The 144,179-nt window shown below is 33.7% G+C and overlaps 1 long non-coding RNA gene across 3 annotated transcripts; it reads left to right on the forward strand.

The window, feature by feature from the left end:
- Positions 1-27,883: 27,883 nt before the first annotated feature.
- LOC306662029 lies at positions 27,884-96,240 on the forward strand. Of its 3 annotated transcripts, XR_013764037.1 has the most exons (5): positions 27,884-28,105; positions 29,856-29,951; positions 36,481-36,591; positions 85,313-85,423; positions 95,424-96,240. It is a non-coding gene; the product is annotated as an uncharacterized lncRNA (long non-coding RNA). The 3 variants fall into 3 exon arrangements; XR_013764038.1 differs by lacking the exon at positions 95,424-96,240 and having other exon boundaries at positions 85,313-86,935; XR_013764039.1 differs by lacking the exons at positions 85,313-85,423; positions 95,424-96,240 and adding an exon at positions 55,301-56,191.
- Positions 96,241-144,179: the final 47,939 nt, after the last annotated feature.

Here is a 144,179-nt window from a genome sequence, read left to right on the forward strand (position 1 = left end):
ATTTTAAGAGAAGTTCTTTGAAGAAAAGAAAAACAATTAAGGCGGAAAGTTGAACCTGTACAAGATATAACAGTGGAGAAGGGATAAATAATGGCAAAGAAAATCTTTTATCCTTCTATTCTTCATTGAGCTAGTAGATAATTGTTTGATCATAATAAAAGAGCAACAATTTATTTATTCAGTGATAATTGTTTCATAAGTGAAATTGGATTACTGCAATGTTGTAAGAAATTGGGGGAGTAGACAAATTGGTAATACTGTATAAACAAGAACCTAAATTACTTCAGACTGGACAACTTAGTGGGACTCTGTCTCAAAATTAAAAATAAACAGAATTTCTGAGGGTGTAGCTCTTTAATAAAAGTCCCTGGGTTCAATCCCCAGTATGGTACAATAAACAAACAAACAAAAACATCTAAAGTTCTAGTTGAGCACTATGGCATTATTGAATAAAATTGTATTAGTTCTAAATATGTATTTAAAATTTATCACAATTGCTACATTTCTCAAATAGATAAAAATTAGTAGAAGAGGAGAGGTGATAGAATTATATAAAATGCTCAAAACCAGAAACAAGAGCAAAATAGGGGAAAAAAATAAGGGAACAAATATAAAATAGCAACAAATATGTTAAGTATTCAGTTAACTATATCAACATTTATTTTAAATATTATGGTATAAATATGGCAATTAAATGATAAAGACTTACAGAATATATAGAAACAAGACCCAACCATATGCTCTTTATAAGAAACTACTTAAATATAAAGACAAGAATGTTTTAAATGTAAAAGAATAGAGAAGTAGATCATATTAATAATAATCAAAACAAAACTGGGAGCAGGCTTCAAAATAAAGACTTATTAGGGACAAATCTTTCCCTTATATAATAGTAGACATGGTCCTTCATATACATGTACAATTATGAGTCAAACACAAAGTAAAAAAATTTAAAGATCAGTTCTCCCATATGACAACAATCTTTAAAGCATATGTGTCCAATAAGAGAGCATCAAATAATTGACAAAACTTATTAAGAAATAGACAAATCACTACTGTAGTTAGAGACTAAAATATGCCTCTCTCAGGAGTGAACAAATTCAACAGAAGAAAAATCAGAAGACAGAGGTGAAGTGAGCATCACCCTAAATCATCTGGATCTAATTGACATTTGTGTAATAATTAATTTTAAAATAGCAGAATACACATTCTTGTCAAGATCATGTAGAATATTTACTGAGATAGAACTTGTTCTGGGACATAAAGCATATTTTTACAAATTTGAGACTGTAAATGAAGTATGCACTCAGATCATAATGGAATTTGAAAATTCAATAATAGCTAGAAAACTTTGAAACTTATGGATATAAAATAACATATTTCTAAATAACGTATGAGTCAAAGAAATCTCAAGGAAAATTTTAAAGTATATTGAGGTAGATAAAAAACTTAAAAGCAATTTATCAAAATTTGTGAGATGCAGCAAAAGAAGGGATGCATATATCAAAGAAAGAAGAAAAATCCATAATTAATAATCTAAGCTTCCATAACAGGACAATAGAGAAAAAAGAACAATATGCTACTAAAACAAGAAGATGGAAAAATTAATAATAGAATAAATTTCAATGAATACCAATAGAGAAAGTTAATACTGCCATATAATTTGAAATCAGAAATTATAATATCTCCAACTTTCCTTTTATTTCTCAAAACTCTTTTGGCTATTCTGGGTCTTTTGCAGCTCCAGACAAATTTTAGGATTGTTTGTTTTTTCTGTTTCTGTGGAAAATGTTATTAGAATTTTGACACAGTTTGTGTTCAGTCTATAGATCACTCTGGAATGCATGGATATTTCAATGACATTAACTAATTCTTCCAATCCATGAACATGAAAATTTTTTATTTATTGGTATCTTATTCAATTTTTCATGATCTTTTTAGTATTAAAATATATAGATTTTTCATATTTGGTTAAATTTATTCCTAAGTAATTGCTTTTATTTTAATGCTATTGTAAATAAGATTCTTTTCTTAATTTTCATCTTGGATAGTTTGCTGTTGGTAAAAAGAAATGATGCAGATTTTGTGTGCTAATTTTGAATCCTACAACTTTACGGAATTTTTTGTTAGTTATAACATTTTATTTTATTTAATACAGTCTTCAGGATTCTCTCTATAGTGGATCATGTATCCTTCAAGCAGAGATAATTATACTTGTTCTCTTGTAATTTAGACAAATTTTGTTTCTTTTCCTTTTCTAATTGCTCGGGTTAGAATCCTGAATGTGAGGTTAGAACCAAATGATGAAAGTCGGCATCTGTACCTTGTATTGAATCATATAAGAAAAGATGTCAGTTTTTCTCCATTAATTTTGATGTTGACTGTTACAGTTTCATAAATGGCCTATGCTGAGGTGAGTTCCTTATGAACCTTTGTGTTAAGAGTTTTAATCATGAGTAGTTTTCGAACTTTGTCATATGCTTTTTCTGCATTTATTCATAGGATATGAATTTTGATCATTTGTTCTTTTAATTTAGTTATCATAATGATTGGTCTATATATGTTGAACCAAACTTACAACCCACAAATAAATTAAACTTCTTTATTCTATACAATTTCTATGGATTTACAGCTGAGTTCAATTTTCTGGTATTTTGTTAAGTATTTCTGCATCTATGAACATTTTCCTTCTTTTGTGATTTGTGATATCTTTGTCTAGTTTAATATCAAAGTGATGCTGGTCTCAAAAAATGAGCTAGGAAATGTTCACTCTGTTGATTTTATTTTGATTCAGAAAGATTAATATTAATTTTCTTTTAATATTTTGTAATAGTTAGGCATAAATCCCTCTATTGTAGGCTTTTCTGTGTTAGGAGCTTTTCAAGTACTGACTCAACCTCCTTTTTTGCTATTTTTGTTTTTAAATTCCCTCTTTCATCTGGATTCAGTAATGATATATTTTATATTTCCAGGAAATTTTCCATTTCTTCTAGGGTACCAATTTATTAGTGTACTATTTTTAATAAAGTCCCTGTGACTTCAGTTGTTTTTCTCTTGTTTTGATCATTTTTTTCTTTATCTCACCTTTGAGAGCTTTATTATAATATGTTTTGGGGTAGAATTGATTGAGTTAAATCAGACATCTAGTGCCTGGATATCTGTATCCTTCTCTAGTATTTGGAAGTTTTCTGTTATTATATCTGAATAATCTTTCTAACCCTGTGTCATTTTCAGATCCTACTTGGACTCCAATAAATAGCCTGAATATTTGCTCTTCTAAATATGTTTGAAGTTACCATAAACTCTCTTCATTCTTCCTCCTTCTCTTCCTTCCCATGTATTTTCACATAGCTTGTCTTTGAACTCAATAATTCTCTATTCTGTTTGCTTTACCCTGCTATTCGTGCCTTTTATCACAATTTTAACTTCAGTTAGTGTATTGTTCAGCTCAGGGACTTTAGTTAGACTTTCTTCCATCTCTGTTTTATATTTTTCTATTAGAACATTGGATATTTTTCTGTATGTTTTCTTCGCACTCATTGAGTGTGGATAAAACATGCTTTAAACTATCCAGGAGTTTCCCCATACCGGTTACTATCTGTTCAATTTTTTTGTACCTCAAATTGACCATTAGGTGAAGTTATGGTTTTCTAAAAGCTCTTTTGCCAGGAACAGTGAATGAATTATAGGTCTTTGAATTGCCCAAAGACAAAGGTGACACCTTTCTTGGGAATTTCTCAGTGCTAGGTCCAATCAAAAACCCCCCAGTTGTATGGTGACACCCTGTTCAAAGGGAAATTCCTTGCTAACCAAGAACTTTTATTAGTTCATAACCTTGGGTTCAAATATTTGCTGCCCATAGTCATAAACTGAGCATAAACTGATAAGTTCTATTTGAGCTGCTTTTACCCTCAGCTTTTGTTTTGTTTAACATGAAGAAGCTTTCTCATAATAAATCCTTCTGCTGTTTAAACCTATAAAATAAACATGCTGAGCTTACCCAAAGTCAGTCTTCCTCCTCTAGAGAATGGCTGAACCACCATGACCCGACTTTTTATCTACTTTTGTGTCTTTTTCCTAATCCTCTCATCAACCTGTCTGGTTAGCCATGAAAAAACTTTCATGCAGGTTAGACTTTGTGCTTAGACTGTGACATAGTCTGGGCACTGAAGGATTAGTCATTTATTCTAGTTTTGGTAATCTAACTTTGTGTGTATGTTTATGTGTGTGCCTGACTTTCAAGAAATCCTAAACCTGCTGCATATTTTCAGTTTGTCACATCTATTTCAGCACTAGATGGCACCCTAAGTCTAGGTTTGCCACGGTGGGCTCTTGGTAGGTTTTCATTTTTTCAGCATTAGATGGCAATCCAGACCCAGGTTTATCCAAAACCCGCTGTTTTATCATTCACCTTAAATCAAGAGAGTGCCTGAAAAAATGTAGTCTTTCCTCACAGCTTCTTTCAGTGGTTGGTATGGGCTCAGATACCTCATTCATAGTTACTCTTCTGTGATTGGGCATTATATGATTCTTCCTTGCTCACCATAGTGGGACTAATTCAACACTCCTGTCATACCTGTTGTCACAAAAATTGCAGATCTTTGTCACACCCTGAGACCATAGCCCATCAGGACCATCACATCACTGAGTAAGACCAAGGGCCACGCTGTTGCCTACTGCTGAGATGGGTACTTGATCTAAGATTTCTCCCTTGAGACAAAGATATGGTTGACCAGAACAGAAGTCTAATAGATTGGGTTCACATCCCTTTGTCTGGCACCAGAACTGTTCCAGAGGTTCTAGCCATGTGCATTAGAGTGAATGTGGTCTGTTATGATCTTCCCATTGTTAGATTTTGCCAGCCTGGTATTAAGTTTCATTGCAAACTCCCATGCTAATGATTCTGTCCCACCATGAGTGAATGGAGAGTTGATCTAATCTCTGTTGCCTGAGGTTTTGGTAAAATTGATAAATATAACTCTGTGGCACTAGCCATCACTTGGGTAATGCTGAGCTGGGTTATGTCTAAGTCTCAAAAGTCTCGAGGATCTGTACAGTCTCCGGGGTACACTCAAGCCCACATTGAAGTTGGCAGTGCTTCAAGATGAAACAGTGAAATAAGATGAAACAAGTCTGTCCCACCAGAGTGCAGTAACATTATACTCTCCTGGTAACACTGTCCTGAGGATAGCTGTGCTGCCTGCGGTTCAGGGATGGGTGATCCACCTAGTTCCTTAGCTACCACAGCTAATGGTAAATAGGAGTGCACCTGAGTCTCAAAGCTACAGGATCTTGTGCAGTCTCGGGAGGAGGTAGGGGATCCCAGGCCAACTCCAAGATAGGTACTGGAGCAAACCAAATTCGAGTCTGTCATGCCGGTATGCAGGTTACTATCTGATGCAAAGGCAAGTCTAGAGGCCAAATCTGCAAGTTCTGGATTGGGTACAGAGGCCTTTGCTTTCTGTTTAGTGCTTGGGCTTGCCATAGTGTGCTTAGCAATGAGCTCTAAGTCCTGTACTAGCTTAGGTGACCTGCTCCCTCTTGGTGGAAACTTGATCCCCACTGTGCTATCTGTTGTTGGGGGTGGAGAGGTAGACCAGTCAATCATCTGATTAACAGTTCCACAGTGTTGGTCTGGTCACTGGGCTCCTGTAGGCTGCTTAGAGCTGTGGGATGAGTGATGCTACAACTCTTTCCTGTCTTCTTTGGTTTCTTTTTATTATAATAAACCAGGCACTCTGGTCTCTCATCTGCCTTCATTAGCTCTCCTGAAGGGGTTATTTGGGGTATGCATAACTGTTCATACTGGTAGTTCTATGGGGACATGGTATCTGGGGTCTCACTTATCCTTTTTCCTAAGTTAGGTTACTAATTTGAGATATATCTTTTTTTTTAATGTAGGAACGTATTTCTATAAATGTCTATCATAATAATGTTTTTGCTACAGCCCGTAAGTTTTGCTTTACTGTATTTTTGTTTTTGTTTTTCTAAAAATATTTATTCTTTTCCTATTTGACTTCTTTCACCCAGTGGTTATTCAGAAGAGTGCTGCTTAGTTTCTATATATTTGTGAATTTTCCTATATTCTTGCTTTTATCGATTTCTACTTTTGTTCTATTGTGGTGGGAAAAGATACTCGCAATTACAGCAATCTTTTCAAAGATGACTTAGTTCATGATCTATCTAGAGAATATTCTGTGTGCACTTGAGAAAATTTATTTTCTTTTGCTGGTAAGTAAAAAAACTTAAGATGTCTCTTAGATCCATATGGTCTATAGCGTGGTTAAAGTCCAGAGTTCTTTTTGATTCTGTGGGTAGTTATTCATTTGATTATTGAGATTGGAGAGTTAAAATCCCCTATCCTTATTGTATTTCTGGCAATATCTCCCTTAAATCTATCTTTATTATTTATATATTTATGATATATAAATATGTTGATTATATGTTTATATTATTCTGATGAATTGTTTTATAACCATAAAATGATGTTTTTCATTTATAGAAATAGGTTTTTTAAAGTCAATTCTAAATAGTGTCACTTCCATTTTATGTGCATTCCATTAGCATGGAATATGTTTTCCTCATCCCTTCACTTTTACCCTGTGTGTAGCCTTAAATCTAGAGTGACACTTTTAGATAACAAAGTCAAATATTTTGGGTTTTTAATTTGAGTTTTTTGAGTGTGTTTTGTTGTAATTTTTTGTTTGATTAATCCTTTAGGCACACTAAGCCATTTGATTTGGGAATAATCCATTTCTATAACTAGTTTATTAAAAAGGTCAATAAAGTTAATAAATCTCTAATATGGCTAAGCAAGAAAAAAGGGAAGAAACAAATTGTAAATATTATAAATGAAACAAGGGTTATCACTACTGACCTCATGGACATTAAATGGATAACAAAACAATATTATGAAAAACTCTATACCCACAAATTGAATAATTTAAATAAAATGGATTAATTCCTTTCTGTTGAAAGTCACACTGGGAAAAGTAGATCATCTGAATAAAATTGTTTCTAAAACAAATTTAATTGATAATCAATAAACTCATAAAAATTAAGCATCAAGCACAGATGGACCTACTGATTATTTCTATCTCCAAATATTTAATTATAAGACTATATCAATTTTTATAATCTCTTACAGAAAATAGAAACACAGGAAACACTTCATTACTCAATGTGTGAGGCCAGCATTATCCTAATACTAAAAATCAGTAATGTCTTAAATTTACATAAACATTTCCTCAATAAAATGTTAATAAATTCGTCCAACATGTATAAAGAGTAGTGTACAATATGACCAGATTAGATTCATTTCAGAAATGCAATGCTAGTTCAATATTCATAATCAATTAACATAATTCATCATATCAACAAAGATTAGAAGAAAATCAAATGATCATAAAAATAGATGCAGGAAAATCATTGATAAAAACCCAACATCTGTCCTCAGTCAAAACAGTCAGCATATTAGGAATGGAAAAGAACTTCCTCAAATTGAGAACAAACATCAACAAAATATCCTACAGCTAACAAACTTAATAGTGACAAACGGGATGAATTATCTAACATAGGGCATTAGACAAGGCAAGGCAAACCATAACCTTCCATTATGGCTTGGATATTCAATGTGTCTTCCAAAATCTTATGTGTTACACAATGCAGGTATGTTCAGAGGTGAAGTGATTAGATTATGAGAGCTCTAACCTCCTCGGAGGACTGTCTGTTTGATGGGTTAATAATTGGAATGGACTCCTGGGTGGTAACTGTTGGGCATGGCCACAGGAAGTAGGTCACAGGGGGCATTCCTTTAAACTATATCTTGTCCCTGGATTCTTTTTCTCTCTATGCTTCCTGGTTGAGCAGCGTTTGTCCACCATGCATTTCTGTCATGATGTTCTGCTCTCACCTACGGCCCAGAGTAATGGATTCAGTAGACCAGGGAGTAAGATCTCTGAAACCATGAGTCTGATATAAAATTTTCCTCATCTAAATTGTTCTCGTCAGGTATTTCGGTCACTGCAAGAAAAAGCTGACTAACATACCTTCTCATCCCTCCTGTTCAGCATCACACAGAAGTCCTAGGTAATACAATAAAACAACAAGTAAAAACTATGCATCTTAGGTAGAAAAAAAGTAAAACTACGTTTACTCACAGAGGATATTACCTAGGTAAAACATCACAAAGAATCAATAAAAGCAACTCTTGGAACTAATAAACTATTATATCAGGGTTGCACATCCAAGGTTAATATAAAACTCAGTTGCTTTCCTTTACATTAGCAATGCAAAAGTGGAATTTGAAATTAAAAAACAATACCTTCCCTTAGCACCAAACATATGAAATATTTCAGTTTAAATGTAACATGATATTTAAAATTGTATAAAGGAAACTATAACTTTGGTAAAAGAAATCATAGAAGATATAAATAAATGAAGTGATATTCCATGCACATATGTGGAAAGATTCTTTATTATCAAGATGGAATTTCTTCCCAAATCAATCTAAAATTTCAACACAATCATAATCAAAATGTCACCATGTTATTTTGTATATATCAAGAAGTTGATTTTAAGCTGGGCATGGTGGCGCATGCCTGTAATCCCAGCAACTCAGGAAGTCAAGGCAGGAGGGTCACGAGTTCAAAGCCAGACTCAGCAAAAGCAATGTGCTAAGCAACTGAGTGAGACCCTGTCTCTAGATAAAATATGAAATAGGGCTGGGGATGTGGCTCAGTGGTCAAGTTCCCCTAAGTCAATGCCCTATACCAAAAAAAAAAAAAAAAAAAAAAAAAAAAAGTTGATTTTAAAAACTGCCTAGAAAGAGAAAAGATCTAGAATAGATAACACAATTCTGAGAATGTAAAAGAAAAAATTGTAAAATTGACATTTCCTGATTTGAAGAATTAATGTAAAGGTGCAGTAATCAAGACAGTTCAGTATTGATAGAACAGAAAAATAGAGCCATAGAGTAGAATAAAAAGCCTAGAAACAGACTGAAACAAATATAAGCAGTGGATTTTTAGAAAGAAAAAAATAAATGAAAATTGACAAGAGAAATGATGTTGTCAAAAACTGATACTGGAATAACTGTATATCCTTGTGAAAAAAAAAAATACATCCCTAGATCTAGTATGTTTCAAAAAAAAAAAAAAAAAACTCAAATTGATCATTCTCTAAAACATAATATATATGGCTATAATGTTTCTGGAAGAAAATCTAGATAATATGAGGTTTGGCAATGACTCTTCACATATAACAACAGAAGCATGCCCATATAAGACCAAATGAGATTCATTAATTTTTTTTTAAAACAACATTTCTATTCTCAAAAACAATATTAACAAAACACATGTGATTAATGGCTTATATCTAAAATATATAAAGAATTCTTACACTCAATAATGGAAAAAAAAACTTAAAAATGTGCAAAAATACCTGAATAAAATACCTTCTAAAGGAGGTATTTTACTAAAGGCAAATATGCATATTAAAATGCTTAATGTCTGCCATTAAGGAATTGAAAATGAAATACAATAAGATAAAACCACATTAAAATGGTGAAAAACTGAAACACTGACTATAAGGAATAATGGTGAGAATGAGAAGCAATAGGAACATTCATTCATTGTTGGTGGGAATGCAAAATGCTAGACTCTTCTGAGAAAATTTGATGCATTCGGGAGTTTTTTATAAAGCCAAACATAATTTTATTAAAAAAAAAACCATGAACTCTTTCTTAGGTGTGCACTTAAATTAGTTGAAAACACACATCCACCCAAAAATATGCTCATGAACATTTTTAAAAAGGTTTATTCATAATTGCCAAAAAACTGTAAGCAACCAAAATGTCCCATAGCAGTTGAATGAGTAAACAAAGTGACATTCACACACTGGACTAATACCCAATAATAAAAGAAAATGAGTTATCCTGCAGAAAAATATGCAGGAACCTCAAATGCACAATGCTAAGTGACAGAAGTCAATCGAAAAAGACCAAATAATTTTAGGAAATGGGGGGTACTAAAGGGGAGAATAAGAAGCAGAGGGAAGTTTACAATGGTGAATCCATTTCATATGATACTATAATGGTGGATATAAGAGTTTATGCATTTGCTGAAACCCATTGAATTATACAACAGAGTGGACACTAAAGTCAATAATGAACTTCAGTTAAGAGTAAGTAGTTAGACACTGAGGTCAGACGCCATCGCGTAGCCCACCCTACCCACAAACCGAGGCCAGAAAACATCACTGAGCCTCCTTGCTTGCCCCCTAACTGCTCAGGGACACTGCTCTTGCCTCTGTGCTGACTCAGCGCACCCTTGCTGGGGCTCCCAAGCTTCTTTGGAGGCTGGTGCAGGCATTTTGAATTATTCCTGAGGGCATGGCCCATCATCATTGGAAAGGCAGCTCCCTTCCTGAGACACCTACAGGAGACTGAAGGCCCTTTGACAGGACCCAGGATTCAAAAAGAGGAGGTAATGAGAGACTTGGGACCAACTCAGAGCCGCTGGGTGAGTCCTCCCACTGGGCAAGGCTCCCTGGATGGGGAAGTAGTCCTGGAATGCAGGGAACTTTGTGGAGTAGAGTTGCCCAGCTAGACTCCCTCATCAGAGCCATGAACCCGGACAACCGGGAACATTGTAGAGGAGGACACCCAACAAAAGACTTCAGTCCAGGGAGAAGCTCACTGGCCCAGGAGGTAGGTCCGAACCCCTGGGAACATTGTAGAGAAGGGCTGCCAATTCCAGGTGTATCTCTGGACTGAAGGGAACTTCTCCTCAGAGGAGAGCTGCCTAGCAGACTTCCCTATCACTTGAGTCTTCCCCAACAGACAAGGTTTCCCCACCAGGGCAGTAGAACCAGAGACACAGGCCTAGACCAGCCATGTCCCAGCCCACAGTCTAGTCCCCCTTTGGCTGACCATCAGTCAACAAGTGGAGATGCCTATGCCCACTAGCAGGAAATATACCCCACCTGAAGGCCACCACCTGAGAGGGACAGCTTCCATGTGAAGCACTGCATTATCAAGTTCCTCCAAGACTTTAGGTTACTGAAGGCTAGGAGATGAGGTATTGGAAATCTACAGGGACACTATAAGTCAATAAAGAAAATCTGCAATATCTCAGAGTTTCACTATTAGAGGGGAAGATACCTGAGCAATATGAGAAAACAAGGAAAGAAAAATGTCCCCATCAAACCTAGATGCTACATCAATAAAATCCAATGACAGCATGGCAGAAGAAATGTCAAAAAGGGAGTTCAGAATGTATATAATTAAAATGATTAGAGAAGCAAATGATGAGATGAAAGAGCAAATGCAGGCTTTGAATGATCTCACCAATCAACAGTTAAAAAGAGCAAATGCAGGAAGCAAAAGATCATTTCAATAAAGATGCAGAGATAGTGAAAAAAAAAAAAAAAAAAAGAACTCTTCAGAAAGTATAGCAATAGGATAGAACACCTGGCAGACAGAACCTCAGACATTGAAGACAGAATATTTAAACTTGAAAACAAAGTTGACCAAACAGAGAAGATGGTAAGAAATCATGAACAGAATCTACAAGAATTACAAGAATTATGGGATAATATGAAAAGGCCAAATGTAAGAATCATTGGGATTGAGGAAGGCACAGAGTAACAAACCAAAGTAATGAACAATCTACTCAATGAAATAATATCAGAAAATTTCCCAAATCTGAAGAATTAAATGGAAATCAGTACGAGAGGCTTATAGGACTCCAAATATAAAAGGTTACAACAAACCCACACCAAAGCACATTATAATGAAAATACCTAACATACAAAATAAAGATGGAATTTTAAAGGCTGTGAGAGAAAAGAATCAAATTACATTCAGGGGGAACACAATAAGAATATCAGCAGATTTTTCAATCCAGACCCTAAAAGCTAGAAAGGCCTGGAACAACATTTTTCAAGCTCTGAAAGAAAATGGATGCTAACCAAGAATCTTGTACCCAGCAAAACTTACCTTCAGATTTGACAACGAAAAAAAATCCTTCCATGATAAACAAAAGCTAAAAGAATTTACAAAAAGAAAGCCAGCATTGCAGAACATTCTCAGCAAAATATTCCATGAGGAAGAGATGAAAAAGAATGATGTAAATCAGCAAACAGAGGAACTACCCTAAAGGAATAGCCAAATAAAGGAGAAACCAAGTCATGTCAAAAAACAAAAATGAGCCAAATGACTGGAAATACAAATCATATCTCAGTAATAACCCTGAATGTTAATGGCCTGAACTCATCAATCAAAAGACATAGACTGGCAGATTGGATTAAAAAGAAAGATCCAGCAATATGCTGCCTGCAAGAGACTCAGCTCATAAAAAGAGATACCCACAGACTAAAGGTGAAAGGATGGGAAAAAACATACCATGCTCATGGACTCAGCAAAAATGCCAGAGTATCCATCCTCATATCAGATAATGTAGACTTCAAACCAAAGTTAGTCAGAAGGGATAAAGAAGGACATTTCATACTGCTTAAGGGAACCATGAATTAGCAAGACATAAGAATCATAAACATCTATGCCCCAAACAGTGGCTCATCCATGTATGTCAAACAAATCCTTCTCAAATCCAGGAATCTAATAGACCACAACACAATAATACTAGGTGACTTAAACACACCTCTCTCACCACTGGACAGATCTTCCAAACAAAAATTGAACAAAGAAACCATAGATCTCAATAACACAATCAATAATTTAGACTTAACAGAAATTTATGGACTATACCATCCAATGAAGAGCAGATACACTTTCTTCTCAGCAGCAAATGGATCCTTCTCTAAAATAGGCCATATATTATGCCACAATGCTACTGTTAGCAAATACAAGAAGATAGAGATACTACCTTGTTATTCTATCAGATCATAATGGATTGAAATTAGAAATAAATGACAGAATCAAAAACAGAAACTACTCCAACACATGGAGATTAAATAATATGCTATTGAATGATGAATGGATAACAGAAGACATCAGGGGGAAAATAAAAAAAATTCTTAGAGGTAACTAGAACAAAGATACATCATATCAAAATCTCTGGGACACTGTGAAAGCAGTACTCAGAGGAAAATTTATTTCATGGAGTGCATTTAATAAAAGAAGAAAAAAATCAACAAATAAATGACCTAACACTACAGCTCAAAGTCCTAGAAAAAGAAGAACAGAGCAACACGAAAAGTAGTGGAAGACAGGAAATAGTTAAAATCAGAGCTGAAATCAACAAAATTGAAACAAAAGAAACAATCGTCCTATACAAGAACATGGAAGATCTTTCCATCTTCTAAGGTGTTCTTTAATTTCTTTCTTTAGTGTTGTATAGTTCTCATTGTAGAGGTCTTTCACCTCTTTTGTGAGATTGATTCCCAAGTACTTTATTTTTTTCAAGGCTATTGTGAATGGGGTAGTTTTCCTAATTTCTCTTTCTGAAGATTCATCACTTATGTATAAAAATGCATTGGATTTATGGGCATTGATCTTGTAACCTGCTACTTTACTGAAATCACTTATGAGTTCTAAGAGTTTTCTGGTGGAATTTCCTGGTTCCTCTAAATATATAATCATGTCATCAGCGAACAGGGATAGTTTGAGTACTTCTTTTCCATTTCGTATCCCTTTAATTTCTTTGGTTTGTCTAATTGCTCTGGCCAGAGTCTCAAGAACGATGTTGAATAGAAGTGGTGAAAGAGGGCATCCCTGCCTTGTTCCAGTTTTTAGGGGGAATGCTTTCAGTTTTTCACCATTTAGAATGATATTAGCCATGGGCTTAGCATAAATGGCCTTTACAATGTTAAGGAATGTTCCCACTATCCCTATTTTTTCTAGTGTTTTGAGCATGAAGAGGTGCTGTATTTTATCAAATGCTTTTTCTGCATCTATTGAAATAATCATGTGATTCTTGATTTTAAGTCTATTAATATGGTGAATTACGTTTATTGATTTCCTGATGTTGAACCAACCTTGCATCCCTGGGATGAAACCCACTTGATCATGGTGCACTATCTTTTTAATATGTTTTTGTATGCGATTTGCTAAAATTTTGTTGAGAATTTTTGCGTCGATGTTCATTAAGGATATTGGTCTGAAATTTTCTTTCCTTGATGAGTCTCTGTCTGGTTTAGGTATCAGTGTGAAAGATCTTCCATGTTCTTGGATAGGAAGAATTAATATTGTCAAAATGGCCATACTACCTAAAGTGCTATACAGATTCAATGCAATTCCAATTAAAATCCCAACTGTGTACCTTACAGAAATAGAGCAAGCAATCATGAAATTCATCTGGAAGAATAAGAAACCCAGAATAGCTAAAGCAATCCTTAGCAGGAAGAGTGAAACAGGGGGTATTGCAATACCAGATCTTCAACTCTACTACAAAGCAATAGTAACAAAAACGGCATGGTATTGGTACCAAAATAGAAAGGTAGATCAATGGTACAGAATAGAGGACACGGACACAAACCCAAATAAATACAATTTTCTCATACTAGACAAAGGGGCCAAAAATATGCAATGGAGAAAAGATAGCCTCTTCAACAAATGGTGCTGGGAGAATTGGAAATCCATATGCAACATAATGAAACTAAACCCATATCTCTCACCATGCACGAAACTAAACTCAAAATGGATTAAGGACCTCGGAATCAGACCAGAGACCCTGCAGATTATAGAAGAAAAAGTAGGTCCAAATCTTCACCTTGTTGGTCTAGGACCAGACTTCCTTAACAGGACTCCCATAGCACAAGAAATAAAAGCTAGAATCAACCACTGGGATAGATTCAAACTAAAAAGCTTTCTCTCAGCAAAGGAAACTATCAGCAATGCGAAGAAAGAGCCTACAGAGTGGGAGAATATCTTTGCCAATCATACTTCAGATAGAGCACTAATCTCCAGAATCTATAAAGAACTCAAAAAACTCTACTCCAAGAATTCAAATAGTCCAGTCAACAAATGGGCTAAGGAAATGAACAGACACTTCACAGAAGAAGATCTACAAGCAATCAACAAACATATGGAAAAATGTTCAACATCTCTAGTAATAAGAGAAATGCAAATCAAAACCACCCTAAGATTCCATCTCACCCCAATTAGAATGGCGATTATCAAGAATACTAGCAACAACAGGTGTTGGAGAGGATGTGGGGAGAAAGGTACACTCATACACTGCTGGTGGGGCTGCAAATTAGTGCAGCCACTATGGAAAGCAGTGTGGAGATTCCTTAGAAAACTTGGAATGGAACCACCATTTGACCCAGCTATCCCACTCCTTGGCCTATACCCAAAGGACTTAAAATCTGCATACTACAGAAATACAGCCACATCAATGTTCATAGCTGCTCAATTCACAATAGCCAGACTGTGGAACCAACCTAGATGCCCTTCAATTGATGAGTGGATAAAGAAACTGTGGTATATATATACAATGGAATATTACTCAGCCATAAAGAATGATAAAATTATGACATTTGCAGGCAAATGGATGAAATTGGAGAATATCATGCTAAGTGAGATAGGCCGATCTCAAAAAGCCAAAGGACGAATGATATCGCTGATAAGTGGAGGATGACACATAATGGGGGGGAGGGAAGGGTTAGAGTTAGGGTTAGGGAGGGGGGCAAGTATGGAGGAAGGAACTACTGTATAGAGGGTAAAGAGGGGTGGGAGGGGTGGGGGGAAGGGAAAAAATAACAGAATGAATCAAACAACATTGCTCTATGTAAATTTATGATTACACAAATGGTATGCCTTTACGCCATGTACAAACAGAGAAACAACATGTATCCCATTTGTTTACAATAAAAAAAAAAAAAAAAAAAAAAAAAAGAATCTTACCCTTGGGGGGAAAAAAAAAAAAAAAAAGAAACAATCGAAAAAATTGACAAAATAAATAGTTGGTTCTTTGAAAAAATGAACAAAATTGATAAACCCTCAGTCATACTAACAAAGAGAAGGAGAGAGAAAACTCAAATTACTAAAATTCAGAATGAACAAGGAAATATCAGGACAGACATGATTGAAATACAAAACATAATTAGAAGCTATTTTGAAAACCTAAACTCCAACAAAATAGAAACTCTCGAAGACATCAACAAGTTTCTAGAGAAATATGAATTACCTAAACTGAACCAGGAGGACATACACAATTTAAATGGATCAATTTCAAGTGATGAAATAGAAGTCATCAAAAGCCTACCAACAAAGAAAAGTCTGGGACCAGATGGGTTCTCAGCCGAGTTCTACAAAACCTTTAAAGAAGAGCTCATTCCAATAATCCTCAAAGTATTCCATGAAACAGAAGAGGAGGGAACCCTTCCAAACTCATTCTATAAAGCCAATATCACCTTGTTTCTTTATCAAGGAAAGAGAATTTCAGAACTTAAAGAACATCCACACAAAAATTCTCAACAAAATCATCACAAATCGCATACGAAAATATATTAAAAATATAGTGATGGATCCAAGATGGCCGACTAGAGGGAGGCTGCATTCCTTGTCACTCCATAACTCTGGTTTCAAGCAGAGGATATCTGTTTCTTGGTGAGGCAGTTTTTGCTGCTTATCGATTCCCTGGTGTTTACCCCATTTGTCTGCTGTGATGACCTGCAGTCTGCCAGTATATCGACACCTTTTTTGATTGCAGATTGCTCACTGTCAGGCACATATCATCCAACATTTGCCTGCCTCTGGCTGGTCCATCGCCTGCCTTACACATATCCATCACCCAACGCACGAGGTTCACCTCCTGATCGTCTGACAACAGTCAGCAAACTGATCGCCGACCGCCAGTGGAGCACCAGCTGCCTGCTATTGCCTGGAAGTTCTCTGTCAGGGTACCTGCAGGTTTGATTACATGTGGCTGCCACCATGTTGAGACAACAACCAGGCCCCATAGGACCCCTGGCAGGACTGACTGAGCCCCATCTCTAGGATCCCTCAGCCCGATCGATCACTCCCTGCCTCTGGGGCCCTCACATTGACTGATTGCTCCCTGCTGCCATAACCCCCAGACCAAATGACTGTGCTCTATCACCGGGACCCCAGACCAACTGATTGCACCCACACTCCAGGACCCCACAACCACACCAAACACACCGGACCTCCAGGACCCCTGCCTGACCAACTGCATCCTGTGTCCAGGACCTCCAGCTGACCATGTCCACACCCAGAGCTGCAGCTCCCCATTTGCCAACACATTTCGAAGCCAGAGCAGCCATCTTGGATAATCCTGGAAGCCATAGCTCCGATCATTAGGTGGGGCAAATTCCATCCTGAGATGCCTACTGGAGGCTTGAAGCTCATTGTCAGGTACCTCTCATGCATCAGGCTACTGAACACTGGGAGTTTTCATTACTATATGACTGTTATATTATAGATTTTCTTTTTTCTCCTTATAGAAAAATTTAAGTTTTTATTTCTTTACTTTTCTGGCTCGCTTTTCCTTTTTTTACCTGTTTCCTCAGAGACTCTTTCTCCCTTTTTTGCATGCTAACATCCAATTTCTATTGATTACACTCTCACCCTATTATCTAGAACTTCTGTGTATTATTTTCTTATCCCATTAACAGCCACATTTTACATCCCTCTGCATCCTCTTTGTCCTCCACTAGAAACTGCAGACCTTATTGCAAATCTGTTTGTTTTATTGAAGATAATATTTTAACTCATTCTGTTTATTATGACAGTTTTGTTATTGTTGTCATAGGGGCTATTTGGTCTAGGATTGCATTGTGTCTGAATTGGGCACTGCTAATATTGATCTTCCCTTAAAGAAAGGGTTTTGGAAACCTATAGGGCCACTATAAGCCTATAGGGGGAAATCTGCAATACCCCAGATCTGCACAGTTAGAGGGGAAGATACATGAACAACATGAAAAAAACAAGGAAAGAAAATGATCCAAACAAATCTAGATTCTATAGTAATAGAATCCAATGACAGTATGGTAGAAGAAATGTCAGAAAAGGACTTCAGATTATACATGATTAAGATGATTTGTGAAGCAAAGGATGAGACAAGAGAGCAAATGCAGGCAATGAATGATAATACCAATAAGCTGAAAGAGCACCTGCAGGAAGCAAAAGATCACTTCAACAAAGAGATAGAGATTCTCAAAAAAACCCAAATGGAAATCCTTGAAATGAAGAAAACAATAAACCAAATAAAAAACTCAATGGAAAGCATCACCAACAGACTAGACCACTTGGAAGACAGAACCTCAAACAAAGAAGATAAAATATTTAATCTTGAAAATAAAGTTGCCCAAACAGAGAAGATGATAAGAAATCATGAACAGAATCTCCAAGAACTATGGGACATCATGAAATGACCAAATTTAAGAATTATTGGGATTGAGGAAGGCACAGAGTAACAAACCAAAGAAATGAACAATCTAGTCAATGAAATAATATCAGACAATTTCCCAAATCTGAAGAATGAAATGGAAAATCAAATACAAGAGGCTTGCAGAACACCAAATGCACAGAATCACAACAGTTCCACACCAAGGCACATTATAATGAAAATGCCTAACATTCAAAATAAAGATAGAATTTTGAAGGCTGCAAGGTAAAAGCATCAGATTAAATATGGGGAAGACCAATATGGATAGCAGCCAACTTCTCAACTCAGACTTTAAAAGCTAGAAGGGCCTGGAACAACATATTTCAAGCTCTGAAAAACATGGTTGCCAACCAAGAATCCTATACCCAGCAAAACTAACCTTCAGATTTGAAGATAAAATAAAATCCTTTCATGATATGCAAAAGTTAAAAGAATTTACAAATAGAAAGCCTGCACTACAGAATGTTCTCAACAAAATATTCCATGAGGAGGAAATGAAAAACAACAATGGAGGTCAGCAAAGGGAGGAACTACCTTTGAGGAAAACCACTCAAAGGAGAAACCAAGCCAACTTAAAAACCAAAAATAAGCCAAATGACTGGGAATACAAATCATATCTCAATAATAACCCTGAACGTTAATGGCCTAAACTCCTCAATCAAAAGACATAGACTGGCAAAATGGATTAAAAAGAAAGACCCAAAAATATGCATGCTGCAAGACACTCATCTCATAGAACAAGACATCCACAGACTAAAGGGGAAGGATGGAAAAAATCCTACGACGTATATGGACTCAGTAAAAAAAGCGGGGATTTCCTTCCTTATATCAGATAAAGTGGACTTCAAGCCAAAGTTAGTCAGAAGGGATAAAGAAGGACATTTCATACTGCTTAAGGGAACCATAAATCAGGAAGACATAACGATAGTAAATATTTATGCCCGAAACATTGGTGCAACCCTGTACATCAAACAAATCCTTCTCAATTACAGGAATCCCATAGACCACGACACAATAATTCTGGGTGACTTTAACGTGCTGCTGTCACCACTAGATAGATCTTTCAAACAAAAACCAAAAAAAGAAACCATAGAACTCAATAACACAATCAATAACCTAGACTTAATAGACATATATAGAATATTCCATCCATCAATGAGCAAATTCACTTTCTTCTCAGCAGCACGTGGAACCTTCTCGAAAATAGACCATATGTTATGCCACAAAGCAGCCCTTAGGAAATGCAAAAAAATAGAGATACTGCCTTGTGTTCTATCAGATCATAATGGACTGAGAGTAGAAATCAATGACAAAATAAAAAACAAATTATTCCAACACCTGGGAGACTAAATAATATGCTATTGAATGAAACATGGATAACAGAAAACATCAAGGATGAGATAAAAAAATTCTTAGAGGTCAATGAGAATGACGATACAACATATCAAAATCTCTGGGATACTATGGAAGCGGTACTAAGAGGAAAATTCATTTCATGGAGTGCATTCCAGAAAAGAATGAAAAGTCAACAACTAAATGACCTAACATTACAGTTCAAAGCCCTAGAAAAAGAAGAACAGAATAACAACAAAAGTAGTAGAAGAGAGGAAATAATTAAAATCAGAGCTGAAATCAATGAAATTGAAACAAAAGAAACTATTCAAAAAATTGACAAAACAAAAAGTTGGTTCTTTGAGAAAGTAAACAAAATAGACAAACCCTTAGCCACACTAACAAAGAGAAGGAGAGAGAAACTCAAATTACTAAAATGCATGATGCAAAAGGAAATATCACAACAGACACCACTGAGATACATAACATAATGAGAAGCTACTTTGAAAATCTGTATTCCAATAAAATATAATCTACCAAAGACATTGATGACTTTCTAGGGACAAACAAATTTCTAGGAATTTCTAGGAAATTCCTCCCAAACTGAGCCAGGAGGACATACACAATTTAAACAGATCAATATCAAGTAATGAAATAGAAGAAGCCATTAAAAACCTACCATCCAAGAAAAGCCCAGGACCAGACGGATTCTCAGCCGAGTTCTACAAGACCTTCAAAGAAGATATCATTCCAATACTTCTCAAAGTATTCCATGAAATAGAAAAAGAGGGTACCCTATCAAACTCATTCTATGAAGCTAATATCACCCTCATACCCAAACCAGGAAAAGACACATCAAGGAAAGAAAATTTGAGACCAATATCCTTGATGAATATAGATACAAAGATCCTTAACAAAATATTGACAAACTGTATCCAAAAACATATTAAGAAAGTTGTGCACCACGATCAAGTGGGGTTCATCCCTGGAATGCAAGGATGGTTTAACATCCATAAATCAATAAACATAATCCATCATGTCAATAGATTTAAGGATAAGACTCATATGGTTATTTCAATTGACGCGGAAAAAGTGTTTAACAAAATACAACACCACTTCATGCTCAAAACACTAGTAAAAACAGGGATAGTAGGAACATACTGAACATTGTAAAGGCTATTTATGCTAAACCCATGGCCAACATCATTCTAAATGGAGAAAAACTGAAACCATTCCCTTTAAAAACAGGAAGAAGAAAGGGATGTCCTCTTTCACCACTTCTATTCAACATTGTCCTCGAAACTCTAGCCAGAGCAATTAGGCAGACTAAAGAAATTATAGGGATATGAATAGGAAAGGAGGAAATAAACTGTCACTATTTGCTGATGACATGATTCTATATTTAGAGGATCCAAAAAACTCCTCCAGAAAACTTCTAGAACACATCAATAAATTCAGCAAAATGGCAGGCTATAAAATCAACACGCATAAATCTAAAGCATTTTTATATGCAAGTGATGAAACAGTTGAAAGGGAAATGAGGAAAACAACTCCATTTGCAATAGCCTCAAAAAAAAAAATAAAATACTTGGGCATCAAATCTAACCAAAAAGATAAAAGATCTCTACAATGAAAACTACAAAACATTGAAGAAAGAAATTGAGGAAGACCTTAGAAATGGAAAGATCTCCCATGTTCTTGGATAGGCAGAATTAATATTGTCAAAATGGCCATACTACCAAAAGTGTTATACAGATTCAATGCAATTCCAATTAAAAATCCCAATGATGTACCTTACAGAAATAGAGAGAGCAATCATGAAATTCATCTGGAAGAATAAGAAACCCAGAATAGCTAAAACAATCCTTAGTAGGAAGAATGAAACAGGGAGTATCGCAATACCAGAACTCCAAATATACTACAAAGCAATAGTAACAAAAACAGCATGGTATTGGCACAAAATAGACAGGTAGATCAATGGTACAGAATAAAGGATACAGACACAAACCCAAATAAATACAGTTTTCTCATACTAGACAAAGTGCCGAAAACATGCAATGGAGAAAAGATAGCCTCTTCAACAAATGGTGCTGGGAAAACTGGAAATCCATATGCAACAGAATGAAACTAAACCCATATCTCTCACCCTGCACAAAAATCAACTCACAATGGATCAAGGACCTTGGAATCAGACCAGAGTCCCTGCATCTGATAGAAGTAAAAGTAGGTCCAAATCTTTAACATGTTGGCCTAGGATCAGAATTCCTTAACAGGACTCACATAGCACAAGAAATAAAAGCAAGAATCAACAACTGGGATAGATTCAAAGTAAAAAGCTTTCTCTCAGCAAAGGAAACTATGAGGAATGTGAAGAGAGAGCCTACAGAGTGGGAGAAAATCTTTGCCACTCATACTTCAGATAGAGCACTAATTTCCAGAATATATAAAGAATTCAAAAAACTCTACACCAAGAATACAAATAACTCAGTCAACAAATGGGCTAAGGAAATGAACAGACACTTCACAGAAGAAGATGTACAATCAATCAACAGATATATGAAAAAATGTTTAACATCTCTAGTAATAAGACAAATGCAAATCAAAACTACCCTAAGATTCCATCTACCCCAATTAGAATGGTGATTATCAAGAACACAAGCAACAATAGGTGTTGGCGAGGATGTGGGGAAAAAGGTACACTCATACATTGCTGGTGAGGCTGCAAATTGGTGGAGCCACTCTGGAAAGCGGTGTGGAGATTACTTAGAAAACTTGGAATGGAACCACCATTTGACCCAGCTATCCCACTCCTTGGCCTATACCCAAAGGACTTAAAATCAGTATACTACAGTGATGCAGCCACATCAATGTTCATAGCTGCTCAACGCACAATAGCCGGATTATGGAACCAACCTAGATTCCCCTCAATGGATGAATGGATAAAGAAACTGTGATATATATATATAGATAGATAGATAGATAGATAGATAGATAGATAGATAGATAGATAGATAGATACACATTGGAATATTACTCAGCCGTAAAGAATAATAAAATTATGGCATTTGCAGTCAAATGGATGAAATGGGAGGATATCATGCTAAGTGAGATAAGTCAGTCTCAAAAAACCAAAGGACGAATGATCTTGCTGATAAGCCAAAGATGACACATAATGGGGGATGGGAGGGATGCAAGAACGGAGGAAGGAGGGTCTGTATACAGGGAAAAGAGGGGTGGGAGGGATGGTGTGTGAAGGGAAAAAATAACAGAATCAATCAAACACCATTAACCTATGTAAATGTATGATTACACAAATGGTATGCCTCTACTTCATGTACAAACAGAAACAAGATATACCCCATTTGTTTACATCAAAAAAATTTTAAAAAAAGAGAGTGGCAAATGAAAAAAAAAAGAGTAAGTATTTAATAGTTAATGTATGAATGTTATTTATCCATTTGTGTGCCACATCAATACAAGATGTTAATGATTGGCAGAAACGATGACCAGGAACATCTTATATATATAAACTATTTAAACCATCTGATTAGTTTTTCTCTAAATCTTAAACTTCTCTGAAAATTAACATATTTAAAAAATGTATTGTGGTTAACTTCTCAAAAAAATTATGATTTGTTTGATGATATGACTCAGTTGCAGGGTTAGCAAATCTGTGGAGGAAAAGGAATTTTTACTTATTAACAATGAAGGAGATTCACTTTTAGCAAAAAAGTATCTTACCTTCCTTGATCAGATGGTTTTGTTATAATTACCCAATATAATTTAAATATATAAGTAACAAACTTGATCTTTGAAAATTTTCCCAACCAGATAACAAAAAAGAGAACCCATCAAGTAACCAGATAAATAAGAAGACTGTCTACCCCATTTTCTCCCTAAAGCCCTTCCAGCTACCCAACAGAGTGTGAATTGCTTAATTTTCTATGTAGCACTATAAAATAAAAGGAAATAAAAATCCATCTTTAAAAGTTGGTCAACTAAGTGAAAATTCTCATTTTAAATGAACTGGAAAATCTTAAAAACTAAAATACTTACCTTCCTGATTACCTAATAAAAATACTTTTATTTTAGTGAAACAAAATATTTGAACATGTCCATCTGTGCTGTGCCCTTAATAGTTCTCGTCATTGAAAGACATAATATATTATTATTATTACCTTGGTGTTTTGTTTTGATGAGTCAAAACCATCATGCAACTTTTGAAAATGCTTTCACAATTCCTTATATAGATTATCTTTGCAAACATTGCAGTAAAATTCCCTACCTGAAGATATTCATGAGAGATAGATATAAGGTATGGGCCATAATATTGCAACTTGTATTTATAAAATATGAGAATGAATTAAAGCAAGAAAACAATTATACATTCTAAATTTGTGCATTTACTTATTTTTTACTGAGAAATTCTACAGAAGATATAACTCAACTTAGAAAACATTGAGCTAATGAATACTGCAGATGAATTAAACTTCTGCTAGAAATTAATGAGCTTTGGATTTAATTTTAAGGAAAGAAATTCAGGTACAACAGTGAACAGCTTATTGAAAATGCCAAGCCAACAGTCAATAGTTTCTAAACAAGATATTTATTTGAATTATAAAAGTAGAAAGTATATGACATGAAATAAAATGGTATAAAGAGAGCAATCATAGTAATGCTTTAGCAATTGTGGGGTTGTTTTTGAGATATTTTATTTTTATCAGGGTTTCCTTAATTCTATATTCATTAAATATATATTGAGAAGTAACATAATTGGGGAAAAGATCAGGAATACACCACAAAAGATAATTTTTCAGCCTCATTTTAATAGTTTGTAGCAGATACCAAAAACATAATAGTTTTAAAAGAATTCAAGGGAGAAATATCATCAAACTCTTAGAGGTTTAAAACAGAATGTAATATCTGAAACGTGAAAGGAAGTAGCTCAAAAGAATTTTTTGTTTTAATAAAAAAAGTAGGAACACGAAGATCACAAATTTCTCAACTGTTTTGACAGAGGATTATAAATCACATAATTATATGAACAAAAATAATATTTTTGAGGATTAATTGTATGTAAGGTCTTGTACTAAAGAATCATATAGCCTCATGGAAACTTTATGAAATAGATACTAATAGTCTCTTTACAGAAATAAGAACTTCAAGAGAAGGAAATGGTTGTTTGCTAAATGTCCAAAATAGTTGATAAATACTAGTATGGCAGGAATTTAGTCTAGTATTTTTAATCCTTAAGAATTGCACAGTCTCTGACAACTGAAAATAAGTATTAACAAGGGAGCTTATCTTGTGCAGCCAGTGAGATCTTATATTTCATTTATGAACAGAATCCTGCTTTAAGGAAAATGCTTATGATTCAAAAGTATATTTTTTCCCAAGAAGCATCATTTGCTTCTTAACTATTTTATATTTATATTTCTTTTAACTTTTTCTTCATAGGTTTTTGATTAATGTGATACTTTTCTCTAATTTGGGGACATTTATGAGTGATAGTCATAATTCACGTTCTGATTTTTTTAATTTTAGCCTATATGTTCATCTTTGCATCCTGTTTTAGTGGTATCCTACGAGTCTACTTACCACTCAGTTTAAAAAACTTTCAATAATTTCTTTTATTTTTAAAATTAATAAATTATGTAGAAAAGTATCTCATAATTGCCTATAATATTTTGACTTTTTCAGGTTTTCTTAAAAAATGAGTTCTAGCTGCAATTTTCTATAATCAGAAAAGAGCCTATATCATGCAAATTATTCAAAATTTGTTGAGATTTTTTTCATGGATAAATATATGATGGTTTTTTTAATGATTTGTATTTTCTATAGTTATATGCTCTATAGTTTGGGCTTACAGTAGTCTATGACAATTATATTAGGTTTGTTTTTTTGCTGAAATCTTCCATGTACATACATACTGATTTTTTGTTTATGTTAGATCCATCAATTACTGATAACTTTGTGCTGAGCTTCATTACTATAACACTGAATTAGTTTACAGTTCAATTAAAATTAAACCAGCATGAAAGCTTACTAAAGTCTTCTAATGTATATTTTATTTTCTTTTGCTTTAACACAGTAAATGTTTTGGTGTTTGCATAATACATCTTCTTTTACTTCCAAACAAAAACTTTCATTGCTTATTACTTTGAAATATTATCTTTCAACTAATAAAAGTAACACATTCCCTTGCATTCTGATAAAAAATGTATTATCTTACTATTTTTTGATATTAATCCAGACTGTTTTGTCTTCCAGTGTCTCTTCTTTTCTGCCTCTTTCATAGTAATTATATTTAATATTCCAGAATGACATCTGTCTTTAGGTATGACATATCCCAAACCAAAGTCAGGCCTAGAGATTACACATGTAGATTATATATTTGAAGAAATTAGGTCCCTAGCAAAGCCAGTCAAACAAGTATGATTAAAAAAAGCAATAAGTAAAACTGACGCTGGGGAGAGTGGGCTCTACCTGGCAAATGATAGATTCACTGAATACTTCCCATTACAATATACAATCTGAATAATGCTACGAGTGATGTGAACACAGTTTAATGATTTTAGACTTATGGAATCAACATAGAAATAATTTTTGTTTAATTGTGCATTCAGAAGAGATATAAATATTATCAACCTGGAGAACATTAAAGAAAATCTTAGAGGTGACAGTTGAGAAGACAAAAGAGCAAATCAAAAGACAATATGTTAAAAGAAGAATGATATTTAGATCAGTCTTCTGAAACAACTTCATATCACAGCATCCCAAAAAAACCTGGGTTAATGGATGAGGCTGCCACTCACCGTGGACCCTGGGTAATCAGGTCTGACTGGACATCACCAAGAGCTGATGGATTTATATTGCAGAAAGTCTACCAATCACTCATGGCGCACTCACGGTAAGTTCTGCTTAAAAGAGTATGTCTAACAAAGAACGACATTTAAAATGCATACTTCTAAAGCTGAGAAACAGGAAATCATGATAGTGATTTGATGTTAACCCACAACTCTCATAAACAGTAAACAAGAATTTGGTATGAAAAACAGAATAAGCACACAATTTTAACTCTAAATACAGAGAAAAGAAAATTGAAAATAATATAAAAAAGACTGAAAAGAATAATAATGGGATATTTCTGAAAAGTAGTAATAAAAATGGACAAGGGTGGCAAAGGTCTATACTTTGCCATTTAGGATTTTTAAATTCTGTTCACATATAACTTTATGACTGAACAAGTGTCTGTGAAGTAAAAGACACTTGTTTTGGCCTGAGGTAACATAAGATAAAAAAACATGGTGACTCTAAAGTTATAAATACAATGTGGAAAACAGTAAGCAAAATAGGGTTTAAACATACACATTAAAGTAAAAATGTAAGATCTTAGGAACAAACCTTCCTTCAGGTTTTTCTGGGAATTAGGAGGGAATGCTGTAGAAAGTATGTAGAATGTAGAATGTGTAATCTGATAAATCATTGTAGTTTATTTGTTGAATCTGAAGAAAACTAAATAAAAATCCCTGACCTCCATATGTTGGGAGAGAAGAAAACAACAGGCTTCCCTCAATCCAGTTCCATAGCTAACTTCAGGAAACTTTTGGAGAAAGGAAGCACCCAGGTCCTGATCATTCACCTTTCACCTCTTGTGAGAAAAATAGTCTCTCAAAAAGCAGATGTCACAACCCTTGCCATGTTACAAATGCATTTACAATGGTATGAGAAAACTCTTTATCCGTATCTCTCCTACTAGAAGAGATCTAATTTCTAAAGAAAATAGAAAATATCTGTGAAATAAAAAACTAAATATTTAATAGGTCATAAAAATAGAGGTGTTTATAGAGTACAAATCATGGTATTTTTATCTAAATTCATCTTGTTTTTCCAATTTACTTATAGATGACTTGAATTATAGTTACAGCACTTACTATCTCTTACAGGAAATACTGATACATATCCATTCTATTCAACAATTTTCCCCAGAAGAATAAATACTGCTCTCTTCATTTTTCTTTTCCTTCTCATCTTATCCTCAGTTCACTAACAGTCTTTTATAAACATTAAGCCTTTAATATATTTGGTTTGACTGTAATGAGCTCCAAAGGTGTAATGGTTAATTTGAATTGTCAACTTGATTGGAGTAAGAGAGGGTGTGTGCATGAGGGCATGTCTAGGAATGACTGGAATATGGGATAGGAACTGAAAAGGAGACTCTCCCTAAGCCTGGGTGGCACCTCCAAATAGGATGGAATACAAACTGGAAGAACAAGGAAGCAGATGCAGATGCAAGCTCTACCCTTCTTGAAAGGGTTCCTGATCACTGCTTTGATCTTCTGAGGATATCAGACTCTTGCTTCTTCACTCTTCCAAAGTGGACTCTGCCAGTGATTCTTCAGGTAGTTTCCAGAAGCCTTGGTCTCTGACTAGGGTAGCACTCTTGATCCGTCTTGTTCTGGGGCTTCTGCTTCTTGGACTGCACAGATGCTGGTTCTTCCAGTTTTCCAGCCTCAGACACCACTGTGGACTATCCAGCTTCTGGTGGTGTAAGACAATCTAATAAATCTCCTTTTTATACTCATACTTCCTGCTGATTTTGTTCTTCTAGAGAACCCTGACTAATACAAGTAAAAAACAGTAAATATTCTAATACAAATGGTGATAGGAACTATAATAAATTTAATCTTTTCTTACTAATTAGAGAAAAGGGTCTCTGTTTTAGTCAGCTGTGTAGCTGTTGTGCCTGAAAGGATCTGACCAGCACAATTGTAGAGGAGAAAAGGTTTATTTGAGGGCTCACGGTTTCAGAGGTCTCAATCTGTAGAAAGCTGGCTCCATTCCTCCCGCTTGAGGTGAGGCGGAACATCATGGAACAGCATGGCAGAGGAAAGCAGCTTGCATCATCAGGAAGGAGAGGGAGAGGGAGGCGGGGAGAGAAAGGGGAGGGAGGGAGGGAAAGAGGGAGAAAAACTCCACTCTCCAAATACAAAGTATATACCCCATAGCCACACCCCAATTCCCACCTCCTCCATTCCCGCTCTACCACTTCAATTAATCCCATTTGGGATTAATTTACTGATTGGGTTAAGATTATTATAACCCAATCATTTCTCCTCTGAACCTTCCTTCATTGTCTCACATGTGAGTTTTTGGGTACACCTCATATCCAAACCATAACAGTCTCTGAATGATTTTTATTTTCAGTCAGATAATTGAATATAGATTAGGATGCAGAGTTCTAAACATAACTGTTATTAAATATAATTAATGCTATTTTTAAGCTTAAACCAGAATCATGCTATTTTAGACCAGGAGGTCTTTAGGCTTTAGAATAAATCTAACTTATGATTACAAATGGATTTATTATCTATTATTATTTCTGAATCATAAAATTGAGATGTATACATATCTACAAAAAATATTAATTTTACCAATACATCATTACCCATTTGTTATGATTTGGATATGAGATGTCGCCAGAAAAAGTTCATGTGTTCGTGCAGAAATGTTCAGAGATGAAGTGACTTTATTATGAGGGTTGCAACCTCATCGGTGGGTTAATCCATTTGATGGATTAATATTTGAATGGATTACAGGTGTTAACTCTATGCAGGTGGGGCATGTGTAGAGGAAGTTGGTCACTGGGGCATGCCTTTCGGCTCCTAATGAACCCTCTCTCTACTTTCTGGCTACCATGAGCTGAGTACCTTTCTTCTTCAGGACCCTTTTGCCATGATGTCCTGCCATAATCTTGGGCTCAGAACAATGGAGTTGGCCAACCTTGGAATGAATTCTAAAACCATGAGCCAAATCAACTTTTTCTCCTTTCCTTGTTCTTGTCAGGTATCTTGGCCAGTGAAAAAAAGCTGACATACCCTTTTTGTAAATGCTTGCTGCTTGCTATATTCCTTTTAATTTTTTACATATGCAGATATAGAGATGTAAGTACATATTATAAATGCATACATACATGTGCCTTACATGAGTTTTCAAATTTTAATGTTATTGAAAAAAATACACTTAAATTTGTGCATGATAATCCTATGATAATCTTTAATTAGAAATTTAACAACTAGTTGCAAAGAACAAATTTCTCAACTGTTGTAAACTTTGCCATTTTTGTTCTCTTATGTTGTATCATGTGTTTAGAGACTGTGACCCCTGTGAGCGTCAGTGTAGCTTCTCTGATACAAGCACTATTGAATGATGACTTAAGTGTCAACTGTGAGAAGAGTGGAAAAACCAGTTAAGTGTTTGGAAATATTCATTCACTTACACTTGTTATACTTTTACCTGTTTTCTTCACTTTCTGATGTTGATTTTTTTTTTGATTTAGGATTTTTGGGGATTTTAAAGATTTTTATAGGAACATAATAATCACACATAATAATGGAATTCATTGTGACATATTTGGACATGCACATAACATAATTTGGTCAATTTCATTCCTTAGTACTTCCCCTTACCCTGTCTTCCTCCCTCACCCCATCTGCTTCCTTGATCCTACTCATATCTCATATATTTTCCCGAGATCCCTTTGCTTCCTTTGTCTCTTAGATTCCACATGAGAGAAAATGTACAACCCTTAGCTTTCTGAGCCGGAGTCCCATTTGTTTCACTCAACATGATGTGTACTCTCCAGTTCCACTAATTTCCTGAAAATGATACAATTTTATTTTTTCTTTATGGCTGAATAAAACTCCATTGTGTATATATAGCACATTTTTAAAAATTCATTCATCTGTTGATGGGTGCTGAGCCTAGTTGTATAACTCAGGTATTGTGAAACGTGCTGCTGTAAACATGGGTATGCATATATCACTACAGTATGCTGACTTTAATTCTTTAAATACATACTGAGGAGTTTTTTTTATTAGAAGTTAAAGCAAGATAATGCACCACATGATAGATAACATATTCTTCTGAGTCTGTTTTATTTTCTAAAAATAATTTTTCTGGTTTTAAAAATAATGTACTATAGATGGATACATATCATAATAGTAAACCTTTACATTAGCAATTGCTATGTGCCAGATATTATAGTAAGAGCTCCAAATATATGATCTCACTTCACCTTCAAAAGTATCACTTGGGTGGAAATATTATCCCCTTTATATTGTTAGAGAAATATGAATCTTGTTTATATACCAAGTTCTGAATTCCATTAAGTCCAAAAAAAATGCCAGAAAAATGATGAGAAATCATCATGAGATAATTAACACTATGTATGAAAAAAAAACAAAAAGGCAATGTTAGATGGACTCTGGGGGAAGCTAGAAATTTCCCAACCAAATGGACAAAGATGATTGAAAATTTTTCCATTGCCTAAAATAGGGACTTTGCACATCCAACTAATTTGAAAATCTTCCTACAGTTCTCTTTCAAGGAAGCTTTCATGCATCTTAAAATACCAAGAAAATAAAATATAATAAACTAAGATATAATAATACTTTTCTGCCTTAGTAAGGGGTAGAAATGACATGATTTTATACTTCCTTAAATTGCAGTCAACAATGAAATTATTTAGTCTTTCTAAAATGTTTTTTAAAAGTTTCCATTCATATTGCAAAACTTGTCTCAACATGTTTGCGATTCAAATGATAAACATGTGTAAAAGAAGTTGGAGGTAACTATTCCACATAAAAATAATTGTATTAAGATCAATGCTTTTCCCCTAAACTGTAAGTTTGAAAGATAAAAAATTTTTAAAAATTTCTTGGTACTGGAGATTTGAACCCAGTGATGCTCTACCACTGAGCTTCACCCCTAACCATTTTTATTTTTTAAAATTTTGAGACAGTTTCTCCATAAACTTCCCAGACTGATCTCAAACTTGCATCCTCCTGCCTCAGTCACCAAAGTTGCTGGAATTACAAGCATGTGCTTCCACACCCAGCTGCCAGGTTGAAATTTAGAAGTTGTTTTTCTATCACTGTTACAAAGATCTACCAACCATTTCTTTGGCCTGTCATCCTAATCACAGAGTGAATGGTACTTGGATTAAGTACTCTTTTATTACCATCTCCTATATGAATCTTCAGTACAATAGCCAAGTGGCTGTTACCATTTCTAATGGAATGATTTACTCAAAGAAATCACTGTGTGGGAAAGATGCAGTGATTCATACTTCTAGGTTATTCTGATTGGTATTCCCTATGAAAATATATTTCCCTTCTTCTGCAGGTTGGTGAATTAGCAGAAGACAAAAAGACAAAAGTAGGTGCCCAGAGTACAATCAGCAAATGCAATGTATAGAAAAAAATAGGAAGATCAAATCTGAACATTGTAACTAAAGAATCTTAATAATGCATGTGCTCATATGTTTAGAAATCAGTATAAGAATATATCACAGGAAGGAAAATTACCAAATTTTGAGATCAATTTTGTGAATCTATGCATAGTAGTCTTTATGCTTAAGATACAGAAGTTAAATTTTAAATTGAGTTGATGGTTTAATCTGAAATCAATCTCTCTTTTTCTCTCTCTCTCTGTACTCCCCTCTTTCTCCCTCTCTCTCTTTCCCTCCCTCTCTCTCTTTCCCTCTCTCTCTCCCTTTCTCCACCTCTCTCCCTCTCTCCTTTTATTTCTATTATTCCCTTTCATAATTTTCTTGAATTCATTTTCTTATTGCTTTTTCTTTTCTCTTCCTAAGTTTTTCTCTTTTGCACTCTCCTTTTTGCTCTTCTATCATTCTTTTTCTCCTTTTTCCTGCCTTTCTCTTCTCCAAACTAAATCTCCAAACCTGGCAACAATGTACTACTTCTGAGGAATCAGGAAGATGTCAAATAGGTTCTTAAGAAACAAGGGACATGTAATAAAGCAAGTTACTTCTTATAGACATACATAACTACTGTGAATATATGTAAATATAATCAATTATTAGTGTGAGTAAGCAATTAAAATATTCAGAGTGTATCTGAGAGAGAAAACTCAATGCAAGGATGTAGTTTTTACTGAAAAAATAAACTATTACAAATTGTGTGATCATAAGCTCAGAGCACAGGTTGTATCTCACTCTGACCTTCAGGCATAAGGTAGAAGTACCCCTTTGAAGTCAGGTGTGAACAAATGACTTCCATTGGTCTGTAACATTTGATTAGAAGTCACATATATCACTTTTGAACAAAAGCCTGAGATGCTGTGTGTTTTACCCCATGCTCTCCTCCCGGCTGTGGAGATCCTAAACCAAATTTCAAAATGGAGCAGCTACAGTGAGCAAAGGTTCCTTGTTAGCCTGAAATGGACATGTAGTGAACACTGGGAGATAAGAATTTGTTTTGAGATGGTTTTCTGAGATTTCTTAGTAGTGTTCTAACCATTCTACAAATAAGTCTGAAGTTGAAAATGCATCTACAGTGAGAAATTCTGAATGAACTTTGAAAGGAATAATTCAAAATAAGATATTAGAAGTGATTAAAACCCCAAACCAAAAGATTCAGAAATCACAAACATTTACAGATTTCCCTTCTTATCCACAGTTTCTCTTCCCATGGTTTCAGTTCATTGTAGTCCACCCCAGTTCAATAATACTGAAAAAAAATTCCAGAAAAAATGAAACAATTTCTAAGTGGTACATTCCATACCATTTAAGTAGCATGAAGAAATGCCATTCTGACCTACTCCATCTAGCAGAGGACATGAATCATCCTTTGTCCAGTGTATCCACACTGTATACTACCCACCCCTTAGTCACTTAGCCACCTGAGTTATCAGATGCACTGTCACAGCATCATAGTGCTTGTGTTCAAGTAACCCAGCTGTGGTAGCCTGATGCTGTGTCACAGTGTCTAAGTCATTCACCTCACTTCATCTTATCACTTAGACATTGTATCATTTCGCATCATCACAAGAAGAAAAGTGAGTACAGTGCAAGATGTTTTAAGAGAGAGGAACCACATTGTAAAACTTTTGTTTCAATATACTGCTATAATTGTTGTATTTCAGTATTGGTGTTTATTGTTACCCTGCTTAATTTATACATTAAATTTCATCATAGATATGTATATATTTAAAAAACACAACATGTGTAAAGTTCAGCACTAACCAAAGTTTCATGCATCTACTGGGGTTTTGAAAATCATAATCTTGAGTTATTTATCACGTATATTTTCAAATATATAAAATTATATTATTATTATTTTTCATAGAAGAATAGAACTCTCAAAACACCATTTTTTTCTTAAAAGAATAAAACTCTCAAAATATACTGTTTATTCCAAAAGTTATCACAAATGGTGTATTTGTTGCTCCATTTAAATTGTTAAAGGTGTCACACCTCTGGGGTAATGGGATCATGGGTTAACCATATTGACTTTAGCCCTTTGTAATTCAACTGTCTTCAGTTTTTGCAGGCTATTATAAGGCGACACTTGTACATTCAGGTCTTGAAATAATTCACTTTTGACGGACAAGTCAACTTGATTTAAAATAGTTCACTCAAAACATACTAAGTTCATCTCTCTCCACATCAAGTTTTAAGTGAAGATATCACTATCACACAAATGTAATGGAAGATAGAACATTAAAATCAACAAAGTGGGAGGTTTTCATAAAATGTACAGAATATGTAACTACTTTGAGTTTACTAATTACTAAAGGTTATATTTTCATTGATAAATTATTTCAAATAGTCCAAAATTGATTTCAGGGATATATTTTTCTCATAAATGTTATACACTGTATAACAGAGCCCATGTGCATGCATATTTAAATTATATAAAATAGTGTATTTAGATTTTGCTCAAAAGAATAATCTTTACTACTAAAATAGGCTTTATGGTGTTATTTAAATTTTTAGTATCTTGCCTGAAAATGAGCATATGACATGACGGTTTTAAATAAAGGAAGATCAGTTTCTGGTGTTGCATTACTTCCAGTCAATCACTGTTGAAATAAAAGAGAATAGTCCACTCGGTACTGTACTCAGTTTTAAATAGATCATTCAAATTCTCCACATTCTAAGGGAAAATGATGGAGTTTGGCTCCTGAGTTTTTGCAATTTATTGCTATAATCACTATGCTATTTTAATACAAACTACTGTATTTATTTGAATATCAATGAAAATTACATGTACATACACCTACATTGTATCTTTGTGTGTGTGTGTGTTTGATTAGTAAATTGCATTGACCTTATGAAAAGTTAAAGTGTGGGTTTGTAATTCTTGATTTTATCACCTAGGACAGCACAGTTTCTTCCAGTATTTATTTATAAATCAACTTTCCACTGTATTAGTGTTGTATATTAACTTTTCCCATGATCGCCTCACTGTCAGGGATCTTACATTTCCTGCAATTTATATAATGTTTTAATTCATTGTTTAAAAGTTCAGTGTTCTTTTTTCTAATATTTTGTAACTCTTAATATTTAAATTATCTAATGAATATTTTCCAATTATGAGTTTTCTTCAAATACAGGATTAATTTCTCATCTGTTATAGAAAGGACCAGATCAGCTCAGACAGTGTAGAAATACACATTGAATCTTTATCCCACTGGGACTGCAATGAATACTCTTAAGTGAAATCCTAGGCAGATTTTGGCAAAGGGGTTTTTAAAACAAAACCTTGCTGACTTCATCGATGTTTACTTTGTAACTTTTGAAAATTCCCCAAGATATTCTGCTACACTTCCACTAATAGCAGTGCTAGAACAAATAGGGTACAGTAAGTTTTCATTGCTTAACCCATAGACAGAAAGTTGTTTATGTGCTCAAGGACAAGCGGGTCAAAAAGTAGACAGGCTATGGATTAAGCTATGTTTTAATTAAAGGACTGTGAGGACACAAAAGAGCATGCCTGTGTTGCAGTAGGTCAAATTATGAGGAGACGACCTCATGATAAATAATTCTTAAAGGATACTGTGAAAAACAGTTCACAGATAAAGTTTTAATAACTCAGTCTCCACCTACAGAAAACCTACACAGCTGTACAATTTACTTGGAATTATCTAGTATCCTTTCAAAAGTAACAAATTTTCTATATGCATTTGTTATAATTTGAGTTGGAACTCAAGAGTTTTTCATATAAATCAACAAAAAGATTCATATTCGTATATCAAAGAGCCAATGATCAAAAGAAACTAAGATATTTCTGAAAATAAGCATAATGGATAGATACTGCCCTTACAGAAATAAAAGTTTAATCAAGACAATGTAGGATGTTATAATAAATAAGCAAATCAGAGAACAGAAAAGTAAAAACAGCAACAAACATATTAAAATATAGGCATTGTGCTTATGAAAGAGTTTTCATTGCATTTCCCTGTGGGAAATTGAGGAACACCAGTATCCGGAGCTGGGAGAGTTATCACCATGATGAAAAAATGAAACATCACCCCCATTTTATACCAAACGCTAAAAGTAATCTATACAGGTTTAAAAAAATACACAAGGCTTAATATACAAAAAGGTAAAAACTTTATGACTTAAAGAAATATTTTTCTAACATTATAAACCCATAAAGGAAATTATCATTTAATATCATTGCTTTCAAGTTAAGCTTTCCATTACTTGAAATACATTCTAAAGAAAATGCAAGATTAGACTGAAATACTCATTAAATAACATATAAACTTATATACAAAAAATATAAGGAATTAATTCATATCAATAATGAAAGGTACACACCCAATAGGAAAATAAAAGAGTCAAAACACAGAAACACAAATAACTAATAACCATTGATCATCAAGAAAAGAGAAATCAAAATCTTAATGAAATAATGTTGAACAACAATTGGACTACAAAACTCTTATTTGAATGTTTTATTTTCAGTCCTTTGGTGAAATATGAAGCAACTAAATGTTGATAAACTGCTGGTGATGTGCAAATTTACAGAATCATGCTGGTAAAAAAGCAATTGGTTTTTTCCGTAACCATCTAAAAGTATGCATATGTTGTAACCTAGAAATTCTCCTAAAATCATGAAAAATACTTAAATTTGTGTGCTTAAAATGTCCATAGGAGCATTTAAAAAAAATAGGGAAAAAAGAAATTACAACCTAAATATTTATCAATAGGAGAATAGATAAATCAGTAAGGTGGGGTTTTTTTGGTTTTTTGTTTGTTTGTTTGTTTGGTTTTTGAAGTGCTGGGGATTTAACCCAGGGCCTTGTGCTTTTGAGGCACGCACACTACCAACTGAGCTATATTCCCAGCCCTGGATAAATTAATTATGGGTAGTCAGTCATATTATGAACTATGCATACCAATAAAATTCAATAAATTATAGTTATACATGTAAAATATCAGGATCATTGGGAAAGAATTAACAGATCTAAACAGTGAAAGTTAACTTAAAGAATGATTAACTGTAAGAGAGTGCAGGGGGAAGTAGGTTGACTAGGAAGAAGTTATAAGAACTTGAAAGCACATAAGAAGAGCAAATATAAGGATCAATCTGTAGCACTCAGGCTGAGAGTGTTGACAGAAGAGCCCTTACACAAAAACACACACACTACACCTTGAGGTGAGAGTCAGACCCTGGAGGACAGGGCATGGCCATATCTCACTGAATGACCGATAAGAGGGGTGCCACTTTTATGGAATTTGCTGTTAATATATGAAATTGCCTGAAACATCTTCCTGGGAATGAGTCTCAGTAGGTAGTTGCTACAGAAGGAACAGAGTTAGGAGCTGTGAGCAGTTGCAGGCTCCTGGGTGCTGCTGGCAGTGCATATTAGGAGGTTGTGCTAGAGGACTTTGCTGCAGGAGTCTGCCCTAGAAAGAACCCTGATTGGTGATAACTCTGCAGTTTTAACGCAATTTAACATGAAAAGACCCAGTTGGTGCATAAAATATTGAAAATATTCACCCATTAGTGCTTATGTTCTTTATTTTTTTCTGTCATATTACAATATTTTTATTCTTTCTGTCTAGGAATTTGTTTATGGAATCTAAACTAATTTTATGGCCTGAACTTATTCTTATTCCTTTATGATCACTCTTTTTAACCTAATATTATTAGTGATGCCTCTTTACATTTTTGATTTTAGTAATTTATTTTGTCTCATTTTTTCTCGATCAACTTGTCTGAAGATTTGTAAATTTGTTAGATGAAAAAGCCAATTTGATTTCATTAATTTTCTTTAGTGTTTTTCTTTTCTCCACCTCATTAAATTCTAGTCTGACTTTTGTCATTTCCTGCTTTCTGTTTAGAGTTTAGTCTGGTTCTCCTTGTCCAATTTGGGGTATTGTTTATGATATTACTTTTTTGTAATGCAGACATTTGTAATTTCAATTTTCTCTTAATGCCCCCTTTTGTAATTTCACCTCATAAGTTTAAGAATGTTGAATCTTCATTTTCATTCATCTCAAAATATTTTCTAATTTTCCTTGTAATTTATTTTTTTTCATTCTTCAGTGACTTAGGGATTTTTGGTTTATTTTCCATTTATTTTTATTTATCTTCTAATTTCTCTGTTATTGAACCTTGACTTCTTTTCATCAAGGTTGGAAAACCAACTTTGATTTCAATCCATTTAAATTTATTTAGAATTCGTTTATGACTGACTTCACATTGGATCTATCTGGAAGTGTTCTACATTTACTTGGGAATAATGGGTGTTCTTCTATTGTCAGGCTAGTGTTCCCTGGTTGTCTCTTAGGGCTAGTAGACTTGTAGCCTTTTCAACTCTTGTATTTCATTACTGATCTACATTCATTATTAAAATACATTATTGAGATACATTCATTATTGAAAATGGGACATTAAAATGTCCAAACTTTACCTTAGAACATTGTATTTGTGTCTTCAAGTTTGTTAGTTTTTGCTTTATACAGTTTTGATATTTTGCTGTTAGGTGCACATAAGTTTTTTGTTGTTAAATATTGCTGATGAATCAATTGTTTTTTCATTATAATTCTTCTTCATCTATAGTAACATATTTTGCAAAAAGTCTATTCTAGCTGGTATAAATGGTAATAATCTAGCTTTTTGTTTTAGTCAGTTTTCTTCTAAGTTCATAAAATTTTTTGTACATTTCTGTCTTATTCTCTATGTATTTCAACACAGGGAACATCTTTGTTTCAGTTCCATTTGACTCCTTTATTCCCCTGTATTGATGAACTTTCTTCTTCTCTGAATATCTAGCAATTTTTATGTTTTTTTTTTTTGTTAATTCTCACATTTTCAATGGACTGTATCTTTTTTGAATTTATTATTATTATTAGAGTGGTACATTTTGTTAATAAAGAATTAATTTACTAATGAATTAGCCTAGGTTTTGGACATTATTTTTAATTTCTGTTAGATAAATGTCCTCAGGTGTAGGTTTTCAGAAGTGTCAACTCAGTACCAGGCATCTTCAGCAGAGTGACTCTTGTCTGGCTGTTCCATATCTTTCAGTGTTGTATGACCTCCAAAATCCCTGCTCAGTTTATTGCCCACAGCAGCAGTTCTCTGCCATGAGTTATGAAGTCACTCCTGGTGCATAAACTAAAGACAGAGGTCATATGCAGATCTCTGGAATCATTTTTATGCATTTCCTTTTCTCTAGTACTCTGTCCCTCAAACTCCAGCTGCCTCCAGTCACAAAATCTCCTTTTTCTGGTTTTGTTTTGTTTTTCATTTTGTTTTCATACATTATACACACAAAGTCTGATGCTAATTTTCAGGTATTAGGGTATCTTCTTGAGATTTATTTAAAATTTCATTGCAATTCAAATCTGATATCTTACTGGCTGAAGTCATAGGGCACAAACTGTAATATATGTTAAGATACTTTAATGCTACTAATTAAAGAATATTAAAATTTTCATTACCTGGGGTTTGATGCAAGAGAAAAGTAAAAATCAGTAGTATCAGTTTAACCTGAATTTACTGAGACAAAAGCAGCAATCAAATTTATAGCAGTTCCTTTTATCCACACCTTCTCTTTCTTTAGTTTCAGTAACCCAGTGTCAACCATGATCCAAAAATACTAAATGGAAAATTCCAGAAATGTCATATATTTTAAATAACATTATATCATATTGTTTATACTTATTACTTTTAGTTATTGTTAATTCCTTATTGTATTTAATTTTTAAATTAAACTCTCTTATAGATGTGTATGTATAAAAATTATATAGTGCATGAATGGTTTGGTACTGTGAAAGTTTCAAGCAACCAGCTGAGGTCTTGGAGTACATTCTCTGTGATTAAAGGGAGACTACTATGTTCAGAGATAAAGACAATTGTGTGAATCTATTTTGATCCATATTATTTCATTGAAAATAATAGTTTATTACTGGAGTAAAATGTAGAGGATCTTTAGTTAAAACCTACATTTAGGATCATATTGATATTAATTTTCAGTTTACTCCTTCAGAAGCCACAAAATAGAGGAAGGAATTAATATTGGTTACTTGTAAGTAACTTGGAAGATGGAGAAACATATTTTTTTATTTTCATAGTGAGATCTCAAGACCGTATCAAAGAGTTGGGGTTCTTTTTGCTTCACAGAGATGACAGGAGAATAATGGTGCATGTTGGTTATGTATGTTAAAATATTCATGTATGACACCTGATGCTATTTTCTCCTTTGAATTCTATGTAGATTATAGTCCCTTGCAACTGCTTATATATATGCCAAAATAACTAAGGTATTTTTTACATCAACCAAATAAAATGAAATTATTTCCTGAAACTCTCCTGCTATATTTACTTGGCCTTGATTCTCTGCAACAATTGCTTCCAACATTAGATAATGTATTTTTAGTTTTTTTTTCCTGCCAGTATTTCAGTGTCTATGCATTTGTACATTTTCATAACTCCTTTTTTGTCCAAATGGCATTATGTGTTTGCACATAAATTCTTCTTTTTTCCCTTGTCATGTCTGCTAATCTTTTTGCTGTTGTTGCTACATTTGGCACTGCAAGTTCAATTTAACTTATGAAAATCAGGCTGTCTATTCTGCTTCATTCATCATCATCAACCAAAATCATTCTGGAATCAAAACTTGTTTCCTATTATCTTGTTATTTTTGGTGATGATATATGGAAAGGAAAGCCGACAGTGGCAGGGCACAGGATTGAACTGTAGTTTATAACAAACATCTGCCTCTGTATAGTAACCTTCTGGGACTTGTGCAAACTCTTATCTACAAAAATCAAAATTCAGAGAGATGCTTTTTCCACCAAATGTTCCACAGATGCAGAAATCAGTATGTGGGTTATCAAAAAGAAAAAAAAATACAACTGTCAAATACATGTAGAGTACTCATATTATATACAATTGCAAGAAAAGCTCTAGCATCAAGTATGTCCTAAGTGAAATGATAATTTTAAATGAAGTTAGAAATTACTATCTTCATATTTTTGAAGTAACATAATTTAATAGGTCACAATACATTTTTGAGAAATGGTTTTGAAAGCAATTGAACATAGTGGTTCTGTTTTACTAGGAACTTAGGAGAAGTATATCCTCAGTTCACTCATCTAATGCAAACAAGCAGGAGAACATTCTTAATTTATTAGGGTCTGATAACACATGTAAAATAGATAGTATGTTGTTCCCTGGGATTGTAAAAGTAAATACAGCATTGATAATTGTCTTACATAGACATGGAAGGCTGTAAATGGAAGTCACTCCAAGTCATTATCCTTTTATCATGCAGCCTTAAATGTTACAATTAAATGACAGATTAAAATGCAATCATTTTAACTATTATACATTATGTCAGTCATATGAATGCTAGATTTTAAAGCAAACACATAAATTCTAAGTATTATAATGGATTCATTATCTGGGTAAGCTTAGAAAAGTTATTTAATTTGGCCATTCATCTATTTTATGCTTTTCAGGCTTTATAGCTTTTAAAAATTCTTTTATAAAAATCAAGGATACCTAAATTCTCAAGTAATAAATCAACTTAATGATGAGTACGCTGAACAAAAATATGTTATGGATTATAATAAATACCTCAAAAATGTTTCTTATCACTTTAATTTTGATGGTATTTTATCTTTTTGCTTGTTTTGACCACCAAACTTACCTGTACATTGAAATTTCAGTTTTACTATATGTACTCTGTTTATAAATTGCCTCTAATTTATGTTGTACAAGTTCTTCAAAATAGTTGAAGTTGTCATTTCAGCTAAATCTTTTTATTCCATTTTAAAAGTCAAAACACTAGAGTCCAACTACTGAGTATGGACAGAAAAACTCCCTAAAATATCCCAGAGATGTGGTCACTCCATTTGGAAAGTCTCATGAAGCTCTTTTATCAAAAGTGATGTGTTTCAGTTGGGGTGTTGTTATTCTTATTAAACTCAAATATTATCCATTTGTCTAGATTTTCCTTTTGGAGATAAACACAGAAAAAATTTGAATTTGATACCGAAATTCTTCATATACTTAGGAAATCCATAATGTCCCCAAAGCTTTCAATATATCAGATGAAAAAATCCTATGTATTTCCCCCTGATTTTCAGATTCCCTAATTTTCAGATGGAGGCCTGTTTCCAAACATACCAAAATTATGTTTTTAACAGCTCCATACTTCCAAAAATATGCACAGTTTTCTAGATATGATTGGACCTATACTTACCTTTTTTTTCCCTCAAATACCATATTTTCTTTACTTAAAATTGTGATAATATTGTTACCAATACTATTAGGTATTATATTGTTTGTTCATGTTAAACATAATTATAAAGATGTGGTTATTTTATTCATTTATCCATTTGATAAATACTCAAAAATAAATACTACATTTACTTTGAGTTAAAAGTTGTGATAAGCAGATGATGATACATAATGGGGGATGGGAGGGAGTCAAGAATGGAAGAAGGAGGGACTGTATAGAGGGAAAAGAGGGGTGGGGGTGGGGGGAAGGAAAAATAACAGAATGAATCAAACACCATTACCTTATGTAAATGTATGATTAGACAAATGGTATGCCTCTACTTCATGTACAGAGAAACAAGATGTACCCCATTTGTTTACAATAAAAATTTTTAAAAAGTTGTGTTATGTGCTAGAAGATACAAATAAAATAAGGATTTAAATATAGTTATTGAAACTGATTAATTAATACATAGTTCAATACAGTACAGATAGTTGGCAATTGAATTACAGAAATAAATTATTTATCACATAGTGTTAATCATAAAGGTTTCCTTGGAGGTGCTATATAAATAAGCTGCATCTTGAAGAATAAGTAAAAGAAAATTAGAGCAGAAAGCACAGCAAAGTGAAATAATGTCATGATTCCCTGGACAAATCCAGGAGTTTATAAGGAGATGTGTTGGAACTCTAAACCAACTAAAATAAAAGTCATTGCTTAGACAATACATTTTCCAAGATTCTAGATTCAGTGTTTTTTTTTATATTTACCTTTGTTAAAATATTTTAATCCCTCCCATTCCACTTTTTGAAAAAAAATAAATAAATGCAATGAAAGACCACTAATGAAAGATGGCAGGATGACTACATTTACACATCTTTTCTCTTTCCATAAAACTAAAATGATATAAGTAAAGGGATGAAAGCCCATAAATCCAAATTAGTCAAAAGCTTAAGAGTGACAGTGTAATACATATATTGAAGATTTCAATGTACACAGGAGGATGATAAGCAGATAGAGAAAGAAGTGTTGAAACTGGTAGGTAAGGGAAACTACAGTCTTTAGGGGATTCCTAAAAATAGCCAGAAGATGACAAACTTTCCCTTTCTTTTCCTCCAAAAAGAAAAAACATTGAAGATGTTAGGTACTTGGGATGGGAAAGCCAGGGAGAAGAAAGGAAAAGAAATTGGAAGCAGTGGGATTAAATGAAATCAGTTAATTGAACATACTACAACCCTCTTTCCATCACTGTTCAGTTACACCTGCTTTGGCAGAAATTCTCAAGTTTCCCAGATAAACTTAAGAGTAAGAGAAAATACTTCTTTATCTGGCATTAATAAATCCTCAAAAAGATAAAAAGAAAAATCCATGACCCTACTCATCTGCATTCAAGCAGATTCTTCTAGCTAACATGGCATATCCACATATACAGAACACCCAAAAGATCTTTGATTCCTAAATTACACGTAGCCAAAGAATATTCGACAGTTAATAAAAGCACCCCATTTGAGGCAGAGACCACTAAAACAGAAAATACCATCATTCTATACTAAAAAGAAACATCATAGACTACTAAAAGGAAAAGGGAGTAGATATTTGGATGTCAGCTTGGAAAGAGATATTGTATCCAGACAGGACAAGAATTAGATCATGGAAATTTAATCTGTGGGGCTGAAATGAAAAAATAATTGGAAAATGTTAATGAAAGAGGAAACAAATTAAATCTCTTAGAAATTAGAATTTAAAATATGGTATAAAATATGAACTATAATGCCGGGAACAGAATGTCAATCCAAGAGTTCTAACCTGGAACTTGTCTGAGTAGAGACAGACAAGATACAGGAGAAAACACTATCAAAGAAATAATACAAGCTGAGCTTCCAGAACTGAAGGACACATATCTTCAGAGATAAGGATCACAAGTTCTCAGGGAAATAAATGGAAACAAAAAACTCAAACACAGAACATCACTGTGAAATTTCATGAGAAAACTAAATGGAAAATCTCTGAAGTTTCTGTGTACATCATCCACACAAGAATAATAATCATAATGATTTTGAAATTTTCAGTGTAGATTGTGAGCATAGACTTTCATGTTTGGAAAAACTGCAAGTCAATTACTCAAAATAGAATATAGACATTGTCAGTAAAGTAAGCAACTCAGGAAATTTAACTCCTACTCATTTTTCCTTGGTGAGCCATTTGAGGATGTGCTCTTATAAAATATGAAGGTAACAAATAAGGCATGGGAAATCATCATTCCTAATATTGCAACAAAAATAAGATCTGGGATATCATCATTGATTTAAAAGGAATGAAGAAAAAAAAAGTCCAGTTTGGGTCAAAAGAACATTGAATTTTTAGAGGGAGGATCTTAGAATGCAAAATATAATAATGATAATAAAAGATAAAGTAACTGGACATTTAAAAAGTTGAGAAAAATTAGGCAATTAATTCAGGAAAGACAGAAAACAATCATATTCTCAAAGAGACCCATAAACTCATGCTATAAAGAAAAGTAATTATGTATCATATTTCTGTCTCTGTAGGGGACAGCACCAACAGGATCATGAACAAATCAGCACCAGTTAGTGATTTAACTGGAAATAGGTATGTCTATGTTTATGAAAGATAAAAAGGGAGAGAATAAATGGTATAAGGGAATACAACTGTCTATTATGACTGGAAGTGCAAAAGATAATGTCCAAAAGAGACAGGGAGTGATTTTTAGATCTCTCTCCTAAGGAAACTAAAATTATGTTCCTTTTAGGAGTGGGACAGAGGGTAAGAAACAATTCACTGTGAAGTTTCCTCCCCTCATCTCTATTGATTTTTAACCTTACCTCTTACATCCTCTTCTACTCAACAGTCATTCTCCTGTGCTGTCCTTTTCTAGTTGAGAAAAAGCAATGGGTAACTCAGGTCAAGAGAAGTGAAGTGTGCAGAGGAAAAATTCCAAAGTTCACTGCATATCAATAGGATAGAAGTTTCCAATCTGGACTTGAAGTCAGCTGTATGTTTGCTCCCACTCTTTTGGTATTCTATACTTATCAAGCATACCGCATCAATTATGATGCACTGGAAACTGTCGTTTCCCATTAAATCAGAAGAAAGAACATATGTCTTCTCTATTATTCCTGAAATGAAATTATTTTACAAACAGATCATTTCGGAAACCAAAATTATGATTTGGTACATTTGTTTTGAGATTTTTTTTGTCATTCTCAATTTGTTGGATGTCTAAGTTTTTATTTTTTTGATCAACAATGTAGGAAGTAATTACTACAGATTTAGTCACATATTTTATTTTCCTTTTAGCTATATATCAAGTCTGTTTAAATCTGCACACACACACTACTTTCACAATAGTTTCTATTGACTTCAACCGATCACACTCTCTACTGATGCTCCCTGTGAGACAGAAAAGAAAGAAGCTTGTTCATAGATTCCCTGTAGCACATCACTACCATTGATCCATGGTTTTAAGGGCTTTAGTCACTAATTTCCTCCCACCAATGGAGAGACCCATTGCTCAGTGTGTTTAGGTTCTTGTGGCTGCCCACTGTGACTCCAGTTCTTAATCTGCCTGAAAGTGTCAAAAGTCACGCTGCTGTTTGGAAGGAGAGTGATTTTTTTTTTATAAAAACCTGCTACTGGGAGTGATGCTTTTCTTAGTACTAAGATGCCCGTGATAATGGAGAAAGCTCTGAAATACATTTATTCTGTCCACTCTTGAATAAATACCACTATACTTCATGTACATCTGCCAGATAATATTTTAACAATGTATTTGCACTCAAGGAACTCCAGTATAGATATATGCTTAGAAAATTTGAATAATTCTTATCAGCAATGTTCAATATAATTAAAAATAATAATGCTATTAACAAAAGAAATGTTTGATATTATTAAGATTCATGAGTGAAAATTCTAGATTACTGTTTATTAGCTTGGATTCATGTAAAGTGGGCATATGAGTAGTTTTTCTCATTAAGGGTGTATTTGAATTTACACAATTAGGTCAAATGTGTTAAATAGCATAACATATATAAAGATGTTTAACCACACTGGTAATCAAATAAGCACAAATTGAAACATCAATGATGTATCATTTTTCACTTTTTAAAATTAGTAATATTGAAAAACTAACACTACTTGATATTTATAATATTTCTGGTAGGAGAAGAAATTAGTTCATTCATTTTAGAAGGCTATTTATCAACAGTAAACCATTAAAATGTTTATCCTCTACACATTAATCTCATATTTGGGACTCTATCTTATGATATTAACCTAACACACACAAATAGCAGTATAAATAAGTGTCTAGTCCAAAATTATTCTAAACTGGTAAAGGTTATCTTAGAATATGCAGATCAATTAAAATATGATACAGCTATATTATGTAACATATCAATTACTCATGGGTCATATCAATTAAATTTAGAAGTTAGCATTGGGCAAACGTAGTACTTGAGAAAAAAGTAAAACCAGAATGTATGGTTGCATTTTTATTGATCGGACTCTTTTGGATGTAAGTGAGAGATTCAAATTAACTGGTCTATGACGATTAGTAGAGTTTAGAGTTGTTCAAAGAATTGAAAAAGTCTGTAAAAAAATCAAACCTGTAAAGAAGGACTGAACCTGAGACACAAGAGGGAACACCTCTACTCCAGCCAGGGACCCCAGAACTTGCTGTTTCTTCATCTCCTTCCCTTTACTTTGAGTGTTTGCTTCACTTTCTCTTCCAAGCACGATGCTATACACAGTGAGGGCCAGGGCCCCTTACGCTTCAGTGATTCTATTTGAAAGTATCTGCATCCAGTGGGGAACAGGCTCTCTCTAGGGAAGGTCTCTGTCTCAGTGTCATGCATCTTTCCTTCTCAAAGTAAAAGGGAGTCGACACATGCCTGCTGGAGGGATCACTGTGCCACTGATGTCACCTTGGTGCACGTTCTTCCCGGAATAAAAATAACATGATACAAAAACATTACTAAGGAAAACTCCTAGGAAGACATATACTAATAATGTGAATTTTTATTGGGAGTAGGATAATAAATCTTAAAAAAATGATCAGAAAATCAACAAAATAAATAAACCCTCCCAATTGGTCATTTTTCATATTTTCTACAATCTACAAACATCTTGTATTATTGTTTTTTATTGTTCCATAACAATTAAATAGTATATCACAAATATGTGAGGGGGAGAATCAAAATAAATATATAGTAATATAAAGATGTCAGTACATCACAGACGTGGAAAAACCATCTTGAATAATAGGATATGAGTTGCTTGGTGGCACATGGGTATGTCTAGGCATTTCTATATCAAACCACCATATAGAAATATGAGCTTTTTGATCAATTGAATAATGGTGCAGCCAGGAAGAAAGGTAGACAGCAACACATGAATACATTGAACAGAAACCAAAAAGCCTGTCCCTACTTTTTGAAGAATAAAGTTAAAAAAATGCAATTGTTTGCTAAGTAATACCAGCAAATTTTCTAAAAAATAATCAAAACAGGTTGGTACATAAATCAGTCTTACCCCACAATTCGTGTAGCTTAACCTATCAGCCATGATATTTTTCCCTGTCTCCATAAAACTGGTTACAAGAACTTTCCCTGTGAATGTGATTTGTCAAATCCAGTGTTTTACATTTTCAGTAGCAGGAGAATCAGTCTAAGTCTATCCAGTGTAGTAAAGTTTATAACAACTTTCAGATTTGGGAGATTACCAGTGTAATGGGTGATTACCATCCTCTTGAAACATAACCATTTAGTATATCAAAAGTTAGAAATAGTTGATAAGTTGTCTTCTCTGATGTGTTCTTATAGTTTATGATTATAAACCTACATTATAGATGACTTACCTCCTCATATTAAAATATTAAGACTTTCTATCTAAATGTCAGGAAAAATCAATAATAATGACAAATTAGCACACTTTCTGAGTTAAGAACCCTAAATAACGTAAAAACGATTTTGTACTAATTTGTATAACTTTGGCTTTATAAATTCTGATCAAATGCAAACATTTTTGGATGCATCCCCATTAAGATCTATTCTGTTTACTTGAACACATGGTCAATTTGTGGTGAAATATTTCTTTTTTTTTTCATGTCCTGGGTTTGTGGATTGGGGGTGCGGTCTAAAGGTGACTTTCCTTAACAGCTAGAAATGGAAGAATCACTGCTTATTGGGACATGTGGAGATACACGAGATAGAGACAATATATTACCTCCACTACATGAAAATTATTCACAGACCTATGTTAGAATGACCTTGACTTATTGATGGTAAAATTTAGAAAAAAATTGGTAGGAAATCCATTCATGTATCTACCCTGTTATTAATAGTAGGCAGAGACATAGCCATCGAGGATGGTGGGTAAATAAAGAAGAAATGGAAGCAAAAGCTAGTTGTGAGGACGTGCCTAATGGCCCAGGAGTCTCAAAAGTCAACATGACTAATCACAGACATCTTCTGCACTTTACTTCACACATTTCCTCATGGCTAAGGTATAAGAAGAAGAACAAAACAACGTCTGAATAATCAAGCCCAGATCCTCTCCTCTCTGTGTCAGGATCTATCTCCTACTTTCAGAGAATAAGTAGCCAGAATTTAATAACAGTTGAAACATTTAATATGGATTGAGTTGTTCAAAACCATACTATGATGTCTCTGTCCTTTCAGAATAAAAGGCAAGGATCTTACGATGACTTACGAGATCCACTATACTCTCCCCAACTCTACCATGGTTTCACCTCTCTTGATTTCATCTCAGTGTTCTTATCTTCTCCTACATAATCCTGAGCCAATCATCACCCTGTTATTTCAAAATAATGCCAGAAATGTTCCAGTTTTGAAATTTTTCTTTATCAACTATTTATGTATATTCTTCCAGCAGGCATTGTTGGATTCTCTCACTTTTCTTCAAATCTTTGCTCCCAAAGAAAATGATTTGAAATGGCGATACTCCACATTGCCCACAACACTTCTTATTCAATACTACAGTTTATATGTTACTACTTATCTGACATACCATAAGTCTTAGATGAGATTTCACCAATAGCAGATGAGTGCAAATAATTTATGAGGAAAGTGATCCCAGAAAGCACCAATAGAGGAAGAGAGAAGTGATAGGAAGAAGGAAGGACATGATTACAGGATGTATTAAAGAGCAGGTTGCAGGGTTAGGGTTTTAGCTCAGTTGGTAGAGTGCTTCCCCCACATGCACAAGACCCTGAGTTCAGTCTCCAGCACCGCACACCCAAAAAAAAATTAAAATTAAAAAAAAGCAGGTTGCTACTGAGGCCAAATGGACCCAATTGCCATGGGAACATGTGGGCAAATACTGACAACATCCCTGAGCTGTCCCACCCACACTGCAAGGGAAGTGGACTATTTAATTGTGAATTCATTTATATCTTTTACTTCTCTGCAAACATATGCAGAATACATTCAGGTATCCATAGAAAGCCCTCAGGCAATTTGTCAAAGGTATTTAGAGTAAGAAACCATGGGGGTCTAAACACACTGGAAAAATATTTGTTTGAATTTATCTGCCATGGTGTCCTTTTTTCACAATTAAACTCTACTCATTGCACATATTAAATCCATTCAATGTTAACTATTACTGATTCTTTGAGGTGATGGTTAATCACTATCTCCAAATAATGTGAAAAGCAGGAGTATTACTGGGAAAAGTTACAGAGCCATATTACTGCAATTGATTTCCATACTATAATTTTGTCACTTGAAATGTAAGCCAGTTCATAACTGAGGAGATTAACCTCTCATTACCGTGTTCTGTCTTGCTTTGGCCCCTTCAATTGCGCTTTCGTAGCAAAACCACTGAGCTTCCTTCCAGTACATTTACTAGATTCACACAAACTCATCCCTACACCAGTCACTAGAAAAAATTTTATCCCCGAATGATAATAAAGATCAATTACCCCTGCTAGTGTACCTACCACCTTTCTTTCCACACTAGTCTTCTGTCAAGAGAATCCCAAATAGCAGCTATAGATTTAGATTGCTTTGTATTGTTACAGAAGTATCCCATTTCCTCCAAGAACAAATACACTTAATTACAAAGATTTTGAAGATATAGAGGACTGGGAAGCACACATTCTGTAAATGGAACATGGGAAGAATGAGAGAGTGGTCATGTCTACCTCTAACATTTGCTGTCTGCAGATATGGAAGCTGGCTATAAGATACACAAGGCCAATAAAATTGTTTTTTAAAGCATGTACACATATTGAAGGAAACCAGATGCCATCCTCAAGATGGTGCCTTACATGTGCCTTTACAAGGCCAATCCAGAGTTTTATTAGATTGCCAACTTACTGTACCTTTAGTCAACAACAGAGGTATTTTCCGAGTTATTTTATGTGTAAATTATCCTGGTATTTATGCTATGGAGAAAATATGAATATTCATTGAATTTGATCCGGTGCTGTTTATTGTGGCCAGGTGGTATGTTCTCATCACGAACTCCCTCCTAAATTTACATGTATTTTAAGTTACTTGGTATGCACTTTTAAGACAAATCTTTAAAGATATAGAGCAACTTAATCTCAGAAAGATATCGCTAAAGCTAATGAAATCCAACAAACTAATGTTGATAAGTTAATTCGGTAAATAAGTCAACATACCAGCAACTCATAATTGCCATATTTACCTATTAATTCCTATATTTTCTATAGGAATCTCTAAAGGATGTTGACTTGTAGAAAAAAATGTGTAATGTAATTCATAAGACTATAAACCTTGAATAATTTTCTTAACCTATGAAACCCAATACAACTTAGTGTGATTTTGCAATTTCACTTGTGACTGTAGAGCAGGAAAACCCATTTTCTACATGAATTTTGCCTGTCTGTTCCAAGTTATCTGACTACATCTATGAGGTGGTCAAAACCATCAAGGACAGGCAAATCCTTATCCTTATAGACTAATGAAATGCCGTTACTTGTGAACACAGAAACCTGATGTGAATAAATTATCATGAGAATTAGTGGCAGAACTAACTTCTCTCAATAGGTGGGTTCAGTATTCTACTGTTAATTAGTGGTGAAGATTATAACATCAGTGATCTTGCAGTTGTGATCACCATATTAGCTTAAGGATAAAATGATTGTTACCAAAAGCTTCAAGAGGTATATGCACATTGGGATAAGGAATGAGACTATAGAAAGTAGACTGGGAAGCAGGAAAAAAATGTTTAAAGTAATTATGAAATGCTTAGGCTACTGTGATTAGGACTTTGTAGCTGATGTTCTACATTTATTTATTCATTCAACAAATGTGCATTGAGTTTCTGATGTGTGCAAAGCACCCTTCCAGAAATTGGAGATATGGTAGCGATAATACAATAATCCCTGCCCTGTGGATCTGATAATCTGAGAGTAGTTTACAGAGAGAAAGAAACAGATTTTTTAAAAATATATCATTAGTAAGGTATATGGTATGAAAGATGGTGTGATAAAGTGATACAGAATTAAATGTAAAATAGGAAGAAGCACAATAATGGGGAGTGTTTGAATTTTGTTGAAAGAGTGTTCATTATAACCTGCATTGAAGTGAAGTGAATGAAATTCTGAAGAGGTAAAGTAACAAGTCATGAGGATTACAGAGAAAGAGAAATCCTGGTTTTAGTGAGAAGATGGGTAAAGTTTCTGCCATGGAGCATCAAGACAGACATGCTTGCTAAAGAGAGCAAGGAAACAGATCATAAGAGCCGAGGTCAGTCAGAAAGCTAACCAGAAAACAGATCATGGAGGACCTTCAAATTCATCATCTGCTCAGAGTGAGGTGTGAAGCCATTGGAGTGTTTTGGGCAAAAAAGTAGCATGATCTTAAGTGCTAACACAATCCTCCTCATTTCTGTGCTAAGTAGACAGAAGGCTTAACTGGCTACAGAAGGAACAGTAAAGAGAAAAAGTGTGAAAATTCAGGAAGGAGAGACTTGTCCATGGAAAGGTTGCAATCAGAAAAGTGAGAATTAGTTTTATTCTTTAAGAATTTTGAAAATAAAGGAAGATAGAATGCTTCATAGAAAACTGTAGTTGTCATTTAGTGGTTTTACAAAGAACATGTTTTGGTGGCAATATGAGTTTAACTGTTATATTTTAAGTTGAGAGTGCTCACCTATAAATTAGGTGGAAGTATCGATTGGGCTATTGTATACATTGATCTGGAGTCCATAAGAGCTTAGTTACAGAATTTAAAGCATTAGAATAGTGTAATAGCCAAAGGAGTGGGCACAGATGGAGGGAGAAAAAAAGAGCTACAGTAACATTAGATCTTGAATGTTATCATGAAATAGCCCTTTTCTTTTAAATTAGTCTTTACATTAAAAACATCACTTGATCTCACAGTCGATAGCTGAGCCAATAAAGTAGCCATTCATTTTCTAGCTATTAGTTAATAATTTAGTCATGTTCAGCTTCCACAATAATTCAACTCTCATTTAATAATTCAGTGAAATTTCAAAATGGGTTTTTCTAATGCTCTCAGTTCACCCTTAAGGTGAATAATCTATACAACATGTATAGTATAATCAGGAAGGAGCAAACATACTTTTGAATATCTGATGAAGGCCACCAAGGAGATATATATACATATATATATATATACACACACACACATATTCCAAATAGCAGTGCATCATTGGACTCAAGAATCATTACATGCAATGTTAATGCATGAAAATATGTAAATTCATGGTTTCTACAATATGCTTTTCCTAAATATAACTCACAGGTGTAATGGATAGAAAAATAATAGTGCATATCTTTCTAGCAGTAAAAGTGACAAGTATTAAATTTTGCAGATTTAAAAAAATCATGCTACTCACATAGGTAAAAAGTCAAGAAATAGGTGGCATGCTTAAAGCAGGTAATTTGAGGAAGAGTTAATTAACAGGGCAAAGTCAGCAGGTAAGATGCAGGAGGTAATTCGGTAAATGTCATAAAATTAGTAAGTTGTACAATTGTCATTAAAATGTAAGTCTCACTATAAAGTTCACAGATTTAACATCTTTAACATCTCATGCCATATATATATGTATATATGTGGTATATATATATACATATATTATATCTATCTATCTATCTATGTATCTCCTCACTGTTTGGAATAAATAATTCAAGAAAAAAATACCCCAAATTGCAAAATATTTCAATAGGTCAGTTCATGTACATGGAGCTTTGGATATTAATATTTTTAGAGTAAAAAATGTGTTGTCCAATTAGAAAAGACCAATTAAAGTTATGGTCTGCATAGTATTTAATAAAATTATAATTACTTATAAGAAAATGCTCTAGCTGGGTGCTGTTGGGTACACCTGTAATGCCAGAGGCTCAGGAGGCTGAGACAGGAGGATCACGAGTTCAGTCAGCCTCTGCAACTTAGAGACTGGGAATATGGCTCAGTGGTTAATCACCCCTGGGTTCAATCTCTGGTACCAAAAATTTTTTAAAGAAAAAAATGGTCTAACATACTTCAATTTTTGCCTTATTTATGGGAAAAGAAACTTACCAGATGTAGGTAGCTATAGGGGTACTGGTGATTAGTTATAAACACTGGGATATTCTGAGTATAAGGGGATGTTTTAAATAATGTCAGAAAACTTGCACTATAAGTGGATGTGGTCACTATTGTGCTTAGTATTTGACATTTGTTTTCCCTTTTCTGCTATCCAAATTCAAATTTATTTCAAAGTCAAACTCATGCCATCTCAGATCTGGGCCACGAAACAAATCAAATATGCACTCATACTGTCCTTAGCATCTATAGACAAAGAGAGCTCTTATACACAGGGAGCTAATTATTTTTTCAATCTTATGGTCAGTTAGATCCAGCTTCCTTAGTACCATCCTCACAATCCAAAATAAAAGATTGCCTACTCCCCAGTCTCTATAATAGTACTTACTTAATGCTTTGAGATTCTGTCCCCTGACCAAACTTATGACTTGTCACTACCATTCAAACCATAATTAAGAAAATTATAAAAAACCAATCAAATGAGTATTATCTCCTCCAGCACTTAGCAGTAAAATTACTGCAATCATATGAGGCAGAAGCATGTTCTCTGCTCACGCTATCACTGTTGAAACCCACGAGCAGAAGCACTTTCTTTCCTCACCAGGCTTCTTAGGCAATCTGAGTGTGCTGAGTTGAGGCTTTATTCTCCTCTTGCTCTTTTATTGCATGCTAAGAACGACGGACAATTCAGAGTGTGAAGGGAGGGAGCTCTCTGCCTAAACATCAAGTTTTCCTCACCTTGTTGGCATGATGGGGACCTACTACAGAGGTTTCTTTAAGTGAATGTTTATATTCCTTAGATTTAAAGCAAAAAACTTGAGACAAACTTGTGAACATATCTGTAGCATATGCAATGGTCTTTGGACGCATAACTCTGCTCCTCTTAGGTTACTATCATTTAACTATACCAACCACCTCTCCTTGTTGTTATGTTTTGATCTTCAAGTCACATTTTATTATAATATTTTAGTCTCTGACCTATTACTTTATTCTCCTCTTAAGACTTCCTTGCATATATGGAACACTGAAAAAAATCTATGAGTATGGCAGTTCTTTGTTCTTCTTTCTCCTGTGCTTTCCCCCATTTACTACACATCTGTCAACCTTTTCCCTGACTACATCTTCAAAATTTATCTATCTCTGATACAGTAATTTTAGAAAACCAATAACTGCTTTATTCTGTTCTTCTTTTTTTCACCAAAACTCTCCTACACATATTCTTCTGTATTTTCCTTAAATTGGGACAATAAAACACTACGTTCCTGAATACCCCCTTTTTCCAAAAACCTAGCCAAGATAAGGGAATAATGACAGTTAGGCTGGGCTGGAAAGTCCAGATACATATGATTTAGGACACTGGCTTTCTTTTGTGCACACTGGGAAGGAGGGAAAGGAGGAAGCTACTTTCTTGCAACTATAGAAGTGTAGTAGCTCCTAGGGATGTGGTCATACAAGCTGATGATGATGATGATGTCACTGCTTCTGCAGTCTAACATATAAAACCTTCTCTGAGTCGGGGTGGATGTGGAACTGAAGACATTGTGGATCACTTCCCCTGCCAGGTACCATGAGACAAAATACCAAGAGGGAGAAGAAACACTGCTTGGTAAAGTATCTTGCAGAAAAGAGGTGCTACCTGCTGACTGTCACCACTAAACTCTTCTTGGAGCAGTCACTGATCTCTTGAAAGCCTTCCCCCAATAAATCATATAAATCATGCTCTCTCCAGGCACTTGCTTGGCCTTTCTGCAACCTACCCCACTGCCAATGCACAGCTGGGCTGTGGCTATGACATCGAAGCGTTAAGTTGTTCATTGTATATAACTTAGTAGTATCCCCCTACTCTGTTTAATATCTTCCCTGTGTGCCAAGAATTATTACCCACTAATATTTAATAGTCAATTGAAACAACTATGAAATGCAACCCTATTGTCTTTTATCTGAGTTTGGGGTCCCCAAATGTGGATGAAAGCCCTCTTATGAATCCATTTATCGAAAAGTGCTACAAGGAGCAGCATGTTTAAAGGAAGGAAAAAAGGAACAGGTTAAAAAAAAAAAAGTAAAAGATCAAATGCAGAAGCTTCATTGCAATATATATATATATATTTTTTTTTCTTCAATGAATTACCAGTTGTCTTCTCAGAATCTTTGAAGCATAAATGGCCCTTCAGAACTACCTCAGAGATAATAAGTTTGAGCCTCTGTATACCTACCACATTCATCAAAGACAGACTCAATTTTTAGAATATTTAAGAGCCTTATGAGTAGTCTCCTTGCTGAATTCATATCCTTAGCCTGGTTTCCATTGGATTATCTTTTCTCATTAATTCATCTTAAGGTGTTTATATTTGATAGAGTATCAATGATAATCCTGGCTAGTTATTAGCATTTCAATATTTTTCTTTTTTTCTTTTGACTTTATTTATGATCATTTTAATATAAATAATATATATAAAAAATAACAATAGAGATTTTCAGTTTAGTAAAATATTTACAGTTTTATAAAAAAAAAAAAAAAAAAAAAAAAAAAAAAAAACATCAAAACCCCAGTCTTGTGTCAAAATATCTTGCCATACTCCGGATAACAAATGTGTTTTTTAAATTTGAATTTTTGTATTTTAGTCATTATTCAAGCACAAATTTACTTTATGATAAAATATATGTGTCCTTATTTTTATTATTGATACAGACACAACAATTCATGCACAGTGGTTCAAAAATATCACTTGAAAATCATGATACATGCCAAACTATAAGACCTTCTTCTTGACTGGTAAAACTTTCTATTCTGAATCCAAAATAATGGGGCTTTTAATAGGGTCTTTACAGTTTTTGAAATTGAGTTGAAAGAGTAACAATGAATAGAAGAAGGATGGGAAGAAGTGATCACTGGCTTTCTAAAATAAATAGTAAAAGTTTTTAGTGCCTTCATTTTTAAGGGAAGAAAAGCTTAAAATAAACATTTTTGTTTTAAGAAATTATTAAAAGAATAAAAATGTTAGTCAAAAGAAAGCAGGATGGAATTAAATTTTTTTAAAGTGGAATCAATAAAACAGAAATTAAAAGGAAAAACAAAAAAGTAATCTTTCTTTAGATTTACAAAAGCAGGATGATTTTTCAAAAGAGAGACTGAATAAATAATGACCACAGATGAGAATTTTTAAAAATTGTAAGAGAACATCAAGGGCACTAATATCATAATAAAGAATTGTAAAACTAAGGGAGATCATCAAACTGTAAGTAAGCAAATCTAAATAAAGAACTACTAGATAATTGGCCTCAATTATCATAGAATAGGGAAAAAAGACTAAACTCCTACTTTTTTAAAGTTATCATTTCAAAGTATTTATCTTAGTTACATTTCACCATTAAATAACAGTTCATACTTAACAGTGATGTTATAACATAGAAAAAAATAAGAATTTTCATTTAATTATGAAATTAGAAATCTAAACAATCAAACAAATGTGACTACTTCGGAAACAAAATGATTAAGCTCAAAAGAAATGAGATCTAAAAAAAAAAAGAAATGAGATCTAATTTAGCATCCATTTCTAATAAAACTCAGAAAGCAGAGATAAATCCAATGTGACAAAAATCATATAAATGAAAACAAAGCAAATTTTATTTTGATGATAATAATTTTAAAGCCGTATGTTTTAAAATCTAGTAGAAGTTAAGTTTAATGTCTAGTACCATTATGTGACATTATTTTGGAGGTTCCAGCAAATATATTAAAATAAAAGAGAAAAAGAAGTACAAATATAAGAATACAAAAAAATTCTTTCCAAATATGTAATGATTCATCACAAAAACCAAATCTCTAGTTTTACACGGATCTGAATTTAATTAATAGTGGGATTTGTCAAGCTTGCTGCATAGCAGAAACAATTCAAAGCCAATACCTTTTTCAATATTAGCAATACATAATAAAAAATGGAAATGTAAAAAACTGTATCCACTAAAGTTTGTTAATTACTCCGACCTAAAAGTAACTGAATTATTCAGACATAAATGTAATAATAAAGGTGCAAGAACAATATTAAAAAACCAAAATCTTTTTCTGAATGAGATAAACAGGAGATAAAAATTTGAAAATCATACTATGTTCTTGGTAAGGAATAATTAACATAACAAATGCCAATTTTATTAAAATTTGCATATAAATTTAGATTTATTACACTTATAAAATATATTGTAAGCAAATTTTAAAACATCTTTAATTATATGCAGTAAAAATGACAGAAGAGATCAAATACAATGGCAGCAACAAATAAAAATGGAGAATAGGAAAGTGGAGATGGATTAAAAATAAGTCTACTGTAACCTTAAATTCAATATTAACAAAGGATTTATAGAAAAAGAAAATTAAAATCAAATAATCAGTCCAGAATCCTTTATATCTAGGAAGAACTATCAAATTGCAATATATATAATTATACATGTACATATACACAATCTTTAGTATATACATACCCACAGGCATATTATGAACACTATATATTTATACATATACATTAATACAAATATATTTTATTTCACATTTCGCGTAACATTTCAGACAGTGTGTATGTACAAATATATATTTGTATGTCATATGATTTGTAAATAAACCTCAAAAATGTGAAGAACATGAACCAGCAAATGTGTTAAGCAACAGATTTTTTAATCACACACAGGATGTGGGTGTGTCTGTAGATAAAATGGAGACTTAAATAATTGGCTCACACAATTGTGGTGGCTGTCAAGTCTAAAGTCTTTAGAAGTAGGACAATAGGCTCGATACCCAGTCAAGTGCTGTATGTTGTGTTCTGTAGTTTGAAGGCAGGCCAAAGGCAGAATTCTGTCTTTCTTGAGGATGTCAGTCTTTTAAGTAATGAGCTCACTGGATAAGGCTCATGCACATCATGAATGAAAATCTGCTTTATTCAATGTCTACTGATTTACATATTAATCACATCTAAAAAAAGCTTCACAGGGAGATCTATACCAGTATTTAACCAAAATTTGGGCATGACAGCTTAGCCAAGTCTATATAAAACTATCACAGAGGCGGAGTAGGTCGCAACTAACTTCCTTCCAACTCTTTTTTAAGAGGCCAGACAAGAAAAAAAAAAAAAAAAAACAAACAAAAATCCAGCAATATGCTCTCTGATTAGATCACAGACAAGAACAAGATGCAGGGCAGAGACCTGTCATTTTAGTTCTGCATGTCAATATACTAACATTCAGCATTAGAAAGTCCAGAATAGTGCACATCTAATACATATCCTTTAATATTATATATATATATTTCAATAATTTTTTAAAGATCTGAATATTTATATCAGAGTGGTTCACAATTAGGAATGAAATTTGCAATTCTGCTGGTCTTCAAACAAATCAATAATGGAGTTTGGTGATTAATAAAACCCGTGTAACATGTAACAGCTAGCTTAGACTGGGAGATCAAAGATGAAAAATTAAAATTGGTATTTGAACAGGGATCTCAAAAATGTAAAGGAACCAGTCATCAAAAGATACGGAGATAGAGTGTCCTAGGAAAAGACTGAATGGAAGAAAGATTTTTGCCTGACAGAGCATGGTATTAAAATAAAAACTCTGTCAAACTTCATGCAGATTATTCTTTCCCTGCTGCCCGTTTTCTTCTTTTCATAGAAACTACTGTCTTCTAACATATGATGAAGTTTACTCATTCATTTGATAATCCCTTGCTGCCAGAAAGTAAATTATACAGGAACAGATAAATCTATTTATTTATTTTTTCTATTAAAAATCATAAATTTACATAGGGCAATGTTGATTGATTCATTCTGTTATTTTTTCCCTTCCCCCCACCCCTCCCACCCCTCTTTTCCCTCTATACAGTCCTTCCTTCCTCCATTCTTACCACCCTCCTTATCCCTAACCTTAAACCTAACCCTACCCCTAACGCTAACCCCTCATACCCCCCATTATATGTCTTTATCCGCTTATCAGCGAGCTCATTCATCCTTTAGTTTTTTGAGATTGGCTTATCTCACTTAGCATGATATTCTCCAATTTCATCCATTTGCCTGCAAATGCCATAATTTGATCATTTTCATGGCGGAGTAATATTCCATTGTATATATATGCCACAGTTTCTTTATCCATTCATCAACTGAAGGGCATCTAGGTTGGTTCCACAATCTGGCTATTGTGAATTGAGCAGCTATGAACATTGATGTGGCTGTATCTCTGTAGTATGCTGATTTTAAGTCCTTTGGGTATAGGCCAAGGAGTGGGATAGCTCGATCAAATGGTGGTTCCATTCCAAGCTTTCTGAGGAATCTCCATACTGCTTTCCAGAGTGGCTGCACTAATTTACAACCCCACCAGCAATGTATGAGTGTACCTTTCTCCCCACATCCTCGCCAACACCTATTGTTGCATGTGTTCTTGATAATCGCCATTCTAATTGGGGTGAGATGAAATCTTAGTGTAGTTTTGATTTGCATTTCTCTTATTACTAGAGATGCTGAACATTTTTTCATATATCTGTTGATTGCTTATACATCTTCTTCTGTGAAGTGCCTGTTCATTTCCTTAGCCCATTTGTTAATGGATTATTTGTATTCTTGGTGTAGAGTTTTTGGAGTTCTTTATAGATTCTGGAGATTAGCGCTCTATCTGAAGTATGAGTGGCAAAGATTTTCTCCCACTCTATAGGCTCTCTCTTCACATTACTGATAGTTTCCTTTGCTGAGAGAAAGCTTTTTAGTTTGAATCTATCCCAGTGGTTGATTCTAGCTTTTATTTCTTGTGCTATGGGAGTTCTGTTAAGGAAGTCTGATCCTAAGCCAGCAAGTTGAAAGTTTGGACCTACTTTTTCTTCTATAAGATGCAGGGTCTCTGGTCTGATTCTGAGGTCCTTGATCCATTTTGAGTTGAGTTTTGTGCAGGGTGAGAGAGGGATTTAGTTTCATTCTGTTGCATATGGATTTCCAGTTTTCCCAGCACTATTTGTTGAAGAGGCTATCTTTTCTCCATTGCATATTTTTGGCCCCTTTGTCTAGTATGAGAAAATTGTATTTATTTGGGTTTGTGTCCATGTCCTCTATTCTGTGCCATTGATCTACCTTTCTGCCGTTTTTGTTACTATTGCTTTGTAGTAGAGATGAAGATCTGGTATTGCAATACCCCCTGCTATGCTCTTTCTACTGAGGATTGCTTTAGCTATTCTGGGTTTCTTATTCTTCCAGATGAATTTCATAATTGCTTCCTCTATTTCTGTAAGGTACATCATTGGGATTTTAATTGGAATTGCATTGAATCTGTATAGCACTTTTGGTAGTATGGCCATTTTGACAATATTAATTCTGCCTATCCAAGAACATGGGAGATCTTTCCATCTTCCAAGGTTTTCTTTAATTTCTTTCTTTAGTGTTCTGTAGTTCTCATTGTAGAGGTCTTTCACCTCTTTGTGAGATTTATTCCCAAGTATTTTATTTTTTTCGAGGCTATTGTGAATGGGGTAGTTTTCCTAATTTCTCTTTCTGAGGATTCATCACTTATGTATAAAAATGCATTGGATTTATGAGCATTGATCTTGTAACCTGCTACTTTACTAAATTCACTTATAAGTTGTAAGAGTTTTCTGGTGGAATTTCCAGGTTCCTCTAAATATATAATCATGTCATCAGTGAACAGGGATAGTTTGAGTTCTTCTTTCCCAATTCATTTCCCTTTAGTTTCTTTGGTTTGTCTAATTGCTCTGGCCAGAGTCTCAAGAACGATATTGAATAAAAGTGGTGAAAGAGGGCATCCCTGCCTTGTTCCAGATTTTAGGGGGAATGCTTTCAATTTTTCACCATTTAGAATGATATTGGCCATGGGCTTAGAGTAGATGGCCTTCACAATGTTAAGGAATGTTCCCCCTACCCCAATTTTCTCTAGTGTTTTGAGCATGAAGGGATGCTGTATTTTATCGAATGCTTTTTCTGCATCTATTGAAATAATCATGTGATTCTTAACTTTTAGTCAGTTGATATGGTGAATGACATTTATTGATTTCCGGATGTTAAACCAACCTTGCATCCCTGGGATAAAACCCACTTGATCGTGGTGCACTATCTTTTTAATATATTTTTGTATGCAATTTGCTAAAATTTTGTTTAGAATTTTTGCATCGATGTTCATTAAGGATATTGGTCTGAAATTTTCTTTCCTTGATGTGTCTCTGTCTGGTTTAGGTATCAGGGTGATATTGGCTTCATAGAATGAGTTTGGGAGGGTTCCCTCCTCTTCTATTTTATGGAATACTTTGAGAAGTATTGGAATGAGCTCTTCTTTAAAGGTTTTGTAGAATCAGCTGAGAACCCATCTGGTCCCAGAGTTTTCTTTGTTGGTAGGCTTTTGATGACCTCTTCTATTTCATTGCTTGAAATTGATTTATTTTAGTCGTGTATGTCCTCCTTGTACAGTTTAGGTAATCCATATGTCTCTAGAAACTTGTTTATGTCTTTGAGGTTTTCCGTTTTATTGGAGTATAGATTTTCAAAATAGCTTCTAATTATGTTTTGTATTTCACTCGTGTCTGTTGTTCATTCCAAATTTTAGTAATTTGAGTTTTCTCCCTCTTTCACTTTGTTAGTGTGGCTAAGAGTTTATCAATTTTGTTTATTTTTTCAAAGAACCAACTATTTATTTTGTTAATTTTTCCGATGGTTTCTTTTGCTTCATTTTCGTTGATTTCGGCTCTGATTTTAACTATTTCCTGTCGTCTACTACTTTTGGTGTTGGTCTGGCTTCTTTTTCTAGGGCTTTGAGCTGTAGTGTTAAGTCATTTATTTGTTGATTTCTACTTCTTTTGTTGAATGCGCCCCATGAAATAAATCTTCCTCTAAGTACTGCTTTCATAGTGTCCCAGAGATTTTGATATGATGTGTCTTTGTTCTCATTTACTTCTAAGAATTTTTTTATTTCCCTCCTGATGTCTTCTGTTATCCATTCATCATATATTAGTGTATTATTTAATCTCCAGGTATTGGAGAAGTCTGTTTTTTGTTCTGTCATTTATTTCTAATTTCAATCCATTATGATCTGATAGAATACAAGGTAGTATCTCTATCTTCTTGTATTTGCTAACAGTAGCTTTGTGGCATAAGACATGGTCTATGTTAGAGAAGGATCCATGTGCTGCTGAGAAGAAAGTGTATTCGTTCTTTGTTGGATGGTATATTTTATATAAGTCGGTTAAGTCTAAATTGTTGATTGTGTTATTTAGATCTATGGCTTCTTTATTCAATTTTTGTTTGGATGATCTATCCAGCGGTGAGAGAGGTGTGTTAAAATCACCTAGTATTATTGTGTTGTGGTCTATTTGATTTCTGGAATTGAGAAGGATTTGTTTGACGTACATGGATGAGCCAATGTTTGGGGCATAGATATTTATGATTGTTATGTCTTGCTGATTTATGCTTCCCTTAAGCAGTATGTAATGTCCTTCTTTATGCCTTCTGACTAGTTTTAGCTTGAAGTCCACATTATCTGAAATGAGGATGGATACTCCAGCCTTTTTGCTGTGTCAATGTGCATGGTATGTTTTTTCCCATCCTTTCACCTTTAGTCTATGGGTATCTTTTTCTATGAGATGAATCTCTTGCAGGCAACATATTGTTGGATTTTTCTTTTTAATCAAATCTGCCAGTCTATGTCTTTTGATTGATGAGTTCAGGCCATTAACATTCAGGTTTATTATTGTGATATGATTTGTATTCCCAGTCATTTGACTCATTTTGTTTTTTGACATGATTTGGTTTCTCCTTTATTTCGCTGTTCCTTTAGGGTAGTTCCTCTGTTTGCTGTTTTACATCATTCTTTTTCATCTCTTCCTCATGGAATATTTTGCTGAGAATGTTCTGTAATGCCAGCTTTCTTTTTGTAAATTCCTTTCGCTTTTGTTTATCATGGAAGGATTTTTTTCGTTGTAAAATCTGAAGGTAAGTTTTGCTGGGTATAAGATTCTTGGTTGGCATCCATTTTCTTTCAGGGCTTGGTAAATGTTGTTCCAGGCCCTTCTAGCTTTTAGGGTTTGAATTGAAAAATCTGTTGATATTCTTTTTGGTTTCCCCCTGAATGTAATCTGATTCTTTTCTCTCGCGGCCTTTAAAATTCTGTCTTTATTTTGTATGTTAGGTATTTTCATTATAATGTGCCTTGGTGTGGGTCTGTTGTAATTTTGTATATTTGGAGTCCTATAAGCCTCTCGTACTTGGTTTTCCATTTCATTCTTCAGATTTGGGAAATTTTCTGATATTATTTCATTGAATAGATTGTTCATTCCTTTGGTTTGTTTCTCTAAGCCTTCCTCAATCCCAATAATTCTTAAATTTGGCCTTTTCATGATATCCCATAATTCTTGTAGATTCTGTTCATGATTTCTTTCCATCTTTTTTGTTTGGTCAACCTTGTTTTCAAGATTAAATATTTTGTCTTCAATATCTGAGGTTCTGTCTTCCAGGTGTTCTATCCTATTGGTTATGCTTTCTATGGAGTTTTTAACTTGGTTTATTGTTTCCTTCATTTCAAGGATTTCTGTTTGGTTTTTCTTCAATATCTCTAACTCTTTATTGAAATGATCTCTTGCTTCCCGTATTCACTCCTTTAACTGTTGATTGGTGCAATCATTTAATGCCTGCATTTGCTCTTTCATCTCCTCTTTTGCTTCCCTGATTGTTTTAATTATGTACATTCTGAACTTCCTTTCTGACATTTCTTCTGCTGTGCTGTCTTTGAGTTTTATTGATATAGTATCTAGGTTTGTTTGGGACATTTTCTTCCCTTGTTTTCTCATATTGGTCAGATGTCAGTGGGACTCTGTGATATTGCAGATTTCCTCTATTTGCTTATAATGTCCCTGTAGATTTCCAGTGTATCACCTCCCAGCCTTCAGTAGCCTGAAGTCTTGGAGTAACTTGATAATGCAGTACTTCCAAAGAAAGGTGTCCCTAGCCTGCTACTGGTTCTAGGGCTTGGAGCTGGCTCTGTGTGGAAAGGCTCTCACTGGGCGGCCTGCTCCAAGAAGCTGGTGGTGTGGGAGGAGCCCACCGCTATAGTGCCCAGGGCTGCCTGGAGAAGACTCTAGCTGCCCTGCCCTACTCTAATAAGCCACCCGAATCCGGGCCTGCTGCCCAGGACAAGCTTCACCAGGTGGGGAGACTCACCCCATGGTTCTATTTTAGTCCATGTCTCTCAATGTCTCCCCTCTGGAATCCTGGTTTCTGGAGCGACTGGAGATGCAGTCACCATCTAGTCCACCATCTTGGATTGCCCCGTGGAAAAAGCCTGAGGCCGGAGGGGGGCAGGGCCGCCTGGAGAGGTCTCTGGCTGCCCTGCCCTGGTCCCAGAGGCTGCTTGCGGGTTGGAGGTCTCCGTTGGCTTGGGGACTTGTGGGTGGTTTTGTGTAGAAAGGCTCTCACTAGGCGGTCTGCTCTGAGAAGCTAGCCTAAAAAGGCACTTCCCACCAGAGGGAGCCGGGCTGCTTGGGGAAGTCCCTGGGTGCCCTGTCCTGGTCTCTGAAGCAACCTGTGGGCAGGCCGGAGCTTGCCATGTGCTGACTCAGGGCCTTGGGCCTGGTTGTGTGCAGAAAGGCTCTCACTGGGGGCCTGCTCCAAGAAGCTGGAGTATCTGGCCCTGTGGGAGGAGCCCACCGCCCACCACCAGAGTGCTCAGGGCTGCCTGGGGGAGACTCTAGCTGCCCTGCCCTACTCTAATAAGCCGCCTGAATCTGGGCCTGCCGCCTGGGCCAAGCTTCACCAGGTGGGGGAGACTCACCCTGTGGTTCTATTTTAGTCCGAGTTTCTCAATGCCTCCCCTTCTTGAATCCTGGGTTCTGGAGCGACTGAAGATGCAGTCACCCTCTAGTCCGCCATCTTGGATCGCCCCCTCTATTTATTTTTTAAAACTTATAGAACACAAGAACCTACAAAAATGTATGTATGCACTAAATGTTTAATGATATTTTGTTAAATGAATGAATGAATACGTGTGACTTTGAAATGAGTACAAAAGAAGAGTGAGAAAGGATGAAAATAGAAACTTACATGGAACTATTTAATACTGGGCCTTGAAAATAGGGTAAAGAATTTGGCATTTATTTTATGTATAATCAGCCTTTGAGAGTTTAAACCAAATAAAAGACATGGTCTATTTCTGTTTTAAACACAAACAGTTGTTCAGGTTTTCATAGAGAGGACCCAAGAAACAAACAAACAACCAAAAATCAGAGAAAAGAATTAAGAGACTATGCATAATAGCCCAGCAGAGAGAGAGGTGAAGGTGACTAGAATCTGTAATAGACAGAAGTTCATGAATTCAGAAAATATCTCAGAAATAGATTCAATAAATTTCCATTTTGATGATGCAGGAAGTAGGCAAACCAATGTCAATAAATATTAAATGATGAAATAAACTCACTTATTACAATTTCTGAAGTAAACATTGATATAGAAAATAATAAAAGAAATTCAACATACTAAAATAACAAGAAAATATGAACATATTAACCAAAGTAAAAATAAAATGAGTAATTCATAAAGACAAACTCAAAAAATGATAAATTACAAAGAGAAAAATATGGGTGAACAAGCTGAGAACTATTTCCTGAGGGAGGAAATGTAAAAATATTAAACTATTAACGCAATCAAAAAATTAACACAAACACACAAGATTGGAAATCAAATAAAATAGAGAATGCTTTAAAAATTATGAGTAAATAATTTTTAAATGTAAACAAATAAATGTAAATAAACAAATTTCAACACTATATAGTAATGGTTATGTATTTAACTTGTAAATGACAAAATATTTAAACAGTTTAATAGCCAAAATGTAGGTAAGAAACTCACAAACATTGAAAAACTCTAGCAAAAAATCTCAAATTCCATACAAAACATAGCAATCATTTTCAACTTAAAAAATCTTGGAAAAGCAAAAGGAAGTATTTTCTGAAGTAAGGGATAATTGAATTCATGCAAAGCATATTTAAAACAAACAGAGCAGAATTCAAAGGTTTCTTTTTTCCATATGAAGGCCTGTGTGCCTAATTGAGATATCTATACATGATGCTCTGGAATGAAAAACTTAGAAAACGCTATCATAGCAGTGGAAGTCAAAGAAGCCAAGGGGTATTTGAATGGAATATTGACATTTGTTCAGAAGTTCTTTTCCTTAGACTCTTTTAAAACTGATGATTACATTGACCTTCATGCCTATGTAGCTTAAATTACTTTACTTATCTGAAAGGCAGAAGAGACTATTTCAAGAAAATAGTGTAATATAGGTGATCATTTGACAATAAACAACAGAATTAATTTTTATTTTTACCAATAAGATAATTTGTTTAGTGTTTCTAGACTTTTTAAAAATATTTTCTCACCCAGTAACAGATTATTTGCACAATTGTTAAGGTATAATTTCTTATTATCTGATTTTCTCTAGACCTCTGAGTAAGTATATAGTTTGTCCTGCATTTTAATTCTGAATTTGTCTTTGAACTTTTACTCAGGTGACTATGAATTTTCTCTTGAAATTGTCAACAGTTTCTTCATTTCAATGATTTTTCACTTGATCAAATCAATGACTAATATACATTTGTGTTTGTGTGTTTTTATCCCACACACAAACACTTCTTTATCTTTATAAATGTCTCCATCCTCCTGAATGTTTACTGCAGCCAGTTGATGAGCTTCCTATATTTTACTTTGCTATGTTTCTTTTGTTTTGAGATTACATAGTAGCAAGATTCACCATAAATACATTAAAAAAGTACTCTCCAACAAAAAGTAACAAAACTAATTGCTTTCTGAAAATGATTATAATTCTAAGGTATTTCTTTTTAGCTCTTTTGAACACCTAAATGATATTTGGATCAATACTCTATGAATATATCATAAAGTTGCTTAGTTTTTCATTAATTCTTCAGTCTTAAGAATGACTACTTCCTATTGTTTTATTACAAACAGTCATCATGTTTAAATACTTAATGTATGAAAACTTCAAAGGTTCTTCATAGGTAATTTCAAACAAAGTCCAGATTTGACATTCAAGATATTTCACACATCTGTGTCCAACTTATCTTTCCACTCAGTTTCCTAAGAAGGAAAATTGAATTTCTTACTTCTCTCTACTCACACATCAATTTATATTATTCCTAACACCTCAAAGAAATAGTACCAATTTCAGATTAGTAGGTTGGAAATTCTTATGAAAATGCTACCTCCATGCCACTGGCAATTGAGTATTGATCTCAACTATGTCCAAAATTTCATCACCAATAAACCATCCATGCCTGGGTGATAAGGACATGATTTTCAACCCCACTCTAGACTTTTTTGGTGTCTATTATAGATAGGCTTAGCTCAAAAGTTTCCAAGCAGCACATATAGAGGGTGAAACTTTATGATTATAAAGTTTACACACAGGTCTTGTTCCAAAAGCAAACTAAATAAAGGTCACTTATAGCCGGAATATAAGAACAATGATTAAATGCAAACATCATCATTAGATGCCATGTGGAAAGGGTTTTATCAGCAAAATAAACATTTTGTTATTAGTATGGAATTTGAATCTTTGAAACTTCTTTAAACCAAAGTTTTACACTCTCATCAGGGTGTTTTAATTCCAGGAAATATGGAGTTAAACAGATACTTTCCTTTATCTGCCACAGAATAAAACTATAAAACTTATACAGAATGTATAACTCAGCTACTGGAGGGTTATGAAAAAACAAACAAACAAAAAAAAAAAAAAAACAAAAAAAAAAAAAACAAGAAGTACTTTGGACAGAAAAAGGTGATCAGAATCCAGCATACGCCAAATTTATGGGCTTAACTCAACAATGTCATTATACTATGGTCTGAAACTCTAAAAATGTTGAGCCAAAATAAACCTTCCTTTTTATAAGTTTATTATCTCAGGTATTTTAGTGCAACAGAAAGCTTACTAACACATTGTAACATTAACATTTAATGTTATAATATATAGTGAAAATACAGTATTAATGGGAAAGAACAGAGTTGGGTATGGTAGTAAGATTTTTACAGTCAAATTCAAATGGTAAGGCAGTGTAGTCTTTGAACAGACTATATATTTTGAACTCCTTAAGCAATTGCTAAAACAATAATTGAAGGAGATGTTATGAAAACCAAAGTGATTAATTAAAAATGAAATTCTATAATATTCAAATTAACCCCTCCCAAAAGCAGAAAGTAGAAAAAGGGAAAGATTAAATAAAATCAGAAGAAACAAATAGAAAAAAATAAAATAAAAAATGTAATTCAAATATATCAGTAACAATAAGTGTAAATGGTCTAAACACACCTATTAAAAGACAGAGATTGTAATATTGGGCTAAACATACCCTTAATGTAGATTTTCTTCAAGAAACTCAGTTTTAGTAAAAGTATGTTAAAATCAAAATGGTGTATACACTAATGGAAGGGACTAGAAACCCACAAATAAATCCATGAACACATAGTTAAATGATCTTTGAAAAGTATGCCAAGAATATACAATGACAAAGGGCTATTCTTTCCAAAAAGTGGTTGGGGAAACTGAAAACTCATATGCAAAAGAAAGAAATAGGACCATTATCTTAAACCATCTACAAAACTCAATGCACAATAGATTGAGGCCTAAAAGAAAGATGAAATCTGAAACTTTAAATTCTTTGAAGACAACCTAGAAGAAAAAGCTCCTTGATATTAGCTTTACAATGATTTACTGTTTATCATTCTAACAGCTCAGTCAATAAGAGCAAAAATTAATATGAGACTATATCAAACTCAAAACTGCTGCAAAGTCAAGAAAATCATAAAGAGATTGAATAGGCAGCCTACAGATAAAAAAAATCTGCAAATCCTATGTTTGCAAAGGGTTTAATCACTAAAAAAATAAGAATCTCCTACAACTCAATAATAAAATAAGTTGGAACAAAAAAGACAAAAACCAAAACAACTCGATTTCTAAAAACACATTAATGATTGAGGAGATATTTCACTGAAGAATACATACAAATAATCAATGGTATATCAGGAAAATGTGGATGAAAATGTCAATGGGATATCACTTCATGCTGGCAAAATACTCTCATAAACAACAAATGAACAAAACGAGAAGTGTTCTTGTGAATATGGAGAAATCCAATCTCTTGAACAATTTAGAATTAAAAATGGTACAGTCACTATGGAAATTTGTTAAAAAACTAAAAAATAGACCTATATATGATCCTGAAATCCCACTTATCCCACTTTTAAGTATTTATTCGAAATAACTGAAACTGGGATATGGAAGATATACTAACACTCCTATCTTATTTCACCACTGTTTACAAAAGTATGATATGGGAGCAATCTAAATGTCCATTGACACACAAATGGATTAAGGATATATGGTGTGTATATAATCTGAAACAATATTATGCTTTAACAAAAAAGAAACTTCTGAAAAAAATGTGATATTATGGATGAAACTTGAGGATACTATGCAAAGTGAACTAAGCCAGTTATGGCTTATTTATATATGCAACATCCCATTTATATGAGGTTATCTAATATAGTCAACTTCATGGAATTAAACAGTGCAATGTTGGATCATGGAATCGGGGACTAGGGATGGGGAAATTGGGGATTTTTTAAATGAAGGGGTGTAATGTTTCAGTTAAGCAAGATGAACAATCTCTGGAGATCTACTAAACCACATAATAACTTTAATCAACAGCAATGTATTCCATATGTAAAATTCAAAAACAGTCGAACTCACCTGTATTTGTTCTTGTTATTGATGGTGGTACTGGATATTGAACCTAGGGGCACATTACCATTAAGCTACATCCCAGACTCTTTTTATTGTCATTAATTTTGTTTTTTTAAAATGAGGTAGAGTCTTGCTTAGTTGCCGAGGCCAGCCTTGAACTTGTAATCCTTCTTTCTCAGCTTCCTCAATTGCTAGGATTACAGGTATGCATCACTCCACCTGGCTCATGTTAAGTATTCTTAAGAATATACAATATATTAAAAATAAAATTATAGAAAAGGATATACCAAGTAAATGCCAATCAAAGGAATACTAGAATGGTAATATCAAAATATGCTTCAGAGCAAGACATTTACCAGGGAAAGAGAGAGGCAAGATCACACTATATATTGAATGAAAAATCTGCTCACTAAAAAGACTACCAATGTTAAACATACATAAACCTAACAATAAAGTTTCAAAATACATGAAACATATTGACAGGGCTGATAGGATAAACAGACAAAGACACAATTAGAGTTCAATATCTCAAAACCCCTCTCTGTAACAAAACTACTCAAAAGAAAAATCAGTAAGTTTATAGAAGAACTAAACAATGTCATCAACTAACTGGATCTATTGAAATTTATAGAACACTCTAAAGTGTTAAATTTAACATTCTTTGCAAGCACACATGGAAAATTCAACTTGCTAGTATCTATGTTTGATCATAAAATAAATCTTAACACAACTAAAAGATGAAAGTAATACAAAATATATCCTTTGAGCATATTGGGATTAAATGAGAATAAATAACAGAAAGATAACAGAAAAATTTCCAGTCACTTGGAAATTCAACAACATGGTTCTGAAAAGTCTTTAAATAAAAGAATAAATCTCCAAGAAGATTGGAATATAACTTAATTAAAATGGAAATAAACTGTATCAAAATTTTGCAATATAACTAGAGTGGTATTAGAGAACACATATAGTATTGAATGCTCATACTATGGTAACTATTTCAAATTAAAAATCTAACAAATTTTGGGGAAATAGCAAACACGAAAGAATATAATAAGGATAGATCATATAAATAATTTTAATCTGTAAAATCAAAACAGGAAAACAAAAAATCAGTTTCTAAATGTTGATTCTCCAGCAGTATTAACAAAAAAAGGGAAAAACAAGTTATTATCAAGAATGAAAAAAGCAAACATTATTGCAATGTTATTAAAATAAGTCTTAATATGTATCTTACTACAATACTAAAGATAATATTATAAAGTAACATTACAAACTATAGACACAAATTTGGCAAGTTAAAGTAGACAAATTCCTCAAAAACTACAAATGGTTAAACCTCACTCAAGATAAAATATATGATTTGAATAGTCTAATCACTATTACAGAACTGAATTTGTAGTTAAAATCTTCTAGAAATATATCACCATGCACATATTATTTCATAGATGAATTCTACCATACATTTAGAAATAAATAGCAGGAATTCTACAGTATTTCTTCTAGTAACAAGGGATGAAGAGGAGGAAGTCATTCCCAACTCTTTTTACATGATAAGGATTATGTAGATACCTAAATTATGGACAGTTCAGAAACTACATTTGTTGTTTATTTAACAAACTAAATTTCTGTCACTTTAGTAAAAATAAAAATCCTCAATAACTACTATTCAATTCAGTTCTCAGTGTATTAAAATAATATTACTCATGACCAAGTGGAGTTTATCCTTTCAAGGCAGATAAATGCTTTTTCACTTTCTGCCTTCTTCAGAGGTGCCAGGGATTCGAACCCAGGCCCATTCACATGCTCGGCAAGCGCTCTACAAGGTAACCTACTCGCCTGCTCAGATAAAAGCTTTTTATCAAGGCTGATTCACTGCTCAGAAATCAATCAATATAGCTGGGCATGGGCATGGGCATGTACATGTGTAATCCCTACTTGGGAGGCTGAGGCAGGAAGATCGCAAGTTTGAGGAATTTAGCCGATTCCCTTCTCAAAAAAGAAAAAAAACAAATAAATATAACCCATCATATTAAAAATCTAAAGAAGGAAGGACATGATGATCTCAACAAATGTAGGAAAGCATTTGACAAAATGTAGTTTCGTTCTTGATAAAATTTCTCAGCAAATTGGAAAGAGAAAGTCTCTCTCAGCGTGATAAAATGTGTTTATACCAACCTACAGCTAACATCACAGGAAGTCGGAATGCTTTCCTACTATGATCTGGAAAAGACGAAGGTATCTTCCCTCACCTCCTCAGGCAATATTCAACATTCAACACTCATATTGATCCTGTGTTCAATAATTTCTTCAAAATTTCATTTCATCCATACCAACCGAGTCTCTTTTCCCTCATACTCATATTGAGGGCTAAGGGATCAGTAAAGGTGATTGCAATCCTGTCAGGAGGGCAAATGACAAACTGGACAAATTTTTTTAGCTAATAAAAAAATTAGCTAAAACTGGTTTAGCTAATTTCTACCTGCTCTTACAGATTGTTCCAATGCACCTCTACCATGACCTATCCACAAAACGTTTGACCACCCTAAGAACTAAACCACATTGCTATTGTATTTTCTTCTTTTTTCAATTAAATTTTCCTATTAACATGGTTGTGGATGTCCACAATCTCTCCATGTCTTAGTTGTTTAAGTATTTAAATTTCTTTTTCTTTTTATTTCTATCCTTTTCCCCTAACTGCATAAAAGCAGGGACTATGGGGTGTGTGTGTGTGCGTGTGTGTGTGTGTGTGTGTGTGTTGTGTGTCTTTACACAGAATTTGTCAGCAGACTTGATTTTTTTAAAAATATCCATGATCTTTTAAAAATTATATACCTCCATGATCTTTTAAAAATTCTAATTCTTATGGGGACATTCAATATTAAAAAAATGTGTATTTTCAACCTTCTAGTTCATGTTTTTTTCATTTAGATTAATCATTGAAACTGAGGCTGACCATCTATTTATGAGATTTAATATTTTCACAGCAAGAAATTTTCATTTTTAGAGATAGTGTTTTGTATTCTTTGTTTCTCAGATATGGCTTTTGCTCTAAGCATATGCTAAACTACCACTGAAAAGCCAAAATAAGCTTTCTCTCACACTTTCTAAAATTCTTCTTCCCAGTAGATGACCATCTGTACCAAAAATGTGAGCAGGTAAAAATCTCACTTTAGCTCATCACACACACACACACACACACACACACACACACACACACACACACAATGCACAATGCACCTTAGTAAAATAAAAATTTCCTAAGCCTTTTCTTTTGCTGCCCTGTGGTGGAGGCAAATTCCTATTAATAAGGAAAATAATTTTCAACATTTTGTTCTTTTCTTCTGACTTAGGCAAAGTTGGGTTCTTACATTTAAAATAAATTCATTAGTAGCAGCCTGTGTAGTTATTTACTATGTAACAAAATAATTGTCTTTTGTGGGTAAACGGGCATTTCAGGAGATTATTTTTTAATATTTACCTAAAATGTAATTAGCCCTTAAAAATCCAGATGTTTGTTTCTTTATTATACAACTTGAATTTTTAAAATCATGCTGACTTTACTAAGAAATATTCTTTTTTTCTACACATAAGGACCTAAATCACATCCTATAGACTTAAGCTCCAACTGGAGTCCCTAAGACTATTCAAAATTCAAAGTTGCTTTCTGAACAGATTGCGCCAGCTAGTTGATGAAACTTGAGCTAATTACACTAATGTTGACAAATGCACTGGCACAAAAGCAAATGTCACATTTTTCAAAAAAATTACACCTCTTCAAAAGATGCTAACTAGATTCAGCGATTTGTGGGTGTAACCGAGCTATTTGTGCAAAAACTGTTTTGAAAATTATGATTTAAAATATAAAAAGTATAAGTACAGAATGAGTACTTGTATGTAATTTTCAAATGTATTTTAATGAAATATTTGAAGTTTTGGAACAATAAAGAAATTACTATTTTTGGCATTGGAACATTATCTGAGTTGTTTATTTTAAGTTTTGTATCGCATACAGAAATAAAATCCTTCTATCTTAAGGAATGTCTTTATGTATTTTAAAATGAGTTAGTATGGATATCTGAACTGGAAAAGCATGTTTTTAGAGATTTAAATCTGTACACTCTCAGAAATAGTATTTCTTGTATATTCAGCCATATTCTTACACTCTTAGAAATAGTATTTCTTGTATATTTAGTCATATTCTTATACTCTCAGAAATAGTATTTCTTGTATATTCAGCCATATTCTTACATTTTCTATTACTTGGCAAAATAGCTAGCATGTGCTCAAAGTTTTGTGCTAGGTATTGTGCTAAAAGTTTTAAGTAAATGGTTTAATTTCATACTTCTGATATTCCTACAAGAGAGAATTCACCATCTCCTTTTTAAAAAGGGGATATGTGAGAATCCCCTTTTTAATATGTGAGAGTTATCAGGACTGGAATTTTATCCAAGGTCTCCCCAACTTAAGTTTGTACACTTCATGCTATCCCACCATAGCTCAAGTGGGTTATTATGCATCCAAAATTATCAGCTTCCTTTTATTTTATGTTCAACAGAACATCAAAATTATGTTTCCAGAATATGTCAATGATTCCTTTAGAGTTGGAATTTGTCTTGCATTTGTTGTTTTTGAACTATGCCAAATTGCTCTTGTACCATCTTAGAAGAGGCCTATGTAGGCTAGATACATTCACTATTGTTGAAGCACTGTCTTGTTAATCCTTTTTTTTCATTAAAGAAATTAAAATGGGTTAGAGATTCCAATAACAGAAATCAAGTTTGCAAATCGAAGAATTAAAAGTAAGTTTAAATAGCAGAAGTTCTGTTGGGCTTCAATCAAAATTCTGGGGAGATAAGGAACCTAGTGAAAAAGTCTAGCTATATAGCAACAGAAAGTTAAGTTTCATTTGGTTAAAATATTATCCACCCTCATGATCAGGGTTCAGAATGGTTATTCAGATGACTTTAGCTTGAAACAACAAAGTCATCAACAAAGTTTATTAGAATCCTTGATGCATATTATTGTTTGATCTATAAATACTATCTACAAATTTATGCTAAAGTTATAAAGACAATACCAGTTTTTAGAGCTCACATTAAAATGTAGTACTGCTACATTTATTTTTCTATCACCTGTCATGAGCCAATTCAAATTTATTTCATGTACATTAAAATTCATCTTGATATTTTGGGGAGGTGTGAGGGTTCTCAAATACTATTCATCTCTTTTTCCCAGAGCATCTTTTGGTCTGATCCCTTTGCCGACTAGTTGTATTAAAGCAAAACGTCTTTCTGGTTGGCAGATGTACAGGCCATAATGTATATCTGAAGTAATAGGTCTGAGACTAGAGAGCACCAATCTGAATCCATATGTAAAAACTATTTTAAGTTCTTTAACATCAGGATAAACAGTTTTAGAAAAATTTGTATCTTTGATTACCTGAAATCTTTACTTAGGACATTTAAAAGTGTTTAAATAAAACCAGCGTTCAAAGAGATTTTTATCTTCATCAAATGGGGTAGATTATTTCTACTTTTTAAGTTATATAAACTTTGTCTAAAAATCACTAATTTAGAGTTGGCTAGTATAACTGTGTTACATTTTCTGCTTACTGATTTTAAAAGAGGAAAATTTTCAAACCTGAGTGAGATAGTTGGAGAAACAACATTTTTCCCTATATTTCTTTTGTATTTACATCCAACTGTAGAAAAAAAGTCTTTTCATTCATTGAATTTGGATTCCGAATTCCATTACCATACTAATTAAATAATTCTGGTATTCTTGTTTTATATGAGTATTCAGTTTCTAAGTGGTCTCATATTAACCTATTCTGTGTGCTTAATATAGCACATTGAGTAAGCAAAGATTAGGGAAAAAATTGAGTTCAAATTTAGGAAATATGACCCTCTTGATCCTATATACCATGTTAGTTATTTCACCTTCTTTGAGCATTAGTTTACTTGTCTAAAAATGGAAAATTATTGCCTTCCTAAATTTTAATTACATAAAATCTTCTCAAACTATAACATGCAGCATATCAAAAACTAGCATTTTTAATTAACAGTATTTGAGTTTAATAGGATGCTAATGGAAAAACTACTGATGTGAGGAATTTTGTTTTTACATAACCAAAATATGGAAGGGAAAGCTTATGATTGATACAGATTCAAGTGTATCTTTTTGGTATATCTTGCATTTCACAGCTGTTTCATTAGTTTAGCATCAATCACATTCTTTGTTCTTTGTTATTTTTCTGAGTTTAGTATAAGTTTGTGAGTAGAGTTGAATTCATATTTAGTTTTTCTGGAAATGAATATGGAGCTATAAGAAGGTTATTTTCTAATCAGTTATTTTAAAAGCTGAGAAAACAAAATCAAAAGCATACCAAACAAATCACTTTGGAACAAAGATAATGACTTTCTGTAAAAATAAATAATGACTTTCAAGGTCATTACAATATTCCACCATCTAGTAAGTGAATTTCAGAATTCATCCAATTACAAATAGATTAACATGTCTAATTACAGTTGTAATTTCACATCTATATGAAAAGTGAAAGACCTAGACATCCAGATGTTTTCAAATATTTGTTATCGGGAAGGGGAAAACATCTGGATGAGAATTTTTTCTTTGATTGCTGCTGTTATTGTTTTTATTTTTCCTCCAAATATTTCAGTATTTTATAGAGATAATGTAGATTTCAATCAAAGTAACAATAGTGCATGAAAATCATTGTCTTACCGACATTGAGAGTCTCTAGCCTATTGATTTATACTAATGGAGATCCAGAATGAATATTTAGAGTGGATAGCTAAACTGATAAAAAGCATCGGAACTATTGCTGTTACATTGTAAAATTTCATTACATAAAACATGGGGTATTTGAAAAAAATCTGTGAAAGTTTATTACCAGACGTTCAGCAGAGTGAGAGTCTCTCTGCTTCTGAACTGCATCTTCTTGATGGTGATATGTAGGTTATTCATACCATTATGTGGAAAATTGAAAGTGTCTTTAAGTTTGAATTTTGATGAGTCACATAGCTAAACATAAACATTATTTTTAAAGTAATATTAGAAATAACACCTTTTGTTTTCAGTAGCTCAGAACAGAGACAAGTTTTCTTTACCTCTGCAGCAGTTCCACCTCTAATTTGTGTCTCTTACTGTTTGATTTTATTATAGAGAACAATAGGGGTTTTTTTGTTTGTTTTTTGTTTTAGTTTAAAGTACAGATTCACGACTTCCATCTCTCCATCTATTGTTTTAGTAGTTAATAAAATTACTTACATTTTCTTCTGATATTTATTAATCCAGATAGTGCTTAGTGAGCTCACACAATGGCTGATAGGAAAGAAAAAATACTCTTTATCTAAATTCAAAGTTGTTAGTTATATTGAAAAAAGTGAGAATAGATTTTACTTCAGACAGTTACCTATAATTTTGAGATATGTGAATCTATTTTTTTCTTCATAAATTTAAAGTTAATTGGTAGAGATTAACTTAGATCGCTTACTCAGGTTAAAAGTTACACATCCCAAAGTTTTCATCTTAAATGCAGATATATTATGCAGACCACCTCTAACAGTCTATTGTTTATATTGAGACTGCAGTCAGTGTCAAATTACAAAGCCAGCCTTAAAACAGTTAAATTTGAGGCAGCATCTAGACATAGCAGAAAAGTAAATCACTAAAAATTCCTACCTGTGTACTTTATGTATTTGAAAAGTAATAAATACTACCTGAATTTTAACCTAATCAGTATATTGGGAAAATAAACAGATAACTCAAAATTCAAGGCATATTTATTCAAATAGGTACAGGAATAAGCTAAAGGAAAAGCAGTAGGTTCACACTTCATGCCCCTAAAATATAAAGGAAAATATAGATTAAGAGAAAGTTCAGCTATGACCCTGACCCCATTTAGGATAGTCAGATTGGTCCATGTTTTTGAGACTCTTATCCTTAATTAGCAGAGCTGTCCAAAGTGTTTTGATATAAATCTCTAGAGAAAAATAGAATGTAAACTCCTTCCCCTATTGTTAATGCCTGCTTTATAGATGATGAAGTATGAAATGATTGATCATGTACTATAATGATGGATAAGGACAATTTCTGGAAAGGTCAAACCTATTAAATAAATCTTAGAATATATTTAAAAACATCTTATCTGCCTCACTGGAGCATGGTAACTCTTTTCAATGACAGGTGGCCTTCACATCAGAGGAGTAACAGCAGTGGCAAACAATAGACATTCAGACTTCACTAAAAGAGTGGTGCAAAAAGGAGTGAGGATTGTGAAATTACCAGTGCGAAAGCAAGAGGTTATGCTGAATAGAACAAAATAAATAAAGACCTTGACTATAGCTAGATAATCCTGAAGCATCCTAATGAAAAGCAATGCAAAGCAAACAAAACAAGCCCAAACAGAAAAACAACAACAAATAACCCTTCGAAACACCCAGGGATGTGTACACAGGGCAACATACAAATATTTGAAACACTCTGTTCAATGCCATGTACTAATAATAGGTGCTTTAAAAATAAAACACAATCCTTCTATCAAACGCACATTTTTTTTCCTAAGATGTATTCAAAACTTTATTTATATCAACTTAGGAACTTAGAATAAACTTCACTTAGATTTAAGAGAATTATACAAGCATACAGCTGAAAGGAACATTGGAGCTCATCTTGTAAGCTCAATGCATATTTTTTTAAACCTGACCTTCATTTTGTCATACAACAAATTAGTCATTCCTCTCACCTTTATTTATAACTCAATAGGTATGATTTCCTTATCTTTAAATTTTGTATGAAAGATAATGGATGGCTGGTATTCATTGCATTCATTCGTCAGCACTACTGCATTTAACAGTTCTCTTTGGGATCACTCTATATTCCCCAAATTCCAATGTCTTTGTAGTTTCAAATAAGCTAAACTATTTCATGCTGTTGTATTTGCTCTTTTTTTTTTTTACCTAAAGTTTCCTATTTATACTTCATATTCTTAGAAATTTTTCTCCTATTTTTAGAATTTAACTCAGGCATCATCTCTTCCATAAAGACCTTGTAGCCCTTCTGAAATAGGGAGAGGTTCTCACAGTGTTCTTATATCTATTCCTTTTCTACATTACCATAATTGCTTCTGGAATATCTGTACCTTCTAATAGGCTCTAAGCCCTGAAGGTCTGATATTGTATAATAATAATTTGTATATCAGTAATTTGCGTTGCTGTAAAACAGCAATTAACATATGATATGTATCTAGGTTATAAATGAATGTGTGAATGACTTAGAGAAACTTCAGATAATGTTGTCACATGAGGCTAAAAGAATGACATGCATATTGTTACCACAGCCACAGCTCCTCAAATGTCTTGCATACTGTATTAGTTTTCTATAGCAACTATAGCAAATTACCACATACTTAGTGGTAATTTATTCTCTTACAGCTTTGAAAGGCATAAGTCTGCAATCACTTTTACTGGGATAAAGCCAACAGGGTTGGGTCCTCTTGAAAACTGAAGGAAAAATCCATTTTCTAGCCCTGTCTAGCTCCTAATGGTTTCTGTATACCTCAACATGTAGCACAATTCTCCCTGGGTTTTTTGCTTCCATTTTCACATTTCTTCTGATTTTGATTCTTCCTGTGTGCATTTTTAAAACTCGCTATGATTATGTGGCTTTCATCTGGATAATCCAGAAGAGTTTCCACATCTCAAGATCTTCACCTTAATCATATCTGCAAGGTCTCTTTTGCCACATAATGTAATAGACACAGGTTCCAGAAATTAGGACTTGGATATACTTGTGGACTATCATTCAGCTTACCACTAATCCCTCTGTTGCATTCTGATAAGGAATTATCTAAACATAGCTTAACCTTTCCTTAAGGACACAACATGGCCATTTCATGAGTCTACTACTTCTGTAGCCAATGCAACAGAGTAAGAAACATTGCAGAGAAGAAATGCCTTTATCTACAACCAAACTTTTCAGACTTTTTCTCCCTGTGGTGTCACTGTGAGGTGGCAGGAGGCAAATACACAACAAAAATCTTTGCTCAGAAGATGATTTTGGAAAGAACTTCCATATATTAAATAAATAAAAACAAACTTCTGATTGAAGCCACATAGAGAAGAAATTGGAGATTCTGTTGTGTGGCTTCTCCTCAACCTTGAAATACCCTGTAGGAGCCACTGTGGAATCTAGAAATGTGAAGGGTACACTTTGAAGAGTACTAACGCCCTCCCCTATATTTTAAAATGGTGTCTACCTCCTTACTTCTTGTTGATTGTATTTCTTTGTAATTCTAGTAATATTCTGCTTCAAGCAGTTGATCTTTGCTTAATATTTTAATCTAATGTAGGCTAGAAAACTTATTAGAAACTAAAGCTAGATTTTTTTTTTCAAAGTAGCAGAAAAATATAATTAATGACAATTCACTAAGTATACTAACAGCCTCACTATGTAGACTCTTTCACATGGATTACTCTATTTTTGTCTGGGACAGGAGATATGAATAAGAATCTTCTATTCATCAAGTACAGTATACTGACTCTACAGATGAGTATTAGATTTTAATTTCATTTTTTTTCAAATATAAAACTGAGGGAGTTTAAGATTTATTTAAACATGCCCAAAATCTTAGCAGTTTCAGAAAAGGAAAATATTTAATACTAATATTTCCATCAGAATAAACAGTTTCCTCTGTAAGGTTGAGATGGCTGAAAATTAGATATGGGGTCTTAATAATATATTTGTATTTTTAAGTCACCTGTATACTTCAATTTCTGTTCACCCTCAAAACAATTCTATGAAGAATGTAAGGCAAATGCTATCACTGCCATTTAAAGATATAAAAATCTAGACTGGGGATGTAGCTCAGTTAGTAGCATGCTTGCCTTTCAAGCAAAAGGCCCTGGGTTCAAGCCATAGGGCTGCCAAAAAAAAAAAAAAAAAAAAAAGACATAAGAATTTAACTTTCTAAACAACAATGGTTAATTCCTTCACATTTATAATAATGCTATCTTAAGAAACTATTACTATTAAGAAGCAATAAAATTTCTGTATAAAGAAACAGTACAAAATCAACCTCTTAAAATAGTGAAATTGAACCAATTATGTGGTCCTTACAGTTTACAGTCCATAACTCTTATTATAGATATATGCTGATTTCAAAACCCATTGCTAGAAGAATTATAATACTCTCCTTTTAGAAAGAGGTATGTATTGTACACAAAATTGATTGTCTGGGTTGCACAGCTGTTATATCAACTAAATGCATAAACCCAACTTCTTACACTACAATAAAAGAAATGATAAAGAAGATGCAGGTCCCAGATGAATTGAGGTACAGACAGTTAGACAAACACTGATGACTTGAATCCATAAATCAACTTTTTTTATGCTTAAATACCTTTCGATAACTTGAGCTAGATGAAGTATATTCCAAAGACATTCCTTTCCAAAACATATACTACTCCCTACTCCTGATTGACTCTGGAGTTAAATTCACAGTGACAGAATTTCAAGGTCTTTTCTAAAGGTAAATAGAGTACCTACCAGCATTTTTGTAAGACGCATGTGTTAGAATTGACTCTATTGTTATTAAAAATGAAATAAAAATCTCATGTTGTAACATACTCTTTGATGTTGACAAATTCACAATGGAATTTGGAGCTTTACATGTTCATTTGAGCACTTACAAGGCTTTGGAGTTTTCTTGGTTGGTTATTTGAAGTCTGAATTCAATAGTGGCTTACCATCAATGAGGTTAAGATTCTAATACTGTGAAGAAAATGAGAGAATTGGAGCTGACCTACTGTATGAGATTTTCCTTACCATCTCTTAAATTTATACACCTAGAAGACTCAGAAGATATTCGTTTCACAAAGACATTAAGGAAAATATTTATAGCAGAGTACCAGCATTTGGGGGAAAGCTCATTTTTTTGCTTCCCACAGTAAACTGAAGTAGTCATTATTGTGCCACTAACTGGACCCACCCCCCAATTTTAATGTGAATAATGGGATTCAAAATTTTGGGTGGTGATGTTTGATAATGGTCAGAAAAAGGATGGCCACTGTTACCATTAGGGCACCAATATCAGAAAATATTTCGACCATAGGACTTGTGGAAATAATTAATGTGTTGTGAAATCCCATGAATGAAAGAGGTGGGTGGTCACTATGGTATTTATTAATCTATATATTTAAAGCATCATGTGTTAGGAACTTACACCAAGTTCCAGACCTGAGTCTGTTTGTACACCTAGAACCCCTTACTTATATGGCAAGGCTAATTCATATTGGGTGACATTCTCCAATAAAGCTTCAGTTGTGTATTTTGAATCTTCTTCCAAGCCATTTTCAGAACTTGTAGTTATATTCAAGAGTGTTAGTTACTGGTGAAATGGAAATGCCTAGAACCTTCTGAGTGTTTTAAATAGGCTCTCTGAAGTAACATTAAATTCCACGGAATCAAAACCCCACTGTTATTTAATTATCAGTTTGACTGCTTATGGTGGTTAGTAAATACAATGAAAACATTCTCCAAGTCCAATTCACAGTGAATCAAATGACTATTTCTCTAGTGTTTGAAAGTATAAAGTAAAAATATCTACTATCTGTTACATTTGTTCCTGGACCTGTGTGAGAACTATATTGGAGGGAAGAATCATGCCAAATAGTGATTTCCTAAAAGTTGACTGCCTTCCAATACTACAATAATAATCCTAAAATATATGAAATTGATCTATTCCCTAATATTTAGTATGAATTTATTGCCTCATCTACTTTGTTTCTCAATTTCAAATAGTGACAATGATCAGAAATAGTTTATTTTTCCTAGCAGGAACAGTGGTGTTTACTTTAATTGTCTTAAATCAAGGTTACATTAGGCTGGGGATACAACTCAGTGGTTGAGTACTCACCTAGCATGTACAAAACGCTGGGTATGGTTTCCAGTGTTGAAAGAAACAAACAGTAACAACAACAATAAAACAACAAAACAAGACAAAACAAAAACTAATAGAGAAAGGAATATGTTTTCACTAGAAAATACAATAAATATTTAGGATAATGGATATACTAATTGACCTCATTCAATCTTTCCACAATGTACATGTATATCAAGATGTCATTTGGTAGTATACAAATATATACAACTAATATTTTCTGATTAAAGCAAAGTATTTAAAAAAAAACACTGATATTAAGCATTTTAGAAGAAAAAGAACATAGAACTAAACAAGATCTCTCTAGCCTTTAGGTATTGACACACAGTCTGCTTCAGATGTAATTTTTATTGACCTAAAGTTGGTTTGTAGACTCACAAAATTTCAGGGCTACAAAATTTCCAGAAATGTGAAGCTGATTTGAAGTGTTCCCCAGGGAACTTCTATATTTTTTCTATAAAACTAGTGAATGATTCCTTAATCCACTTATGTTCAAGGATCATATTTTCACTCCAGATTTTTGTGGTGATTTTCTGTTATTTGATCTCTATATATTTGTTTTCAGTGTTAATATTGGTACTTGAAATTTTGCTGCTTTAAGCTTATGTAGCTATAATAAATACAGAATAAGAATCTCTCAAAGAAATATCCATTGAATTGAAAATCAATTCCGATATATATTTTCTTTGACTTTTCAAGGCCTAATGAAGCTGACAATTTCTCTAGTCTATTTCATTTTTATGTTTATGTCTATATAATTCAACTATGTTCAATTCAATATTAAAATTATCAGTCTATCATAACTATTGACTTCATAGTATTCTATAATGCAAGGAAATAAGATTGCAATCAGTTCAATATTTTGTATCTTGAGGATTATAAGGTGAAAATTTTCAAGTAGAGATACAATCTGATATAGAGTTGCTTTGATAAGTGGCTAAAGTAGAATGATAATTGAAATTCTTGAAGTTATAAAGTACTTAAAAGCACAATTGGACCAACATGGCAAAAGATGAATACATAAAGTTCTATTAGATGCAAATTATTTCAAAAGTAGCTTAATTCTTTGGAGAAGGTGGAAAGGGACCAGCAGGTAGAATTACTAAGGTACATGAAGAAACTTTGGGGATGATGGCTATAATCATTTTCTTTATTGTGATTATGGTTGATCCTTGTTTTTATCTGGTCAAAGCTTATCAAATTATACTCTTTAAATACGTGCAATCAATTCTATCTGTACATCAATTATACCTTTGTAAAAAATTAAATTAACATTTTTAAAACATATATACGAGTAATATATGTCAGATATACTCCCCCATGTCACATTTAGAGTAACTACCATGACATAATAAGAGCTGAAAAATGACAATTTAATCTATAGAGAAGTTGAAATAAAGGAAATAAGAACTCAAAAATGTGAGTTTGGGGAGTAGAAAATGAAGTTCCACTTTGAAAAGATTTTAAAGACCCAAATTATTAATAAAAGAAAAATATAAAAAAATCTTCATGAAATTTCAGAATACCATGAATTTTTAAAAGAAATAAAAATTTTAAAATTCCATAGAATAAAATGTTAACTAAAAGGCATTAAAAATTAGAGGAGTATTGACTTTCTCAATAAGTGCACTATTTTCTCAAAGATAATAGGGAAACACTTTAAATTCCTAAGGGAGAAGTATCTTAATCACTGTAAGGATAAAATAAGGCATTTTGAGACATGCAATCATTTCAAATAGTGTATCTTAATGGGCTCTTCATAGGAATCTGGAAAGCTGAGCAAGACAGAGAATATGGGACCCAAAGATTCAACCCTGAATAAAAGAGAAAAGTGATGAAAAAGGAAATTGTCAGGAAGGAAGGTAATTGGTAAGGTAGGTGTGGAGGGTTTGAAAGCACAGATGAAGGCTTCCAGGAATAGAGGCCCCTAGAAAACTAGTTGATTGAAGAAATTTCATGTTTAAATGTGTTGAGAGGAAATTAACACTTCAGTGGGAGTTTAAAGATAAATTATGAACTACCTGAAGTAATAAGTACTTGGTATTAAGAAAAACACAATAGACTCTACTCTCCTAGAAAACACATAGCTGTACAGAAGTAAATGTAGCCATACCACATTTTGTGACTCAATTGTGACTGATGTTCCCATAATTAGAAACCAAATATAAATTTAAACAAATATTATCCCACAACTCTATTGGAAACATAGAGAAAGACACATGTATGAAGAAAGGTAAATATAAAAATAAAACTTTTGCATTAGGGATTTAATAGATCTAAATCTAAAATAACCAATAATGGAACAATCATATTATCCAGAGACATAAGATGAATACAAAGTTCAGATATAAAACATTTGTAAAAAGTATCTTCTGAGGAGTGGAGATTTGTAAAAAAAAAAAACTGACAAGTTATTGTCATCATATTTTATTAAGCTGTAGAGTACTTTTTCACTTTTGTATGTGTGCATGTATATTAAATATAAGTATAAAGTATAATATGTAAGTATAAATATAAAAATGAATAAGTATAAATATAAAAATGAAATTGGAAAAGTGTAGCTGTGTGTAATATGGTTACAGCAATGAAAAACATCATGGTTTAATGGAAATGATAACAGTAGTTTAAGAGTTTGAGGTAACAGTAGATTTTAGTTTAAATAAAATTACTAAATAAACAAAATAGGAATAATAACACTCAGTTGATCAGCCTCAGAAGGGGACTGATTTCTTTAAAGATATTTCTGTGTGTCTCATCCTTAAACTATAACTTCTTTATGAGGGATTTTTAACATGAATTCTCAGAAATATCCACACATAACAGTAAGAAGAAGCTATAAACCTCTTAGGCACTAGGCAGCTGACAGTTTTCACTAACTCCCATTCTCAGTGGGTACCACTCATGTGAGTGTGTTCCCTGATTTGAGTCACTGAATTTTCAGACCTGTTTCACTTGTTCTTATGACAGATGCAATTCCGCCATTTTAGCAGTTGAATTAAACTGTGGAAGGCAATAGATTATTGAGGGATGATAACTCAGCTACACAGCAGCACCATCTTTTGGCCTTCTGAGGAAAATGATCCAAACTTGTCAGTTAGGAAGTCTATATTTCTGGCATGCAGGTATGTTCACTTTGTAATTTGCCTCTGGAATGAAATTAAAGTAAGGAAATGGTTTAATAAGCAATGAAATCAATATTCTACATGAGAAAGAATACCCTCATAAACAAATCTGAAAGAAAAAATTATTTTATCCATTTAATTAAAATTAAAATATTACTTAAGAAGCTGTATGAAATTGTTAATTGTTTTATTTTTAATTCAGAATTGAGAATGCATCTGCGTTGTATGATTCTTTAATATTGTTATTTTAAATTGTTCTACATCTCTGACTTTAGAATTTTCTGCAATTTACCTATTTGTCAAAATGCAGTTCCCAAGGTACTTTGTCTTCCACTTGTCTTTAGTATTAATATATTTCTCTCAAAATTCTCAGTTTAGTATGTACTTATCAAGTACTTTTATCTTTTCAAATTATATTATCAAACATTTATTGAGTAAATCTGCAGAAAGTACAGATTTATGAAAATTAGATTTAAGTTGATAATTTAAAGAATGAGACATCAGCTATGCTTTAGATAGTCATTTTGTTGCTGATGATCTACAGAAATTGAACATATGAAATACCCTGAATGCTGTATCAGGAGGTGCAAGTTTTAATTGCGATCCTAGCAATGAATAGCTGCAGATGACTCCTGGCTTGGGTATTGCAGAATAGAATATTTTATCAACACAGAAATTACTTTAAGCAGCACAGTTAACTATTTGGACATAATCTAAAATAATATTATTATTTACAAAACTAATAAAAATCAAATATTATACCAAAATTCCAACAGAAAGTTAAGACAAATAAGATTTATAAACTTTTTTGAAGATTTTTTAAAAATATTGGTAGCATTAAGTAAAGTATTGGGAGTTAGTGTTTTAAGCAAATGGAGATGTTGGGTATAAATTTGATTCTACTTTTTAAATTAAAATTTTCCAAACTTTAACAAAAATCACAGAAAATAAGTAAGACTGCTTAAAATACACATTTTCTTCTATTTTATTCAATGAAAAATGATTGGTGTAAAATTATATGATAAAAATTACTTGTAAGAATTTTCTTTGTTTCTTTTTTTTATTGTAAACAAATGGGATACATGTTGTTTCTCTGTTTGTACATGGCGTAAAGGCATACCATTTGTGTAATCATAAATTTACATAGGGTATTGTTGTTTGATTCATTCTGTTATTTTTTCCCTTCCCCCACCCCTCCCACCCCTCTTTTCCCTCTATACAGACCTTCCTTCCTCCATCTTGCCCCCCTACCTAACCCTAACTCTAACCCTAACATTAATCATTCCCTCCCCCCATTATGTGTCCTCATCCACTTATTAGCGATATCATTCGACCTTTGGTTTTTTGAGATTGGCTTATCTCACTTAGCATGATATTCTCCAATTTCATCTTTTTGCCTGCAAATGCCATAATTTTATCATTCTTTATGGCTGACTAATATTCCATTGTATATATATACCACAGTTTCTTTATCCATTCATCAATTGAAGGACACCTAGGTTGGTTCCACAATATGGCTTTTGTGAATTGAGCAGCTATGAACATTGACGTGGCTGTATCTCTGTAGTATGCTGCTTTTAAGTCCTTGGTGTATAGGCCAAGGAGTGGGATAGCTGGGTCAAACGGTGGTTCCATTCCAAGTTTTCTAAGGAATCTCCACACTGCTTTCCAGAGTGGCTGCACTAATTTGCAGCCCCACCAGCAATGTATGAGTGTACCTTTCTCCCCACATCCTCGCCAACACCTGTTGTTGTTTGTATTCTTGATAATTGCCATTCTAATTGGGGTGAGATGGAATCTTAGGGTGGTTTTGATTTGCATTTCTCTTATTAATAGAGATGTTGAACATTTTTCCATATGATTGTTGATTGCTTGTAGATCTTCTTCTGTGAAGTGTCTATTCATTTCCTTAGCCCATTTGTCGACTGGATTATTTGCATTCTTGGTGTAGAGTTTTTTGAGTTCTTTATAGATTCTGAAGATTAGTGCTGTATCTGAAGTATGATTGGCAAAGATTTTCTCCCACTCTGTAGGCTCTTTCTTCGCATTGCTGATAGTTTCCTTTGCTGAGAGAAAGCTTTTTAGTTTGAATCTATCCCAGTTATTGATTCTTGCTTTTATTTCTTGTGCTATGGGATTCCTGTTGAGGAAGTCTGGTCCTAAGACAACATGTTGAAGATCTGGACCTACTTTTTGTTCTATAATTTGCAGGGTCTCTGGTCTGATTCCGAGGTCCTTAATCCATTTTGAGTTTAGTTTCGTGCATGGTGAGAGATATGGGTTTAGTTTCATTCTGTTGCATATGGATTTCCAATTCTCCCAGCACCATTTGTTGAAGAGGCTATTTTTTCTCCATTGCATATTTTTGGCCCCTTTGTCTAGTATGAGAAAATTGTATTTATTTGGGTTTGTGTCCGTGTCCTCTATTCTGTACCATTGATCTACCTTTCTATTTTGGTACCAATACGATGCCATTTTTGTTACTGTTGCTTTGTAGTAGAGTTGAAGATCTGGTATTGCGATACCCCGTTTCACTCTTCCTGCTAAGGATTGTTTTAGCTATTCTGGGTTTCTTATTCTTCCAGATGAATTTCATAATTGCTTGCTCTATTTCTGTAAGGTACATCATTTGGATTTTAATTGGAATTGCATTGAATCTGTATAGCACTTTAGGTAGTATGGCCATTTTGACAATATTAATTCTTCCTATCCAAGAACATGGGAGATCTTTCCATCTTCTAAGGTTTACTTTAATTTCTTTCTTTAGTGTTCTGTAGTTCTCATTGTAGAGGTCTTTCACCTCTTTTGTGAGATTGATTCCCAAGTATTTTATTTTATTCGAGGCTATTGTGAATGGGGTAATTTTCCTGATTATTCTTTCCAAAGATTCATCACTTATGTATAAAAATGCATTAGATTTATGGGCATTGATCTTATATCCCGCTACTTTACTGAATTCACCTATGAGTTCTAACAGTTTTCTGGTGGAATTTCCTGGTTCCTCTAAGTATATAATTATATCATCAGAAAATAGGGATAGTTTGAGTTCTTCTTTTCCTATTCGTATCCCTTTAATTTCTTTGGTCTGTCTAATTGCTCTGGCTAAAGTTTCAAGGACTATATTGAATAGAAGTGGTGAAAGAGGGCATCCCTGCCTTGCTCCAGTTTTTAGGGTGAATGCTTCCAGTTTTTCACCATTTAGAATGATATTAGCCATGGGCTTAGCATAAATGGCCTTTACAATGTTAAGGAATGTTCCCACTATCCCTATTTTTTCTAGTGTTTTGAGCATGAAGGGGTGCAGTATTTTATCAAATGCTTTTTCTGCATCTATTGAAATAATCATGTGATTCTTGACTTTAAGTCTATTGATATGGTGAATTACATTTATTGATTTCCTGATGTTGAACCAACCTTGCATCCCTGGGATGAAACCCACTTGATCATGGTGCACTATCTTTTTAATATGTTTTTGTATGCGATTTGCTAAAATTTTGTTGAGAAGTTTTGTGTCGAGGTTCATTAAGGATATTGGTCTGAAATTTTCTTTCCTTGATGAGTCTCTGTCTGGTTTAGGTATCAGTGTGATATTGGCTTCATAGAATGAGTTTGGGAGGGTTTCCTCCTCTTCTATTTTATGGAATACTTTGAGAAGTATTGGAGTGAGCTCTTCTTTAAAGGTTTTGTAGAACTCGGCTGAGAACCCATCTGGTCCCGGACTTTTTTTGTTGGTAGGCTTTTGATGACCTCTTCTATTTCAGTACTTCAAATTGGTCTATTTAAATTGTGTACGTCCTCCTCGTTCAGTTTAGGCAATTCATATGTCTCTAGAAACCTGTTGATGTCTTCGAAATTTTCTCTTTTGTTGGAGTATAGATTTTCAAAATAGCTTCTAATTATGTTTTGTATTTCAGTCGTGTCTGTTGTGATATTTCCTTATTCATTCCGAATTTTAGTGATTTGGGTTTTCTCTCGTCTTCTCTTTGTTAGTGTGGCTAAGGGTTTATCAATTTTGTTTATTTTTTCAAAGAACCAACTATTTATTTTGTCAATTTTTTGTATTGTTTCTTTTGTTTCAATTTCATTGATTTCAGCTCTGAGTTTAACTATTTCCTGTCTTCTACTACTTTTGGTGCTGGTCTGTTCTTCTTTGTCTAGGGCTTTGAGCTGTAGTGTTAGGTGGTTTATTTGTTGAGTTTTACTTCTTTTATTGAATGCGCTCCATGAAATAAATTTCCCTCTAAGTACTGCTTTCATAGTGTCCCAGAGATTTTGATATGATGTTTCTTTGTTCTCATTTACCTCTAAGAATTTTTAAATTTCCTTCCTAATATCTTCTGTTATCCATTCATCATATAATAGCATATTGTTTAATCTCCAGGTGTTGGAATAGTTTCAGTTTTTTACTCTTTCATTTATTTCTAACTTCAATCCATTTTGATCTGATAGAATACAAGGTAGTGTCTCTATCATCTTGTATTTGCTAACATTAGCTTTGTGGCATAATATATGGTCTATTTTAGAGAAGGATCCATGTGCTGCTGAGAAGAAAGTGTATTCGCTCTTGGTTGGATGGTATATTCTATAAATGTCTGGTAAGTCTAAATTATTGATTGTGTTATTGAGATCTATGGTTTCTATGTTCAATTTTTGTTTGGAAGATCTGTCCAGTGATGAGAGAGGTAGTGTGTTAAAATCACCTAGTATTATTGTGTTATGGTCTATTTGGTTTCTGAAATTGAAAAGGATTTGTTTGACATACATGGATGAGCCACTGTTTGGGGCATAGATGTTTATGATTGTTATAACTTGCTGATTTATGCTTCCCTTAAGCAGTATGAAATGTCCTTCTTTATCCCTTCTGACTAACTTTGGCTTGAAGTCCACATTATCTGAAATGAGGATGGATACTCCAGCTTTTTTGCTGAGTAAATGTGCATGGTATGTTTTTCTCTATCCTTTCACCTTTAGTCTATGAGTATCTTTTTCTATGAGGTGAATCTCTTGCAGGCAACATATTGTTAGATCTTTGTTTTTAATCCAATCTGCCACTCTGTGTCTTTTGATTGATGAATTCAGGCCATTAACATTCAGGGTTATTATTGAGATATGATTTGGTTTCCTCGTCATTTGGTTCATTTTTTAAACTTTATTTATTTATTTATTTATTTATTTATTTATTTATTTATTTATTTGACATGACTTGGTTCCTCCTTTATTTGACAATTCCTTTAGGATAATTCCTCCCTTTGCTGATTTGCTTCTTTGTCTTTCATCTCTTCCTCATGGAATATTTTGCTGAGAATGTTCTGCAATGCTGGCTTTCTTTTTGTAAATTCTTTTAGCTTTTGTTTATCATGGAAGGATTTTATTTCATTGTCAAATTTGAAGGTAAGTTTTGCTGGGTATAAGATTCTTGGTTGGCATCCATTTTCTTTCAGGGCTTGAAAAATGTTGTTCCAGGCCCTTCTACCTTTTAGGGTGTGGATTGAAAAATCTGCTGATATCCGTATTGGTTTCCCCCTGAATGTGATTTGGTTCTTTTCTCTCAGAGCCTTTAAAATTCTGCCTTTATTTTGTATGTTAGGCATTTTCATTATAATGTGCCTTGGTGTGGGTCTGTTGTAATTTTGTGTATTTGGAGTCCTATAAGCCTCTTGAACTTGATTTTCCATTTCATTCTTCAGATTTGGGAAATTTTCTGATATTATTTCATTGAATAGATTGTTCATTCCTTCGGTTTGTTTCTCTAAGCCTTCCTCAATCCCAATAATTCTTAAATTTGGCCTTTCATGATATCCCATAGTTCTTGGAGATTCTGTTCATGATTTCTTACCATCTTCTCTGTTTGTTCAACTTTGTTTTCAAGGTTAAATATTTTGTCTTCAATGTCTGAGCTTCTGTCTTCCAGGTGTTCTATCCTACTGGATATGCTTTCTATGGAGTTCTTAATTTGGTTTATTGTTTCCTTCATGTCAAGGATTTCTGTTTGGTTTTTTTTCAATATCTCTATCTCTTTATTGAAATGATCTTTTGCTTCCTGTATTTGCTCTTTTAACTGTCGATTGGTGCGATCATTCAATGCCTGCATTTGCTCTTTCATCATTCAGTGCCTGCATTTGCTCTTTCATCACATCGTTTGCTTCCCTGATCATTTTAATTATGTACATTCTGAACTCCTTTTCTGTCATTTCTTCTGCCATGCTGTCATTGCGTTTTATTGATGTAACATCTAGATTTGTTTGGGGGCATTTTCTTTCCTTTTCTCATATTGTTCAGGTATCAGTGGACTGCTGAGATATTGCAGATTTCCTCTATTGACTTATAATGTCCCTGAAGATTTCTAGTATATCCCCTCTTAGCCTTCTGTAGGCTGAAGTCTTGGAGGAAGTTGATAGCACAGGGCTCCACAAGGACGCTGCCTCTCTAGGGGTGGTGGCTTTCAGGTGGCGTATATTCCCTGCTAGTGTGCAGAGATACCTCCACTTGTTGACCAATTGTCATCCAAAGGGGAACTAGGCTGCAGGCTTTGGCAAGGCCTGTTTGGGCCTGTGTCTCTGATTCTACTGTCCTTGTGGGAAAACCTCACCTGGCAGGGAAGACTCACCTGGTGGGGAGGTCTTGCTGGTCAGTTTCCCTCCTAGAGGTTCCCCTCAATCAACAGTTACCGCCTGGGCTGGGCTGCCTTCCTCTGCAACGTTCCCAGGGGCCCGGACCTACCTCCTGGGCCTGGGAGCCTCACCCTTCGCAGACGAGTCTCCTTAGGCTGCCTCTCCTCAGAGAATCTGCCCGCAGTCCTGGAACCTTTGCTCCGCCCCTAAGCATGTCTCTGTGTGGCTCTTCCACCAAGAAGTCTCCTAGGTCACGGGACCCCACTCTGCACCTAATTGCCTGGCTATTCCTGTAGCCCCGTACAATTGCTCGAGTCCCAGAGACCCGCTGCACACCTCTTCCTCCAGACAGCCGCCCGGTGTTCTGGTGCGGTCACTAGGAGTCCAAGCAACTCACTGCGTGCCTCCTCCTCCCCCCCGCCAACCACCTGTAGCCCTGGCAGTCACTCTGAGTCCAAGTGACCCACTGCGTTCCTCCTCCTCCTCCAGGTAGCCCCCCGGCTGTTCAGGAGCAGTCATTCTGAGTCCTTCTGAGTCGCTCTGAGTCCACGTGACCCACTGCATGCCTCCTCTGGGCAGCTGCCCGGAACTCTGGTTCGGCCACTCGAGACCAAGCAACCCACCACTCTCCTCCTCCAGGGACCCCGGTGTTCTGGAGTGGTTGCTTTGAGTCCAAACAACTCACCACTTGCCTCCTCCCCTGAGCATCTGCCTGGAGCTCCAACACAGTCACTGCGAGTCCAAGCGACCCGCCGCGCTTCTCCTCCTCCTCCTCCTCTGGGCAGGACCCGGTGTTCAGGAATGGTCGCTATGAGTCCAAACAGTTTGCCATGCAGCTCCTCCTCCAGCAACCGCCCGTAGCTCTGGTATAGTCACTCTGAATCCAAGCGGCCACGCTCCTCCTCCTCCTCCTCCTCCTCCTCCTCAGGGCAGGCCCCAGTGTTCAAGAGTGGTTGCTCTGAGTCCAAACAGCTTGCCGCGCAGCTCCTCCTCTGGCAACCGCCTGTAGCTCTGGTGCAGCTGCTTCGAGTCCAAGTGCCTCGCCACGCTGCTCCTCCTCCTCCTCCTCCTCCAGGCAGGCCCCGGTGTTCAGAAGTGGTTGCTCTGAGACCAAACAGCTCTCCTCGCCGCTCCTCTTCTGGGCAGCCACCCAGAGCCCCAGTGGTTGCTCCAAGTCCCAGCGCTGTGCTGAGCAGCCTCCTCTACGACGCTCCCAGTTGTCCCAGTTCACTGCTCCAGCGGGGGGAGGGGTGTCTCGCCGGGCAGCTCTACTTCACAACGTTCCCTGTGTTCCGGGACTACCGCCTCATCCGGGACGCCTCCCCAACGGGAGAGACTCACCCGACAGCTTTGAGTTGGTCCCAAGTCTCTCAATATCTCCTCTTTTGAATCCTGAGTCCTGGAGCAACTTGAAATGCAGCCACCCTCTAGTCCGCCATCTTGAAACCGCAGTTGTAAGAATTTTAAATCACCAGGTAATCTTCCATAGAAATTTACTAGAGTCTGAAGAAAAAGAAAAAAAAAAAAAAAACTCTTACTATTTATCCTCACAAAACTTTCCTCTCAATCTATATTCATAGAGGAAGAAAAACAAATGATTGGTTATGTTAATTGAAGAGGAGTAACTAAATACCAATGTGATTCAATGTGTTTCCTTGTTAAAATTAATTAAACAATAATGATATCGTTCCTTTATTAATGTGTTTGGTGCTACTTACTGCAGTTTACTTCATGATATATTTTAATTCCTGTATCTCATTTAAGAAATTACAATTTCATTTGTGTAGGATAATTTCTGTCACACAGAGCTTGCATAAACTTCCTGCATTTACATGTCCACTATATAAATGAGCCAGTATTTATACTAGAGCATTCTGAATTTAAGACCCATAATCCAGAATTTAAATCTTGAATAAAACCAACTTATTCTTTAGAATTTAATAGGTCAAGTATGCATGGAAGATGTTAAGTCATCAAATCTTGTTGTGTGATGGGGAGGGAGTACCACACAGAAATAGTGTGGTTGGGAGGATTAGATACCTATGGTTGAAAATTTGTCCCTGAACGTATGCAGGTCCCAGTTCTAGAATCTGTGAATGATACTTGATATGGTGAAAGCTTCTTTGTGGCTCTGATAAAAGTTACAGGTCTTGAAATTGGTGTGACCAAGGAGGCCAGGATGGGAGCAGTGCAGTCAATAGCCAACTGATAGGGACAGCCACCAGAAGCTGGAAGGGGCAAGGAGTGGATTCTCAAGAGCTTCTGGAGGCAGTATGATCCTGATACTTCAAGTTCATACTAGTGCCGTTCGTTTTAAAATTCTGGCTTCCATACCTCTGTTGAAATCTTTATTTCTTCCCATGACTTCAAATTACCATCTATTGTCATTTCATTTCATACTGCATGGCTCCCTTAGTCTTTGCAGTGGTGATGAAGCCCCTACCTTTTGTTTACTGGAAGCACTTTATTTCCTCCTTACTTTTTAAGGACGTTTTTGTTCTACATGGAATTTGGTTGACAGATTTGTTTATATTTTATCGCTTTTAATATATTGATCCAATGCTTTCTAACCAGCAAGGTTTCTTACCAAAAAAATGAGTTAATAATTTTATTAATGTGTGCTTATGTGCAATGAATTCCTTCTCTCTTGCTACTTTCAAGATTCTCTTTGTCATTGACTTTTTTTTTCTTTTCTTATTTGTTTTCTTGTTTTTGGTACTGGGGATTGAACCTAGAGATGCTCTACCACTAGGCCTTATCTCTAGTCTTTTTTATTTTTTATTTTGAGACAGGATTTTGTTAAGTTGCCCAGGCAGGCCTTAAACTTGTGATCTTCCTGTCTCAACCTCCAGAGTAAAGGGTTCTTATAGGCAAAAGTCATCAAGCAAAGCTTTTTGTCATTGACTTTTAAAAACTTAATTATAATATGTCTCAGTGTTCATCTCTTTGGTTTAATTTACTTGAAGATCATGAAGCTTCTTGGATTTTTATACTGATATCTTTCATCAAATTTGGGGAGTTTTCAGTTATTTCATAAAATTTTTTCTTCGTCACTTTCTATCTTCTGTTTTTGGGACTACCACAGTATATATGTTAGTATGCTTGGTGATGTTCCACCGATATCTTTATCTCTCTTTGATTTTCATTGAACTCTTTTTTTTTCTTTCTTTTCCTCAGACTTGATAATTTCCATTATACTGTTATTTTTTCAAGTATTTTGATTCTCTCTTCTGTCTGCTCTAATCTGCCTTTGAATTTATTAATAAATTTTCATTTTATTATTTTACTTTTTCAGCTTGCAATATTTTTAATATTTTCTTAATTTTTTATCTCTTTATTAGTATTCTCATTTTGATCCTACATTGCTTCCTTATCTTTTTCCACAACTTCCTATAGTTCTTATAGTTTCTTAAAGACAGCTGCTGTAAATCTTCATCTGATAAATTTGCCATTTGGTCATTTTAGGAATAATTTCTGTTAAATTATCTTGTACCTTTGAATAGGTAATCCATTTCCTCTTTCTTTGTATTCCTTGTGATTGTTTCCCCTTGCAAACTTTTTCCCTTATGGAGAAAAAAACTTTTTAGTAGAAAATTATTATTTTTATACACTGAGATTTCATCTCACTCCAACTGGAAGGGCAATTATCAAAAATACAAGTAACAATAAATGTTGGTGAGGATGTGGGGAAAAGGGAACACTCATACATTTTTGGTGGGACTGAAAATTACTGCAACTACTCTGGAAAGAGTATGGAGATTCCTCTAAATACTAGGAGTGGAACCACCATTCGACTCAGTTATCCCACTCCTCATTATATATCCAAAGGATTTAAAATCAGCATACTACCATGATGCAACCACACTAATGTTTATAGCTGCACAATTTACAATAGCTAAGCTATGGAGCCAACCTAAATACCCATCAGCATATGAATGGAGAAAGAAATTGTGGCATATACACACAATGGAATATTAGCCATAAAGAAGAAAGGAAGGATCTGGAAACTATCGTGATAAGGGTAATAAGTCAATACCAAAAAAACAAAGAATAAATGCTTTCTCTAATGTGTGGAAATCCTGTGGGTATAAACCAAGGAGTGGGATACCTGGGTCAAATGATGGTTCCATTCCAAGTTTTCTGAGGAATATCTATATCACTTTCCATAATGGTTGCACTGATTTGCAGTTCCACCAGCAATGTATGAGTGAACCTTTTTCCCCACATCCTTGCCAATACTTATTGATGCTTGTATTCTCAATAACTGCCATTCTGATTGGAGATGAAATCTTAGAGTAGTTTTGATTTGCATTTCTTTAATTGCTAGAGATGTTGAACAATTTTCGATGTATTTGTTGATCAATTGCATTTCTTCTTCTGTGAAATGTCTGTTCAGTTCCTTAGCCCATTTATTGATTAGGTTACTTGATTTTTGGTGTTAAGTTTTTTGAGATCTTTATATACCTTAGAGATTAGTGCTTTATCTGAGGTGCATGTGGTGAAGATTTTCGTCCAATCTGTGGGCTCTCTCTTCGTGTTATTGATTCTTTCTTTTGCTGAGAAGATTTTCAGTATGAATCCATCCCATTTATTGATTCTTGATTTTTCTTCTTGCACTTTAGGGGTCTTGTTAAGGAACCCGAGGCCAACATGATGAAGATTTGGGCCTACTTTTTCTTTTATTAGGTGCAGGATCTCTGTTCTAGTGCCTATGTCTTTGATACATTTTGAGTTGATTTTTGTGCAGGATGAGAGATAGAGGTTTAATTTCATTTTGTTACATGTGGCTTTCCATTTTCCCTAGCATCATTTGTTGAATAGGCTATCTTTTCTCCAGTGAATGTTTTTGGTGCCTTTGTCTAGTTTGAGATACCCATATTTATGTGGGTTTGTCTCTGTGTTATCTGCTCTGTACCATTGGTCTACAGATATGTTTTGGTGCCAATACCATGCTGTTTTTGTTACTATAGTATCTGGTATTGTGATGCCTCCTGCTTCACTTTTCTTGCTAAGGATTGCTTTGGCTATTCTGGGTCTCTTATTTTTCCAAACAAATTTTATGATGGCTTTTTCTGGTGCTATGAAGAATGCCTTTGGGATTTTATTAGGAATTTCCTGGAATCTGTATAATGCTTTTAATATTATGGCCATTTTGACAATATTAATTCTGCCTATCCAGGAGCATGAGAAGGTCCTTCCATCTTCTAAGGTCTTCTTCAGTTTCTTTCTTTAGTGTTCCGTAGTTTTCATCGTAGACGTCTTTCAACCCCTTTTGTTACATTTATTCCCAAGTATTTTATTTTATTTATTTTTTGAGGCTATTGTGAATGGGGTAGTTTTCCTAAGTTCTCTTTCAGTGGATTCATCACTTATGTATAGGAACACATTTGAATTATGAGTGTTGATTTTATATCCTACTACTTTGCCGAGTTCCTTTATTAGTTCTAGAAGGTTTTTGGTGGAATTTTCTGGGTCTTCTAAATATAGAATCACGTCATTAGCAAGTAGTGGTAGTTTGAGTTCTTCTTTATCTATTTGTATATCTTTAATTTCTTTCTTAGTTAATTGCTTTGGCTAGAGTTTCAAGGAAAATGTTGAATAAAAGTGGTAAAAGAAGGCATTCTTGTTCCAGTTTTTAGAGGAAATGCTTTTAATTTTTCTCTGTTTAGAATTATGTTGGCCTTGGGTTTAGCATACATGACTTTTATGATGTTGAGGAATGTTCCTACTCTCCCTAGGTTTTCTAGTGTTTTGAACATGAAGGGGTTCTGTATTTTGTCAAATGCTTTTCTCTCATCTATTGAGATGATTGTATGATTCTTTGTTTTAAGTTTATTGATATGGTGATATGGTGAATTACATTTATTGATTTCTGTATGTTGAACCAACCCTGAATCCTTGGGGTAAACCCCACTTGATCATGGGGCACTATTTTTTTAATATGTTTTGGTATGCAATTTGCCAGAATTTTATTAAGAATTTTTGTGTCTAAGTTCATCAGGGATTATTGGTATGAAGTTTTCTTTCCTTGATATGTCTTTGTCTGGTTTTCATATCAGGGTGATATTAACCTCAAAAAATGAGTTTGGAAGGGTTCCTTCCTTTTGTAGTCCATGGAATACTTTGAGGAGTATTGGTGTTAATTCTTCTTTGAAGGTCTCGTAGAACTCATCTGAGACTCTGGTTCAGGACTTTTCTTGATTGGTAGACTTTTGATGGCATTTTCTATTTCATTACTTAAAATTGTCTGTTTAAATTGTATATGACTTCCGGATTCAGTTTGGGTAGGTCATGTCTCTAGAAATTTGTTGATGTTTTCAATATTTTCTATTTTACTGAAGTATAAATTTTCAAAATAGTTTCTAATTATCCTCTGTATTTCAATTGTGTCTGTTGTGCTATTTCCTTTTTCATCATGTATTTTAGTAATTTGGGTTTTCTCTTTTTTTCTCTTCAATAAGTATGACTAGGAGTTTATTAATTTTATTGATTGTTTCAAAAAGCAACTTTTTGTTTTGTCAAAAAATTTTCAATTCTTTTATTTCAATTTCATTGATTTCAGCTCTGATTTTAATGATTTACTGTCTTCTACTGTTTTTGTTGTTCATTTGTTCTTTTTGTAGGACTTTTAAATGTAATGTTATGTCATTTATTGGTTGATATTTTATTATTTTAATAAATGAGCTCAATGCAAAACATTTTTCTCTTAGTCAGTATTATTGTGTTGTGATCGATTTGACTCTTGAAATTGAGAAAGGTTTGTTTGATGTACATAGATGCTTCATTGTTTGGGGCATATTTACAATCATTATGCCTTGATGATGTATAATTCCCTTCAGTAGAAAGAAATGCCCTTCTTTGTCCCTTGTGATTAACTGTGGCTTGAAGTCCACTCCACTTTATCTGATATGAGGCTGGAAACCCCTACTATTTTAGTCATTCTCATTATAATGTGCCTTGGTGTGGGTCTGCTGTAATTTTGTACATTTAGAGTCCTGTAAGCCTCTTGTATTTGATTTTTCCATTCCATTCTTCAGGTTTGGGAAATTTTCTGATATCATGTCATTGAAAAGATTGTGCATTCCTTTGGTTTATATCTCTGCTCCTTCATCTATCCCAATAACTCTTAAAGTTCATCTTTTCATGCTACCCCATATTTCTTGGAAATTCTTATCATGGATTCTTACCATCTTCTCTTCATGGTTAACTTTATTTTCAAGATTATTTATTTTGTCTTCATTGTCTTCCAAATGGTTATCTGTTTCTGATGATTTTCATTGAATTCACCATTTGGTTTATTGAGTCCTTCATTTTGAGGATTTCTGCTTTTTTTTTTTTTTTCAGAATATCTCTTTATTGAAGTAATCTTTCACTTCTGTATTTTCTTTTTGATTTCACTCTTGATTCCATCCTTTACTTCACATATAAGTTAATGTACATTCTGAACTCCTCAGATATTTCTCCTACTATGTTTTCAGTGGATTCTGTTATTGGACCATGTTGGTTTGTTTGGGGCACTTTGTTCCCTTGTTTTTTCATGTTGTTTATGAGTTTTCCCATCTAGTTGTATGGATCTGAGACAGTACAGATTCTACCCTGTAGACCTATATTTCCTTGAATTTTTCCAGTACCTGGCCTTTAAGGTGGAGACCAATGTTAATAGCACCCAGTGTAAGCAATACATATAACCTTAAACCTAATAACTCCTGCTGTGACACTACTGCTTTCTCACAAGAAACAGAAATGATGAGTTCAATCACTGTCTACAGTATAAACAGAAAATTTGCTAAAAGTGTTTACAATTACAAATGGTGGACAAGGAGAGAACTGAAATTGCATAGGACATGATGTTCCTGAGGGAGGAAGAGAGAAGCTAGAAGTAAAAATCCACAGGAAGTGTGGAAGAGGAACCAACAGAGATTGGTTGTTAGGTGAAGAAAAAGTATAAAGAATCCAGAAAGACAAGTAAGAGGAAGAATATATACAAAGAGAAAAAAATTAAATATATAAGAATATACAACAAAACTGGAAAACACCATTCATATGTCACCATCCTCAACAAACTGATATATGAAAAATACCTTGCTCCACATATGGTAATGAGAGTTGTTAGAGAAGGAAAAAATGAAACAAATCTCAATGGAAAATTGAACAACTATTTCTGTTGGTGTTTGAAAGTTCCTCAGTCCTGTCTCTGTCCTCACAGGTTTGCCTGGCCCACAGTCACTATTCCACTGATCTAGCCTTCAGATACCTCAGGTTTGGCCACGTTGCAGTCCCAAAATCTCAATGCTGCTGGAATTTTCAGAGACTTCCAGGGATGAGATCCTGAGAAGCAGCAGCAAAATGGCAGTCACTAGAGCTCCCAACATGAAGACCCCAGGCACGGTCAAACCCATAGGCATGCCGACACTGGGTCTCCAGGTTCTGGCAGCATCCCCAGTCACAAGCAGCTGCACTCCGAGATGGTGGTGTCAACAAACCTGCTTGCACCCCAAGCTCCTCAGGCCCTAGCTGGCTATCCAAGATGGATGTGGCCATGTGCAACCAAATCTGGAGTTGCCCTGGCAGCAGACCTCTGGGCGGTGGTGGAAGTGGTACTGGTGGGGGTCAGTGGCAGCAGGAGGGGTGGTGGCTGCACCTGTGACTCCAGCAGCACCCAGAAAGAAGACGTCCAGGTGATGACAGCAGTGGCAGCAGTGTAGATGGCAGCTGCTCCACAGGAAAAAAGACACCCTGGTATTGAAAGCCTGGGTTGTTTTGCTCTTAGAGTTGCTTGTTTGTTCACTTTGGTTTTGGTCCCTCTTCTTGCCCCTTCTTCACTCTTACCGACCAATAGTCCAATGTTCCTATTCCCTCTTCCTCACTTTCATTTGTTTTGTTACTTTTAGTTAACTTTTTATTCCTCCATTTTTACAAGTGACAACTGCAACCTATCTCCTGCTTCTGCTTCACCTCTGTTCAATTTTATAAATATTTCAAACTTCCTCTTGTCTTCCTGCCCTATTTCTCTTCACTTAAGAAACCATAATTCCAATCTGCCAGTCTATGTCTTTTGATTGATGAGTTCAGGCCTTTAACATTCAGGGTTATTATTCCCAGTCATTTGGCTCATTTTCTTTTCTTTTTTCTTTTTTTTTTTTTTTTTTTTTGACAAGAATTGGTTTCTCCTTTATTTGGCTATTCCTTTAGGCTAGTTCCTCCCGTTGCTGATTTGCATCGTTGTTTTTCATCTCTTCCTCATGGAATATTTTGCTGAGAATGTTCTGTAGTGCCAGCTTTCTTTTTGTAAATTCTTTTAGCTTTTGTTTATCATGGAATGATTTTATTTCATCATCAAATCTGAAGGTAAGTTTTGCTGGGTATAAGGTTCTTGGTTGGCATCCATTTTCTTTCAGGGCTTGGTAAATGTTGTTCCAGGCCCTTCTAGCTTTTAGGGTCTGGATTGAAAAATCTGCTGATATCTGTATTGGTTTCTCCTAAATGTAATTTGATTTTTTTCTCTTGCAGCCTTTAAAATTCTGTCTTTATTTTGTAGTTAGATATTTTCATAATAATGTTCCTTGGTGTGGGTCTATTTTAATTTTGTATATTTGGAGTACTATAAGCCTCTAGTATTTGATTTTCCATTTTGTTCTTCAGATTTGGAAATTTTTCTGATATGATTTCATTGAATAGATTGTTCATTCCTTTGGTTTGTTACTCTGTGCCTTCCTCAATCCCAATAATTCTTAAATTTGGTCTTTTCATGATATCCCATAATTCTTGTAGAGTCTGTTCATGATTTCTTACCTGTTCTGTTTGGTTAACTTTGTTTTCAAGATTAAAAATTTTTTCTTCATCCTGAGGTTCTGTCTTCCAGTTGTTCCATCCTATTGGTTATGCTTTCTATTGAGTTCTTAATTTAGTTTATTGTTTCCTTCATAACAATAAACTTGTTCTTGTTTGGTTTATTGTTTTTTCAGTATCTCTAACTATTTATTGAAATGATCTTTTGCTTCCCGCATTTGCTCTTTCTACTATTGAGTGGTGTGATCATTCAAAGCCTGCATTTGCTCTTTTATCTCATCATTTGCTTCTATGATCATTTTAATAATGTACATTCTGAACTCCCTTTCTGACATTTCCTCTGCCATGCTGTCATTGGATTTTATTGCTATAGCATCTAGGTTTGTTTGGGACATTTTCTTCCCTTGTTTTCTCATATTGCTCAGGTATCTACCCCTCTAGTAATAAAACTCTGGGTTATTGCAGATTTCCTCTATTGACTAATATCGTCTCTGTAGATTTCCAATAACTCACTTCTTAGCCTTCAGTAGCCTGAAGTCTTGCAGGAACTTGATAATGTGGTAATTCACAAGGAAGCTGCCCCTCTAGGGGTGGTGGCCTTCAGATGGGGTATATTCCCTGTCAGTGGGCTTCCACTTGTTGACTGATGGTCAGCCAAAGGGGGACTAGACTGCAAATTGGAGCACATCTGATCTGGGCCTGTGTCTCTGGTTCTACTGCCCTGGTGAGAAAGCCTTGCCCAGTGGGGAATACTTACCCGGTGGGGAAGTTTTGCTGGGCATCAGACCAGAGACCCTGCGTCTGATAGAAGAAAAAGTAGGTCCAAATCTTCAACATGTCAGCTTAGGATCAGACTTTCTTAACAGGACTCCCATAGCACAAGAAATAAAAGCAAGAATCAACAACTGGGATAGATTCAAATTAAAATGCTTTCTCTCAGCAAAGGAAACTATCAGCAATGTGAAGAGAGAGCCTACAGAGTGGGAGAAAATCTTTGTCACTCATACTTCAGATAGAGCACTAATTTCCAGAATCTATAAAGAATTCAGAAAACTCTACACCAAGAATACAAATAACCCAATCAACAAATGGGCTAAGGAAATGAACAGACACTTCACAGAAGAAGATCTACAAGCAATCAACAGATATATGAAAAAATGTTCAACATCTCTAGTAATAAGAGAAATGCAAATCAAAACTACCCCAAGATTCCATATCACCCCAATTAGAATGGCGATTATCAAGAACACAAGCAACAATAGGTGTTGGCGAGGATGTGGGGAAAAAGGTACACTCATACATTGGTGGTGGGGCTGCAAATTAGTGCAGTCACTCTGGAAAGCAGTGTGGAGATTCCTTAGAAAACTTGGAATGGACCCTCCATTTGACCCAGTTATCCCACTCCTTGGTCTATACCCTAAGGACTTAAAATCAGCACACTACAGAGATACAGCCACATCAATGTTCATAGCTGCTCAATTCACAATAGCCAGACTGTGGAACCAACCTAGATGTCCTTTAATTGATGAGTGGATAAAGAAACTGTGGTATATATATACAATGGAACATTACTCAGCCATAAAGGAAAATAAAATTATGGCATTTGCAGGCAAATGGATGAAATTGGAGGTCATGGTAAGTGAGATAAGCCAATCTCAAAAAAACAAAGGTCAAATGATCTTGCTGATATGTGGATGATGACACATAATGGGGGGTGGGAGGAGGGCAAGAATGGAGGAAGGAGGGAATGTATAGAGGGAAAAGAGAGGTGGGAGTGGTGGGCAGGAAGGAAAAGAATAACAGAATGAATCAAAAACTATTACCCTAGGTAAATGTATGATTACACAAATGGCCTCTACTTCATGTACAGAGAAACAAGATATATTCCACTTGTTTACAATAAAATAAATTTAAAAAAAGAAACAAATGAAAAAAAAACTATAATTCCACTGCCTTATATAATCATGTAGTTTATGTAATTCCAACCCAATTCATGTTGTTGTGATTATTAATACAGTGGAAAAGGAGAAGACAACTGCTCTTTAACACCTGATCTGGTTAACAGTTTTTTGTTTTGTGTTGTTTTACTATTGGTACTGACATTAAATTCTGACCCTATCAGTCCCATATAGGTGTCAGTTAGCATTATAGATGTCAAAGTGACATGAGACATTTATCTTAAGGGTATACACCTTTTGACAATATTAGTGCTATTCATGGCACTCTCCATCCCCTGAAAGGAGCTGGAGAGTGTTTGAAATACTTTAAGTTCACAGAGCAGAGATTCTATTGCTGGACAATTCTTACAACCAAGCCAATTGCCATCAAATCTCAATCTACACAAAATTTATCCCAACCTGAACCTCAACAATCATTCATCACAAAGATTGGGGAGACAAAAACTCCACATCAACAAACAGGCACCAAGAAAGAAAAATGAGAGGGGGACCTCAGGTCCCACTCTTGTACATCTACTCATACATCAAAAACAGAGAGAAGTTCCATAAAAAAGATTACACACAAAAGGACACATATAAATGAGGAAGTGAGATTGATGCAGAAATTCAAGACAACTGAAAATGTGAGGAAATAGACAAGCAAATCTCCTCTCAAAATTCAGAGTTCTCAAGCAAGGAATCTCACACAAGGAAGTGAATAAAATTCTAGAAAAAGATTGTGCTAAACTGATTATAAAATGATTAATCAACTAAAATATGATATAAGGAATGAATTAAAAGAGCAAATACAAGATATGAAAAACCATTGCAATTAAGAAACAGGGATATTAAGAATATAAGTGGATGATGTATAATGGGGGTGGGGACTAGGGGTGAGAGAAGAATGGGGAAACTTTAGATTATGTAGAGGGAAATGCTCCCCCCACTGGGTATGAAAAAATGGTGGGATGAAACAGACACCATTACCCTATGTACACATATGATTACACGAATGGTATGAATCTATCTCATGCACAACCATAGAAATGAAATGATGTACCCTATTTGTGTACAATGAATCAAAATGAAGTCTGCTAAAAATTTTTTTAAAAAATTAAAATAATTTAAAAAAGCCACTTCAGGCCAATTGAGGACACTGATTTTGAAAGATCATAAGCAAAAAGAAAGAAAGAAGAAAGAAAGAAAGAAAGAAAGAAAGAAAGAAAGAAAGAAAGAAAGAAAGAAAGAAAGAAAGAAGAATATTGAAAAGAAATCAATAAGAATTAGAAGAAATGAAAGTAAATCAAACTAAAAATTCATTTGAAAGTATCAACCCAAAGATTAGATTGTGTAGAAAATAAGACTTCAGGTCTTGAGTTCAGAAATTCAGGCCTTGAAGAGAGGGTATATGAACTTGAACACTCAGTATTTAATAAAGAGGAAAGGTAACAATAAGCAGAATATATCTTGTATAGCATCAAGAGAAGAAACCTGTGAGTCACTGGAATAGAAAATAAGTTAGAAATAAAGGCTGAAGTCTTCAAGAATATTTTCAATGAGATAGTAAGAAAAAATTCTCCTCATATCAGAAATGGGATAGACAACCACATACAGAAGGCAACAGGATTCCACATAAACAAGATCAAAATATGATCTGTTCAAGACACATCATAATTAATATGCCTACCACAGAAAAAAAGTAAATAATATTTAAAACTGTAAGAGAAAAGTGTCAGGTCAAGTTTAGAGGTGAACTAATAAGGCTCATCTCCAACTTCTCAACTTAGACTCTAAAATCAAGAGGAGAGATATTCCAAGTATTAAAAGAAAAACAAATGACACTAAAAATTGCTATATCCAGTAAAGTTCTTCAAAGTTGATATAGAAGTAAAAACTTTACATGACAAGTATAAATTAAAAGAATTCATGACCACCAAGACAGTACTACAAAGAATACTTGAAGATAAACTACACATAGACAACCCAAAAACAAACCCCAAATATTCCAAAGATGAGAATCAATAAAATATCAATCAACTAAATGAAAATAAAGATAAAATTTAATATATCTAACAAACCAAAATATAGGAAGCTACAAACACAAGTTAATAATAACACTGAATATAAATGCTCTAAGCTTCCCAATTAAAAGACCTAGATCAAAAAAGCAAGGTCCAATTATAAGCTGTTTTCAGGAGACACATCTCATAGGCAAAGATACCCACAGGCTGAAGACAAATGGATAGAAAAAATATTCCAAGCAAACAAAGTTGGAAAACAAGTAGGGGTAGCTATTCTTATTTGACAAAGCAGATTTCAAGCAAAAATAAATCAGAAGAAAAAAGACAAGTCACCACATCCTTGTAAAGGGAACAATCCAATCCATAAATGTCAGTGCGCCTAATTATATTAAAAACATACTTCTTCACATTAAATCTAATTATAATAAAACTGAGTGATTTCAACACATATTATGACCAATATAGAGGTCATTCACAGATAAAAATAATAAAGACATTTCTGACCTAAATAATGTGATAAATCAAGTTGACCTAATAGACATCTACAAATTATTTTACCCCAGAAACCTAATTTATCTTCTTCTCAGCAGCTAACAGAACCTATTTCAAAATAGACTATATTCTATTCACAATGTACGTCTTAGGAAATATAAAAATTTTATATAATTCTATGCATGCTATCAGACCATAATGGAATAAAAGTAGAAATCAATAACAAGAAAAATAATAGAAACCTCATAAACACATGGATACTGAACAATACTTTTCAAAATAAAGAATGGATCATAGAATAAATGAGATAAATAAAACACAAATTATTAGAAACAAATGAGAATAGAGATACAGCATATCAAACTCCCTGTGACCATATGAAAGAATTCTAAGAGAAAAATTTATGGCATTGGGTATCCACATTAAAATAAAAAAAGATCTCAAATAAATAAGCTTATGCTCCACCTTGAAGTCTTAGAAAATAGAGTGAACTAATTCTAAAATGAGTAGAAGACAGGATAATTAAGAACAGAGCCAAAATTTATAAAGTAGAGAATAAAAAATATATACAACACCAAGGCAATAAAAATGTTCTTTGAAAAGATAAATAAGATTGAGAAACACTTAGTCAAACTAGCCCAAGACAGAAAACCCAAATAAACAAAATTATAGATGAAAGAAATAATTATCACAAAGATGTTTCTGAAATCTAGAGGATTATCAAAAACTATTTTGAAAATTTATACTTCAATAAACTAGAAGATATGAACACATTCTAAACACATATGATCTTCACAAATGGAATCTGAAAGATATAGAAAACCTAAGCAGTCCAGTATCAAGTACTGAAATTGAAAGTTCCATTAAAATCCTGTGGACAAGCCTAGGAACAGAAGGCTTCTCAGCTGAGTTCTACAGGATCTTTGAAGAAGAAATAACACCAATCTTTCTCAAATTATTACATGAAATTGAAGTAAAGGAACCTCCCAAATACATTCCATGAAGCTAGAATAACCTGGATACCAAAAGCATACAAAGACATATCAAGGAAAAAAATCTATAAACCAATATTCCTGATGAACAATGGTGAAAAAATTCTAAATAAAATATCAGCAAAGTACCTTCAAAAATAAATTTCGAATTTAATACAACTTTATAAAATGGGGTTATCCCTGGGATGCATGGTTAGTTCAGCATATGTACATAAATAAATATAATTTACCTTAAATGGTAAATTAATAGAAGTATAGAATTAAGGACAAAAATCATATGCTCATCTCAATAGATATAAAATAGGCCTTTAATAACATCCAGCACCCATTCATGTTAACAAACACTGGAGAAACTAGGGATAGAAGAAAGATACCTTAACCTTATAAATACTATATATTACAAATCCAAAGTTGACATCATACTGAATGGAGAAAAGCTGAAAACATCTCCTCTAAAGTCAGAAACAAGACTAAGGTGTCGACATTCATCATTTTTTTTCAACATAGTTGTTAAGATTCTAGCAGAGCGAACAAACAAAAACAAAACAAAACAAACATACTTAATAGCATAAAAATAAATAATATAATCAATAAAAGGGGAAAGGAACTAAATAGACTTCTCTCAGAAGAAGAAACATAAATGGCCAACAAATATGTGAAAAAATGTCCAATATCTCTAGTGATCAAGAAAATGAGAATTAAACCTGCATTAAGATTTTACTTTACTCCTGTTATAATGGCACTTCTCAAGACTAAAAATAATAATAAATGCTGGTGAGAATGTGAGGGAAGAGGTAAACTGATACATTCTGAAAAGTAGTATGGAGATTCCTTAAAAGACTAGGAATTTCCACACTATTTTCCAGAGTGACCTGTTTGCAGTCTCACCAGCAATGTATGAGTGGACCTTTTACTCCACATCCTCAGCAACACTTATTGTTGCTTGTATTATTGATAATTGACATTTTGATTGGAGTGAGGTGAAATCTTAGTTTTGATTTGCATTTCTCTAATTGCTAGAGATGTTGAACAATTTTTCATATAGTTGTTGATTAATTGAATTTCTTCTTCTGTGAGGTGTCTGTTCAGTTCCTTAGCCCATTTATTGATTGGGTTAGTGTGTGTGTGTGTGTGTGTGTGTGTGTGTGTTCAGTTTTTTGAGTTCTTTATATATCCTAGAGATTAATACTTTATCTCAGGTGAATGTGGTAGAGATTTTCTCCCAATCTCTAGGCTGTCTCTGCACATTATTGATTGTATCTTTTGCTGAGAAGAAACTTTTGAATATGAATCCATCCATTTATTGATTTAGGAGTCTTGTTAAGAAAGTCAGGTCCTAAGTCAACATGGTGAACATTTGGGCCTGCTTTTTCTCCTATTAGGTGCAGAGTATCTGGTCTAATTCCTAGGTTCTTGATCCACATTGAGTTGATTTTTGTGCAGGGTGAGAAAGAAGTATTTAATTTCATTTCACAGCATATGGATTTCCAGTTTTCCCAGCATTTGAACCAGCTATCCCACTACTCAGTCTATACCCAAAAGACTTAAAAATAGCCTACTACAGTGACTCAGCCACATTAATGTTTATAGCAGCTCAATTCACAATAGCTAAACTGTGGAACCAACCTAGATGCCCTTCAATAGATGAATGGAATAAAGAAACAGTGCTATATATGCAAATAGAATATTACTCAGAAGAATGATATTATGGCATTTGCAGGTAAATTGATGGAGTTGGACAACATCATGATAAGGAAAATAATCCAATGCTAATAAACCAAAGGCCAAATGTTTTCTCTGGTATGTGGATACTGATCCATAATGGGAGGAGATCAAGGGAAGAACAGAGGAACTTCATATTGGACAGAGAGGAGTGAGGGGAGGGGATGGGATATGGGGATGACAAAGATGGTAGAACAAGATGGATGTTATCACCTATGTATAAGTATGGTTGCACAAATGGTGTGACTCTGCATCTTGCCAAAACCAAAGAAATAAAATGTTGTGCTCCATTTGTTTACAATGAGTTGAAATGCATTCTGCTATCAGTTGTAACTAATTAGAACAGCAACAACAACAGGCTAGGAGTGGATTTGCCATATGACATAGCTACCCACTTCTTAGTATTTATCCAAAAGAACTAAAATCAGCCTACTATATTTGATACTACCACTTCAATGATTATAACAACCCAATTCTCAATAGCCAAATAATGGAATTAGCCCAAATGTCCATTATTAGATGAATGGAATAAGAAAATGTGATACACACACACACACACACACACACACACACACACACACACACGAACACACACACACACCAAATGGAGTTTTGCTCAGCCATAAAAAATAGAATTATGGCATTTTCTGGTAAATGAATAGAACTAGAGTACATCATGCTAAGTGAAATAAGCTAGACTCATAAAATCAAGTTTTAAATGTTTTCTCTCATCTGTGGAACCTAGAGCAAAATAAGGGAAAGAAGGTGGGGATTGAATATCATAAAGATATAAGGAAGATCAGTGGAATAGAATAAGGAGATTGAGGGGGAAGTAGTAAGTATGGGAAAGTGGAGGAAATGTGAAATGAATTTAACAAAAGCACATTATGTGCATACATAGATATACCATAGGGAATTTTTCCTTTATGTGTATGCAAAAACACCAGTCAAAAATAAATGAGCAAAAGGAAGATCATTAGACTATAGGAAGGAGAATAAGGGGAGGAAGGAAGAAAGGGAAATGGGGGGAACTGTGTTCTGAAGAGAATAAATCAAATTCCATGCATGTCTGATTTTTGTCACAATAAGCCCAACTACTATGTAGAACTGTAATACTTTAGTAAATAAAAATACATAATTTTATTACATGCCTAATGAACTGAAGAATAGTGTAAACACTTTATATATACTGAGAAACAAAAGAAGTTTCATGTGACTTTATTGTGATACTTACTTTATTACATTGGCTAGAACTGAATCCTCAAAACTTTTCAGGTATGCCTCTACGAATTTCAGACTAGCTAGTGATGTGCTTCATATTCTCTGCATCTTGGGGCCAAGACATAGGAACTAACATGGATATGTGAGTCTTATTGCAGAAGAAAAAAGAGTGACATCAAAACTACATGGTTTTTCTTATTCCTTCTGCACAAAAGAAGCACACAAAATTTCTACTTATATATCAGGTAGAAAATGAGGCGATATTGACAAGACTAATGAAAAGAAAATAAAATAAAACCAAGTCAAACCTGATGAACCTTCCAGATCAGGATAAGAGAGATGTTATCAATCAGATGAGATTCTTTCACTTATTTTGGGTAGAAATCATGAATGTACCAAGTGCAGCTCCATTAGATTAGCAGTTGAGTTCTGAATACTAGCAACTTTTAAATTTTAGTGTTAGAGACTCTCCAATGGATTCCAGCTGCCAGATCTGGCGGTCACTAGCAGCTCTCTGGAGTTTTCCTACAGAGATCTCTGAAACTCTTGTGGCAGCTGGAGCTGACATCTTCCAGAGGCTCTCCATTGCTCTCTCTCACTCCCTGCCATTCTATGGCTGCTAACTATTCTCAGGTTACCAGCTCTGGCTATTGGCCACTTTCAGTGGCAGCACCCTTTACTGTCTTGAGCCTTTAGTACAATTGATGTCGCCTACTCTAATCAAGATTCAAGAAACCAAAGAATGTTTTTGTTGATATATGGATGCTAACCCACAGCAAGGGAGGGGAAGATTAGAAGTTCATTAGACTAAACAAAGGGGAATTAGACTAAACTAAAGTTCCTTAGACTAAACTAAAGGAAGGGAAAGGGGATGGGAATAGGAGAGACAGGAGAATGAATTGGACATAACTTTTCTATTCTTATATGAATACACAACCAATATAGTTCTACATCATACACAACCACAATAATGGGACCCTAAATGGTACAAGTTATACTTATTCTATGTATGTATAATATGTCAAAATACACTCTACTGTCATGTACATCTAAAAAGAACAAATAATTAAGATAAAAATAAAAAGGCAAAAATCATAAGTAAGCACAATTAAAACCATCACAAAGAGACTTTATGAGGACTTAGGCTGCAGCATAAACAGAAGCAATATGCAGAATAATCTGAAAAATGTATAGGGACAAAAGTAAAAGACATACTCATGTATGTGCATCATGCCTATCAGTGATCAGCAGGCTTTCTGCTTGTATGTTGGAAGGGGTGGGGGTAACTTGGGGCAAGATTGTGGATACTAAAATGCTGCAGAAGGGTGTAGTCATCCCAAGAGGATTTAGGGCAAAGTCATCTGGGACTGATCCACAACCAATGCTACTATAACCAAAGCAAAATTTTCTGAATGGCCTCAAGGTATTTGGTGCAGAAACAGCTATAGAAATGGAATAAAGTAAAATAAGAAATAATTTGTGGTGAGCATTAGATCCTTGTCTGCTGTCTCAAAGAAGAATGAAAATATTTTAAGAAACTAACTCAAGATTCTTCTCAGATCCGATACGTGTTTACTATTTCTCACAAACTTTGGCATTTGATGGGATTGACTGAGACTATTGATTTATTTGGTGGTATTGATATCCTAACAATATTAAGTCTTCCAATTCATGAACATGGAATACCTTCCCATTTATTTCTGTATTCTTTAATTTCTTTCAGCATAATTTAATAGTTTTCTTAAATAATTCTTCACTGTCCTTGGTTAAGTTTGTTTCTAAATATTTTTGTTCATTCTCATGCCATTGTAAATGGATTTGTTAAGCATTCTTTTGGATTTTTAAAATATCCTTTCCTTATTGGTAGTGTATAAAATGTAACTGTTTGTTGCATATTGATTTTATATTCTGAAACTTTGCTGAATTTGTTTATTGCTTCCAACAATGGGGCATGTGTGTATGTGTTGTGTGTGCATGTATGAGTGAACTCTTTAGGGATTTTTACATAAAATACCATGTAACTGATGACAGAAACAATTTGCTTCTTCTTTTCCAATTTTGATGTCTTTTATTTATTTTTCTTGCCTAATTTATTTGGCTAAGACTCCAGTATTATGTTGTATTGGCAGGGCAAAATTGGGCATCATTATCTTGATGCTGATTTTAGAGGAAAATCTTCCAATTATTCACTATTCATTATGTTCACTGTGGGTTTGTCATAAATGACCACTATTGTGGTTTGGCAGTTTCCTTCTATTCCTCGTTGGTTTAGTGCTTTTTTTTTAATCCTTGAAATGGTGTTAAATTTTGTCAAATGTTTTTCTTGTACCAAGTGAGACTGTAATTCTTTATTTTCATTCTAGTAATGTGCTATATCTCATTGATTGATTTTCATATATTAAAATATTCTTGCATTTCAGGTTCTTGAATATAGTGAATTTGAGATAATAGATAAGATTTTTACTCTCTTCTAGTCTGCTATGCTCACTATAGCTAGAGCATTTGATTGAAAATATATATCCTATTATATATCCCTCTATGGTAGTTGCTTACAAAATGGACCCATTTCTTTGTCTTTCCTGCACACACACATTTTAGGATGTTATGTCTTTTTTTTTTTTTTGTATCAGGGATTCAACACAGGGGTGATTTATCACTGAGCCACATCCCCAGCATTTTTTATTTTTATTGTTATTTTATTTATTTATTTATTTATTTATTTATTTATTTATTTATTTATTTATTTATTTATTTTGCGGTGCTGGGGATTGAACCCAGGGCCTTGTGCTTGCAAAGCAAGTACTCTACCGAATGAGCTATCTCCCCAGACCTTTATTTTTCATTTTGAGGCAAGATCTTGCTGAGTTTCTCAGGGCCTACCTAAATTGCTGAGGCTAACCTCAAACTTGTGATCCTCCTTCCTCAGCCTCCAATGTATATTTAATTCTATTAAACAAGGAGTCTGTTTCCATAATCTTGAATTTCAGTTGGTTCTATGGCATGTTGTGGCCAATAGATTATAGAAGTGATGTGCCAGTTCTAAGTCCGTGTCTCAGCAGCACTCATGTATTTCTGGTACTTCTCTTGAGCCCTCAGACTCTGTCACAGACCATCCTGGTATCCTTTAAGGTGATAAAAAGAGTGCAGCTCACTTACTTAGCAGACCAAGCAGTGAGAGACAGCTCAGATAGGCAAAACAGATTCTCAGCTGACAGAAGATGCATGAAGCATACCATCAATGACTAAAAATGAAAAACAAACAAACAAAAAAAAAACACTCAAAACAAATTGCAGACCAATAGAATCATGAGACATTGTTTAAAACACTAAATTTTAAGATTATTTCTCATGCAACATTAGCTATGTAATTCATTCTCCTACTTAAACTCCTTCAACAGTTCTCCATTATTCTGAAGAGAACGTCCATTTCCTATAATAACAATTATAGTAAAGATTTAATAAAGTACATTTGAGATAAAGAATGACTAATCAAATCTGCTTTTAATATTTTTAAATATAAGCCATTCAAAAAATGAAACGAAAGGAAAAAAAGCTATTTTTAACATATAGATAATTCTAAAGAAAATAATACAAGATGTTCTCAGGTAGACAACTAATCAAAAATGCTTCTTTGTATTCAGTGACTAGAAATAAAACAGCCTGCCCTGTTAATACCATTCTGCACATAAATCTTTCTTATTAATATGGAGAATTTATTATTGGGAAAAAGAATAATCTCAATATTAAAAGGGCAGCTGGGCCTTCAGTAACTCCTACTCAGACACACACAAATTGTTTCTAAATTTTCATAAAATTTCCAGCTTAAATGTTTTGGCTAAAAACATTTTCAACTCTTATGAACCAATAGTTACAAAATTTACTGAGAAATAGTTACACCTTTATGGTGAAATCTCTACCAAGGAGTGCTGCTAGATCTGCCTTTTGCACTTATAGGCAGTAGTAGTTGCTTTAATATAAATAAACTAAAAAATCCAACATTAATTACTATGTTTATATAATTCACAGAGTAATAGATATAAATTCTATTCTTTAGATTTTTGATAATTTGTCCAACAAATAAAATCCAGCTGAACAACCTATTTAGATATTTAGAGCAACTAACATAGTATAAGCCAATAAAGTTCAAAAAAGTAGAGTTTTTACTTTTAGATAAAAACTTTATCATATTAGAAAACCAGTTTGCTTTCTTCATTCCCCATTCCAATTCACCATTTTCAATCACTATGTAATATTATTAAATATTTATAGATTATGTATCTCTAAAATCTACCCTTTCATTGTCATGGGTTCCCAAATTGATCCACATGTTACAACCTGAGTAATAAAACAGCATTTGAAATTCAAACTTCAAGCTACATAATTTGGTTGTCAGTTACATTTTTCATGTCTATTATTACTCCTATTCTCATGGATGTCTATTCAATACTCCTTTCTCTCTGCCCAAATCTCCACCTCCATCTTCATTCTTAATTTATTACTTGTTTCCTTTTTTCTTGAGACAATAAAAATAATTGAAAGAGAACTTCCACATGCTTCCTCATCTCATCATGTGGTCCATTCTGGTCCTACACATTCCGGTCCATATATTCTACTTCCACTCCCATTTCTGTGTGTATGCATTTACTGTAACAAACTGGATATCTTAAACAACAGAAATTTATTAACTCTTAGTTCTGCAGACTGGAAGCCCAAGATCAAGGAATCTGGTTTCTTAGGCTGGTTACTTCTGAAGGCTCTATGATAATATTTTCCATGTCCATCTCCTGACCTCTGGTGTTTTTTTTTTTTTTTTTTTTTTTTTTTTTTTTTTTTTTTAAATATGAGGCATTTCTGGGTTTGTAATCTATTACCTTAATCTCCATCCTTAAAGTCACCTTGCATTCCTATGTACATGGCATGTTTCTGTGACTAAATTTACCCTTTATATTAGGACATTGGTTGCATGAAAGGCCATTCTAATAACCTCCTCTTAACTTGATCATCTGCAAAGACCTTTTTACCAAATAAGGTCACATCCAAGGATGTTTTGAGATGGGACTATGACATACTTTGGAAGGACCCAATTCAATCAATAGTTTCATGCATAATTCATCTATTCTCTGTTCTAAGGTCCAACTCTGGGCATATGACTTGATCCTAAACCATCTCAACTACTCCCAACTTTCATGAGATTTACAGCAAGAAAACTCACCAGGGGATCATGGTGAACTTCTGAGAAATGTTTCCTCATGGATTTGACAGGGGAAGAAGAAGAGTAATCATTATGAAATGTGCCTCATAATTTCTCCATAACAAAGGTCTATTTTTCAAAGGAAAACAGTTTATTAGAGCCAGACTCCACAGAAGGCAATTTTTATCCTTTTCAATTCAGGACCTTTTAACCTTTCTGTCTCACCTTAAAAAAGAAAAAATATAAAACACAACTAAGCATAGTCAACAGAGATCAAGGCTTCACAGAAATAGAATATCAATCTATAGTCAGATAAGGTTTTTCAAATAGCTATACCATTTTAGAAATGGTTATGGAGGTCACAGCCCTGGGACTAGATAGGATTAAATAGGAGATATAGAAGGATCGCCCTTTCCCATGCATTACCCCTACACCTACAGAGCCTTAGTATATGAATAGTGGATTACAGCTAAAAGATCTGTAAGACACTTCTCTCTCTTAAGAGAAGTGCAAAGAGAAACACAAAGTCAAGATAAGAAGAAATAAATATAAAGGCACTAGAGGATTTTAAAGCCTCTGACATCTACACCAACATCAAACACTAAATGCTGCCTAACTCTTGGCCAGATTAGTGTAAAACCTCAAATTAAAGGTCTGTTTACCCTCAGTTCATCGTATCCAATACAGCATATTCAGTTCTTAAAAGTAAATAAACACAAACCAGAGGGAAAAGGAAAGCACCCTGGAAGACAAAGTAGCATCAGAATCATAATTAGATATGAACCATATTAAAATTATGAGAGGAAATTAAGCAAAATTATAACCAATACATGAAAATCTCTTAAAGAAAAAGGTAGAGACCATGCCTAAAGAATAAACCAGTAATGTCAAGAAGGAGAATGGAAGCTCTAAGGAAGTAAAAAAGGAAATTCTAAAAATAAAAATAATGTTATAACTAATAAGAAGAATGAATTTGATGTGCAGATCAATAAATTTGACTGAGTTGAGGAAAATGAGCTGAATATAGTTACATAAAAACATCCCAAACTGAAATAAAAAGACAAAAGTGAAAAGGGGAAAAAAAAAACAGATAGAAACAGAACATCTAACAACTGTGGGACAAATTCAAAGCGTAATGTGAAGGTAACTGGAATGCCAAAGGAGAAGAAAAAGAATGAGAGGGAATAAAGTATGATGTAATGATGTTTGATCACTTCCTAGAATTTGGGACATTCATTTAACCACAGATCCCACTCAGTGAACACCAAGTAAGATAAATTAAAACAAACAAATGAACAACAAAAAGGTAGGCAGAGTATATTCAAACAATATATAAATGATACCAAAAGATAAAGAAAAATTTGAAAAAATAGCCATAATAAAAAGAAACACCTCTCCTATAGAAAGAAAAGAACAATATTATTCAACCATGAAGAAGAAGAATATTATGGTATTTGCAGATAAATGGATGGAATTGAAGAATATCATGCTAAGTGAAATAAGCCAATCCCCCAAACAACAAAGGCTGGATGCTTTCCCTGATAAGTGGATGATGATATATAATGGGGGTGGAGGGTTAGGGGGTGAGAGAAGAATGGAGGAACTTTAGATAATGTAGAGGGAAATGAGAGGGAGGTGGATATGAAAAATGGTGGAATGAGACAGACATCTTTACCCTATGTACATGTATGATTACATGAATGGTATGAATCTACATCGTGTACAACCATAGCAATGAAAAGATGTACCCCATTTGTGTACAAAGAATGAAAATGTAGTCTATGAAAATAAAAAAAATTTTTTTAAAGAATAAAATTAGAGCAGAATTCTTGTCAGAAATCTGTGTGTGTGTGTGTGTTTGTGTGTAATTTTGTGAGAATTTTCTTTCATTGATCTTAGCATATATAATCAGGCCAGTAAAGAAATAAAATATTGCTATATAAAAAGGTAAGACATTGTTGCTTCATGTGCATATATGACTGCATGACCAATGTGATCCTACAATATGTACAATCAAAAAGTGAGAAATTACACTCCATTTGTGTAAGATCTATCAAAACGTATGAATGCATTCTGCTGTCATGCACGACTAATTAGAACAAATAAAAAATTAATAAAAAGGGAAAGATAATGAATTAATACTTTTTAACTGCATAGTTTTTTTTAAACTTTTTTTCAATTGGTGCACAATAATTTTAGAGAATAATGGATTTCATTGTTTCACCAGTACACACACTTAACATACACTTAATCCATTTAAATCCCTCACCTTTCCCTTCCTTCCCCCCTGTCCCTGAACATTACTGGTTTCCCTTCAATTTTTATGAGATCTCTTTCTTTTCTTTTTTCTCTGTAGCATTCACACGTGAGAGAAAATATACAGCCCTTGACATTCTGAGTCTTCTTATTTTACTCAACATGCTTTTCTTCAGTTCTATTTTTCTGAAAATGATATAATTTCATTCTTCTTTATGGCTGAATAGAACTCTGTTGTGTATATATATACTACATTTTCTTTATCCATTCCTCTTTTGATTGTCGAAAGCCTTAGAGAATGGAATAAAATATTTAATGTTGAAAGAAAATAAAGCCAAGCTAAATTCTATATCCAGGAAAATACCTATCAAGTGTGGGGAGAAGTAAAGACTTTCTCAGATAAATATAAACTGCATAAAAATGCAAAAAAATAATGTTTTTCAGACAGGAGTATGATATTGCTAGAAACTTGTATCTACTTAAAGAAAGGAGGAAGAGCAGAAAAGGAAAAAAGATAAAACAAAATCATTCTTATTTCTTACTCTTAACTGACCTAACAAATATAATTTGTTTAAAGTGAGATTAGAAACAATGTAGTGGGTAATCATAAATGCTTATCAATAAGTTAAATAAATGATAGCAATTTTACAAGGGATTGGAAGAAGGAATTGTTTACAAGCTAACTACACTTCATGTGAAATGGTATAGTTTATCTGAAGGTGGACTTACTGTAAAAGGTGCATTTCATAGTGCTAACTCTAGCCCTAAAAAAATCATAAAAGGAACTATAATTGATACAAAAAACAGAGAAATAAAATGGTATTATATAAAATACCCAACTAAAAACAGATAAGGTAGAGAAAGAAGGGAAATAACAAGTAAAAACCAGTTACAAACATGCAGACATTGTAACAAATATATCAGTAATTCCTTTACATTTGAATAGTCTGCATTTACCAATTAAAAAGCAGATGATCTGAGTGGATTAAAAAAAAAAAAAAAAGCAAGAGACAACTGTACAATGCTTACCAGAAACTTACTTATATACAAAAGCAAAAGGATGGAAAGAAAGGTTCAGTTAACACTAAAAAAAAAGAAGTACTAGGACAACAATAATTCATACTAAACAGAATTCAAAGCAAGACAGTTTAACAAAGGAAAAATCTTATGTAACCATAAAAGTCAATTTTCCAATGATATCCAACATCCTAAATGTGTATCCTAATAAAACATCAAAACACATGAGGCAAAAAATGACAGAATCAAAAGGAGAACAGAAAAATCTGCTATTATAGATGTAAATGGTAATGCTTATCTGTTTATAATTGGGTAGATGAAAATCAGTAGGAATATAGAAAATTCACCAACATTGCTGAGCAGAGGCTAAGGCAGGAAGATCACAATTGTGAGGCCAGCCTGGGCGACTCTGTGAGACCCTGTCTCAAAACAAAAAAATAAAAAATAAAAAGGCCTGGGAATATGGCTCAGTGGTAAAGTTCCCCTGGGTTCAATCCCCAGTACAAAAACAAACAAACAAACAAAAAAGTTCACCAAGACATAGAAGATGTAGCATATACTGGCACTGAACAATCTAAGCATTAGTCTCCATACATCAGATAAACTATGATTTGAAAAAGTATTCCCAAGAAATTTTAAAAATACTGCAAGTGAAAGAAAATTAAAATACAATTAGTCAAATATTTGTGGATACAGTTGAATCAGGGCTTACACGTTTTTTGGGTTTGTTTCTTTTTTATAATAAAAGATAGAAATCAGTGCTGATGGGGTTGCAAATTAGTGCAGCCACTCTGGAAAGCAGTATGGAGATTCCTCAGAAAGCTTGGAATGGAACCACCATTTGACCCAGCTACCCACTCCTTGGCCTATACCCAAAGGACTTAAAATCAGCATACTACAGAGATACAGCCACATCAATGTTCATAGCTGCTCAATTCTTTATAGCCAGATTGCGGAACCAACCTAGATGCCCTTCAGTTAATGAATGGATAAAGAAACTGTGGCATATATATATACAAAGGAATATTACTCTGCCATGAAGAATGATAGAATTATGGCATTTGCAGGCAAAAGGATGAAATTGGAGGATATCATGGTAAGTGAGATAAGCCAATCTCAAAAAACTAAAGGATGAATGATCTCGCTGATAAGCGGATGAGGACATATAAGGGGGGGTATGAGGGGTTAGCGTTACGGTTAGGGTTAGGTTTAGGGATAGTGATAAGGAGGGTGGTAAGAATGGAGGAAGGAAGGACTGTATAGAGGGAAAAGAGGGGTGGGAGGGGTGGGGGGAAGGGAAAAAATAACAGAATGAATCAAACAATATTGCCCTATGTAAATTTATGAGTTTTAATTAAAATAAATTTTTAAAAAACTTAAAAAAAAAGAAATCTAAAATTACTAAGATTCTCTCTCTAGAAACTGGAGAAAGAAAAGCAATGCAAGTTTAACAAGAAGAAAAGAAATAACAAAAATCTGTAAAAAATTGAATGAAACTGAAACATAGTCAAAAATTAGAAAAACAAACCAAACTAAAACTGATTATTTAAAAGATTATCACAATAAAACGAATAAAAAAATTCCTCTAACCAAGGAACCACAGGGTGGGGGAAGTGGGGAATGGAGAAAGAGCAAATAAGAAAAAGTGAAAGAGGACAAATTACTAATATCAGAAATATGACACTCTATATTGTGCTATCAGGTCAATATTATTCTAAGACTAAAACTAGATAGTTATATTTTGAAAGAAAAATTATAAAGGTCATTGTTATGGTTTGGAAATTAGGTGTTCCCCCAAAGCTCCTGTGTTCATGCAGTAGTGTTCAGAGGTAAAATGATTAGTTTGTGAGAACTGTAACCTAATGAGTCTATTATAGTTTGAATGGACTAACTGGGTGTAACTGTAGACAGGTGGGGTACCGCTGGAGGAGGAGGTCACTGGAAGTGTGCCCTGGAAGGGTTCTTCTTCCCTCCTGCAGTCTCTTTCCCTGTCCCACTATGCCCAGAGCAATGGTGTCCGTCAACCATAAACTAAATGTTGGAAACTGTGAGCCAAAATAAAAATTTTCTCTTCTAAATTGTTCTTGTCAGATATTTAGGTCACAGTGACAAAAAGCTAACTAACACCATCATCAAAAACAGAAAAGAAATTGCCACAGACAAGAAGAGCCTAAGAAGACATGATAGATAAATACTGTACTTTGAAACAACATTTATTCCATTTCCAAAGAACATTAAGTAGAAACTGAGCAATGTAAACTAGCATGTAGATTTAATATGTTTCAACACTGTTTCACTGATTGTGTTAAATCAGTCATGTTACCCCAGCATGTTAATAAAAGAAGAAACTGGATGTGTGATACACATGAACTCTTTACTCAAAATTTAATCCAATTTTGTGTTAAAAAGCACACTGTTTTAAAAACACACTTTGAATTCACTACTTCCAGCTAGTTGTGGTAGCCTATGCCTATAATTCCAGAAACTTGGAAGACCAAAACAAGAGGATTCCAAATTCCAGGCCTACCTCAGCAACTTAGGAAGACTTTTGACAACTTTAGGAGACTCTATTCCAAAAACAAAGTATAAAAATAACTGGTGATGTAGCTCAGTAGTAGAATACCCTTTGGTACCATTCCTAGTGCCGGTGACCCTGCCTCCCCGACCCTGCCTCCCCAACCCGGCCCCAACACACAAAATGAAATCCACTATCTCCTCTTATACATATCTTCTTGTTGATAAAATTCAATATGAATGTGATCGCTTTTCACTGTTTCCAATTACTGTTATTCTTTTCTATTTTACATCTTCTCAAATCAAGTTTTCACAGTCTTATTTGGATACAATTACTCTTTAAGGACACCAACAATTTATCTGTTGTATTACTGAGGAAGTGAACACAGGGACTAGTAACTTAAATAATGCTCATTTAAATGCATCCTATAGTTATGGTCTTGCTGCTGTCTTCTGAAAACATCTTCAATATATTCCATGTACTTTCGGATGAGGTTCAAACTGTATTATGACTTTCCACTATCTGCAGCCTTATGTCTGCCCATTGACCCACGCACTGTATAGATCCTAACTATACTGAATTCTTTTAGTTCCTTGAACTCAACACCCTTCTCATCTCTATATCTTTTGCTCATGACTTGGATAATCCCTATATTTGCCCACGTTCCTTCGCTGAGCTAAATTAAATAAAAATGAGGTTTACATAGCCTATTTATGTGTTCCATAGCACCATGTTTCAGATAATCACATAATGACTAATTGTTTATATGTTTTGGAGACATCACAGAAATTTGCTCATTAATAAAATATCACATCAAAAGTTGAACGTAAGATAGGGCTTAACACATGATAACATTTCTGTACTTAAAAAATATATAAACTAATATTTAAAGGTCACTAGGATCTCTATCTTGTTACCTTTATAATATGTTTGAATTTATATAATATGTTTGAATTTTATATTTTCTTTTATATATGTGTGCAACATGAATATTCACAATAGATTCTTAGTATTTGCTGAACAAATCAAACATTGTACCTAAATAAAGCCTGTGTTAACTTCCTGCAATATAGATTCTAAAACATTGAATTTCACCCTTTTTCCTGTAAATTAAATGACATTGAATTCCACCTTTATTCTAGCCTAATGAATGGATTCATGTATGTACAATCACAGAAAATGTTATTTCGCTTAGTTCCATCACTAACTTACTAACTTCCTTGTTGGTTGGCAAAGTATACCTTTGATAGCTTGGTTTCCTTGCCAAAGTTTTATTTCAATGATGCTGCTCTTGACACTGCTTTAAGTAAAAATGTTACTATACTACTTCATAGATATTCAGAACCTTTCATGCTCTGGATGAAGAGGTCTGATTGAAAATCAGATACAGACACATATGGAGAATTCTAAGTTCCCAGTCGCCTTGAAGTTAAGTGGAGTGGGCACTTGATTATTATGAAGGCTAGAATTGGATTGAAGAATCATACTTAAAGGTGTAATAGAGCTCAGAAAGTGCCAGACCTCAGAAGTACCTGGTCCTTGATTGTAGCAGCTGGAAGTGATTTAACAAGCACTTGAGGTGACAGAATCAAATGCTTTATATGATGAATGAGCTATTTCAATATAGTAAATTATTTTGCTCTTTAAAAATCAGAATTAAATAGTTTATGTTTTTTTTGGGGGGGGGAGGGGAGGAGATCTAATAGAAGGGCACACATTCATGTACAAACAAATGGGAACTTGAATCTAAGATACATTAACATATTTTTCTTTGGCCTACTACACAGTTTAATACATGAAGACCCAATATGTCCCTGCATTATGAAAAAGAAATCACAGTAATTATCCGATTGCAGCATTTGTTGAAGACTAGTTTTAAATTAATAGCATTCAAAGACTGGTATTGTAAAGGAAGTAAATACTACTTAGAGCTTGCAGATATTAAACAATTTATTTTATTCAGTGTTTTAATGAATTCATTTCTTTCAATCTTATCGCTAATTCAGAGATCAAATAGGATTATTTATTTATATTTTCATTCATTCTTTTGTATGTTAATTGGGGATTACTTATGATTTGTCCCAATGAACAGAGTAAGAGAGTCTTTGTTCTTAAAAGAAATTATCACGTGCCTGGCATGGTGGCACATGCCTATAATCCCAGCAGCTCCAGAGGCTGAGGCAAAAGGGTCTGAAGTTCTAAGCCAGCCTCAGCAATGTAATGTGGCCCTAACAAATGTAGTGAGACCGTTTCAAATTTAAAAATAAAAAGAGCTGAGGATGTGGCTCAGTGTTTAAGCAACCCTGGGATCACTTCCTGGTTAAAAAAACAAAAAAATTATCTTGTATTGGTGTTAGTTACTTTAAATGAGCATCTCCCCATTACCAAAAACTCTTTCTGGAGTACAATCTATAGTTAAAATTTCTTGAAGTTACTTGAAAATTTTACTAAATTTTGAGGATCATATTATTCCTTGATCTGACATTTTTTATAATATCTGAGTCAGTGTTCTAATATCTTCAGTTACATGTTCTCATATAATGAAAATAGAAATTATTAAAGTTCCCAAACAACTAATTTCTTCTGTATGTACATATGTGTACACATAAGAAGATACAGTCACATAAATGATAACTTGAAAAATATGTGATTCAAATAGATAAAATCAACTTTGTCTTATTGAGTTATTTAATGTCCTGATTTAATAGAATTTTCTTCTTACTGTCAAAAACACCAAAGTTTTTGAAACACAAAAAAAATTTTTTGAAAAATCAATCTTTTTAAAATATTTTGATTGAATTATAATATTAATGAAAAACTCTAAAAAATACATTTGCAATAGAAGTTGCCCAAGCAATTAGTTTTAATCTGAGGCTATAAAATTGAAAATTGAAGTAATTTTCCAGGACAATTAGGTGATCCTAAACTAAACAAAAACAACACCCAACACATCTTAAAAAAGAATACAAAGGGAAGGAGTTTTTGGATTTTGAGTTAGCCCATTATACTTTTTAATTAGATTAAATTAATTGAAACTACATGTGTATTTGTCTTATAAAGGAAGTCACATCTTTATTCTTCGTTTTTAATTTTCATATTGCTCTGTACAAATTTGTCTAGGTTTTCATTTTCATTTTTCAAATTCTGAATCTTCTGAAGAGGTATAGCATAGTACATAACACAGAACTTCACACCTAATTATGTTTACAGTGCATTTAATGAAATAAATGAAATCAATATTTGATCTAAAAATAATGATGTCTACTCCTGGGAAAAATGGAAATAAAAACAACTATTTTTAAATTATACTCCACCACAATATTTTTGTTATATCATATACATAATTCTGCATTAATTTCTAGTTTTTTTTACATATATGCCTTTCTCACTCCATTTTAAGCTGCCTTAAAGAAGTTTCAAATCCCATATATCTCTATGAATGTATCACAGCAGCCAAATTAATATGTAACTGTCCAAATATAATTCGCTCTCCTTATTGGTGGTCTCAACATCCATGGATTCAAACACCAAAGGTTTGAATACATTTTTAATTGCATTTGTACTGAACACCCCTAAACATTTTTCTTATCATCATTTTCTAAAGCATACATGAACTATTTACATTGTATTAGATTTTATAAATAATTTAAAGATCACTAGATTTAATGAATATGAGAAGATGCATGTAGGTAATATGCAATGATTATACCATTTATTTATAATGTGGGAATATCCATGGATTTTAGTTTCCACAGAGGGTACTAGAACCTCACCTCCCACACAGATATTAAGAATTGATTGTATATATGCTAAATTCATGAATAAAATTTTAAAATATAATCTAGATATACTTTTATTAGCCATTATTCTTAAATAAATTAAATTTTTGGAAGTAACAATGTTATGTTTAATAAAATTTTATCAATGATCTCCATGAAATAGTTAAGTGAAAAAATTCAAAATTTTTTCTTACAACTTCTATGTACACATCATGATTTTATGATGGTAAATTCAAACTTTGGTTATAAATTTCTAAATATGAAGCTTAAAATTTTAGATTCAAGATTAGCATTTTCTTTATAGTCTCTACATTTTTAATATAATTTTTCACAAGTAAAGAAATATTTTTCCTCTGATTTGTGATTATTTATTTTTGCATATTGAATGATTCTATGCACTTGGTCTAATTTAGTGGCAATTCCTTAGCTATGGATTCACCCCATCTGTTTTTAAATAGTCTATTATAGAAAAGTGTTATATCCTAAGTGGTCATATTCACTTCTCTGATTGTTTCAAAATAATCCTAGATGTACTCAATGCATTTTGGGCTTGTTGAAATTATGTTAAACATATAATTATGAAGGACCAACAATTTGAGAAACATACTTGTCTCCCAGAATAGGAGCTACAAAACATCTCTCTCCATTTTTCAATTCTTTTCATGTATCTCTAAACAAATTAAGGAGATGTCTTTATTAGCTTCCCATTCATTGCTATTAGCAGGCTATTTCTTATTTGCTGTTTGGTTTACATTTTATTGCAAAAAGTTTATCCTATTGTATTTTCTTTCTGACTCTATTGTTATACAAGAACTACTGAGTTTTTGTATTTCATTCTTCCTATACTATACCAATAAGTATAACTCAGTAGATTCTCTTAAGTTTCAGACAAATAATCATATTTATGTAAGTGAATATTTTTCGATCTCCACCCAGTGACCATAGCTATTTATTTCTTTCATGAATTTGATTGTTTAGTAAAATGATAAAGTGACAATTTCATCGTTAAGAAGGATCTGGTGCAACCACTGGAAAGCAGTATGGAGATTCATCAAAAAATTAAGAATGGAACCATCATTTGACCTTGCTGTCCTTCTCAGTATATATACAAAGAATTTTAAATCAGCATACTACAATACACTTCCACATCAATGTTTATAGCATCACAATTCACAATAGTTAAGCTATGGAGTCACCCTAGGTATCATTCAACAGATGAAGAGATAAAGAAAATGTGGTATATTTACACAATGGAGTATTCCTCAGTCATAGAAAAGAATGACTTTATAATATTTGCCAGTAAATGAGTGGATCTGGATACTATCATCCTACATGAAATAAGCCAGTCCCCAAAATCCAAATGTGGAATATTTTCTCTGATATGCAGAAGCTAACCCACAATAAGGCAGGTGGGGATAGAAATTCAGTGGAGTAGACAAAGGAAAATGGAAGGAAGGAAGGATGGGATAAGGAAAGAGCAAAATCACACACACACACACACACACACACACACACGGATGTACTACAGCGAATCTCACCATCATGCTCATCCACAAGAAATTAATTTAAAAAAATAACTATGGGTAAATGGTTAAAAGAGTCATAGAGAAGAGGGAAGGGAGCACAAGGTGGGAGGATGGGAAGGGAAGGGGAGGTACTGGGAACTAAATTAGAACAAGATATATTTCATGATTTTATGATTATGTCAAAATGGACTCTGCCATCATGCATTACTAAAAAGAACCAATAAAAATAAAGCCTTAAGATTTATTAACAGATATCAGGTGTTTAAGATATTTATCAGATGATCCATAGTTCAAATTATGAGGTACAGTGTTCTCCTGGAGAAGTAATTATATTATTTATTCATACCTTACTAATGTTTTCATTAATGTATTATTCATTATAATAATTTAATGATTAGCATTAGATAATGAAAAATTTGAAAGACAAAGGAAATGCTCCTAATTACCTATTGGATAGCCTCCTCTTCTTCTTTCTTGCTCTCTGGATCTCAACTGGGGACTGGGGGTTGTGCAGCAATAAGCATGATTGTAGTCATTTGTTTCCCCAGATATTTCTGCAACTAGGAACATCTACTATTTTATATCCTGATAAAGTTAGAGACTCATATTTTACCCTATCTTCAAGTGACCTCTCCTTTTCTATATAAAATATGTATATAGGTGCCCAGAGCCTCTGTAGAAATCTTTCAACAAGGATGAGGAGGATTGCCAAACATTCCTATCAGCAGATAGGAAATGTAGGACAAATGTAGTTTTTCTCAGCATGGGAAGCAGAGTATCAGCTGATTTAAAGAAACCCTTGTTATCATTAAATTGTCTAAAAGAAAAACTGAGATTCAGCTCAATTTAACAAGCTTTACTGAGCAAGAAAAAAAGTTTCTAGAAGCAGACAGGATTCCAGATCAAAGGTTCAGAACACCTCTCTTCATCACATGTACAAGTTGTATTTATAGGAAGAGAAAAGGAAGTGACATACAGAAATGGACTGATTGGCTGCATTGGCATCTACCTTGTATGGGCAAAATTTGGCTCTTTTCAGCCGCCAAAAAGCTAGAAGTTCAGCTGCTGTGACTCACAGAGATTCATTTGCTTGGTTACAAGAGTATGGCTTTACATTATTTTCCAAGTTTACACATCAAGCTACTTTACAGTTCACTATATACGAAAGCCACTTTGTGCTAAATTGGTTGTTCAAGTATGGAGACTGGTTTAGGCCACGGATATTTTGGTTCAACACTTACTTAAGTAACTGTAGTCAGTTTCCTGTCATGTAGACTTAATGCTAAATTTAAATAACATTTAGAATGTTTAACATTAAGAATGCTCATTCACTATAGTAAAATTAGGTAGCACTCAAAACATCCTTCATAAGTTTGTTGTTTATATTAGCTTTATTTTCTTTTTTTCTTTTTTCTTTGGTAGTGGAGATTGAACACAGGGAGTTTAACCACTGAGCAACAACTCCAACCCTTTTTTATTTTAAGATAGGTTCTTACTATGCTACTAGGGGCCTTCCTAAATTGCTGAGGCTGGGTATCGAGTTGCAATTCTCCCGCCTCAGTTTCCCAAGTCTCCAAGATTACAGGCACGTGCCACCACCATGCCTGGTTATTATTAGTTTTTAATTTTTTTTTTTTTTTTTTTTTTTTCATTTAGAGGTTGGTTCCCAAATGCCTGGCTCTTTGGCATCAAAGTTTGTAACTATTTACAATTTAATCCAACCGTATTCCTTGGCCTCAAACTTTGGCACTTTTGATGCTTAAAAAAAAAAAAAAAGAAAAAGAAAGAAAGAAAGGAAAGATAAATGTATCTTATAACCATCTTGCATTTAGGTCTTTAGCTTCTGTATGAAGGAAGAGAGGTTTCTTTGTGGTGTTTTTGTTGAGAGTAAAAACACATTCATATTTCTCTTGCTTTTGCTCATTTTTAAAACTCAGGCAGAAGGAAGTAATTATCTACCCCTTATTGGAAGATTTAATGAGGTTTTTTTTTTCCTCTTTCTTCATAAAGTTTATTATTCTACAAATAGAAATATATTGCCACATTAACTCAGTGTATTCATAACACCTTTACAGCTCCTGAGCTGGTAACTTCAGTGAAAACCACCCTCAGTGAAAAGATTCATGTCCCCTTACAGGGGACCTAATGTGTAAAAGCTGTTATTGATGATTTCCTCAAATCACATCCTTTGGTCCTTTTACTTTCCAAATGAAGTGAAAATTTCAGGAAAAAATTGACCTCTGGACAATGTGGCTTCTGTCTACAACATTGGTTTGCATATGTTAGTAAACCAAAATATCTTATGAACTAAAAGAAATAAACTCTTTTGAAATTTAAGTGATTCTTGATTTTTTCTTTATTTAAATGAAGAACAAAGTCTTTGAAAAAACTTTTAAAATGTGTAGTCCAAAAGAGTAAAATTAAACAAATACTCATTTTACAATAAAATAAAAATCTAAAAATTTAATTATCTATTAAAAGGTTTAAAACACTCTAATCAGTGTAATAAAATGTGGAGTTAATTAATTTATATTGCTGAACATCTGTTCCTAGTTATAAGAAAGTCAGAGTGGAGGCAGAGTGTATTTTCACTTTTAGATCATCTAAAATCAGATGCTTTGAAAAATTTCAAGCATATTGAACTTGATGAAAGCCTTAAGAAAAAATAACATTTAGTATTCTTTGTATTATCAAAAATATGTTCTTTAAAGATGAAATCAATATTTAGAAAAATTAAAATTACATCATCAGATACTAAGAGGGAAAGTTTCATGAACAAGTTTTGCAGTATCATATCTACTACGTTTATAAGAGTTCAGACTTCTCAGTCTTTTTCCTCTGTGCCTGATACTAGCAGAGTTCAGCACACATGGATTTGCAGAACCCTCCAAGATAACATGGGTCTTTGATACTTTTTTTCAATCTGTTAAGCCACCTCTCTCTATGTATGTACTCATATATGTGTGTATGTGTGTGTGTGTGTGTGTGTGTGTGTGTGTGTGTGAACTCATTAAATCACATTCAAGAAGGTGTTCACTCATACAACTTTATAAAGGTTTATTAAATGCAATAAATGTTCTGAGCACTGTTCTAGGCACTGCGATGATGGCAGTGAATCAAATATTTCTCACAATAGTATGCATTCTATTAAGGGAGTTGCATTCTAATGTGAATGACAGAGCCAAGCAACAAATTTTACCTTTAGCACATGATTCCCAGATTTCCATAACTCTTGCCTTTGCCCATCACCTCAGACTTGCGTCTTTTTCCCTCCTCATTTCTATCGAGGAATCTTTAAGCCTCAGTCCAAGTTTCACCTCTTTGAAGCTTTTTCTTATACTATTTACATCACTTCACCCTTTCCTAAAACCAATTAATTTTTCATAGTTCTTATAACAGCAATGGCGCTTATATACATTCACCATATTGCTTTATTAGAAGTCACCTTTGAATGACAGACTTTAAAATAAGACACTTCATTTGTTTTTATAGATCCTGCTCCTAATACAATGTTAAATATATACAGACATTTACAAAAATGATTATATGAAAAATGGATTAGAAAATAAATTGAAAAAACAACTTGAGGTATATCTTCATCAGTGACAAACCAAAAATAAACGGTTCTAAGGGTCTAATGTTTTGTTATTTTGTAATCACTACCATAAAATTGTCACAAAGCAAGCAAATTTATTATTTTTCAGCTCTGAAAGGTAGAAGTCTGACATGAATATGACTGGAATAAAATCAAGCTCTAACAGGTTCCATTTCTTTCTCAAAGATCTGTGGGAGAATCTGTTCCCTTCTCTTTTATAGCCTCTAGAAGATGCATTCCTCGGATTGTGGCACACTCCACCAGTCTTCCAGACCAGCATGTTGTCTTCTCTATGGCCTCATTCTGACCACTACCAGGAAAAAGTCCTACTTTTAAAGAATGTATATGATTAGACTGTGTATGATGAGACAATCCAGGAAAATCTGCCCATCTGAACCTCTTTCACCTTGATAAGAGTTGCAAAGTCACTTTTGCAAAGTTAATATATGCAAAGACTCCTAGGACTTAAGACATGGGCATATGTGATGGTGGTTGGGAAGACATTATTCTGCCTATCACAAATAAGGTCACACCTCTTATGGCACATACTGCTAAGTATTATGCAAAAGTAAAAATGGCAAGTGTTCTATCAAGTAGCAGTCAAGTGAAGATATTACCAGAATATATCTGAAGACATTTTCTACATAGTTGTTGAGTATTGAATAAATAAAGTAAAAAAATTCCATAAAGAAGTAAGGAAGCAAAAATTTTGGCAGACTAAATATAAAGATAATAGATGTTAAAATCAATACCACTTCTTTTTTCTACAAAATTACTTTCAGAATTATAACTCTATTTCTACTGAGAAACTGTGACTCTGAGGCAGGATTCCTCAGCCTGTTTTCATCATCTCAACTTCAGTTGCCAGATACCATATGTTTTGAATGTACTGAAAAATATTGATCTCTCACAATTTCCCCAAAGAGGTCAAAGCACTTTTGGGGCATTGTCCTGATTTCCAGGATGTGATTTCATTGGCTCAGTTTCATCTCATCACTCCCACTTACCCTCCCATGAGCCAACCACAGCAACACCCCATCACCTTGATAAGCGCATCTGTCAAATGCTACTACCTGTCACTGACATCAATTTAATTTCATTGGCTGTAGTATCAGAAGCATATATCCAATATACTACTGTCCTCCAAAATAAGATCTAAAAATACCTACATTTGTTGCTGTCACCACCATTTATTTGAAGGAGAAGGAGAAGAGAAAATAAAATGTACCCTATATAAGATAGCAGGGAACAAAAGAAGGTCAAAAAGAAGAGTGGTCAATGCCAAGTAAATGTGTCATTTAAAAAAATTAAACAACTTTGACTTAATTTCTAGGCCTACTTAAGTTCTTAGAATATTGATTTTCAGGATATTTATTTGACTTTGCAACATCTTATGATATTGCCATTCTGAAAACATGTTTATCTCCACAAATCACATAACCAGTCTATTTGTGTAAAACAGTTATGAACTTCAGTCTCCCTATAAGAGCAAAGTTGAGTTATTCCCTTCATTTTACAATATAATCAGCAGATTTCAAAATAATACCACTTAATAAATTATCTCACTTAAGTACACACTTTAAAGATGAACTAACTGGAGAAATTGAATGATTTGTCAAAGGTCATATGACTAGTTGGTACAAAACAGGAAGTCACACGCAGTTTAAAATACTCTTCCTTACCACCAACTTTAAATGTCAATAATCTTTCTTATCACCAGTGTTTATCTTCAGAATTTCTTTCTTTTCCTAACATCAACATTTGCATTTAGGGTGTTCTCTTACATACCAGCATTTTCCCACCTAATCAATAGAAATGAACCAGAATGTCATTTTCAGGTATATACAATGATGATGTTGTATATTTAAAAATCATTGACTTTGTACTGAGAGGTAGTAATTGAAGAGGGAGAAAAGTACACATAAGATGAAATATTACGAATAGATTACAGTAATGTAAGTAAGAAATAGTTGTAATTTTTTTCTAGAGGAATGTCAATGTAGTAAAGAAAATAGTACCAAATCAGTCAAAACTGATAGGATGTCATGATGTAATAGGTAAGGAGAAAGAGAGTTAAGAAGGTGGTTAAAAAGACACCCATATTTCTGGATTGCACACTTAGAAATATGATGATATTGGGGGTGAGAGTTAAAATATATATAAATATACACATGCATATATGTGTATATATAATAGTATTATTCACTTATAAAAGAAATATTAAAGGAATATAAAATTATTAAGTAGCTTTTAGTAGTTCATGTTGCAGTAAAAACAACTCCCTCATTTGAGTTATTTTATAAGGACAGAGTTCAGTTTTTCTTCATAGTTAAAAATATATATTCTGTGGCCAAACTGTCTGAATATGAATCCCAGCTATTATACTTATTAAATCAGTATCCATGGAAAATTACTTAAGGACTCCCAATCTCAGTTTATTCATCTGTTAAATGAAGTTAGTCTTTCATATAATCATTGTAGGTCCTTCCTACTATGTTGTAAGCATTAGATAAATCGCTTTATGAATATAGTACCTCAAACTGAACTGTAAACACAGTAAAACCTGATAAATGTAGCTAACATTATTACTACTTTATTCCTAATGCAATGAAGAGTAAATTGAAGCATAAGAAGCTTGAAAAAATGGTTCAAGAGCGCACAGATAATTAAGGAAAGGGGCAGAATTTGAAGCCAGACTTACTGACTTCAAATCCAATGTCCTTTACCATTATAATAAAAATTTTCTTCTCTCCCTTCACCTAATCAATGCTGGTGTGATGTGGGGACCTCGAATACTGGCATTCCTTAATCAGCCTATCCTTGGACTTGAATATGGATATAGGGCTTACACTGATAATTCTGAAGTAACTCAGCAGTGAACAGATACTTTATATTTGACAGAGCAACACTGGTTATCAGTGAGGAGAGGATAGTTATTTCAATGAGCAGCCCAGGCAACTTTATTTCAAAGGGAAAATAGAATAAATTTGGAACAGTATTCACCCAAGTACAGAAATCTGTCTCAAATTATGAAGTACCTTTATGAATTCAGGTTAGGAAAGAATTTCTTAGATATGACATGAATTCAACGAAAGAGAAGCAGATTTATAAATTGAATGAAAAATGCTCATTAAAAGAATAAGAGAAGGAAAGGCAAGATATAGAATGCAAAAAATATTTTCAATGCAAATAATAGACTTATTGATTTGTTTTTTAATTATATAAAAACACCTTAAATAAATTAAAAAATAAAAGTTAATAAAAAATACTTTACCTCAAAAACAAAACAAAACAAAAAAAAAAAAACCTATAATCAATTCCTAAAGGCCTGATAGAAACATGAGCAGAATAATTTCACAGAAACTTCGCAAATAAAGTGAACCAAATGGCCACAATAATATACGGCACATTTCTTAAACTTAACCACCTTTAGTAATCAAGAATGGAAATTAATATGAAAATACTATTGCATACCAACAAAATTGACAACGTTTATAATTTTTAACAATACCAAAGGTTGGAAAAAACAAATGTGATTGGAACTTACATATTCGAATAGTGCTAAACTTAATTAGAATGAATGTACAAGAATGCCATGACAGGATTGCTAGTAAAAGGTCAAAATTGGCTCAAATGTTCATTTCACAATGAATGAAAATATTGTGCCACATTCTTACAGTGGATACATGTGATACGCTCATGCACAGTGATTTTAACAAAATACAATATTGAAATGAAAAAAATTAGATTCACTTACAACCAGTACAAATATATAGAATAAATAAAATTACCATAATGTCATATATGTGAATCTAAAAAAGTATTGTTTTATAATTTTTATTGCTAAAATAAAGTCTATTCACATCACCCTAAAAAACCTTCTTAGTTGGTTCTTAGGTTCTTATAGATTTTCTGCTAAAATTCAGGAATATTATTTCTAAATGTCCCCTTAACTATTCCCACGATTTTCTTACAGATCATGTGAAACATCCTGTCAAAAAAGACAGTTAATAATTCTTCCTGCAGCAAATGGAATTTTATGACATCACACTTTGGGGATAGGACAAATCTGTAATCTTATCTAGTTCGACAGTTATAAAGGGTATTTCAAAAGCTGATTGCATCTGGTGTGACTTTAAGAGGGTTACCATATAACTAGGGAAAAAATATTCTGAAACCCTCTTCCATAGGGACTGTACTCCAAAAGATTTTTATTCTTAATTCACAAATACTGTCACCATTCATTTAGATTTAACAGAGTTTATTAAGAAATATGCCATTGTCTACCACACTAAGATGAAAAACATCATGGAATACATGTATGCTTATGTATTTTTCACTATAATATATGAAGTAAACTTTTTAATTTCTTCAGTTTCAATATCTTTATGTCTCTATTCTGCCATAAAAACTTAAACATTGTTGATGTTCATGACTTTTAGTAATAAATAACACTTAATGATAGCAAATGAAATGTCATTGAGAATTACACTTTATTGGTAGCTTTTAGTTAAGTGAACTGAATCTTTATGTAGAAATAATATCTACATCAACCACATATTCCTTTATTTTGCTTACTTTGAATCTGTGTGTCATTACTACCCTTTCAAAAATGCAAATTTATTTATGAATAATATTTTGGAAACTAAAAAATATTTTTTTTACCATGGGAATCTCTATTTCTAATACTAGAGAGAGGCACCGATCTTTTGCACACAAAATTAAGGAATGGTGACTTCCATTTCCAGTGTAAAAGAAATATCACTTTCAAGGTTAGTTGAATATAAGATTTGGAAGTGAACTAAAATATAATTACATAATGTATGACTGCATGACTAAAGTGATCCTGCAATATGTATAATCAGGAAAATGAGAGATTACACTCCATTTATGTATGATCTATCAAAATGTATAAATGCATTCTACTGTCATGTACAACTAATTAGAACAAATAAAATAAAAACATTAAAAATTTTTAAAAAATTATGTCTTGAAAAAATTCTAGTGTAAGATTCCTGGAATGTTGGCTGACTTCTGGTAATGTCCCCTTTTGTGACCTTTCTTTACATAGAACTTTATTCAGTATCATTAAATCTTGGAGATAGAGGTGATGATTTTAATCTTTCCAAAGCATATTTTCCTCAATTATGGCATAGACTTTATGATTCTCAGGCTTCTCTAACAGAACAGATCATAATTTTATTGATGAAGCCATGGACGATTTGGAAAATAGTATGATATAAATAAAATAATAGTAGTAATCATCATCGTCATCATTATCATCATCATCATCATCATTACCCCAAATATTGTTATCTTCCAGTAATTTTTATAGTATTGAACTATCCATCCTCTTCTACAAGCCATTAACTACCATTTTATTTCTTTCAGGAATTCTCATTAATTTTTCCTTCTAAATATTATTAAATTAGTACATTACTCTCTTAACATCATTATTTTAGACCAAGTTATCATTTCTTTTCTGTACCATAATGACCTTTTTAACAATTTTTCATGCATTTTCAGTGCCATCAATTCCTATATTTTAGCCAGAATTGTTATTTCAAAATACAAACCTGATCATCTCATCCCAACACAGTCCCCTTCATTGCTCAAAAATTGTTTGGTTTTAAATTGCTATGAAACATCTTGGTCTTTTCTTCCAATGTTTGTTATCATGCTCTCCATTTTTATTCCCATCCCACTTGCACAGGTTTTCTCGCACTTATAGTATGTTTTCTAAAACTCATTTGCCTCCATTTCTTATGTCTATGTTCTACTGTTCTTTAGCTTGGTAAGTTCTACACATCACTCAGGCTTCAGTTCAAATGGTACTTCCTCGGGGAACATTACCCAGAACCTGTGCAGAGATAATATTTCTGCATTTATACTTCCATTCCAAAGATACATTTACATGTGAGATTTGTAATGAGTATCTGTCCCACTGCTATACTTTTTAATCCAAGAGAGCAGGGCCTGTGTTCTTTTTGCTCACTACCATAGCACCAGTGACTGAACATAGTAGGTCTAAAAGCACTTTCTGAGTAGCAAAGGGAAAAGAGAGGAATAAGATTGCTTTTTAAAGTGGTACAACTTAGAAGAATCAAACATAACTCAAAGGGGAAATTTAGCAAAATGTTTAATATTACAAGAATATTAATATGAAGATTTAGGTCTTTGGCATATTATTTTATTTTTGGATTGATGTCTTTCTTAGCATAAATATGAATCACATTGCTTAATCAAAAAAGAAATCACTGTGTTATTATGAAAAAAATCACTAGACTAAGAGTAAGGAAAGTTGGGTCCTGATCATTATTTGTCCAAAGATCACACGTAAAGTTACTCAAAATATGAAAAATGGTGGAATGAGACAGACATCATTACCCTATGTACATGTATGATTACACGAATGGTATGAATCTACATCATGTACAACCATAGAAATGAAATGATGTACCCCATTTGTGTACAATGAATCAAAATGCAGCCTGTAAAAAATTAAAAAAATAAAAAAAATTTTTTTTAAATTCTTATAAACTGAAAAGAGTTCTTTCAGGATATAATTTGCACTTCAAAACTTCAGAACAAGTTTCCTGCTAACCCTTAACACATGATTTCAAGTAATTAAGTATATTTTCTTAGTTTGACTTCAATGGAAACAGTTGTCGAAAAAAATCATTTATAGTAAGATTATTTGGGAGATGAAACCAAGGAACACACATGGAAAAGTGAGGAAATAAGATTGGGAAATGTGTAAGCCAGTACAAACTACTGCAGAATCATGCTCCCTATGGATCAAGAGACTGGGAGTATGTGTGGGCCAGTTCCCTCCAGTCAAAGGCAAAGGATTGCTTCTGAAGATTAATACCCACTACCTCTGCCCTGTCCAGCTTGAGGACAGAGTGGGGTCTAATCATAGGGAATTTTAACCCAAGTTTGAAAACAGGACAGTGTTCACTATTTCAGTTGTCCAAAGGAATATGGGTGGAATGTCATATGGTCTGTTATGGTCTACTCTTTGTAAAACACAGACCCACCCATGCTTCTTAGAAACTTATTCTTATAAATCCCATACCATTCATTCAAAATATATCTCATCCTTTGTTTGCATTTCTTTTCTCCTCATCCATTACCCAGTGGAGTAACTCTGATCTTAATTTCCAGGTAGGCTGACCTTTAGTTATCAAACCTTTTTTCAAACCATTGCTGCTGTGATAGCCCACTTTAATTATAATGGTACTTGGAAAAAATGGTGATAATTGATTTCTAGATATATTCTTGTATCAGTGAACTTATCTCTTATGATCTTGAAAGTAATTTTTCCTACCATTATAGTATTTTAGGATAGTATTATATCTTTTTCATTCTAGTCTGTGAAACACTGTGGGTACTCCTTAATAAAGACATATGTATATATTCATACAGGGTCTCTTTAAGGACCTACTTACATTCCGGAAGTTAATGTTTGAATGATTAATATTTCTTTGTTGCAGAGGACACAGCCTTGGACCAGCAAACTAAAGGTACTACATTCTAAGACTTCTTAGTATTTACCATAAATGGCACTTGTTCTCATTTTACCACAGATACCATTCGTCCCATTTGTTCTACAGCCTGAATTTGTGCAGAGAGTTCTCTTACTCTGTAACTGACCACTGCATGCCAGTGGTCTTCTAAGTCACTAAATATGCTATTGATGTCTTCAATGTCTGAAACGTTTCACAAACAACTGTGTCACTTTCCTGAACAGGAGCAATAACTTGTCTTTTACTTGTACTGTATTCATTAAGGAAGTTTCCCAAATCTTTGTAGGATTTATTTTGTACCTGATGGTGCTCATGTCTCTTATTTGGCATATTGACTTCCTTCCCATATATGATTAACCCATTAAGTCCCAAGTTTTTAATTCTTCAAATATGCCAATTCTTCAATATACCAATGAAATTGGTATAAGTGCATTAAAATAGTTTGGAAATAATAATCTAGAGCTATTATATAATTTATTATCATTAATAGTATTAATGACATCATTAATAATATTATTGAATATTGTAGCCTTTCACTTATTTTTTCAAAAGAATAGAACTCTAAAACTATAAATACCTCAAAATTTACAAAAGTGATATATTTATTGCTCAATTTAAGTATTTTAAATGTTCCACAAATGGGATTATGGGACATAATGTGTTAAAATTATGTCATCAATACAAGAGAACATTTTGAAATTTGATGAAATATACAGATGATCAGGTTTTCATTGAATTATATTATGATAGATAGTGAGAATATAATTGTAGCAATCATGCAAATAATAAGGGTGTTTTGCTGTTCACTTCCAAAGGAGTGTAAATTGTTCTGCTCTTCTCCAGAGTGATATAAAGAGTACATTCACTGGATCAATAGCTTCATACAAGTGCCAGATGCTTAGCCGATTTGTTCTAGTACCAAATCCATATTCAGAATATGAGCTTTGATCAGGGTTATGGCTCAGTTATGTTCACAGGGACTTCTGTCTTGTGCTAATACACGGGTCATATTGGTGAATTAAAAAGCAATATGATGAGACTCCCACACCTGATTTATTTGACTTTTTGAGAATAGCATGAAATATATTTGAGAAATTATATTGCTGCTTATTTTCTATCTGGGCCAAGGATATGGGTGTAATTTCAAAGGCTTCCACTTGACTTTTCCTACAATGAAAACCTAGGTCTTGTTCCACAGGAAACTAGCATGAGGGTTTTGCCAGTTGCTCAGCATATTTATCCTTATTACAAACCATGACCAGAGTAAATGACCACTGATTGGTTCTCAGATCCAGTGGAAACTTTGTGAGGCAAACTTATGACAGGATCCATTTATCACCTGACCTTTCTAATGGAGAAGCATTTCTGTTTCTTTGGCATTGCTTAAGTTTCAGACTTATATCTAATAGCACTTGGAAGATCTATTGCAAGTATGAAAACTGATCATGATTTTCTACTGTGGTGACTGACATCAGTCTTCTGCTCACCTGCTATTTGTAGTTGCTACATTCAAACATATAATGCCCTTCCTGGTTTAACTATCTCTCTCACCTCCTAATAGCACTATGCTTTATTGGTCCTCACCATAAATTCTTGCATGTCAGTGCCCCCTACTGGTCATTCCAGACACGCCACTCATTGTAATTGCATCCACCATGCCGCTGACAATGATTATGTCCCACTTTCTGACCTCTGCTCTTCTTGAACTTTCACCCCCATATAAGGCACCTTCCTATACCTATCTGAAACAAACTCTGTTGAATGCCTGCCTTTTTCCTCCCTCTCAACACACCCTAAGTACTCATCCCTAAACCCATCTTAATTCATTTATTTTTCATAAAGCCTATTCAGATTCCCCAGCACAATTAGTTTTTCTATTCTTTCCTTTTTTTCAGTTTGTACTAGTTTATCACATCCTCAGGGTCTGAATTACAGGGAGATGTGATTTTTAACCTAGTGCAGAATCTTCAAGTGCAGAAACTTTTTCCAGTTTGTCATTGTATCTTCCAAAGCACTTTTCTTTAACATGTCCCTCTCTTTTCATGAATAACAGCATATGAATAAGATTAAAGAATGATTATAGAAAATAGGAAGCATGTGATATGAAGATTTTGGATATTTAAATAAGTCAATGTTTAGTATTTATTTAATTTTTAAATAGCAGAAATCAAGATATAAGAACAATTCAGAGTTATGATTCTCTATAACTATGTCAGATTGATTTTTCGTCCCTTGACTAAAGTATAGTTTGTGTACTTGTATTTACTGTGTATGAGAATCTCATCTCTAAAGAATGGTGAGTTAAAAAAAAGGTTTACTATTTTAACAGAGAAATAGATATTCATTATACCAAAATCCTTCTACATCTATTTTATTACATTTTAAGGGACTAATCTAAAATAACATTAATAACTATCTATAAATACAAACAGATTAGAGAAAGAATATGACAATAACTTAATGTTAGCAATGCTGAGCTTGTTTACTTTATCTAAAGATCTGTGAGGCTTTACAAACATTAACATCTCTCTCTTATCCAATGAGATAAGTATCATTATCCAAGTTTTATAGCAAAGTGATGGAGGCACAAAGAGATTAAGTGATTTCCTCAAGGTTACTGTCAGTGATGACAAAGAAAAAGATAGAAGCTAGATTTATGAATCTCTGTCGCATGCTTTAACTATCCTTGGGCTATGTGTAGTTGTCACCCTAAGCATCCAGATGAAAAATAGAGAATACAATAAACAAAGACCATCCAGGCAAAAGCAAAATATTTGTATATTTGGCAACATATTGATCAAACACAAATTTGAAAACACAAATATGGGAAATTAGTTATATTGAAAAGGATGTGGTCCTTAGTGTGTAATTAAATAAGAATGGAAGGAATTGTGCTACCTTATCTGCTAATCAGTTTATATGTAAGGGTATGTGACTATGGTTTGAGAAAATTCTAAAAATATATATCAAAGAAAACAACATAATTGCATTATTTTAAATATATTAACATAACCTGTGGCAACCTATAGACCAAAAAATCACTTTTTATTAAAGAAAAAAAATTTAGAAAACCTTTTGGTGACATATTTTCTTTGCTTTCTTTTAATAATCCACCCTGTCAGATTATAAAGGTTAAAAGTACTTTTCTAAGTGATCTCTATGTAAAAAAAATTTTTTTATTGTGAAAGAGAAAAACGTATTCTTTTATTCTGGTAAGTCAGGCAAAAGAATCATTTTTGTGCAAATTGTCAAAGTAATCATATTATCTACATCTGTAATACAATGTTTATCTAATGATTGTTTTGAGAAATAAAATTGGCCTGAAGCAATTAGTGCAAAGTTCTGGGCATTCTTTTTGTTTAAATGGCATACTTCTCAGTCCTTTGACTAACAAACTGGCGTTGGCAGGAAATGAGAGTCAAACCATTTGGAGTTCCATCACTGTGAGCCAAGATTCCACTTTGGCAAATGAAGGATGCCCCCAGGTCCCTCCATACCTGTGGGAGTACTTGCATGCATTCAAATTTGTTATTTTCCCTTTAATAAACCAATACCCTCATCTATTTATAGTCAAAGTGAAGGGACAAAGAGAAAGAAAGCCATTTGTGCTGCAGCTCACAGATTACTCAGTCTGTCAGGCTGCTGTTTTTCTTCTCTGTAACTCTTATTCCTCTTCAGGTGATATACAATATACTCCCATATTTAAGGAATATATTTTGATGAATTTTGACTTATGTAGACATTTTTTAAACCCTACCATTATAAAGATAATGAAACTGTCCATCATCTTCCAAGCTGACCCATTGGAATTCTCCCTTCCCACTCCTTCCTACTACTACCCTTCACAACCAAGCAACCACCAATTGGCTTTTGATGACCTTAGTTTTCCTTTTGTTGAGTTTTGTATAAATGAAATCATTTAACATGCACTTTTGAGTGACATGTTTTATTCACCATAAAGATTTTGCTCTTCATCTTTGTAATACAAATTGTCATTTTTATATCTGAGCAATATTCCATTGTATGGGTATACCACATTTAAAAAAATTCATTCACATTTTGATGACAACATGTATGTTGTTTTCAATTCATGGCTGCTATAGATAAAGCTTCTATGAATATTTTTGTGCAAGTATTTGTATATACATACATTTTTATTTCTCTTAAATACATATCTTTTAATGGAAATGCCACATCTTGCAGTAGTACATGTTTGATTTTTTTAAGAAGCTAAACTGTGTTACAAAACTTTTGTACAATTTTATTTTCCAACAACCATGTAGAAGAGTTCCAGCTTCTTCTATAGTTTTGCCAACTCTTGCTATAGTAATCCTTTTCAATTTCATCTATTGTAAAAGTGTGTAGTCATATCTCATTGTGGTTGTTAATTTGTACTCACCTAATGACTAATGATGCTCAACATCTTTTAATGTGATTATTGCCATCCATATATCTTTGGTGGAAGATCTGGTCAAATCTTTTCTCCATTTTTAGTTTTTTAAAAAGTTAACATCCATAGTAAACAAGTTGGACAGATACCATAACTGAAATCTGCTTGAATGGAAAATATGAATCAAATCTCAGAAGCATACTTACCCTATTCTTAAACCACCCAGTTTGTGATCATGAGAGTAACAGTTTGTTCAGCAGTAGTATAAACAAATTACATTCTCTTACATTCTTATTGAAGGTATCGTGTTAGCTAGTGATCTCAGTCTTGTAAAGAAATACACTAAAATTTATACATCCTTTCCACCTTCAATGCAGTAACCAGCAGCTTTGCATATTTATTCTTCTAGCAACTAACAGAAGTCCTAGCATATTTTTCAGATAGATAGCTAATTTTCATGTACCATACAAGGTAACTGACTAATTTTTTAAAAAAAGTTATAATCATTTAATAAATTATTACTCTGATAAATATAAAAATAAGTACATATTATCTGAATGCCAATCCAACTCACAAAATCTAAGTTATCCAAATATTCATAGATCAAAATTATTTCTTTTTTCTACTTTTTCTTAATGTTTATAAAATGCCACATCTTTGTCAACCTGTATCAAAAGTACAATACATTCTTTTTTTCTTTTTTTAATTTTTACAGGCCAAATGTTTTCTCTGACAGGTGAATGATGATACATTATTTTCATATAGACATTTTTGTGTGTATGTACATAACACAAATGTCAAAGGTTTTAAAAATGGTACATGAAATTTTTTCTCATATAATATTTTAAATTCAGACTGTGTATTTCCTATTGTTTGATTATTATTGTTAATTTCTACTAAAATGATGAAACTATAGTTATTGTAT

The sequence above is a fragment of the Sciurus vulgaris genome (assembly GCF_902686455.1).
Source record: "Sciurus vulgaris genome assembly, chromosome: 5".
NCBI lineage: Eukaryota > Metazoa > Chordata > Mammalia > Rodentia > Sciuridae > Sciurus > Sciurus vulgaris.